This window comes from Monodelphis domestica, chromosome 5, assembly GCF_027887165.1.
Source record: "Monodelphis domestica isolate mMonDom1 chromosome 5, mMonDom1.pri, whole genome shotgun sequence".
Classification (NCBI taxonomy): domain Eukaryota; kingdom Metazoa; phylum Chordata; class Mammalia; order Didelphimorphia; family Didelphidae; genus Monodelphis; species Monodelphis domestica.
In genome coordinates, this window is record NC_077231.1 from 161,406,397 (window position 1) to 161,550,575 (window position 144,179).

Consider the following 144,179-nt stretch of genomic DNA (forward strand, 5'->3'; position numbering starts at 1 on the left):
GCCCTGTAATTTGAAAACCTAATGAATTTCCCCTTCAGATTCCCTGGATCAGGTGACAGATTGGAAAGCAACTCCTTAGTCAAAACAGAACCTATAGATAGATAATTGGATAGACAGTTTTGGACTTCTGCACAGTTCTCTTCTTACATTGAGCATTTGACCTACTGCTGTGCTCTTAGTTGTAATACATATATATTTTTTAAAAGAAAAAACTGACTATCCAACAATTCAGCATGGGGAGTGGAATAAGTTCTGAGAGTAAGGAATCAGCCAAAAGATCAAAGGAACTTGAAAAAAAACTTCAGGAAGATGCAGAGCGAGATGCACGAACTGTAAAGCTTCTCCTATTGGGTAATATTTATCTTAATTCATATTAAGATTAATTTTCATATTTTAAACAGTTTCAAAGGTGATGTTTTCACTAGGTTTTATTTTCAAAAAGGAGAGACACAAATCATGTATTTTTGTGAAATATGAAAAATAATACTTTGTATTATTTTATTTATGCAACTTCATTAAAATACAGTCTAAACTATCTAGAAAGCTAAAACAGCAACATTAGAATAACTTGAATGTGTTTTTTTCTCACATCCATTAAGGATGTTTAGAAAGCATATTTGAATTTTTAACTTTTGAGCGAATAGCAAAAGCCCAAAAATAAACACAATCATATCAAATTCACAATGCCAAAGTTAACGTTTCTATTAATTTAATAATACACTCTAATAATTTTAATTTTGAGACCATTTACCCATTCAATTCATTTGTTATTCATTAGATTTGGGTAGTTGATAATCATAGGAATAAACATGTTAGAATTTGGTTTGTGTGTGTATGTATTTGTGTTACAATCCATAATTCAAATTATGCCCTTTTTAGGATATTATTCAACACATTATATAGAGAAAAAATCAAATACTTATTAGAACTATGCATTCCCTTAATGAAAATGGAATTTGTGGGAAAAGTCTACTGTTACTGAACTATACCTCACATAATAATAATAATGATGATGATGATGATATCTTTTATATTTCACTTCAAGATTTACAAAGTAGTATATGTTTGGTATCTTATTTGATCATTCCAAATTATGCTTCACTATAACTAACATTTTACTTAAAGTCAGTTTTGTATCTTTTAAAATGCCTTTAATCACATGCTATAAAATTTATAATTGAAGAGTGTTTCAATGGTAATCTTTACAGAGGACTAGCCAAAAAGCATGAAAAAAATGATGCATTTTAAATTCCTGTTATTCAAAGTTATTCTTTCATCTTATAGAATTCATTACATTATTCTTAATTTTCCCCAGACTTTGAAAGGAAGAACAAGTCTTGCTTGTATGAGTTGTACCATGTAATTTTTTTCTTGATTCTTGAATTTTTCATTTCAATGGTTACAAGTGATAAATTCTTGGCATTAAATATCTATGATGAAAAGGTTACCAAGATTAGAATTCTCATGTACAAAGGAGAGTTGATTCATCCCTCCCCAAGATACATAATAAAAGTAGGTAATAAAGAAGAATAATACTCCTTGGTGAGATTTTAGGATAGCAAAACTTTGAATTTTTCCTTTAGAATTGGGAATTGGGATTTTACACACTAAAATGCTTATTTATTATGTGTATGTTTATACATATGTGTGTACATATAATTGTCTCCATTTTATTTCCTGAGGAATGAGGTCAATTTAAACTCTCCCTGGAATCCATAGAAACTATGGTATATAATGTAAAAGAAATCATTCCTTTGATCTCAGTATGGATTCCTTGACCATGAATATTACTACAGCATTGGCTTGTATTCCTTCCTTCATTCAAACAATATTTGTTAAGGGTTTACCTTGGACAAGGCTACGGTATTTATTAAATTCTAACTGAAGGGCAGTCTGGACTGGTGGAGAGAATTCTGGCTTAAGAATAAGGAAAACCTGTGTTCAAGTTCCCCTTCCATCACCAACTGGCCCAATATCCCAGGAAAAGTCATTTGCCACCTTGGAAATCTAGGTATCCCTCTCAGAGATGTAGAACTGGTGCTCTTCTGGGCTGTTAAAGAACTGTCCTCACTATAGTGTTCATTACAGTGGTAAAATTAAAAGTCTTTTCCAAGAAAAAAAAGTATCTATATGAGGGATTAGGAAAGTAAAATGACTCAGTCCCTTCCCTCAAGCACTTTGCATTCTACTTAATGGAGATACTAATGAGAGGTGCAAGCATGAGCCTAATTGTGGAAGAAAAAGTGAGCTGCAGACACAAGGCTGTAAGGAGAAAACAATTGCCAACACACAAACATATACACATTAAGCACAGAGAGTAGATTATAATACCAGCAATCTCATCCTTCTGTTTCTTTTCAGGGTATTTTTAGAGGTAGCTGGTATGGCAGAAGGGTAACTAGGTGGCACAGTGAATAGAGTATGGGACCAGGAGTCAAAGGGACTCATTTTCCTAAATTCAAACCTGACCTCAGGCATTTACTAGCTCTATGACCCTGGGAAAGTCACTTAACCCTGCTTGCCTCAGTTTCCTCGATCTGTCAAATGAGCTAAAGAAGGAAATGGCAAACCAATCTAGTATAGTTGCCAAGAAAACTCTAAATCGGGTCACAAAGAGTCTGACATAACTGAAAACTACTAAACAAAAACAGGGGGTGGCAGAGTGATTAGAGTACTAAATCTAGCTGTGCAACCAATGGAAAATCACTTTGCCAAGAGTATTTGTAATTGTATTTATTTGTAAAGCAGTTTGAACTCATTGAAGCACTGTCAAAATGCTATTTATTTTTATCACAATCATAATCATCATCGTCACCTTGATTTTAGTTACTTGGTGGCAGGTGAGAGGGGTAGAAGCAAAAAGCAAGAAGGCAAAATCTGTCTATTCAAGTATTATATTATGTCAACATTTTATCTTTTGCTGCAGAGAAAGCAAGTTGATATAGTGCACTGTGTATAATAAGGTCAATGTGTTGCTCAGTCATGTCCAACTCTTCAGGACTCCATGAACCATATGGGACACCAGGCTCTTCTTGGCAAAGATACTTTGGTAGTTTGCTTTTCCTTTGCATGCATTTCCTTTTCCAGGGATTACCTTTTGCCAGAATTCTCCACTAAAACCTGTACCACTTGGATAAATCTGTAGGGCATAGTTCATAGATTATTGAACTATGCAGAGCACTCCACCACAATAAGGCAGTGATCCATAAGGAGAAAGTCTGGAAGAGCTGAGTGCAAATTTAGCCTTAGACACTAATTATATGGCTCCAGGCAAATAATTTAATATATACCTGCCTCAATTTCTACAACTATAACATGGAAATAATAATAGTACCTTCCTTCTATGGTGGTTGATATTATGATATGAAATATTTGAAAAGAACTTAGCACAGTGCCTGCCACATAGCAAGTGCTTAATAAATGTTGAAAAACCCTTCAATCTTTCTCTCACTGACTAGAGCCCAGGACTTGGAGTCGGGGAGACCTGAGTTTGAATCCAGTCCCCAAAACTTATTAGCTGGGCCTCAGTTTCCTCATCTATAAAATGATTAATTGGACTTAATTGTATTTCAGATCCTGCATAGATTTCAATCTATAACCCTAAGTATTTATTTAAAGCACCTACTGAATTCTAAAATTCTAAATTCTTTCTAAAATTCACTGGTCAGGTGCTTACTGTGTATAGAGAAATATGTTTGGTGCTGGAGAGCAAACAAAAATAGATCAGATATAGTTTTTTCCTCCTAATCCAAATAAATCAAGTTCCTTTATTCTTTATTTGTAATGGTTATACACTCCAAACACAATGGATTGTGACATATCATATCCCTCTCCTTAGGATCCATTCTGGGTTCTTTTTGTCATGTTTCTATAGCCAAGAAAAAATCGGCCAAGTATTCTAAGAAAATTATAAGCAATGTCAAGTCTGGACAGAGAATTCATAAAAGTGTTACAATTTCCTAATCTACTTTGCCCATCAATTGTTTGTTTTTGTCTTTTTGTTGTTGTTGTTGGGGGAGGGAAGGTCCTAAGGCAGTAAGAGAGGGATGGAGGTAGGACACAAATATTGCTAATGATGACTTTGTCCTTCTTGCCAATTTTGTTCCACCAAAGGCATGATTGTGCAACTGATCGAGATCACTTAAGGTGAAGGAAATGTTTATAAGTCATATGATTAACATACTTTGGCTGGTTATTTTAATTATATTCTGATTTTCATGATCTAACTGTTCCATATGATTTGGTATAACTATGCAATGTAAGGTGTCTTCTCTACATTAACATTCTCATCAAATATAACATTTAAATATAAGACATGATTACAGCACACCATTTTCCTGTGAGAACCTTTTGGACTTGCCCCCATCATGCTTATACTGAACCACTGATAGTTCATGAGCACTGCTAGACCTCTTCTTTCAAGTTTCTGAATGTAGGATGAGGAACCAATGATCAGATTTATAAAAGGTGAATCACATCACTTTTCTCTTCCTTCTATTCATTGCTACAAATCACATTAACTTAACCAGAGAATATATTTTTTCCTATATCATATCTTTATGAAGTCTTCTGGTCTTTAAAGATCTTCATGTACTGGCTCCTGCCTTTATTTCTACTCTTCCTGCATTCTAAATGCCTCTAAGAACTCAATGATGATCCAACTGGAATAGAACCTTCTGTTCCTTGCATGTACCACTCTTCAATCCCTTTGCTTTTTTCATGGACGAGGTCCCATGCCTGGAATCTTCTTGTCCTCATCACCATCTCTTAGTTTCCTTGTCTTCCCTTAACTCTCATCTTCAATAGGAGCCCTTTTCCTGCTCCCCATAGCCAATAGTGTTTCTCCTCTGAGACTAAGTCTCTTCCATCTATTCTTGTCTTATATTGTATGTAATTGTTAATATATATTATGTACTAACTTAATATGTGAACTCTTTAAATGCAGGTATTTTTTTTTTTGCTTTTTGATATCTTCTTTTCTTCTTCACATTTTTCCTGGCATGTAATATGCTCTTAATAAACTATGCTTTATTGATAATATCTTTAGTAGCTTATTATTATCTAGGTATCTAAATAAAGGATAGATCTAACACTCCACCAACAACATACACTGAGATCTGTAGATATACTTTGAAAGGACATGTACCATTTAGAATTATATTGAACCTCAACTTCACATTTGCCTTCAAAGAATCATCAAAAAGTTTATCTCATAATAAAGGGATTATGTTGCAGACAGGTCCTGTTTTACTGCTTTTATAGATTAAATGTAGTATTATAAAGCAGATGTCACTCTCTTCATCAAAAGACAGATGGGTAGTAAATGTGAAACATGAAATTTATATTTTGATAATATCCTGTAACTGCCATTGAATCTCTAATTCCATGTGATTAAAAATCAAGACTATAACATGTCAAGAACAAAGATAATGAACAGAATACTTAATGTTAAATACACAAATTGTTCTAAAGTAAGATTTTGAGGCAGTGGTTAATTGACAAATTTAAAAGAATTTATACTTTTTGTTGTTGTTGTTTGCTTGAAGCTTATATATGCCATCAAATTATTCATTGTTTATCCAAAGGTTCTTTTGGTGAGTTTCACTCTACCTATATGTTTTGCATGAGGCTTCTCTTTTTGCCTATACTGCTTTGAATTTTGGGCAGAAGCTGGTCCCTCCCCTTACTCAGGAAGCCATTCTTTGTAATACAGAATAAGAGGGAAAAGGAAAATAAAGGAGTTCAGAAAAAGCAACCAATACATCAATAAAGTTGATGGTCTATTCAGTGTTCCCAATGTAGTAACATCCCACTCCTGAAAAGAAGAAAAAGAAGTATTTTTCTTCACTTTTTCTTTAGGACCAACCATAGTTATTATAAATAAAATAGCATTCCTTCTCTCCTTTCTGCCTCTGTTTCTTTACCTCTGTATTTGTTTCTTTCTTTCTCTCTCTCCTCTTGGTCATTCTTTGCGTCTCTCTGTCTCTATCTCTCCTCTCTGTCTCTGTTTCTGTCTTTCTCTCTTTTCTTATTCTTTCAATATAAATTGTGTGCTCCCCACATATATTATTTTCCTGAGTAAAGCATATTTTACTCTGTACTACATCATATATTTTCTCAAGTATTGATTTTCAGTAGGAGGATCACATGCCCTCCCTCATCATTGGTATTCTGGTCTTCTTTATCTGTAAATATAAGGGTAATTAAGGTTATTTTTGTCATTTTGTAAACTGAAATTGCCAGAATTATGAAGAAATGGAAGACTGCTAGAGTTTTGGAAGCATCTTATCTAATTCCCTTATTTTAAATATTTATTTTGTTTGAGTTATTTGGAAAATAGAATCATGATTCAGGGTATTATATGAGGGGAAAAATGCCCTATGTGGTCAGTCCTAGACTATATCTACATGACTGTATCTTTGCTCTGAGCATTTCAACATGGTAAGTCCTGCCTCAAGTTAAGATCCATCAGCATTGCCTTTAAGAACCTAGTGTCAACTTCATGCCATGATGAGATATTGAAGTATTACTTTAATGAAATACATGACAAATATTAAAGATTTGTGGAATTTGAATTACAAAAGATACTAGAAATCATCAAATCCAACCATTTCACTTGAAGAAGAAATAAACTCCCCAAAAGACTCAGTGAATTATTCAAGGTCACACGCATTATTGGCAACACTGAAATCCGCTGATCCAAAATTCTGCCTCTCAATATTCCCTACCTCTCAAATATATTACCAAGTATATTTTTACTAGCATTTAAATTTTTACAAACTGTTTCTTGAGCTATCATCACCTTAAGTCTAATTGTAGCTATTCAGAGATATATGCACACACATACTAGGGACTAAATGTATTTTTCCTCTTGTCAGATGAGATTATGCAGGAGATCTATGACCTTCATGGTCATAAAACATTTCAATGGCCAACTGTTACTTGGGAAGCATGGCAGGTCGGTACTTTTGAAGGGTATATGGAACTAAAGTCAAACACAAAAACACACCAGCCCATGATTTTACCATTAAATCCAATTTGGAATGATGCAAGGAAAGTTACAAAATCATTTTTACTCTTTTGCCCAGCCAATGTCTATGTATCTGATCTATATACCGGAGGGAGATAAATAATAGCAAGAAAAAAATCTATATATAAATACTTTAGCAACACCATAATAGTATATAGTTGATAGAAAAAATATGGTATATGAATTGTCATAAGGAATAATGAAGAATTCAGAGAAATTTGGGAAGATTTATAAGATGAGCTGCAGGGTGAACAAAACAGAACCAAATTAATAACATGCATGATTATGACAATAATATAAATGAATACAAACTTCACTGGTTAACAAAATTCACATAAATATATTAGATGACATTTGCTTTAATTTGGAATAGTACCTACACATAGAAAGCACTCACTAAATATTTTGTTACCAATGAATTACTTAGCTGTTTTCAGGGATTTAATCATTGTCTTGGTATAAAATGCCAAAAACCATCCAGTCAAAAGAAATCATATTTTATAGATAAGAAGAATATCATTTTGTTCAGGATACTATAGATTTAACAAACATTATCTAGAATCCATTATAGTACATTGAGAGAGACAGAATTTCTCATACCAACTCATCAGAGAATATTGAACACTTAACCCAAACCCAAAATTTCAAATATTCCCAAACTAGACCTTATAGAGTCTAGATTTCTGGAGGGGAATACAGAATTAGAGCAAGTATTTGAGGCTCATTTCCTCCCTGAGATTCTACAATTAACACCTCTTCTGTAGGGTAACCAAAATAGCAATTTCTGTGCAACAAAAAAATGACAGAAAATATGACTTGTTGCTTATAAACATGAATCTAATATTTTTAAATGACTCAAATACCAAAAGCATAGTTTCAAAGGACTGTTAGGTTTTATAGCAATGCCAATTAGAATGTTTATCTTTTTATCTTTCTCTAGTTATCATGAATCTATCTTAAAAGCAAAACAAAACAAAATTTCCCTCACCTCTAGCTCAAAAGCTAAATAATTATAACTAAATAAATCACCAGATTTCTAGTTTAACAGCAATTAGCAGATCTGGTCATTTATTCAACAAATATTTGTGTTGAACATCTTACATGGATAAAGAAAATGTCTTCTGAATTCCAAGTGTTTGCAGAATAAGGCACAGAGTTTAGCACTTGGAAAGTGATTAATAAATGTTGTTAGTTGATTAAAATTATATATTTTAATATATTTCTCCCAATATCCTATTCATAAATTAATGCTCTGAAATATTAAAATGAGTAAAATTTTATACACACATTTATGTATGATTATTAAGGAAAGTTAAAACTATAAAATAATTCATTGTTTATTACAATAACTTCTACTAGATACAGGGCTGTACATAGAAATGGAGATCTAGAAACAGTTATGGGGGCACATGAAAATGCAATTGGGAATGTAAGGAATGGGCACTAAGTCCAGAGAGCCCTAAATAGACAATGCTCCCAAATAGTCTAATGTTAAGGCCTTGATTAGTTGCCAAATACTAATCACAGTAGATTGGAGAGGACATTTCTGGGGCAAATAATGGAAGAGATGGAAAATAATTGACTCTTTATTCTTCTGCCATAATCACAATGTATAGAAATAAGCTTGATAGTAAAAAAAAAATTAACTAGATATGTGCATCCACCAGTTATTCTATCTCATTTGTTCATCACAATAGTAGAAACATATTATTGCCCCAATTTTAGAGAATAAAAATCCTTATCTGGTCACATAGCTTTTTAGAGTTAAAGGCATAGATCTCTCATTATTCCAAGTCTAGCACTATTTTTACTCTATAGGATTGCCTCAATGCAATAAAAATCAGTATCAAAATTTTCATTTACTTCTGCCTGATTTGTGACCATATAGGGCACATAAATTTTCATGGTGTGTTAGACAGAAAAAAAGGAAAAATGGAGTGATTAATAACATTCTACTTTCCTGTATCTTGAAATTTCCATTCTGAATCATTATGTCTATCTCTACATAATACAATTTTTGCTTCTTCCTCTGATTGTGATAATTATTTGGAGAAATATTCCCCTTTGCTCTAAGAAACACATATTTCTCAGGGGCAGAAGGGAGAAGAGCCTCCTCTGTTCTTTGCTTGGAATTATCCATCTAGACGAAAATGAGAAATCTTAATTATATTCTAGGGTTCCTGATTTAACATAGTGACTGGCAAAAAATAGGTATTTAATAAATGCTAGTTGATTTGACTTGAATCATACCCAAGCCTCTGGTATAAACAATCAGAAAGAGTGGCACAAAGCATGGAGAGCTGCTCCAAGCCCTAGCTCATGTTCTGCTATTCCCAACTCATATTCTTTTTTGACTGGTATGTTCTAATGATTTCTAGCTTCTTGGTATTGGAAAGGGGGGAAAAATAAAATCAAATTCAATTCACAAACGCTGATTAAACATCTACTATGAGCAAGAAGTTGAGCTAGGCTCTGGGGATAACCAACTCAAATAAATAGTTCTTGACCTCATGAGCTTACACATGATGCATATATAAACAATTAAGATACAAGATAGAATGTGAAAAGGCAAAGGATGCATCCAGAAAAAATACTGTAAGAAAATTTGAGGAGGAGTTATAATTTCCAGGTGTGGGGTGGGTAGGTGGAAAGGTTCTTAGAGAAGGTGATACCTGGGTTGGACCTTGAAATCTGAAAAATACATCAACATGCAGAAAGTCTCTTTCCCCCTACTACTAGGTAGTGATAAGTTGAAAAATGTGTTTAGTTGTCTATAGAATATTAGTCATTGTACTGTGGAAAAAATAAAGTTATTTTTTGCTGAATTGTGAAACATAATTTCGATGCCTTTTAAGTATAATACCCATACTTTCTGAACCAAAAAAATTATATTCCATGAGCTGTTGGAGTATATTTAATTTGAAAAGTTCTTTTAAAAGTATACTTTTTTTAAAAAATCAAACTTTCTTAGTATAATGAGCTATATAATCTGTCATGCTTCTAAGGCTTTCTAGAGACAGTAATTTCATCTTAGAATAGCTACCATAGGGGACAGCTGTGTGGCTCAGTAGATTGAGAGCCAGGTCTAGAGATGGGAGGTCTTAGGTTCAAATCTGGTGTGACCCTGGGCAAGTCACTTGACCCCCATTGCCTAGCCTTTACCACTCTTCTGCCTTGGAGCCGATACACAGTATTAACTCCAGGATGGAAGGTAAGGGATTAAAAAAAAAAGAATAGCTACCATAATATTATTTCTAAATTAACTGAAAGTTGAGTTTTCCCTACCAGGTAAAGGTTTTTCTCAAGGGTACATTCTAGTTCTTATTTTCTTTTCTTTCTTCTGACTATATCATCACATTTAACTAGTACCTCTTTGTAGATGACTCCTAAACTTATGTGTCCAGTCCTAGTCTTTTTTTTTAAGTTTCAATCTTTTTTATGACAATTGGAAAAAAATAATTTAATTCATCATGGCCTCAGTTTCCTTATCTGTAAAATGGAGATAATAATAGGCCATACCTAGATAGTTGTTGTGAGATTCAAAGACAGAAAGAGAGAGAAAGAAAGATAGGAAAGAAGAGAAGGAGCTTTGTGAAGCATAAAGTACTATGTAAATGTTAACTATTCATATTAAAAGTTACATAGTTCATAAAAATTTCAGGCCACACAATAAATACATTAAAATTCTCTTCAAGTAACTGACCTATGGGCCATATCCTTCCATTGTCCTGCCTAAAGGAATGTAACAAAATGATTGATGGTAGGATGTAGCCCTGAGAATGTTAGGATCAGTTGTTTTCATCTCTATGTCAAAGGAATACATAATGTCCTCGCTTAATTTACATTCTAAATTTGCTGCCAACTAGACTTACAAGTTTTCATTTAAGCAACTTTAACAGTTTGGGGTGATGCTTTTGGAAAAGAAAGGATAAGCAATAACTTTCCAATTGACTATAACTACCCAAAAATATCATGGGAGAGATATTTCTCAATCACAAAGGCGCCTGAGAGATCATCTTGTACAAACATCTTATTTTGCAGATAAGAAAAGTGAGCCTTAAAGTGACTTGTCCAAGATCACACAGATAGTAAGAGTCAGAAACAAGATTTGAGTAGAAGTTCTCTGACTCTAGACACTAAATATATATATATATATATATATATATGTATATATATATATATATATATATATATAATTTACTGTGGAAGATCCTCATGGCATTGATTTCCTGTTCCTTCCCACTCTTTTTGGCTTCTTTGTTTTTTTATCTTGTTTTAGTAGAATATAAACTCCTTGAGATCAATGACTTTTTTATTCAGTATTTGTTTCATCTTTATATCTCCAGGGTTAACCACAGAACCTGGGACATAGTAGGCACTTAATAGATGCTTATTTATTTTAAATGAATCATTTTCTAATCTCTTTTGTTCTCTTTCTCACAACTCCACTCCAGCTTTGAGCATAATGAAATATAAACATCTCTTTTGGCTATTTTCACTGTAGGAAACATGTATTACTTTTACAAAATACTCAGACATTAGAAACATCTTTGGAGCCTTCCAACTGTCAGTCTATTGATGGGATTACTGAGTAGGAATGAGGTCTGGTTGCAGGGGAGTCATAGGTAGTCAAATAAGTAAAATGCCTTCTCTTCATCATGCTATCTACAGTGGGGCTATTATTAACTTTGGAATTCTCCTTTGGATTTTTAGGCTCTAAGAAGTGAAATTCACCTCTTTTTAATTTTTTTTAAATTTTATTTTTCATTATAAACTTTTTAAAAATTTATTTTTCATTATAAACTTCATAACCACCACCAATAAGCTTCACTCTTGAATCTCTAATTGCCTATCAGACATTTTAAAATGGATGTCCCAAAACATCTTAAATTTAAAATATCTACAACTGAATTCATTATAATTCTTCCTAAACCCTCTTCTCTTCAGAACTTGCCAATTTCTTTTAAAACACCTCCATTTTTATGGTTGCTCATATTTGGAATCTTAGCAATATCTCTCCTTTGCCTTTCTCCAAATATATAATCAGTTGACAAATCTGGCTGTTTCTACATTCCCAAAATGTCTTGCATCTCACCCCTTCTTTCCTCTCATTTAGCTACCGGTTAACAAGTCCTCATTACTTTTTACCTAGATTATTTCAACACTCTTTTAATTTATCTCCTACCTCAAATCTCTCCCTTCTTTAATTCATTCCACACTGATGCCAAAATAATTTTTCTTAAGGGCAGATCTTAACTTTTGACTCCTTTTCAAATTAGTTTCCTATTGCCTCTAGGATATCAGATAAACTACTACCATATAAACTAGGGTTTTTTAAGTCCTAGAAAAACTAGCCCCAACATATCTTTCTAATTTCATTGAGCACTATTCTCTAGCTGTACTTTATGTTCCAGGTGAGCTGCCTTTTGCTCTATCCTTGACCCAAGACATTCCATCTCTTTTCTCTCTAACTTTGTGGTGGGAATCATCTATCCCCAGAAGGCATTCCCTCCTTACTACCCCTCATAATTTCTAATTTCTCTCTTCCTTAAAGATGCAGTTAATTTTTGTTGATTTTTATTTTAACAACAATATTTCTAGCTTTAAAAGCTATTTAAATCATCTACCTAATATGATTTAGTACATTGTGCTGCTATTTACTTTTCTAAACTATTGTGTCTTTGAGGAAGACCTTTTTTGTGACCAGATTACCATGAAACCTAGCACCTCCGCTGGAATATATTTTCGTCTTGACTTTCATCTGTATGTTCTACTTCAGAATTATAGGGATGTGTTGGATGTTCTCCAAGGTCTATGTCCATTAGGGATTTATGTTCTTTCTATTCCCCTATAGATTATCTAGTTCCATAATTTGAAGCCATCTAGCATCAACTGGAGAATAATGGTAACATAACAAGATGGGTTTTTATAATTGGGAGAAAGATAGAATAATTAAAAGTGCTACCATATATTCTCAAAAGCAATTCAGTCCACGCAACTCCTTATATCCAATACGGGGCCCAGAGCATTTTCTATCTGCAGTCCACATTGTCAAACCAAGGATATGTAGTAATCTGAGCATTCTGCAACACTTTAGCCCTCTCCCCCAGGACCCCCACCTTATAGAGATTGCTGGGCTGTTCAGTGAACACTGATCACATTGAGAACCTCCTGTAATATGTAACAGTTAAAATTTAGGGGATATGGGGAGACTGAGGCAGGTAGAAATTAGTTTCTCTCAGCAAGAAGTATTATATTTTTTAGAGGTTTATTAAAGGTTAAAGATTAAAGAATATACAAGTAAGAAACATGTGCCTAGGCCAGAGGCCTAGACCAAATAACCTCACATCACACAAGAGACCGCCTGCTCCAAAACGGAAGTCCAAAAAAAAGCCAAGCCCCTCAAAAGCCTTTGAATCAGCTTAAATACCTTCTCGATCTCGGCCCAGGTGAGATTACAAGGCATTCTGGGGAAGGGGAGCAAAGGCTCGTGGGGATTGTAGTCCTGTATTCGAGTATTTTTTACAAATAGTCAGAGGCTTGATTAAAAGGAAGATGATGTTATCTGAAAGTAGGAGCATATAAAGAATCTCATAATTTCTCTAGTGAGGAACATTCTTCCATTTTGATTTTCATGACAGTGGCAAAACATGATTGATAACCATACATCCCTTATTTATACCTTAGTGAATAATGTTCATCAGAAGATCACTGAACAAATTTATATCTTTAGTAGCCGCTGCTAATAATAATGCTTGAATAATAATGGATTTTTTCTGATCCTGAGTAACAAGAAAAGTATCTCATTAACATTAAAGTCTCCTTTCAAAATTTCATAGCCCATAATCATCATTTTTTCCAGAATTTCAAAACAGTATTTTCTTTTAAAAGTATTCATTTCTATTCTCAGATCATAAATATTTCAATCTTTTGCCAAATTCTGGTTAGTAGATTTCTTTTGAACATTAATAGTCTTATTTAAACTGTTCTTTGTTTCGGCACAAAATAGATAGACAATAGCACAGAGAGTCAACTGTTTGGAGACTTTCACAATTTCCCCATGGTATAATGGACTATTTGCAACATACATATTTGCAAGTTCCAAATGCAAAGCTAATTATTTACAAAGTTGCAATTATTTACAAAAGATGCCAGATGGCAGCATCAAATAGCTTTGCATAATGTATTTTTTTAAACCCAAACTGGCAAAGGCATAATGTTTTCCAAAACCAACATGATGGAATTTAGAGAACTGTTTTGCATAAATTTTGTTTGTTTTGATTCATTTGCTTAAATTAATCAATGCCACTTATACAATATTAGCTTAACAAAATATATTCTGAGATGAGGTGGATTCCATTGATTATGGTATAAAATCGTGTCTACTTCAATAGATGCTGTTAAGCACATAAAGCACATAAAGATTACCATTTTATGTAGCAATTTCCATATTTTTATTGAAAATGTTTTGGCATGTTTGTTTCACCTGAAAGCTTGAACTAAGTTGTTTGTGACTCGATGCTTTACAGATTATTATATGGGTCAACAAAAGGGGTAAATGGAAATCACCAGCTTTCTGAGAAAATTAATAGGGAGAAATTAGAATAAGGAGGTTTGTGAGGTAAAGATTCTAAGAAGCATTGCATAGAGAATAATATTAATATATACATACATTTGAAAGGATTTCTGGCCTCATCAATACAGGCATCTTTTACCATGATATAAATTTAATCTCATTTATTCCTGCCCATCCTGTGCTACTCTTACCCAATCTTCCTAATACCATAAACTATGCAGAAAGACTGACATTATGAAGATACCAATGAATAAATGGCCTATCAGTCATCACTCCCTCTTCTGACATGTTAAATCTGTTCATTCAATAAATTATATGTAGAATGAATATATCAATAGGACAACTGCTAATAATACTTGGCATTTATTTAATTATTTTCAAGAATAGGTTACTTTCACATACAATAACATACGATACTCACAACAAACATTCCTATGATTTAAGCCCAACCTTGTGGAATGGACCATCTTTTCCCCATGGCCAATGTTTAGGTTTAATTTTGTAGTTTCCAAATGCTTATCTCAAATGTTTCCAAATATTGATATTATATGTATGTATGCATATGTGTATATATAAATATATGTAAGTGAATAATGTTGATTATATTGTTTAATGTCATCTGAACACAAGTTCTGATAGGTTCTGCCAAGTAGAAAAGCTTTTGAATATAGACTCAGTGATTCATTGTGTCTGTTCTCTAATGACTATATTTTATAAGTTCAGAAAGGCTCATTAAGAGACATTTTGAGACCAGGATACAGATGAATTCATTTGGTGAAAGTAGTTTCTAAAACTGTATATTGGTGGATAAAGAGCATACCATTTGCATGGCAGATAAAGATCCCAAACCAATATGTAATCCATAGTTTAGATCCAAAGCTCTCAGCTTAGATATACCAGGTTGCTTGAAATTTTTAAAGCTTCTAACACATACACACATACACGCACATTCATTCATTCAGTTGCTTGCTTGCTTGCTTTTACCTAGTTTATTAGGTAAACTGGTTTTACTTAAGGTTTCCTCTGGAAATCTCGAAATGTGTCTGGTGTCTAGTATTCCAAAATGAAAAAAATATCTCAGCTCTATTTAGAGCTTATCTGATCTATCATCTTATTTTGAGATTGAGATGCAGCTGTGGTGTCCTGGAAAGGGCAAATATGTTGGAGTATTTCACCTTTTCCTTCTCCAGATCATTTTATAGATGAGGAAACTGAGGTCAATGGGGTTAAGTGACTTGCCCAATGACAAACAGCTAATAAGTCTTTGCAGTCAAATTTGAACTCAAGAAGATGAGTCTGTCCACTGCACCATCCAGCTGCCCTTGCAAATAATTCAGATGAGGAAGTGGTTTGGGAATGCTTCATTTTGACCTTTTGCCTTAATCAAACTCACAAGATTATTGCTCAACTCTTTGCTACACTTTGCTCTTTTGGACATAGTCTATGTCAACATGCTAACAAATGGACATTGAAAAAGAAAATATCCATATCAATTTCCACTTGACTGACATAAAAGCCAATTCCAAACTTTATTTTTATCATCTGATCGAAATAGAGCTAGTCTATCAAATGGAATGATTAAGTTCTTATCCAGCTCTGTCAACAACAGCCAACGAGGGAGCTGAACCCATTTGGCCACTTTTGCTCTCAAACTCATTTGTTCCAGCTATTGACTCACAGAGGATGATATAAAAATCATTTCCCCTAGAAACTGGTTTATCTTTCTTTGCTTTTGTGGGGTTTGTTTGATTTTACCTGGAGGGAAAAATGTTTTCTCTTGGATATGTTGGTTTTGAAGTCAATACTTCAATGAGAGATCAGACTACTGATTACTTATTGATTTGCCTGGCTTTGGCTATGTAAATAGATCATCTTTCACAACTCTTTAAAAAAGAAATTTAAAATGTGTTTACAAATTGGGAATGGGGCCATGCCTGGCTAAATCCTCAGAGAAGAGAACTAAAAGAACAAAAACAGTTCCATCTGTCTGCTCTGAATTAGCTTGTAAACTCACATCAATTGTTCACTTTTGCTTTGTATTTTTAAAGACATGGAACTTGGAAAATTTCAGTTCAAATGGTACTAACTGTGGGTCTACTAGTATTCTGCTATGGTCAAAATTAGGTGCCATCTCCTTCATGAAATTTCACATATTTCCCAACACTTGTTAAAAGTAATTTCATTCTCAAATTTATCATATCACTTTCATTGGATCTCTTAGGACATTGTATTCTGCCTTGTTTTATTATTATTTGTACATATATGTTTCCTCCAAGAAGCCAGCAAGCTTCTTAGGGAAATGAATCAAGCCTGCCTTTATCTTTATGTTATCTAGCATAAATATTTATTAATTTGAATTGAATGTTCAAAATAAATAAAAGTATGTGGAAGTTAGTTTGCATTTTATTTGGGTATTTAGCCTATTGCTAAACATCATTCATGACAGCCAGTTAAATAAAGAATGTTTAACATTGACTTGTTATCAATATAGCGGAAAATCTTTGATGCTACCGGGATGGCCAGTGAGTCTTTTTGTGTCTCTGCCCTGTTCAACGTTTGATTGCATAGATGGAATGGCTTGAACTAAGCCATAGAAAATATAAAATAAATGTGTAGATGATATAAAGCTATAGAGGATAGCAAATGTGTTCAGTAAATAGAATTTAGAAACAAAATTATCTCAATAGACTAATAAAATGAAAAAGATCTGGGAGCTTAGTTGGCAGTTTAAAATGAGTGTGATATAACAGTTGAAAAAATGTTTTCTCTTCATTAAAGAAAAGCACAAAAAAATAATAAATGAGCATATAGACAGACTATGGGTATGATTGCCACCAACTTCTCAGCAATGTTGATTAAATAGCTCACTCTTACCTAAGCAGGACATCTCTAATGTGAATGAGTTTTTTCTTTTTCTCTGGGGGGATGCAGTGTTTATTTGTTAGGTATATGAGTGTTTCCATATAGCAGATTTTGAGAAGAGGTTGGTAAGTCTCCTCAACTTCATTTATGTATTAGGTCTGGGTCCTATGTGCAAGAAAAAGGCAACTTCCGATTAACAGAGTTCTTGAGGGGAAACACAAAAGAAGGTGAATGAATTGAATGGACTGAGACACATTCCCAATATAGATGCAAATGGATCTGGAATAAATTTCACTGGAGACCCCAGAATATACTTAGAGGTAGAGGGCATTTAGCACTAACTGATGGTGAAGAACAAGAGTTGAATGGTAAATCCCTGAGGGAGAAGAAATATTTATAAAGCAAAGAACCATGGAAGTTATGACTGGAAGAGGAGAGAGAATTCATAAAAAAAAAATGAGTCCCCATGACATGTCATAAAGGAGGAAATTTAAATTTCATATCATTTGTAGTGGGAGACTTGTAGACTTGTAGGGTATGGAAGTTGAAGTTTGCCCATGAAAGTCAACTCAATAGTGACCTAAAATAATTTACATACACGTATATCAGAAAAAAAGTTTATGAAACCCTGTGAAATGTGGAAGAAGTTGGTTTTTGTTTTGTTTTTCTATCTGGAGTCCCTGTATATGATGTTTCTTTTATCTTATTGTGTAAAATTTTCCTAAGTTTACTATCTTATTAGCCCAGAGGGATTGTGCAAAAAGAAAAAAATAATGTAGATGATATAGATCCCAGGGTTTCATGTTGTGAGGGCATAAACGTGTTACAAATTTAAAAGATACCTCCTAAATTAAACCAATTTCTTTGTGTCAGGACTTGATATGAAGGTTAAATACTTAAGCCCTCCACTTGTCAATAATTGACTAAGATTCATGACTTAAAATGCCAAAAATATATTTATTTGATTTGGAAATTATAGGAAACTTGATGAATAATTATGGATTTAAAATTATTGATAAAATCAAGTCATTAATCAGGAAAGAGATAGTGTTCAATAATCAGCTACTACACGACCTAGTCAAAGGATCTGGGACCCTGGGAACAGGATCTCTGTGAGAATCACCACCTGCAAGATGATTCTCTAAAGAATAATAGAACTTGGGGATCTCATGTACCTGTTGGAGAACTAAGGACAGGGAAGAATGACTGATTGGCTTTACCATGACTACAAGGAAATGAGAAGTCCAAGACAAGATTATCAGGGAGAAACTGATACTTTATAATGAATACAAAGGAAAGGGCTGGACTACATGGGAGAGGACTTTAATACAATGGGAGAAACTATTAAGACAAAAAAGGGTACTTAACATTTGACAATATCTACTAATCCCACCTAAACTGAGGTCATTAAGTACTTGAAGGTCTCTAGTTCAGTCTGAAATGGTCAGTCCTGCACTTCCCACTGGGTGAGTTATCAGGGGATGGGGCAAATTTGAGATTTCCAAAATTCCAGTTGATGGAAAGAAATGGGGATATGCGAACTAGGTTGCATACCAGATAGAGTGTGACTATTTTTATTTATTTTACAAGGAATTCAAATAAGTATTTGATTGATATTTTATTGAATTAACTAGTGCTTTATTTATCTTATAATACTATTTAGTTCAAACTAGTTATATATACTATGGGGAAATTAGGTGGAAGAGTAAACAAGAGTGCTTGACCTGGAGTCAGGAATACTCAACTTCCTGAGTTCAAATTGAGCCTAAGACACCAGCTGTGTGATCATAGGCAAGTCAGTTAACCCTGTTTTCTCAATTTCCTCATCAGTAAAATAAACTGCACAAAGAAAAGGCAAACAACTCCAGTATCTTTGCCAAGAAAACCCCAAATGGTGTCATGAAAAATCAGACACTGGCTGAAAAATGACTAAACAATAACATAAACTTAGAAAAGACTTGGAAAAGGCATGAGATGGCTCAAAATATTTGAAGAAATTCAATGTGAAAGAGTAATTATACGTATCCTGTATGGCTCTATAAAACTGAAGTGGAACCATGGAGCTTAAGTTACAGGAAGGCTGCTATCTGATCCATGTATATAGTAAAAGGACTACTTACACTAAATCTAGATAACAGTAGGACTTGTTCTGCTTCCTGAAGTATTCTTCACAATTCCACATGAGAAGTTGTCTGACTTTACTCCTGAGCGTTTAAAAGGAGGGAAAAGGTCACTGCCAATTCTAAAAATATATTATTAACATAGGAAATTTAAAGAATTAGTCCATTTTTCAAATAATCCAGGCAATCCCTCTTTTTCCTTTGAAAATAAAAAAAAATCAGAAAGCAAAAGAAAAGATAAAAAAACCCTTCATGATGAAAAATGTCTGCATGAAAAATTAAGAATTTCTCACTTTGCCATTAGCATTTATTAAAATATCAATACCTATTGGGTTTTTAATTCTGAAGAATGACTTTGTGCTTTTAAAATTATAAAACTATTCTAAGCTATCCAAGTGGTAAAATAATTTTTAAATATATTGGATGTTTCAAACACTGAAAACTGTTGAATATTTTAATGGTATGTGGCACGTGACATGAAGTATAGATAGCCGGTGACACATATTACCCATGAGATCTTGAATGAGTCACTTATACTTTCAGTGTCCTGATGCATTTCTAAGACTATAAATTGAAAAGAATGTGCTGATCTTTACTGGTAAAGGAAATTCTAGATGTTAGAATTCCCTACATTGATGAAATCAGAGATTCCCTAGAGGAAGACCTTAATCTCTGCATGAGTAATTACATATAATGCTCTGAAAGGTCTAATTATTCCAATTTACAAAAAAAAAAAATGAAACAGGATCACAAATTATTAGATTCCATGAATAATAGATTATTTTTTGAAAATTTAGTATTTTATCCAAGATCTTCACAAAATTCTCATAGAAATTTTGATCTGGAAGAGACTTTTGAAAATGTTTGGTACAGTGCCCTCATTTTCTATGAGAGGAAAGTAGGAAACTGTAAAGTTAAATAGCCTGCTGAAAGGCAAAGAGCTAATTAGTACCAGATTCAGGAAATGAAGCAAGTACTTCTGATTCCCAATCCAGTACTCTTTCCACTACATCATGTTGAAAGATGTTTTGTCTCTTTTCTCTACAGATTTGCCCTCCTGTCCATGTTAAAGGACTAGAATTTTACCTACAAGGACCAAGTTGCATCGATTGATGCAATAATTGTTTTTAAATCTCTGAATGAAATTAAATAGAAATTGTTTGAAAAATTATTTAAAGAAAAATTATAATACCTTCTTGCAATGATTTGATTTAGAAGATTGAAATCCCATTTGCACAAATAAGAGAAATCATAGTAAATTATATTACAAATGTATATATTTTAAAAATTTAAGTTAGCTAAAACTCTTGACCCTTCTGGTATTAAAGAGGTATGTTTACCCAATACAAGCAGAATACTGAAATATATATATATATATTTATAAATTCAAAAAACATATATTCAGGTATGTATACATGTTTATACATACATACATATATACACATAGCTATGCTTGTTTTTAGCATGTATATGTATATAGAGAGAGAGACAGACTGTGAGTCAGGTTCAGAGCTAGACAGTCACAGAGAGACAAAGAGAGACAAAGTAAGAAGCAGAAAGAAATAGAAACAGACACAAAGATGTATCATGGTTTCAGAAGTAATTTTCAATTTATCTACATGGAAATTGGAGTGAAAATTCCTACATTATATCTATTTACTTTTGAAGTCTTTAAAAAATAAATTTGTGGTACAAAATCTAATAGCTGGGGAAAAGCATGTCAGTGAACATGATAAATTCATGCAGTGCTGGAATGTTCTACGTTCTCTGACCCAGGAACATCTCTTTAGTAATGCCTTCATATTTGGCAGAACCTCAGAGGGTATCTCAGGACATCCTTAGGTATATGTGAACATGTTGTTTAGCAGCTATATTTGGTGTAGTAACATGATCTAATGCTACAAGAATGGAAATGTAATTTTGAATGGGCGCTATGATTATAATGGAGAAGAAAAGCTGTCATTTTCTCTCTGAAATAATTTCAAAATGGAATCACAGATTACAAATTAATATGTCTTTTGGAAACATGACTTTTCTTAGGATTTACCTTTTGATGATATTATTAAATACACTACTTCTTCAAAGAGAAAATTAAAATAATTGATTTTGAGCAAGGTCTTTCTGGATGCCTTTTAATTTTTTTCCCCTTGAAGAGAATTTCATATACATTAAAAACTCCCTGCAGTTATCTGCTGGGATTATTGGATTGTGTTATGGGTAAGTGAGAAATATTTGTGCCCTTTAAGAAGATTTATTTTCTTTTTTTTTTTTAATATATTTTATTTGATCATTTCCAAGCATTATTCGTTAAAGATCATTTTCTTTTCCTCCCCCCCTCCCCCCATAGCCAACGCGTAAGTCCACTGGGCATTAGATGTTTTCTTGATTTGAACCCATTGCTTTGTTGATAGTATTTGCACTAGAGTGTTCATTTAGAGTCTGTCCTCTGTCATGTCCCCTCAACCTCTGTATTCAGGCAGTTGCTTTTCCTCGGTGTTTCCACTCCCATAGTTTATCCTTTGCTTATGAATGGTGTTTTTTTCTCCTGGATCCCTGCAAGTTGTTCAGGGACATTACACCGCCACTAATGGAGAAGTCCATTATGTTCGATTATACCACAGTGTATTAGTCTCTGTGTACAATGTTCTCCTGGTTCTGCTCAAGAAGATTTATTTTCAAAGAAGTGTATTGAAAAAAGTAGGTTTGCTACATAGGCTATATTGAGTGTGATTTCCACCTCCATGCTTCATAAGGCACTTTAAGAGTTTTCTTTGTCTTGGAGTTTCCAATATGACTATTAGTTTCATACCACTTTAAGATTTAAATTAATGTCCAGCAACTCTAAGAATCATATTTTTAAAAGTTTATTAATAATCACTACAATTAAAGGAAAATAAAAGCAATTATCTAACAAAATAAGACCACATGACTAATTTTTTTTTGCCTGTTTAAAAAGCTCACTCCTCCAAAACCCTGACAGGAAGAGAAGAGAGCAAGAGGTGGGGCTACACCAAATTTTTATTCTCCCTGTGTTAGCACTTAAGGTGAGGAGGAGAGTGGGCTGCTGGGAATTGTAGTTTTAGGATACAGATATTAATTATACACCACCATGTTACTTACAGCTAAACTACCAGATACAACTAACTAGTGTTGGTACATGTATGTGTACGTGAGTATATGATATTGAAAGGCCAAAAAAATAGAATATGGTGAAGATTTATTTGCCTTTTTCAGATGTCACAATGAGTGTAGCAATCTGCCATTCAAAAGAATAGCTGATTGCTCTTTGGAAATGAACAAAATGGTACTTGTTTAAGGACTATTTCATCCTTTAAACTGGGCATCATGCTTGTTGGTGACCTGTGTTCTCTTCTTGACTGATATTGTGGCCCAGAACAACCCATTCTTTGGACTACTAACTTAAAAAAGGAAACCATATGTTGTCATGAACATTGCTGGTCTTGCAATGGAGGATAATTTGCAACTCTGTCCTTTAAATAAAAATGCTACAGCTCTTCTTAATGTCAAAGACTGACAACTTATCCAGTAGGAAATTAAAACAATTCCCTGAAACATTTAACTTATACTTGAATTTTCACTTTAAATTTCATTAATTTTTAGTTTTACATATTTTAAAAATACTGTATGTCAAACGTATGTTTATTTTTTTTGTAAAATACATGACAACTATATAAAAAGGTTTGTTTTTTTCTTTTTCTTCTCCTAATGGAAAAGAATGTGATGGTAGAGATGGATATAAAGTAGTCTTTCCCTTTGAGAATCTCAGGACTTGACAAAAGTTGCCACCCATTCACTGCACTAAAAGCAAGTGATGCATATGTGACTCCTCACTCTTTAATGTGACCATAAAATAAATGCTTTTAGTTTTATTAATAACTAAGAAATCATGTTCAGAAGGCAAGAAAAAGTATTTTCTAATGTTGTTGCTGGTGCACTAACCTTAACTTTCTGAGACATAAAAACATTAAATTTTAATCCTTTTTGAATAAATTGTATCCTATTTTTTTCTGGGGGAATAAAAGGATCCACTAGTCAAGCATTTTATTTTACAGATAAGGAGATGGAAGCTCAGGGAAAGAATTGCCTATAAGTATAACTTTTGCAAAATCAAGGCTGTTGTTAAAGAATACACAGCCAATGAGAGCATGGCCTACTAATATGAAGCGTAGATGCTTGCCTGAGAGGACCCTATCCCAATACTAATCAAGACACAGGCTTTAAGTTGCTCTGTGTTACCAACCTGGGCAGATTTATGCTTCCTTGGGCATCCTGGGCTCAGAAAGGTTCCACATATTGGAAATGATCTCAGTGTGGGACTCCTGGCCTGGGAATACATTGCCACTATAACCCACTGTGCTCAGTTATTCCAGAACTTTCAGTTTAAGGAAAGCCCAGGAAGCTGACACTTTTTCTACTATGCCAAAGGTGCCCCCTTACCTTGTTATCGCACTTCATGCCTGATCTTCTCATCTGGAATTAAATTCCACATCTCTGCCTCTTTGCTTTAATTGTTCAGTTCCTTTCAGGAATTCCATTTTAAGGAACATGCCCAGTCCAGCCATGTCTTCATTCTTCTCCAGACTTCCTCTATTCCTGATTCTCTGAACTTTATGGCCCCAGACTACTTTTTTATCTTCTTTTTCCCTTTTATTGTTCTCCATTAGAAGGTAAATCCCTTGAAGGCAGGCACTCTCTTTCTGCTTATGTTTGCATTCCCAGCACTTAGGACTTGGCTTGGAATATAATACACAATTAAGAAATATTTACTGATTTGACTCAGAATTACAACTCAGAATTCCCAGAGTCAAATGATTCTCCAGTCTACCCAGCAGTAGAGATCACAGGGAAGAGATACATTCTCAGAGTTTTATTCTTTCCAAGAAATTCAGAAAATAGGTCTGTATAAATAAACCTGGTACATTTCAGATTCCCCAAATATTGAAATTAACTATTCTTAGCTGCATTGACCTAAATTTAAGAACCTCTCATGAGACATTCAATAAAATATTGCTGAAGGATTTCCTGAAAAGATGATTTTCTGAATAGTGGGGAACTAGCTCATATCTACTGAAGCAAAATACTGAGATACAAGGCAGACCAAATGATAATCAAGAAATCTGTTGAGGAACTATAGTCTTTCACCCCAAAAACTGTACCAAAATCAATGGATATTAAGAAAGGGATACTGTAAGCGAAGTAAATACCAGAGTTACAAAAGAAGGGGCACATGTGCTCAGGCAAAAGGAATGAAATTTCCAAGGTGGTCATAATGCCTCAGGATGTTAAGAAAGACCCGTAGTGAGGAACTTGGAATCTTACTGGAGAATCAACAGGCAGTGGTCAGGTTTACTATTCAACATGTGCTGGCCAACTCAGTGAAAGAGATCTCAGCCCAGGTCTAGAAACTTGAGTTTTTTATCTTTCTTTCCTGAGATAGCAAAGAGGACCACAAAGACCCAGTGCCATAAAACTCAAAGATCCAAGAGGGCTTAACTCCAAGTGTTCAGTAAAGAAACTTGTGAAATTCAGGGTGAGATCAAAGAAAGTTAGCTGTTTCACCTAAAAGTAAAGCAGAGTCGTGTTCTTTCCAATAAATGCAGAAAGTATGTATATATAGACAAGCCTGATAAAATTCAGATTCCCCACAAAAAAGACTGAAATTAACCATACCTAGATGTATCTACTTAAATTTAAGAAATATCATACAGAAGACATTCAATAAAATATTGTGGAATATGAAGGTTGTCCTATAGAAAACTAATTAAGGGACTTAAATTACTAAGATTAGTAAATTAAAAAAAAAAACCTGACCAGTATAAAAATTATTGTAAATATAGAAATAACTGAAAAACAAACAAGAAATTTTCCAATAATGACTACATAAATGCCTAGAAAAAAGCGAATCAAGAAATTCAAAAGGAAAATAAATGAAAGCCCTGGAATAAACAAAAAGGAGAATAAAAAGAGAGATGGTAAACCTTATTCATAAAATGAACTCTGAAAACTAGAAGAGACTAAACAGAAATCAATAAATCCATGAGAAAGCAATAAATATTCAGGGAAGATAAAATTAAATGTAAAACACATGATATTAAAAGCAACAGATCAGGAAAATCAGTTAAGAAGAGATCATTTAAAAAATAACTGGGCTCCCTGATAATTATGATTAAAAAATTGTTGGTACTAGTGTTAAAATACATCATACATGAAAACTTCCCAGACCTATTAGAATAAGAAAGTGAAGATAGAATGATTCCACCAATAATCCCACAAAACAACTCCAAAAGGAAAAATCCCAAGAGTTCCAAAGCCCAAATCCAGAGTTCCCACATGGAAGAAAAATGCAGCCTGTATTCAGAAAGAAGCAACTGAGTATTCAAAGAAACAGTTAATCCTGCAAGTCCTGACACCTTCTACATGAATGAGAGATCACAAATACAATGTTCCAGAAGGCAAAATGGACTTCCTTTCAAAGTAGAAAACACTGTATAAAGCTAATTATTATTCTGTGGGAAGATGGAAGGGTTTAAAACAATATTTTTTTAATTTCAGAAAATCATTAAATAAATGTGAGAAATCATTCTTTGTTGCCATGCATAGAGAATGGATTGAGAGTGAGAAAACATTTTTACTTGAACAAGTTAGCTGTGTGAACTTAAGAAAATCATCGAAAGCCTCTGAGTCACATTTTTTCTCATTGGCAAAGTAAGTAAATTGATTCATTAATACTTCACCTAAGAATTCTATAATTCTTTTTAAAATAAACATTATTTTGGAGACGGGTGTTTTACCAAAACCTTTTCAGATGAACTAAATAAAGTAAAACTACTTAAGAAAATCCCTATTTTCAAAGGTTATGAAAAAAATCAACCACTTTGAAAATACTTAGATTTGTCTAAAATCATATCTTGAACAAAATTTATTTTATTGTCATTGTTTTTAATTAATTATCACATAAAATTGGTAAGCTAAGACCCTGAGTTAAAGTGAGGATCTATCAATGTTCCTGAATTTAGTGGAACACATAAACCTCCTTAGTCAAAATCATTGCTTTAAATAGAGTTTACCAAAAATGAACTGTGACATTTAAATTTTCAGGGTATCAAGATAGACCAGAAATTCTGAATTTTAATAAAACATATATATTTATTTAGTTCCTCTTAAAATAATCAAATTAACATTAGAATCAAAATCTAATATTTTGTTATAAAACTTTGAGGAAAAGAATTGCCCAGTGGACTGAGGACCAACTTGAGAGTAAGAAAGATCTTAATTTAAGTTTCTGTCTCACATATGTCGGGTGTATGACCTTGTACAAGTCAATTAACCTTTGAATATACCAGCCAATTTTCTAAGACTTTAAGTAACATAAATTGATCATTTATGATACACAAGAGATTCTATACTAATATTATATCACAAGTTAGGAATACATTTTGTGGGTTATCTTCCTAGATATTCTCCTCAGTAGTCCATTAGAAATTAATCGAGGGGGAAGCTGGGTAGCTTAGTGGATTGAGAGCCAAGCTCAGAAACAGGTGGTCTTGGGTTCAAATTTGTCCTCAGATACTTCCTAGCTGTGTGACCCTGCTCAAGTCACTTGACCCCCATTGCCTAGCCCTTACCATTCTTCTGCCTTGAAACCAATACACAGTACTGGTGATAAGATGGAAAGTAAGGGTTTAAAAGAAAAAGGAAATTAATATAAGACTATCAGAAATAAGAACCTAGTTTAGAGTTAGACAAATCTTTAAAGACCAATTAGTACAATCTCCCTACTTTATAGAAGAAGAAATGGGTCAATGAGTTATTTCTTTGTTGTCATTTTTGTTGAATAATTTTTCTGTCATGAGCAACTCTGTGACCTCACTTGTTTTTTTCTTGGCAAAGATAAGGAGCAGTTTGCCATTGACTTCTCCAGCTCATTTTACTCATGAGAAACTGAGGCAAACAGGTTAATAATTTACCTGGAGTGGAACAGTAAGGGTTAGAAGCTGGATTTGAACTCACAAGGATGAGTCTTTCTGACATGCTATTGACTGCAACACCTAATTACTTTCATGTGGATACTTCAGAGGATAACTGCAAAGATGAAGTTTCACAGAAAAGGTCCAATTGTCAAAGGGTGATGATAAAAGTAATGTCCATGTTAGGACAATCTCACTAACTTTCCAAAGTGCCTTAAGTGACAACATTTATGAACTATGGCAAAATTAGAGCTTAGAAGAAAGGACAGAAAATCCAGACTTCACATCTGGAAATCTTAATGTCTATAGAACCAAACAGAGCACATGTGCTGCCACAGGGCTGAAGTCTTAAAGAATTGCCTGGCCTTTTTCCCTATTCACCAATACTCTGACTCAGTATTTCTAAAGTCATCATTGCCCAAGGCTCTATCTCTAGTTATCCCTGCTTATTTTCTCTCTACTTCTGTCCTTCAGGGATCTCATCTACTCCCATGGATTCCCCATTGCCTCCAGGAAAATGATTACTATATCTATAATTAATCTTTCATATGCTATTCTGTTCTTTCCAATGCCAATTAGCCATCTCCATCTAGTTGCTCCACTAGCATTTTAAGCTCCATATGTCTGAAATTGACCTAATCACTCTTCCCCCATATTCTACTTACATTCCTACCTTCTTTGTCCTTATTATAAAACCACCCTTCTCTCAGTGATTTGTGCTTTCATCTTTAGCCAGACTCTATAATCCTTCTCCATCCAACAATCCAGTTATCTGCAAAATCCTGTGAATTCTGCTCCAAATAATATTTCTTGCATATTGAGGGAGTGCAGTTTAGTAGAGAGTAATGAATTTGAAAACAAACAAACAAACCTAGGTTTGCATGGATCCTCTAACACTGGCAAGCTGTGAGGCCATCAAACAATCAATCAGCAAGAATTTATTAGGTATTTACCACATGCCAGGCACTGTGCTCAGCATTAGAAATATAAGTACAGAACTTAGTTGTACAAAAATAGTTATATCAGTTCTTTTTGTCATGACAAAGAATTGGAAATTAAGGGGATGTCCATCAATTGGGGAATACCTAAACGAATTGTGGTGTATGACAGTGATGTAATATTGTTGGGCTATAAGAAATAATGAGCAGAATGATTTCAGAAAAACCTGGAAAGACATATGAATTGATAAAAAAATTAAGTAAACAGAACCAAGAGAACATTGTACATAATAATATGAATATTGTATGACAATTAACTGTGAATGACTCTCAGCAGTACAATGATCCAGGACAACTCCAAGAGGCTCATGAAAAAAAAATGCTATTCACTCTCTGATGAAGTGTGAGTGGAGATGGACTATTTTTCACTTGTGACATTTTTCACTTCACTTTCACTTCCTTTTTTTTTGGTATGTGTGTGGATGATGTGTGTTTTTGTCCACAATATGCTTTGCATGTCTGGATATTTATAACCTCTATCAAATCACTGGCCATCTCAGGGAGGGGAAAGATGATGGGGGGGGGGGGGGAGAGAGAGAGAGAGAGAGAGAGAAACAGAGAGAGAGAGAGAGAGAGAGAGAGAGAGAGAGAGAGAGAGAGGGAAGGAGGGATGGAGGGAGAGGGGAAAGAAAGAAAGAATGAGAGGGGGTTTGGAAAAGATGGAGAGAGAGGGTGGGAGAGGAAGACAAAAGAGAGAAAGAGAGAATGAGAGAGAGAGAGAGAGAGAGGGAGGGAGGGAAAGAGAGAGAAGGAGGGAGAGGAAGAGGGGAGAGAGAAATTAGAACTCTAAATATTATTAAATGAATGTTAAAAATCTTCATTAATGTAAGGGGGAAAATAAAACATTGCTCAACAACGAAAAAAGAGATATGCAAGTGCAATAATGAACAATTTCTACTTATATTTTGTGAATGGCACATAGTAGATACTTAACAAATGTTTGCTGCCTGGCATTTATATGGAGGAAACATCAAACATTAAATATGAAAAACATAAAAAGGAAATCACTAAATACAAATATACAGAGGAGTAATTAAATACAAATTAGTCTGGAAATGAGGGTACTACTGGGTCAGGCAGAAGACAACGCCTGAGCTGTAACTTAACAGAAGAGAAAGACTCTAGGAGGCTGAGGTAAGGAAGGAATACACTCCAGACATTTGGGTAGTGTATGAGTAATAGGGAGTAAGTTGTTTTATTTGGATTGCTTAGTATGGACAGGAGGCAATATCCATTGAGGCTGAAAAGCTAAGTAGGAACCTTGCTGTGTTTAAAAGCTAAACAAAGGGGTTATATTTCATTTTAGAGGCAAGAGGAAGACACTTCAGTCTACTGAATATGGGAGGCACATGGTTTGCACATAATGAAAATCGGGTTTTGAAGGAGGGAGTCCAATAAGAAGACTGTTGTAATAACCTTAGGAAGACATGCAGAGGGCATGAACTGAAGTTGTACCTGAACAAGTGAAGAGGAGTGGAATAAAGCAAAAAGTTGTGAATAAATAATAAAATGACAAGATTTGCCAACTGCGTAACTGTGAGGGAGAGTAAATTGGGAATAATCCCAAGCTTAATAACCTGGCAGACTCAAAGGAAGTACATGAGTTTGAAAAAAGGGGAGGATATGGCAGGAAAGATAATGAAGCAGTTCAATTTTGGATCTGTTGATTTTGAGATGTCTCTGGGAAAGACAATTTGAAATGTCCCAAGTGATTATGAGCAAATCTTTTAGTTCCTCTGAGTCATACTATCTCATCTATAAAACAGAGATAATAAAACATAAAGTATTTTATAATGCCTCACACAGTATTTTGAGAAAACTAAGTGTTCATTAAACCTTTGTTGAGTTATCTTTTAAGTTAATAGTTTAACATCTGTGATCTCATTGATAGTGAAACTCTCTGCATAGCAATCACAACCCAATCAAATATTCTCACATTGTTAAATGCTTTATAATATCTTCCCTTAAGCCACAGGATAAGAAATTTAGAATTTTAACAACTTTCGAGTAAATCTAGTTTAACCCTTCCATTTTTAACATGAGGGAACTAGTGTCAATAAACATCCTTTAAATTGTCTACTCTGTGGCAGATATTCTGCTAAGTAGTGGAGATACCAAGAACAGCCTAAGACAGTATTTTTTTGTGATTGTAAAATCACTTCAGTTGTACTTAACTCTTCATGATGCTCTTTGGGCTTTTCCTGGAAATAAATCAGTGTGATTCAATATTTCTTTCTCCAGCTCATTTTATGAAGGAAACCGAGGCAACAAAAAAGGGATATGTGATTTTCCCAGGTTCATACATCTAGTGAGTGTCTGAGGTTAGATTTGAACTCAGAAAGATTAGTCTTTCTGACTCCAAACCTGGCACTCTGGTACTCAATCCACTGATCCACACATATACACACATACATAGTATATATGTATAATTGTATATGTGTAAAATAAATGTATGCTAAATTTAAATGAGGGGGCAATAGCTACTGAGGGGAGCAGGAAAAGCTTCATGTAAAAGGGATCACAAGCAAATTTTTCAATAATACAAAGGATTCATAAAGTGTTCATCTTTTGTTTTTTGGGTTGTCCATACTTTTGATTATTTAAATCAAATTAAACTAATTTAAATTAAATCAATTAAAACTGATATGCCATTCTATGTACCCTTTAAACATCTCAGGGAGACGTTTTTCCTCTATTCTCTTCCATTTCTAAGCTTCATCATAACTACATAAAGTTGTTTCTTTTTATCATTTCTGTATTTGCATTGATGCAGTTTTTAAGTATACTATTTTCATGATTCTGCTTCCTTCACTTTATCAGATCATGGAAAAGTAATTTTCATAATATTCATGTACTTCAATTTATTTAGCCATTCACTAAATTAGATATTTGCTGAGTTTCCTGTTCTTTGCTACCATGAAAAAAAAAGGGCTAACGAAAAATATCTGAACTCATGTGAGAATTTTGTTTTCTTTTTTAAAAAAATAGTGATATCTTTTCATCATTATAATACCTGCATTTCACAACATACATCTCCCCCACAAATCAAAAAGAGGAAAAATATTCAGTAAAATTCACCAATACATTAGAATTCTCTAAAATTAGAAGTAGGTGGATAGAGTGCCAGGGCTGTAGTCAGGAAGAATCATCCTACTAGATTCAAATCCAGCCTCAGACAATTACTAACTGTGTGACCCTGGGCAAAACATTTATCCCCGTTTGTATTATTTTCCTCATCTGGTTAAAAGTATTGGAGAAGGAAATATCAAACCATTCCAGTATCTTTGCAAGAAAACCCCAAATGGGTATAATATATGACCAGAAGAAGGTCTCACACACACACACACACAACCTGGGGAACTGGAGAAAGGGTGAGAGAACTGAAGAATGGAGAGAGGGAAGAGATTGATCCTTTCCTCTCTTCCCCTTCGGGAAGATAGCACAATTTATCTTCCAGAGGGACAGAAGATGTCTCCTCAGAGATTGGGTTTGGGAGATAGAGATTAAGGACTGGAGGAGAAAGTGTTAGAGAAATGACCCACTGCCTCCCTTCTTGAACTTAGTTGTTGCTGAGAGGCAGGTAAATTTCCTGCCTCTGGATACTCCCAATATCCCAAATTGCCACCTTTCCCTTTTGAGACTTAGTTCACTCCTCATCCCTGGTCTTGAACTAGTTCTCTCTTTTGGGGGACTGGTTTGATTCTCCCCAAGTCTTCAGTTTCCTTCCTTGATATCAGCAAGCAGGCAGACTTGATCTAAATGGTGACACTTTATTCTTGAGAACACACAGGGAAGGGAGAGTGAGGGTGTTAGATGAGGAAAGTGGCACATAGGAATCCCTACAGATTAGCAACTGACCTCCCCCCAAATCCTGAGGGGTTCAGGCTGTCTGCCTGCCCCTACTTTTGGTCAGTTGTTGGGATTGTCCTTCCTCCTAAACTAATCTGGCTATGAGTTGAAGTTCAGGACAATTTGGGGAAAGAAAAATATTCTCCATAGATGGCTTTCTATAAAGTCCCAGTCTACTTTTGTCTTCAACTGGAACGAGAAGGTTTTAGGGGTTCACTGGAAGGTAGTCAGTGTCCAGAGAGATCCTCCATCTCAGAGGTCCTCCTCTCAGACCATCTACTCCAGCAGAGAGCTGACCAGAAGTAAGTTGGTAGTTTTTAAATCTCTCAGGTCTTCTATTCCTTCCTGGAATCTTGAGTCTTCCTTTCCCTTCCTCTGCTTGGGCTGTTCCTTTGCATTGCTGGATCTGGTTTTTTCTCTCCTTTTGTAACTTCTTTCTTACATAGCATTACAAAGAGACAGGCATGACTGAATAACAATTTACACCAATGGTTTCTCATTTCTGTAAAAAAAGGCAGGGAAGTCCATTTTGGGGGCCAAATTTGGTCATTATAACATTGCAGCATTTTGGCTTCTTAATTGTTTTACAGTTTTAAAACTCAACACTCTTGTCATTAATCATGTTTTTTCCTGGTTATGCTAACCTCACTTTACATTATTTCATCTACTTCATTTTCCCTTCCTTCTCTGTATTCATGATATTCATCATTTTTTATGATACAACAATATTCCATTATATCCATGTTCCACCATTTGGTTAGTAATACTCCATTTAAAAGGTCTCTACTTTGCAATTGTTTGCTATTATGAAGCAGGTAGCTCAGGATTTTGGTGTATCTTTCATTTTTTTCACTGACATCTCTGGTGTCTAGCTAATTGATCTCAGGATTCCAAAATATAGATTCTATAGATACTTTCTGAGCATGATTCTAAATTATTTTACAAAATGGTCATCTCCACTAATAATGAATTAGTATGTCTAACTTTCTACTACTTTTCCTATTCTATTTCTACTCTGTGTCATCCTTGTGAATTTGCTAATATATGGTGAAACCCATGAGTTGCCTTACTGTTTATGTTCTTTATTGTTAGTGATTTAGAGCCCTAGATCATGTGGATATTCAAAATTTTAAATTGTTCTTTTGAAAGTAGTTTGCTCTTCATTCTGTATTGCAATGACAAAAAGAACTTCACATAATACTAAGTGCATACATACACACTATAAGTTTGAAGGAGAGTAAAAGACCATGTCCTCATTTATTTCTATTAATTGGTCTCCCAATGATCTTTTGTTGACTATTTTTTATCCACAGTGAATAAACTGAATTGCTCAGGACACATCTACAAGTGAATCTTGGGTTCCTTTCTTGAGTCATGAAGGATATTTTGGAGTCTATCTTCCTGCAATCTTTTCCCAACAGAATTCTATCCAGAATTACTTATTTGCATATGCAAATAGAAATTTCACCACATTCATTACAAGAACATTTCCTCATAGATTGAGATACAGAACAATGAATTGTGCTTAGAGCTTGTGGTGGGCTGTGAGGTAAAATAAAAAATGTACAAGGTTAATAAACTTATTCTTATCTTTTTAATAAATTCTTTTTCCCTTGAGGCCAAATGACATTTTACTCCACTCATTCTAAATGAGCTGAAAGAAGAATTTTGATTCATTTCCTTGATACTTGAAGAGTCACACATTGTTTCATTGGTAACTACTCAGACTTCTGGTTCAGGGAGGTTATTTTTCACCTTGAAATATATCTGGATCTAAGGGTGTTCCTGAGAAGAGGAAAAAAGATAAAAATCCTCTCCTTAATATCTAGATGAGAGAATATTTGCAGATTTTCCAAACCCGTAGAAATGAATCTTCTTTATTAGTAATAAAGTATATTTGTTAAAATAATAAAAAAATATTTTCCCCGAGAAAGGGAGAATGATAGTTTTTAAGTTAGAGGAATCCCTGTTTCCAAGTTGTTGACTTTGAGTGGTCTTATCTTTTTTCAGGTGCTGGTGAATCTGGAAAAAGTACAATTGTTAAGCAGATGAAGTAAGTATCTACCTCTCTTAGAGAAGTTTGTACAGAGCTTTGACTCTGGTAAAGAAAACATACTAGAAAAAAAAAACAATTACTAAACTTGAAGCCTTTGTTGTTGTGGCTGCTATTATTTTTTAAATTTTATTTTGTTTTGTTTTTGGCTAGAGCAGGAACTTTTCTAGTTCTTTTACCAAAAATACTCATCACGTGTTGTCACAAACATAATGGAGGAGTAATGATACTTTTAAAAAATGAAAGCCAATAATGATAAATATTCATAGCATGCTGCCTGGGTTTAAAGCCTGATTCTTAAATTAAGAATATATGTACATTTCTAGTTAGGCATTATAGTAATTATTATTCATGGTTATAAATAATTTTACATTTGTTATTTCATCTTCACAAAAACCCTTTGAAATATGTAGTTATTATACCCATTTTACAGATAATGAAACCAAGTCTGAGAGATGTTCATTGACTTGCCCTTGATCACAGTTACTCAGTGTCTGAGGAAGGATTTGAACTCAGCTCTTCTTAAATCTAGGTCCAGAATTGAATTTCCTGAGCCATCCATCTGCCTGAAATCAATGTTTTTTTAAACCCTTACCTTCTGTCTTAGAAGCAATACTGGATATCGGTTTTAAGGCAGAAGAGTGGTAAGGGCTAGGCAATGGGGATGGGAAGTGTCTGAGGCCAGATTTAAACCCAGGACCTCCCATCTCTGGGCCTGATTCTCAATCCACTTAGCCACCCAGCTGCTCCCTGCCTCTAATCAATCTTGATCTCTGGTTTAATTTCCAGTAGGAGAAATGGCACTTAGTTGCAGCAATATATAATATTACAATAATAGTTTTAGTGAGGTAAGGAGTATCCAAGGCAATAGACCCATTTTTTAGACAAGGAATAAAAGGCCAAGAGAAGTGATGCAATGATCTCAAGTCCAGGTCCCAGGGTGTCAGATTCAAAGCTCTTTCCAATATATCACAGTATCACCTCCTACATTGTCAACGCAATATAGAGTTACCAAACAGAGCAGTTATAGCATTTTATTGCAGTTAGAGGATTTAGGGTGTGATGTGTTTTAAAAGCTGTCAGACTGGCTGTGCTAGTTAGTTTTACTTAACTTTTTCCTTTATTATCCGGAAGAAGAAGTAAATTGCTGTAAAAATTTGTGAACCATGTTACCAGCATTATATCATGTGATCTTCAAAACAACCCTGGAATGATGGGTGCTGCTATTTAATCTACATTTTAGAGTTTAGGAAACTGAAGCAGGCAGAAGTTAAATGACTTGCCTCAGGTCACATAGCTCTTATCGAAGACTGGATTTGAACCCAAGTCATCCTGACTCCAGTTATATCTTCCATCCACTGTATCACAGAGGAAAATGATTGTTGGTATAGAACTTCCTTTTTAAAATGATATAGTTCTGAGCAATAAATAACTACTTTTATAATTTAAGGGAATTCAGGAAAATTTGCCATCTGAATCTAAGTTTAAAGGGTATGTAGGAATTCAAAAGGTCAATTGGAAAGACAAGGAATAAGGAGTATTTTAAACAAAAGGATGAAGATGGAAGAGCATTGTAAATTTTTGTTTTTACTGGGTTTTCTGTAAGAGAGGAAAATGAAAAGTCTTGTCTATGATTGGAGAGTCAACTATGAGCAGTTGAATAATAAGATATAATAAAGAGTAGAGAGGGACCAAGTAGCAAAGAGTTTTGAACAGCAAGCAAAAGCATTTTTCTCTATTTCATATATAACAGAGATTCTAAAGATTTTTGAGCATAACCTGAACTGAATATTTGAAAGAATATTATTGCATCAGAACAAAGAATGTATTAAGTTGGGTGAGGTAAAGAGATAGTAACATTTCAAAGGATTTGATAAGAATTTAGATGGCTAACAATGAGGACATATGTGAGGGTGGTAACTGTTTATAAAGGAGGGAAACAGTTTCAAAGATATTTCAGAGATGGCCTAGGCTTTAAGAGAACTGAGTGGAAGTTTAGAATTGAGGTAAGATCAATTTCTTAAAGTTAAGAAAAGCTCTCCTTTTTCTGTGAATTAGACTCTCACTTTTAATTACCTTGTTCAGTTAGTGAATTGAAAATATTTATGGAATACCTACTATTTGCAAAGTAACTCCCTAGGTTTTATGGTACATACAAAAATATTCCAGGCACAACTTTTTAAGAAGCTAGCATTTTAATTGAGGAGATAGTATATACAGGCATGAAAATTTTGTCAATAATGCAAGGCAGGTCAAAAGAGCCTGATGTTTGGAATTAAAAGACCAGACTCTCACTTATTAGCAGTGTGGCTTTGGGGCAAATTAGTTAATTTCTTCAAGTCTCCGGTTTCTTATGTGTAAAGTAGATATAACATATTTACATTAAAGCTTCAGAATTTTTATAAAAAGGCATTATGTAAGCCATCATGTTTTGTAGCAATTCCATTCAACAGATATTGACTATGGACAAAGCACGTAGGTTGATACTCTGTGATACTAGCTACAAAAGTAGTTGCACCTGCTCTCAAAGAGTCTTGCCTCCTATATAATAAAACACAAGTTCTCAAATAAGAATGATACAAAAGATGGTTCAGTAAATGCAAAAAGAGAAGGCTAGGCAAAGTGTTGCATGAAGTGTGACCAGAAACAGGACTAATTTGCATATTTGGAAATCATGGAATTCATGAAGGTAGTGGCAACTGATTCAGACCTTGGTGAAAGAGAAGGGAGTTTTGTTTGTTTTATTTTTTGATGAGTAGAGAGGAATAGTCATTCTAGCCGAGGGGAATAGCTTGAAGACAAACACGTATACAGATAGGAGAGAAATAATTGCTTGCAGATAGGTTATCCGAATAAGATCTTGAAAGATGAATGTGATGTCAAAGTATGGGGAATCTTGCTGAGTAAGAAAATAATATGAATCTATCTACTATTTTAGACATTCATTTTTAATTATATTCAAATATTGATGATTAATGTGATTGACAATCAGTGCAAATTAGATTGTGATAGTAGAACATATCAAACTACTTCTTGATCTAGTGTTTTTAATTGTATAGATGGAACTTCAATCTCATAGGAAACTCATAACACTTTTCTGATTTATGTTTGCTTATATTAGTAAGAGAGAGAGGAATTTGCATTTCTACTACTGAGGAGAATACATGTTTATGGAAATACAATGTACTATTTTTGCCCAAATTCATTTAAAATTTCTGTACCACCCTGCTGACCCAGTACTTTGAGATGAGTGTGTTTTTTATAGGCTACTATGAGTTTCAGGCCATTGACTTCTATGAAGTCCAGAAATATTGTGATTATAATTTATGATTATTAGTTAAGGCACGTTGCTCTAGTAAATCTTTAAGTGATCATTAGTTTTCCACAGTCCAATAAATGTTACCGAAAGGCTTCCCCATCTTTATAGAATATCACTTTAATATAAATGCTATTTTTATGTAATGAAAATGACATTAAGAATTGGCAGTTTTAATTTTGTCTGTCGCCTAGACACTGCCTCTGCAAATTTCTGCCAACTAAATCATGCTTTGAATGTGTTAGTTACTTTCATGAACAGGGTTTCATAGGATCATGGGAAATGTAGAGCTCAAAGAGATGCCATCTAATCCAACCCCCTCACTTTAAACTTAAGGAAACTGGACTACAGAGAAATTAAGTTACTTAGCCCTAAGTCATTTAGATAAAAAATGACCAAGGCAATATTTGTACCAGTCATCTGACAACAAATCCAATACTCTTTCCAATGTACTACACTGCTCTTCTTTTGAAATACAGGGACACACAATGATAAAGACCATCAATATTATATATATATATCTATATATATATATAGATATATATGCATATAACAAGTCTATGTCCATGTGACCTATGGAAGAGTGTTCTAAAACTTGAAGTATCATAAGATGATTTTTCTTGCACATTCCCTGTGCCATAGGAGAGAATCCCAGCTGTAGGTTAAATTGAAGCATTTGTAATGTAGTATTAATTACAATGGACTATCATTTCACCAGATTTTGGATTAAAGCAACAACAAAAATATGGTTTTTCTAAAGCTCTAGATGGATCCTTTCCAAAATCTATAATTATTCCAGTGGATTTGAGTCATTTGTCCTAGAAACAAAAAAATCACAAAGCAAAAGCAGAAGAACCTCTGAAAAGTCTATCACATTACTTATATTACATTCCTGGGTCCAAAGATTGGTCTTACTTTGCTTCTAGAATGAAATCTCCCATTGATCTCACTTTTTCTCTATTATCAATGCACAAAAAGTATCAATTAAGGTAAATTAGAGACCCTGAAGCCAGGGGACAAATTTGACCTCACTGATTCTTCTTTCACTTGAAAGATGGGACTCATGACTAAAAAACATACATGTGTCAGAAATATGACCCCAGAAAAGTGGACCTTATAAAAAAAATTTAAAAAGGAAAAGGAACGATTTGAGGAATAATCAATCAAAAAGTTTTTACTAAGCATGATATTTCTGCCAACCACTGGTGGGACAGGTATTTGGGGTGGAATAATGGCAATGGATGGGACAAATATGAGGCACAGTGGATAGAGCATTTAGCCTGGAGCTAAGGAGTTCAAATCTTGCCTAAGACATCTATTAGCTCTGTGACACTGAGTCAGGCATTTGATCTTGCTTGCCTCAGTTTCCTCATCTGTAAAAATAGCTAGAGAAGAAAATGGCAAACCACTCCAATATCTTTGCCCCCCAAAAAACACAAAATAAATCACAAAAATCAGACACCTAAACAACTGAACAAAACACAAGAGGAAAAACAATAGATACCAGGAAGAAAGCAGAACTATAAAACTTAGCAAGAGGATTATAAATAGATCTAAAAGGGATTTCAGAATCATTTTGTACAGCCATCTAAATTTACAGATGAGGAAACCAAGGAAGCAAAGGGATTTTGTCAAGTTTTTACTTTGTTATCTCTACAAAAGAACTACAAAGTAAGCATTGAAGTAAATAAAACAATAGTAATTGAGAATATAGATCTCTTTAGTGGCATGTAATCTATGCCAGGTGAGCAACATCACAGGTTACCAGAAGACCTGACTAATATGATTACATAGCTTTTGTCAGCGATATTTGAAAAATATGAAGAACAAGAAGTGTCAGAGAACTGGCACTGAAAAAGGGTAGACAGTCTTCTGATGTTTTTTTAAAGCACTCGAATGACATAAGTAAATGTAAGCCTGAATTTTGATTCCTGGAGAAATTCTACCCTTGACTATTGAGTGAATGATTATGGAACACATAGAAAAGGAAGAAGCATCTAGAAAGGGGCAGTATGGCTCCATGGGGAACAGATCATGCACTTTGTCAAATTCACAAACATATGTCTTTCTTCAATTGATAAATGGTAAAAGGTTATGAATAGGCAATCCTGAAGTAAAATCAAAATCAAATGTTCTAAATTAATCTTGATTAAAAAATTAAAATTCAAACAATTTATTCCATCTTATACAACTCACATATTTATTATTATGGCAGAAAAGGAAAATGATAAATACTGGAGGGACAAACATGATTAAGGTTTGGTAATGGAGGTTATCAATGTACCTTTAGTCACCATCAATGTGACTAAGAAGAACTCATTATTGCAGTCCAGGTATGAGATAGTAAGCTAGACTTTTGGACAGCAAACTAGTTATTCTTGAAGGAAAACTTGATAGGTAAAGATATCAGGCCTAATTCCTCTCTCTCATAATTTCTAAAGCTAGTTAGAATTTCTTGAGGCCAAAAAAATCAATAATTAACAGGAGAACTTGATTTCTAACTTCACCTATTATAAACCAGCTGAATTCTAAACTAATTTCAGAAATAAAAAGCCATGATTGAAGTAATTTCAAGAAGTAGGCAAGAGCAAACTTTGGTCCTTAGCTCAAAGTCTCTCCTAAAAACAGGAATTTTGTTTTAAAAAATGGCAGAATTTAGTATACTTCCAACAGAGGCTTTTTTTTTTACAACTTGTAGAGGTAAATGGGTGAGAGAGAAAACAAATGCTTGCTAATTGAAAGAAATAACTAAAAAAAGAGATCAAAAATATATAAATGTATTGTTTCAGGGGGAATTGAATTCACCCTTACTGGAAGGTACTCAAGTAAAGGCTCGGTAACTATTCTTAGAAATGCTGTCCAGTTATGGTGAATGTTATATAATCTCTAAGCCTCTTTTCAGCTCTGAGATTCTATAATTCACTTTTCCCAGAACAGTCAAAATTTACTTTAATTTGAGAATTTAAGTGTCCTTGAATTTATTTCCACCCAAAGATTGGTTTAGTGTAAATGACCAAGTTCTATTTTTAATTGTCAATTTTTCTTTATGGAATGCCCATGTTCATAATCTTTTCCGCAAAAAAAAAAAAATTTTGCCTGGGAAAATGGAATCATTGCTTTAAATTTCTCTCTAATTATTTGCTTCAGTCACACAACTCAGTAGAATTGAGGATTTTTCCTCATGCCAAGGTCAGTAAATTTGTATAAAAAGAATCAAAACAATTGTGGCATAATCATATTTTAAACTCTAGCATCTCTCAGGAGAATTCCATATAATCAACAGGTTAAAAGGTTGCTACATTTGAAATTATTCCCCCTAATCTATGAAACACTACTAAATAATTATATAGAAAAATTCATTAAATTCATGTAAACTACTATTCTCTTGATGGATAAATCTATTGAAATGTATATGAACAACCCCTACAGACGTACTAGTAAAAACATGGTTTGTTTTCTTTCTGAACAATAGTTTAAATGGAAGGATTAGACTCTTTAAGAAAAACAGAAATGAAAATATTCTGTCATGTAACTATACTTAGGAATAGCAATAAATTCAACAACAATACAAAGAATTATAATCAAAAATGATGTTTTACCTCCAAATGGAAATAATTATCATGTAACACCAAAAGTAGAAAGACTGCCTGATTTTTTCATGTTTCTTAAGTGATCTGAAGAGGCAAGCATTTCCTACATATTGTCTCCACTTCCTGAAGAAATCATTCAATATTAATTTTTTTAATTCATGGTACTTTATTTATTTATGTTCTGAGAATCTAAACATTATCCTCTTGAGAAGGAGTGAACTTTTTAAGCAAAATGTCCATGATGTGCTTCAAATAAGTGAATGATGTATTCTGAGAGAATTTCGGCCTCCAAGCACTACAATTGTTTTTTTTTTTCCTGATTAGATAAAACCAGGGCCACAAAATTAAAGGAAAATTAGGATATCAAAAAGTAATTCAGGTTTATCTCATGGTTTGCACTGCCATTCTAGAATATTTATTTTTGTTCTTTCTATTACTTAGAAAAATATTTCTCAATTTGATAGCTGGAAATATTTCATGCCACTTGCACTATCGGGTTCATAAAAGGAATTTATTCAACCATAATTCAAGTGTTAAGTACATTTTTAAAAGACTTAAATCTGTCAAATCTAAGAGGCCAGAAAGCTGTTCTTCAGTTCAGTGTGCTTAGAAACTGCAGCACATTTAACAGGCAAACACCAGCCTTGTTGCTGTATTTCGCTGCTTGTTTTTGTAGGTTCAGATATCACCTTGCCAATGGTCTTGTGATTTAATCTCTTCCCTGCCCTCTGTTAAAATACTATTAACAAAACAAAATGCAAATTTTTAGGAAATTTGTTATGAGATTATACTTTCAGAGCAGTCAACTCATCATGTAAATACTCAATTTAAGAAATATTATTTTACCTAGTAAAACTAAGTAACTTTTTGAAGTTATTTTGAACTGTCATGTAGACGCTAACTATAAAGAATCTTACTTCAACGACCATAGTATAATATTTGTTATTAAACCAAATATGGACTGTTTTCAAAGTTACATTTTTATAAATCATATAGTCAACAGTTTCTTTAAATTCATGAACCTTGATACAATTTTAAAATATATCCGATAATATATCAAAAGCCTCAAATATGGACATAGTTCTACATATTGAAATAGTTTACTAAAGGAAAAAATTATACATTTTAGGGTTTTTCTCCCTTATTGCAAATAGCCAATGGATGGATTTTCCAGTTCATGAAATGAACTTGTGAGCTGTGGCATGGCATTATGCCATAATGTTTCAATCTTTTTTCCTGTTATTTGATCTTAAAACTCAATACAATATTTTGCTTTACAATTTAATTTTGTACAACTGGAATGTTTAGTTTTCAATACTGGATAATCAAAATAGTGATTCACATAGATAATGAAATAATGCATAATAATGCATTATTGGGTATGCTGATCTTTGATTAAATGTTTGTGTTACCTCTTCTTAAAGTTCATAGATTTCTCTCCTAATGAGATGACCTCTATTCAAAATTGGCTACCAGTGTTCCATGTGTGTTTTTAAAATGACCAAGTGAATGAATGACTGGATTTTATTGTTGTTGATTTTGTTTTGTAACCTTAACTTTCTCCCTTTCCCCCTCTCTCCCATTTTTAATGACAGTGTTAAAGGGAAAAATTTTAAGTTCTATATATGCTAGGAATCATCTTCTAGTTTGCTCACTAAAAAGTATATTTAAGAAAATGTTTGCTTCTCATTTTAGGAAAGAGGTGAGAAAAGAGAGATTATTTCCTTGGTCTGGTAGCAGTTAATATCAAGATAAATCGTGTTGATTAAAACACATTTGAACAACTGACATTTGAAAAAAATGAGATTTGCAAAAAAGTCTTAGAAAAGTTCTCAGTGTATTTTATTTTTAGTGTATGCCCTATTCCTAATGTCCTTCTTCAATACATAAGGAAAAGAAAAGCAGTTGCACTAAATGGTTTCAATTTATGTGATTCCATTTAAAGAAGAAAAATGTTCCTTCAGGATGGCCGTTTACTGGTACACAATTTTGCTATGTCACAGAACGTCACTGTAAATTCTTTTTGTGATGACTATATCATCATATTGTTATATGTAGTATGTACAAATACTGTATGTAGGAATATGGATTTACATCCAGAGAGGAGTGCAATTCTCATATAATGATAATTTTTTCTTATTTTAGTGTGCACATAAGCACAAAGTTTTAAAAAAGTCAAATGTGTGATATCTGTAGTGGCCATTAAAATGCTGAATTATCTGAGAATGTACTGCATATACAGAAATGCTACAGTCATTGACATGTAATGGCATTGATTCAGTATTTACTTATTTATCTAAAAGTATAAAAAATGAACACTCCAAATTTTAAGAATATTTGTTGTGGCTGTAAAATTCTTTTTTTTTTCTTTAGAAGTAACTTTTAAGATTTCTCTGATGATACAAATAGAAAAGTATGCCTGATGTTATAGAAATTTCTTTTCCTTATTTCTCACTGTGATCATAGCACAAAGAAATGTGATCCAAATTGTTTTTAAACATTTTGTCCACATGAAAACTTAAAATGGATGAGCAGAATAAGACAATCACTTAAGATCATATATGAAAGGTGTTAGAATAATAAAATGGTCTTGTTTTTGCTGTAGCAATAAAATGACCAAATGCAATGACTTGATTAATAAATCATCTTTCAAAAGCTGCTGCTATGAGTATTTTTAACCATAAAATATCCTAATTTAAGGTATTCCTCTCTCTTTTGTTGTTGTTGCATATTGGGTATGATGAGTATTCCAACATTCCAAAAGAATACAGAGTTCACAAATCAGTGTAAACATATTGATGTGGTTACAGGTACTGTAAAATGCATATTTTCTCTGGAAAGAAAAAATATCAAATAAAAAAATACTGCTACAAAAAGAAAAGGGAAAAAAAGAAAAATATTTCTCAAAAAATATTAAGCAAATGGGGGCTTTTATGATTAGTTGCCAATCTGCAATGAAGAGAAAACTTCCTATAATTAGGAGTTATCTGTGTCAATGAAATTTAGGGGTCCAGAATGCCCACGAGCATCTCACTCAAATCCCCAAGAGTCAACCACTTTTGTCCAAGAAACATGAGCTATTTTGGAGTGATTTGGCATTACTAACCAGTGAAATATTAAACTCATTTTGGTTTCTTCTCTGTTTAAATTACAGGATTATCCACAAGAATGGCTACACAGAGCAAGAATGTATAGAATTCAAAGCTGTCATTTACAGTAACACCCTGCAATCCATTCTAGCCATTGTGAAGGCTATGACCATTCTGGGAATTGATTATGTAAATCCCCAAAGTGCGGTAAGTGTGAATCCTTTGCCATACAACAGTAAGATCTGAAAACACAATAATATGATGAAACCATCTCAGTAGATGGCACAGTAGATCTAGAACTAGACTTGGACTCATACTTGGCAATTTTAAGTCTAAACCTTGCTTCAAACATTTATCAGTAGTATGATCTTGAACAAATCACTTACCCTTCTCTCAGCTTCAGTTTCTCTATCTGTAACATGGTAGTAAAATTGCACCTACTTCACATGGTTGTTGTGAAGATTGAATGAGATATATCAATTAAATACTTTGGAAACTTTCAAAAAAGCTACTACGACTATTGCTAACACTATTAACTAAATACAAGTAACCCAAAGCACCAAATAAGTTTCTATCAAGTCCATAAATTCTTTTATAACTAAGGTTTCTGTGGGCTAAATTGAAATCCAAGCAATATATTATCACCGAATTCTCTTTCTATTTTATATAAAACCCTGCAATCCACTCTATCCATTGTGAAGCCTGGGACCATTCTGGGAATTGATTATATAAATCCCCAAAGTGCAGTAAGTGTGAATACACACACACACACACATTTTTAAAGACAGAAGTTTACTTTGTTCTTTCCTAGGTTGAAACATCATTAAAAAAACTATCCAGAAAATCCATTAATTTATTCAACAAGCTCTCATTAAGTACCTATTTTGTACAAGATACTGTGCACAATTCCTTATAATCAGAAAATATCTGATGGTTAGAATGAATATACATTGTACTATTCTAGTATACACATAAAATTAAAATACTTAAATAAATGACTACAATGTATTTAGTAGACCACCTCCCTCATGAATTATTTCTAGAAGAATATGAATAAAGTCAATAAAATTAAAAGGAATGTGTCACAATTTTCACCACTGAAGTGAGTAACTATATATTGATAAGATCACAGATCTATTAGTGTGTTTGAACTTCACAAATATAAAGGTTTTAAAGTTTGTAAAAAATCCAACTTAAAATGTAGCAAATTATCTCATAAACAGACATCTTAGGGATAGAAAAGACTTTAGGCGATATTTAGTTTTACCTTCAAATTCCGTGGATGAAAAAAAAGAAGCTGAAAGGAAACGTGTTATCCATAATCATGCTAAAAGTAATTGGCAAGGCCAGGATTCATGCTCTGTATTTGTATATAGTCACTTTATCTAGCAAGTTTCAGAAGCAGAATTTGAACTCATTTCTTTCTGACTCCAAAGCCAGCCCATTATCCACCACCATGCTAAATCTCATAAATGCATTAATAGAAGAAATATAAAATATATCTTTCATATTTTAAAGCATATATTTTCATTCCTGTCATTTTTTTCTTTGTTGTTTTGGAGGGTTTTTTTTTTACTTGATTTGACTTTGACTTTTTTTTTGCTTGACTTTGAAAAGATTTTGACATAAACTTATGTCCTTGGTATAGAGACCCCAATTAAAGAATCTCCTCTTAACAATATAGATTGGCAATTTTTGTGCACCTAATGATATCAGAGTTGCCTGGGGCATTTGAAGTTAAATAATTTCACCAGGGCCACATAGGTCAAAAACAAAACTTGAATCCAGTATTTCCTGATTTTGATATTACCTCTCTCTCTGCTATGCCAAAGTATCTATCCAATCTATACAACCACAAAAATGGAATATTTTTATATATCTGATTAAAGAAGTGACAGAAATATAGGAATTCCTCCACTTAAAACATAAAATCAAACAATATATGATCATGGATTCTGAACTAGAAAGAGCCTGAAAAGTCATGTAGGCTAACCCTTGAAATTTGCAAATAAGGAAAAACAGACCAAAGTAGGTTAGTGATTTATCCAAGGTCACATGGGTGGCAGCATCACAAATTTGAACACTGATTGAAATGACTAAAGAAGAGACCATACAGAAACTATGAGATACAAAGGCAAGGCTATAAGAAAATCTATCCTTAACTAAAAATAAAGAATACTCCCTCAAAGAATCATAAATTGAACTGATCCAATGCTTACTTTAGTGACCCTGTTAGTGGATTTAATATAAAATAACAGACAGATGTAAGATAAAAATAAATAGAGAAGGCACATTTATGGCATCCTCCAATAGAACTGTCATGAGAAATCTGTACAGGAGAAACTGAAATTCATTCAGAAATATCTAAGTGCCTAAATAGCCTTTTTATGAGATTGTTTAGAAGAAAAATCAGTCACCTCTTCATCTTGCCATATAAAAAGATGTGACTCATGATTTTATACACTTGATAAATAATCACCTAAACATTGCTGGTCCATGAGATGCCACAGATTTTTTTCTTAATCCATGTAATAATGACTAAATATTATGTCCATTTACCTCTCTATAACTTGTTCTAGATCGTCACCTCCCAGAATTAAGGAACCATATTTGCAAACTAATGGTCTGAAATGACTAGCACAGGTTCAGTCTAAAACAACTGCTTTATAGCTCAAGTTCGCCTCCACGTAGGTTTTTCTAGTGGGAAGACCAAGAATGTTTCTATCAATCATGTATTTTATGTATGGAAGAATTTTTTATAAACTTTTTTTTGTATCCCTGAAATATAACTTATAGAATGAAAAAAAATAGATGTCTTCAACATGATATAGATGAGAAAAATGAACTTCAGAAATGCCAATAACAATTTACATTTCTATATAGTTGTGAAGTTTGCCTGACCCTTTCCTCATAATGTAGAACAAGGATTATTGTATCCATCTGAAAGATGACCAAAGAAAGGCTAATAACCTCGAATTCTATAAGTGTTTGCAGTTCACACCTAAGACTTCATCAGTGAGGGAGCATAGGAGAGTGGGGAAACAGCACCAAGTTTGGGGTTACAGGACATTGGTTCAAATTCTATCTCTCTAAAAGTGGATATAGAGATGGATCTGGAGTCAAGAAGATCTGAATTCATTTTATGCTTTGTAGCCCCAGGCAAGTCACTTCATCTCTTAACTTATTAATGTAAAATTAGTTTTCTCATCTGGAAAATAACATCTATCACTCAAAATTGTGAGGATCAAATGAGACTATCTGTGAAACATTGCTAGCTAGCTAGCTGTTATGCAAGTTGCCTTGGGCAAGTCACTTATCTTTTTAGCCTCATTTTCCCTGCATGTTAAATAAACTCTCTAGATTGGGACATCAGAGGTGTCTTTCAGCTCAAAAACTATGAAACTATGATAGAGGGAACTTCCTTCCCAAAAAACAATTTACTGAACTGTTCAGGACACTGAGAGGTCCAATAATTCTGCAGAGTCAGAGATTATCTGTTAAAAGTGAGAGCTGGAATCCTATCTTAATGACTTTTTTTTTTTCTGTTATACCACATTACCTGTCAATAATAAGAATAATTGATCTTTATATGTTACTTTAAAAATTGCAAAGTACTTTTCACACTTGTTTGACACTCACATCAATCTTGCTCGATAAGGGTATTATTTTTCCCATTTTACAGCTGAGGAAAGAGAGGTTCAAGAGAATTTCAGAGATTTGGTTAGGTCAGCACAGCTACTAAGTGTCTATGTAGCTTTCCATTATCCCATGTTCTCTCAGTTGGAAGTTTTAATAACCTGGTCTGGCATGGTGGACATGTTTCACTACTAAAATTATTAACTTTGTGTTGATTTCTTAGTGTCTACATGTACATATATATTTTAATATGAAATATTTTTTATTTTATACATATTTTATAATGTTTTATATTATGACTATTTTTATAATGACTATTTTATCTTAAATTTTGCAATGAAAAAAATTGCTGCAGACAATTTAGTATTTTGGCCTTTATCTTTTATGAGTTTTTATCACTTGAAATCTGAGCATCTTCATTTAGCAAATGTGGAGATATTGCTTTTTATATTCTAACTTTGTTCTCCATTGGAAAAAGTGGTTTAATGTTTTCGGAGGCATTTTCCATTAGCACTCAGCGTTATTAAGACTAGCATCATCTTACTTTATCATAAAGAGTCTTTTTAGTGTATGTATTCCCACAACTGATGCTACATTGGTGCTTAGACAGTAACATGCAGCTCACCATTGAGATCAAATATAAGGAGAGTTTATCACTGGACTTTATTCAATTGTTGGGTTGGATGCTTGAAGAGCATAGCTAGGTACACGGAGTTTTGTAAAATGCCTCTCAATCTATAGCCCCATACCCTAGCAGGAACAAAATAGTCCAGTTGTCAAGCATGAGGCTAATATCATGTATTGAGATGGAACTTTAACATGAGATGCATAACTTCAGTGTCAAGCTTTATCATATGGTATTGGACAATAGGATTTGTGTACCGGCCAATGAAAAAGTTCATTCAGATGATTCCATTTAGGATTAAAAAAGTGATTTCTTTATTTTCTTTTGGTTTTGGTGTGTAAAAAGGAATTCTTTATTCCTTTTTTAATTTAATGGGGAGCCTGGAGGTCCTCTTACCATAGAGATGTGTAGGGATTAACCAGCCCATAGTAACAGGAAGTAGAAACCATAGAGACAGGAAGGGAGGTAGGCAAAGGGTAGAAAAGGGACCAGCATTAGTTGTGGGGGTGGGGTTGGGTTAGGGGAGGGAAGGGAGTAGGTGCTAACAGTTAGGTGCTGGCAGTTGCAGGGAATTTGGCTTCTGGAAGTATGTTGGTTGGGTGGGTGGTTGGTGTTTAGTTGCTGAGAATATAAAAGGTGAGCCTGAGTTTACTGATAGGGCTTTTTGGCTTTAGCCTTTAAAGGGCTTTTGGTTTTAGCCCTTAATGGACTTCTGGCTTTAGCCTTTAGAGAGATTTTTGACTTTTGGTTTTGGAGCTTTTGATTTGGGCTCTTAGGTTTTTTTCTTTCTTGAACTTTTTTGGGAGGTGGTTGGTTGGTCTTTGTTGACAGACCTAATTGGGTTTGGATTAAACACTAATTAGGTTGGTTTTGATTGGGGTGGATTGGGTTGGAACTTTGTGGTGTGGTTATTATTAGTGGTAGTTTTAGGTAGATATAGGCAGTTTTAGGTAATAATTATAGATAGCTATAGGTAGTTACAGGATAACTAATATAGACGTTAGGAAATTTTCTTTCTCTACCTCTTTCCTATATTTCCCTCCTTTACTATATTCTTTTCTAGCTCTATTTTAATAAACACTAAATTGTTAAAAGCTGCTCTCTTATTTTTGTCAAATCCCTATTTTTAACCCTTACAGTTGGGTTGAAAGATTATTTTTTAAATTTGGTTTTTAGTGTATATATTGTACACATTTATATTTCTCTAGGCTAGAAGTTCTTAACATAAATGTATGTAATGGATGACTTAAAAGTCTGATGAAAACTATGAACCCCTTTGAAGAAAAAATGGTTAGTGCATAAAATAAAAAATATGTAGAATTTCAAAGGAAACCAGTTATATTGAAAGGTAATTGTTGACATAATTTTTAAAACATTATGGACCCTAGGCTAAAAACTTTTCTCCAGGCAGTAATTTATTTTTACACACCCACAATTGAGACTATATCAGACAGGGGGTCAAAACCAATGCAAAGAAAGAGTACTATCTGGCAGTCCAAAACCCAAAGTAAATAATAATATGAATTTCACATATCACTTAAAACTTCATAGCATTTTACATATATTGTCTCCTGTGAATATTTTTAAAACTTTGATATATGTAGTATAAATGATATTTCTACTAAACAGATGAAGAAATGAGACAGAAATGTTAAAGATATTAAATTATTTCTCCAAGGTTACACTGCTAATAAATGTCAGAAGTACAACTTGAACATAGGTCTTCTTCATTCAAAGTTCATCATGTTATCTGATTCATTTATAAAATTTACAAAAAAATACTAAAAGCCTAATAAGCAAAATTTTTTTTCTTGGTCTTGTGGAACTAGAAATCTGAATAATCTCGAATACTCCATAAGTCATAATAACCCAAATATTCAAAAATAATACTGAGTAAAATAATATAGATCAGTGGGAATTGGGAGAGGCAAAGGGGAGGGATAAGAGCTATTATTTCAAAGGTCCCAGAAGAGAAAATTCCCTTGATGATGGAGGATCCACACATTCTCTGCCTTAGAGAGCTGTCTAAAGTATTGAGAGATTTATTAGAATACAAAAAAGGTATCATATATTTTAAATATGATTATTTCAAGGACCTAGTACATGTCAGATACAATATAAGACATTTTAAGCATGGGGTATTCAGTAATTTTTTATTTATCCTGTATATCCAACATTATTCTCAAGGACTTTGACTTTCTAGCTGCTGTCCTCCAAGTAATATCATTTGGCCAGATACTGTTGTTCAAGTTTGGGGTCCCATAATATTAGTCATCTCTGTTGTACATTGCTTAAATCCCTATACCAGGACTCTCTGACCTGCTTTTCTAACCCAAGGACAACTTTACCCAGTTTTAGAATACTTGAGAGTATAGGAATGGAAGAAGGGACTCTGAATGGTCTCCAGGGGGCAATAAATCAACCATTTTCTTCTCATCCAAGTTCCCAGGCCATGAAACCTCCTCTGGAATGAGCAGTTGCAGGTTCTCCTAAAATCCCTGATCTCCAAAGAAGTCTTTGGGGGACCATAGCCTTTTGGATTCTTTACCTCCCAAAGGATTTTATTAGGATTCTTGGAAGGTTTCTAAAAGGCCTGGTCATGCTAAGGACTCTTCTCAAATTCTAGGTCTGGGCCAGATAGGAAGCAAATGCCTCCTAGTGGTCTAGAGCCAAATAAGTTCATTAAAGTATTATTATTATTATTATTATTATTATTTTATTTTATTTTATTTTAAATGTTTTACTTTTTTAACTTACCTTTTTGGATGGTCCAAAAAATTTCTGGAGGGACCCCAGAATATTGTAATTATAAAGTACTTTGTAACTCTGTCATAGACTCTTTAGCTGGGACATCCTTTTTAGAATACCTTGAATATTTTAAGTGATGGAATAGTGGATAGAATGCTAGTTCTAAATACAGAAGACCTGAGTTTGAATCTCAGCTGTTCTTTATGCTACTTGTGCAAGTTTAGGCAAGTTAGGGGTTGAAGTATATGACCTCCTTTCCAGCTTAGAATCATTGATCTTTTGATCATCCTTTAGTTGTTGAAAATTTGTTACAGCTGTGCTTTGATATAAGGGACAGGAGGGCACTGAAAATCATTTAGTGGGGATTCTATTTCTTATTAGATATGTAAAACTATAAAGAAAATGGTAGGAACTTATTAAAATGCAGATGTTGTGGTAATGATACAGGTGTTATCTTTTTGATGAAATAATAACTGATATTTACATATTAAAGTTTGCCAGGTACTTATACATGCATCATCTCATTTAAAACTCATAACTCTGTGAAGTGTCATAAATATCATTATAAATATTTGGCATGTAAACTGAGACTCAGAGAGGTTAAGAAATCTCTTCAGGACTTCACTATTTGTGAGTAATAATCTGATCTGGAATTTGAACCAAGATCCTCTCAACAATGAGTCTAGAACAGTATCCACTGCCCCTTGAAGAGATGGATGGACATGTAACTGTGTATAGAAGGGCAGGACCTAACATGCAACACAAATAAGTCCATTGTCAGTGCTTTCCACAGATATCATGGAATTGGATTTGTATAAAATGTAAATGTAAACACATTAAAGAAATAGTGTAGGATAACTTATTTAGAAAAGAATGGAATCTTAGAAAATATTAATTCTAACTGTCTCCTTTTACAAAGGAAGAAACTAAAGCCATAGGTGAAATCACTTGCCAAAGGTCATAGGGGGAAGGAATAGCAAATCCAGGTTTTGTACCAAGTATTCCCTGACAACACAGAGTTCTTTCCGTTGTTTCCTCCCAAGAGTGCCTTGTGTAATAAACAAAGACTTCATTAGCAAAAAGTTATCCTTAGTCTCATGTTAAACTGTTTCAGGTTATATCCTCTCTTAAAATTAAATTTTATTATTTTAACTTGGAACAAGTACTTTGGCAGCAAATCACATGCAGTAATTCAAGTTAGGAATTGGGTTCATTTTAGGGGCACATAATTTAAAAATTCTCCTTTTCACATAAACTTCTACTATCATGATCTTTTTCACATGACAGAAAAATAAGGGGAAACTATCTGAAACCTTTTTTTTAGTATTTTCAGGATGGAACTCCTATTGTATTTCATTTCACCCATAATAACTAAGCTTATATATTTTGTTAAAAATGAGCATCTGAGTTCTCCATACTCACGTCTTAAAATGAAATAGGACTTTAGCTTGGGAAACTACAGCTGACTTATCAGATTACAATTCTTACTTTAGATTCAAGAATGTGTGACCAGTTGTCTCATTATCTAAAATGCTCCATATTACATTTTCACAGGGAAAAGGTATATGTAAGATCATCAATAGAAACAACAGAGTTTGCAGTTCTCATTCACATCCAACCATTCATGAAGGAAAATTGTCTATATTAGAAATGCATTAACAGTGACATGGCACAGCTGGAGATTTCAACCGCTTAGTAATTGAATTAGGTCAATGAATGATCCATTGGGTTGTTACAATAGGGACTGACTGTGATAAAGCTGGAAACAAATATACCAGTCACCATATTAGATCTCTGATCTATTTCTCATGAAAACCTGATATCATTACCCTGAGCCCCCCAAATGGATGGAAAATAACCTGCGATAAAGGCATAATAAAAATGTCATGATTTTTGTGAAAGCAGGGAGCATCTCTAAAAAGAGTTCAAAAAGAAGTTATGGGTAATGGAAACATCTCTGTGCTTGGAATAAGGAAAGATCTGGATCTGAGCCTAACACTAATTAGCTGTGTGACTTTCATGTCAGTCAAGCTTTCTGAGTCTCCTTTACTTTTGTGAAAATGAGGATAGTCTCTACCTCACATGCTTTTGATAATCAAGTGAGATAATGTGTGTTAACCACTTTTTGGAGAACTATATAAATGCCTGATATTATTAATATCATTCCTAGCTTCCTCCAATATCCATTTCAATACCTTCTCTATTAAACTTTTTCTCTTACCTAACTGAATTCACATCAAAACTAATTCTACTTTTATATGCTATTAAAATGAGGAAATGATGTATCTTGTGGATAGGGATATATCATTTATGTATCTCTCTGTTGATCTATAAACAGAAAAACTCACCTCACCATTCCTTACCACACTCAAAATTAAATAAAATAGAGAGGAAGAAGAGAATAGTGTTTTGAGAGTCAGTCTTAGAATCAGGAAGACATGAGTCCAACGTACTAGCTGTGTAACCTTGGACAAATTATTTAAATCTTCAATGCATCTAAGCAACTTTCTAATGCTGTAAGATACAGTCCAGACAGCCATCTGTGTTATAGAAATGAGTATTTCTACTCTAAGGTTCCTGACATTAATGAAATCACAACTAATGACAGCTAACTAAATAAAAATGATAAATAATATATGAAACCTAAAGAAATATAATCATACAGAGATTCTGGCCACTTCTTCCATTTTTAATTCAAATTTCAACTTGCCTTCTAATTAATTTCTTGATAAATCAGGTAGCTTCCTTAAAAGATACAGGAACGTGTGATTGTCCATAAGGAATCACACTTAATATCCATTCAGTTCATTCAGATATTCTGTCTCTCTCTAAAGCATCAAAGAGAAAGGGGAATATAGAAATCAGTGGTGATTTTTCTTGATAATTCACTAAAAATAGTACAGCAGTACACTCAGAAATATCCCACTTTTGTTAATAACTCATTGTGACTTCATCCATGTGCATGCAGAAATTTTTTTTGTTTTATTTAGTGAGTTATGATTCATCCTGGTAGCTGAGTACTGTTTTAGCAATGTTATTATAGAAGACATGTTATTATGAAAAAGAACAGGGTAAAGGTCACTCAAATAAAAGCTACTTAAAATATTTCTGAATATTAAATCAAAATATTTTCATCCTTTTGATTAAAATCGTATTTAGGAAGACCAAAAACAACTCTACATGATAGCAAATGGCTTAGAAGATGGCACCATGACTCCTGAACTAACTGAGATAATAAAACGACTGTGGAAAGACTCAGGAATCCAGGCCTGCTTTGAAAGGGCATCAGAATATCAACTCAATGACTCAGCAGCTTAGTAAGTAAATTCATTCTTAGAATAATTTTCAATGAAATATGTTAAAAGAAAAATTGTATAATAAATCTATAAACAATAATATTAAAAATATGGTGAAAAGGCTAGCTTAAAATGGAATGAAGGAAAAAAAAGGCAAGGTAAGAGAAATTATGTTGGAAATAAATACTAGAAAACTTTTTATATAACTAATACTCCAGCTGTTGTACTTGAGAAGATAAAAATCTGATATATTTACTGAATTAAATATACAACAAGACCTAGTCATGATATCAGGCACTACTGTTTAAAGGGTTCATCATTCACAAAAAAAATTAGTATTTGTTAAAAAGGAAATGACAGAAGGACTTCCTATACATAAACAAGTATTTGCATGTAACACATATGTTTTCAGTTCCATCTCTAACATGAATTAACTATGAAATCTCGAAAATCCGCTTTGTCTCTCAGTTGCCAGGGTAACTCTTTAAGACAATAAATTGCCAAATAGGTAGGAGTCTGCCTCAGTAGGGATTTTTCACTGGTTACTTCCTATAACAATGAAATCACATAGATAGATGAAAGGTAGATTTGTCTATAGATATATAGGTACACAGAGGTAGAGTGATAGATAAGGATTGGATCTGAGATTTCAAAGCTATGGGGAATGCCACAATTTAAAAAAAAAAAAACAAACTTTCTTTGCTTCTTCAAGTTGGATATTTTCTGGAGCTTAGAATTTTAGCATTTTGTCTAGAGTATCACAGGAAACAGAACTCTCATCTGAAAAGCAAAGCTGAAACAAATGATTCAGGTTTTCCTCCTGTATTTTGGAATAGAAATGTTGACTTTGTTGAATCAGCCTAATAATTTTAAAATATATTGGCATGCCAACAAATTGTCTAACATCAGAGGAATTGATTATTATTATGTATGACTGCAACAAGATTTCAAATTTTAAATTCAAATACAAAAATAACAAATTTCATATTATTAGTTACCATATAGTAAGTGTGAAGAAGAGTTAGAAATTTTTTTAAAAAAACTAAATATGGTTAGAGAATATCTGAGGAAAAACTATTAAAAATAGTTGAATAGTCATCACGTCTGAAAGAGATTAGAGGACTTTCTCATAATACAGAATTGTGTTCACACCAAGGTGTAAAATGGAAGAAGAAGAATAAAGAATACATATGCCAGTCTCTCTAACATATGTGCTTATGAAAATCATTATAGGGAAGGAGGCATCAGCTATTTTGAATCAAAGAGGTATTTAATTTCCATTTGGTTTTGAGATCTCTGAGAGTTGACTTTACCAGGGATTTTTTTAATTAAGTGGATGAAGAGCCAATGCTGACAACATGAGGAGAGCTAGGTGTGCTAGAAGAAGAAAAATGAGTGGTGATCTCAGATTACAGATTTGTGAGGTAAAGGTTATTGGGGTCTCTGGTTTAGTATTAAATATTCTTAAAAAGTGGTAAATACACTCATATTCTAAACTTAATAAACAGAAAAATTGATCATTTCAAGAAGAGAAGATAGTGTATTTAATGGTAAAACATGTTATATCCAATTTGAATTTGGGGGGCTTATTACATTTAATTCTATAAGTAGCCAAATTATCATGCTTGTTTGTGCCACCTTCTGAGCTTCCTTTTCTTGATGGCATATTTTCTAATGATTTATTAACACATTTTACTTTCTTTTTATTATGCCATTATCTCTCTTGCAAGAAATAGGTACATTTAAGCAACATTGACTATACCTGAAAATGTATATTTCTTATGGTACCTGTAGTCTGTCACCTCTTTGCCAAAGGGTAGAAAATATAACATATCAACAATCTTCTGGAATTGTAATTAGTCACTCAGAATTCTGAAGTCTTTTAGAATGATGTTCCCTTAAAATTATTTTGGTCCTCACAAAATGTTTCTCCTGGGTCTACCCACTTTATTAGCTCATAGGAGTTTTAAATTCATTACATTTATCATTTCTTTCTCTCTGATAATATTCCATTAACTTTATATGCCAATAATTTATTTAACACTCTCTCTCGATGAGTGCCTCTTTTTTCAGTTTTATGCTATAATAAAAAATGCCACTATAAATGGTTTCTCTACATAATTTCTTCTTGTCTTTGACTGCTTTGGGTCTGTATCCATTCGACATTCATATTTTGTGACCTAGTGTCACTGCATCAATAGCTATGCAAAGTTTAGCAACTTTTTGGATCTAGTTCCAAATTATTTTCCGGAAGAGTTGAACCAATTCACAGCCCTACCAAGAATGCATTAATACATGACATTTTTTGCATCTCTGCCAATCCAAATGACATTAGATTCAAACTTCTAGTTGTTTAAATTTGTATTTCTTTTACTATTAGCTATTAAAAGCATTTCTCATATGGTTAATGAAAGTTTATATGTCTTCATTTGGAAACTGCCTATTCATATAGTTTGACCATTTAACTTTTGGAGAATCAAGTAGTAAATTCATTGGATAATAACAATCATATATTTATATCTGGATAAGACCTTAGAGATCATCTAGTGAAGACCAACCACCTCATTTTCTAGATGAGGCACAGATAGACTAAGTGAATTACCCCAAATCTCACAGGTAACAAGCAATAGAGCTAAAATTAGAGGGTTTCTGACTTTTACAATTTCCTTCATAGTAATCTATGTAATATACATCATTAAAAATAGTTCATTTAAAAAAGATATAGTAAGTAACCAGGTCTTAAATGCTTGTGGGTTTTTTTTTCAGTTTTAAAGGAGAGACTTCCACAAGCAAATCCTGGATTTGCATAATAAAACAATATTTTCACATCCAAATAAGCTACACCATGAATGCAAATGAAGCTTTTTAAATGTGTCCTTTAAGCAATTTTGCATCCTCTAAAAATCATAGTTTTTAAGTTATCTTAATTCTGAAATGTATTTTTATTTTTTTAAAGAATGCAGCATTCAATGGACTAATATTTTCCTAGTTCATATGTAGATTCTGATAGCCAATTCTATATATATCACACTATATAAAGTTCATAGAAATTGATGACCATCTGTTCATTATTCATTCTGCAGAAACATTTATTCAATATGCTAAGAAACTTTTAAAAATCACTTTATTACAAATTTCTTTCGTTGTTCATTCATTTCAGTGGTGTCTAACATTTCATTAATACTTTTTGACATTTTCTTGTCAAAGATAATGCAGTGATTTGTCTTTTAGTTTTCCAGCTCATTTTACAGATAAAGAAACTAAGGTAAATGGGGTTAAGAAACTTACCCAGGATCACATAGCCAATGAGTATCTGAGTCTGGATTTGAACTCAGGTCTTCCTGACTTCAAGTCTGCTGCCCTATCCACCATATTAATTATCTTTTGTTAAATTGAAAGGGAAGTAATACTTTGGGGAAAGAAAAGCAGTGAATTAGAGGTTTGCATATATCCAAAAGGAAAGTCATTATCTTTTCCCATAAAATACACTCTGCAACCTCCTTCCCCCAACAAGCTTGGATAAGGGAATCTTCAAATGTCTCTATTTCCATTTAGGAGACTCCCATTCTTCCATTTACTTAGGTTTGGAACTCTACTCATCCTTTATTTTTTCCTCTCCTTCTCTTCCTATATCTAAACAGCTGTAAAGTCATATTGATTCTATCTCTACAATAGTTCTCTCATTCCTTGTTCCCCTGGAATGATCACCATTCTAGCACATCTGCTCTCTTCATTACATTGTCTGAACTACTGTATCTCATAATTGATCACTCTGGTTTTGTGTCTCTTCACTTTCTAATCCATCCATCAGCAAAAGTAATTGCAGCAAAAGTAATCTCCCTAAACTGCCTGTTTTTTCATGTCTCTCTTTTGCTCAAAGATTGTCAATGACTGTCCAGTTGCCTATAGATTAAAATACAAACTTTTCTACCTGATATTTTAAACCCACCACAATCTGACTATTTTTCTTTTACTACATATTATTCTCCTTCAATGACTCTATGATCTCACAAAATTTGTCTCCTTCCTGTGACCAGAATATGATATTTCTCAGCACCATCTCATAGGTTTTTCTCCCCAACTTTTGACACAATCCCTCCTTATTACCTGCTTTGAGAACTTTTGTCCCCCTTCAATGTTTTGCTTAGGTACCACTTCCTTTGAGCAACCGTACCTGAATTAAACCCAATTCTTTCTCCTTTAAACTTCAATGCATTACAAATCTTTCTACATTTTATCATACACACATACATCATATAGAATGTAAGCTCATATGTTCTTTTATGGCAAGAACTCTTTCAATTTTTTGTCTTTGTATTCGTAGTGGCCAAAACAAAACTTGCAAATAATAGGCACTTAATACGTATATGTTTGTTACTGAGTCTATGCCAGACAGTATGGCATATTGGAAAGAATGCTGTAGATTCTGATTTAAATTCATCTCTGCCACTTATTATCAGTGTGACTATTGGCAAGTCACTTAAACTCTTCTGAGCCTCAGCTTCCTCATATACAAAATGGGTATAAAATACCTGATGCACCTACCTCACAGGATTTTGAAAGATTCAAATAAAATATATATAATACTTTACAGATTTTAAGGTGTTGTAAAAGTGTTTAAATATCACAGGTTTAAAGCAAAGGGGGCAAAAAGTTCCTCACCTGTAAGATGAGCTGTACTAGCTAATCTTCTTTCCTTATAATTGTGGTAAGGGTGTAGAATTTGAAATCAGAGAAGCTGGTTTTGAAACCTGGCTCTGTCATTTTCTATCAATGTAACACTAGGCAAGTCACTTAATATTTCTGGTACGCTGTTTCCTCATTAGTCCAACTTCTTTTTATAAGTGAAGAAATTAAGAGACAGTAAGTGATCTGATCAGTTCATACAGGTAGTAACTGACAGCATCAGGATTCAAACTAAAGTTCCTTTATTCCAAATGCATTACCATTTCCATTATTGCAAAGAACAACAGGCGTTTTCTCATAGATTTTTAAATTTATGTATAGAAAACCTGAGGTAGATAGAGACATATGACTGCTTGACCAGGGTTCCATCACTAGTAAGTTACCGAGGAGGGAGTGGAACCTAGTCCTCCGATTATGAATCTATATTTCTTTCCAGAGTCATTATCATCTCTAATTAAAGAATTACTTTGAGGCAAATGTCAATTTTAATGTTATCCTGACTATGAGATTATTGCTTGAATGTCATAAATGTATGAGGAAAACATCATATCTGGTGGATCACAGGCTATAGTTTTGAACTGCTAAGAAGATAAGAGCATTTGTAAAATCCCTTGCATATTTACTGTTTGAAAGTCAGGGTCCATCATCCAGAAAAGAATAGTCATTTAAATGCCTTACTATGTTTCTCATTTCTTGCATCTAATTGGCTGAAAATTGAAGTATATTATATAAGTTAATAGTTTGCTCTGGTCAAGACTACTAAGAGATGGGAAATCACGAGAACTGTCTGATTCTCCAACAAAAAGGTTGACCATTGGGATGGTTTGCTCCTCCATAGTAAGGCCTTCTCAGCTTTAAATGGGGTATGAAACTTGGACTCCCCCTATGGGAGGCTGAAAAAGAAACATTTTTTAAGGAGACATTATTATATTATTCCAAACAAGAACTTGTAAATCTGGCAGATTGTTGGTAACAATATCTTCTGTAAACAATAAAAATTTTTCTGGTTTTATTTTGTGGTTCAAAATTTCCTTATAGCATCTCAACATGTTGATTGGAACCTGGTAGGATTTTGTGGTCATTTGGAGCTTAGTTGTAGATTCTGAGGTAGTAGCAGTCTAGAAATAAGATCATATGATAATATAATATAATATAATACTAGTTCTAAACCAGGAAACAAGCTAATCCAAACCTCAAATTTTACAAAAAGAGAAACTAAGGCCTAGGGAGGTTAAGAGACATGTCAAAGGCCACAAATGTTGGGATTGAGCCCTGGTTCTATGGCTTCAAAGTCCTTGAGGACATAATCAAAGAGATTAGACTATGATCTATAGGAAAACAAATGAAATCTGGAAAAATTGTCAAAGATGAGTCCAATAACCTGGAAACTAAGACTCAAAGAGAGTAAGTGACTTGTCCTGTTTCATACAGATATCAACAATGATATATTTGGCTTCTAATTAGAGTCCTTAAGAACCTGAAATATTAGTGTTTGATGTAAAGGAATCTAGGCTTATATGTGGGAGGGATTTTAAAAGTCATCTAATTCAGTGGTCCTGAAACTAGGATTAGTGAATTTGTATTTTTAAAAATATTTTGACCTCTGTATTTCAATTTAATTGTTTCTCCTTGTAACCCTTTGTATTTAGTTTTATGGATTTAAAAACATTATGTTGAGAAGAGGTCTATAGTTTTAACAATTCTCTCTCTCTCTCTTTCCTTCTCTCTCTCTCTCTCTCTCTCTCTCTCTCTCTCTCTCTCTCTCTCTCTCTCTCTCTCTCTCTCTCTCTCTCTCTCTCTCTCTTTCTCTCTCTCTCCCTCTCTCTTTCTCTCTCTCTCTCTCTCAACACACACACACACACACACACACACACAGAAGCACATACAGATTAAGAATATGTTAACAGTCAAACTTTCGGCTTTGGACAAGAGAAGATAAATAACTTGCCCACAACTGTATAGGATAGATCTAAAATTTAAGCAGAGGTCCTTCTATTTCAAATAGAAATCTCTGTATCACAACAGTTCTTCAGTTTCTTTCCTGAACTATTTCAATCTCTGGTAATGTTCTATATGAAGTATGACCCCTAGTTGTCTTGTGCCTGCCAAAACCACTTAGATTGAAGATATCCTGCCTTAATTAATTAACATGCAAGGCATATATGTTAGCAAGCAAAGCAGTTTGGTTAAGTTGATAAAAGGCTGTTTTCAGAGTTGGGAAGAACGATTTTTAAATCCCATGCTTGCCACATATAGCTATGTAACTTTGGATAAGTGATTTAACCTGTCTGTATTTTAGGCAGTACTCTTAAGACTAATTTGGAGAGAAGATATTGGATTTTATCAATAGAAGGAGTCCTCTTGCCTGAGAGGTTTCCACATGAATGAAAGTCCAGGTCCAATTCCTATCACTATGTTTGAAAGATTTTGTTTTCACCCTAAACATAAACTTAATCTCTATCTGCCACCCACCCCCAATTCTGTTAATTTGTTTTTAACTTCTTATTAAGTTTTTCTTATAATGCTTTTATAAATTATGAATTTAGTATTAAAAAAACCTAGAAGTTAAATTTTAATGCAATCTCAACTAAATGTATACTTGCTCTATTTATTATCCAAGCTGATATCCTTCAAATGTGCTGGCCAATTTCTTTTTTCTCCTCTAGCTACCTCAATGATCTTGACAGGCTAACAGCTCCTGGGTATGTTCCAAATGAACAAGATGTCCTGCACTCCAGGGTGAAAACTACTGGCATTATCGAAACCCAATTCTCCTTTAAGGATTTACATTTCAGGTAGGATCATTTGACTTTCCTGTCTATTAGTAGAAGGGCAGCCCTATGGTGGATTCATCTAGTTAATATCCATGAAGCTAAGGTTACAAAATACCTAAGTATTCACAGAAAACACAATTCTCCTATAGAGGAAGTTGGATCTAATCAAAACCACTTACGCAGGTAAATATAAATCCTTTATATCTCTGTCATAGGGTAATTTGTTCTGACCTTAGGCATCCCAGTGTTCCCCACTATGATTATTTCTAACTAATGAATCATGCTTGGACAGTTGTACAAGTTAAGAACTCTCCCTTCTCAAGATTTACTTCCCCACTTAAGAAGGTGACAATTGACTAACATCTAAAAAACTCTAATGTGTGAACTCGTGTATTAAAGGGATTAATGTGCTTCCTCTTCTCACATTTCATGGTTACCTATTAAAATAGTCCTCTTAGAGACAATGCGAATAAATGACTCTAATTATAATCACAGTAAACCTAAGAGGCATACTTGGATTGCAGATGGGACTTTTGGCATTTCTGAGAAAATATGACATAGTTGGCTTCTATGTCCATGATGCATGAGAATAGTTTGATAGAACTTTAGTCTTCCATAAATATGTATTGTTAATCACTAATGCCAAAGAAAAAGACTTGACTGAAAGAATGCAGATACTTGAGTGCAACTCAACATTAGAACCTAGAAAATTTGATTGTTACTTGAAAGAATTATTTTATGTTCCCTAATCAGTCATAAAATCCTCAAATAAGGAAATGATCACAAAGTTTATAAAGTAAAAGTCATACCTGAGGAGGAATTCCCCATACAACACCTGCAACAAGTGTCAATCCAGCTCTACTTGAAACCTGAAAACACTGGAGAATTCATTATTTCCTGAGGAAGACCATTTTGAATTCACCCTCCAATCTGGTAGAAAACCATCTCTTTGCAACTTCCATCTCTTATTATTACTTCTGATCTTTGGAGCCAAATTCTTCAAGTCCTTTAAGATGACAGACATGTCTCATAAATTTCAAAGTATCTAGAGTAAGAAAACTCAGTTCTTTCAACCAATTCACACATAATAGGACTTTGAATCCTTTTACCACCCTAACGAACTTTCCTCAAGACACGGACAAAGCTGTTAATAGGCTCTCTTATTTATGAAGTCCAGAACTGAAAACAATGCTCTCGAGGTGATATGATCAGGATTACAGTATAGGAGGACTCTAGTCTCACATAACTGACCGATATACATCATGAGACTATTCAATTTTGTTTTTACTTTTTTGTCACGTTATTGACTCATTATATTTGAAGCCTATGCAAAATCATCAGATTTTTTCTTCTCATGAACTCTTACATTACTTCCCTCAGTCATTCTATTTTATATAGATTATTTGTAGACTACAAGTGTAGGCTTTATATTTATTCAATCTAATTCAATCTAATTTTATATCTTACTTGGTTTGGATTATAATTTTAAGCAGATGAAATATTTTTGGAAGGTGACTTCTTTGTTTATAATATTTGTTGTCACTTCTAAATTGGTATTATATTCAAATTTAATGCGAGTTTAATCATGTCTTCATTTAAGTCATTGCTAAAAATATAATCCAATCAATATAAAAGAAATTGTCATGTCACTAAAGATTTTCTTCCTCGTGGATAGAAATATATTGGCCCTTTAGGTCTCAAATTCAATCAGTTTTTCAATCTGTCAGTAATTCTGTCAGAAAAGAAAATAAAGTTAGTCTGGCAGGAAGTGCTTTTTATGAAGTCATATCATATTGACTACGAGATAGAATTATAGTTCTAGGTAGTAGTGGGGTGAGGAGAATTAAAATTAAAAAAAGATCTGTGGGTTTCAGTGGATTGCCAGATCAATATAAGTCAACAGTGCGATATTGTAGCTGCCAAAATTGATTCAATCTTGGGCTATTTTAAGAGTGATAGTGTTCAGAAAAAGATATCAGCTCTATTGTACTCTACCCTACCCAGATACACAGTATAAGCTTTGTTTTAGATGCCATATTTTTTGAAGAGAGAAGATAGAATTGATAAGATAGAGAATATTCTTAAGAATGTGACCACGATATTGAAGAGCCTCAGAATCTTACATTTTAATTCATTAAAGGAATTGTTCATGTTTAAACTGAAGAAGACAAGACTTCAAGATATGATAACTAACTTCAATGATCTAAATGTCAACTGTGTTGACAAGAGGTTAGACTTATTCTGTTGCCTACAGAGAAACAACAAAAGCAATAGTAGACATTTTGGATTGTTCCATTCAGGTGTGATGTAAGAAAAATCTTGCTAATAAATGAGACTTTACAAAATGGAATTTTTTTTTTTTACAATTTTGGATCTAGTTTGCTTAGGGTTTTTTATTTTAATTCATCATATGCAGTTGGGTACTTTTTTATCATTTCTTCTTTATCTCAGATCTAATTTTCCTTTAACCATTTTTGCTTTATTATTTCCATTATGAACATAATTTTGGGATTAAATTAAAATTAAAGTTTCTGTTACCTATAGAACAGTTTTTAAGTATTAAAACACCAATAAAATTTGATTTTTGATGGATTTCCTTTTTTATAAAGGTATGCTTATAATTATATTAGTGCCCTTGTCAAATCATTATGTCATATCAGTATAATTATTCATAAATAATCATAACTGATATCATATAAAATAAAGATGATTTTTAAACAAATAAATCAAATGCATAATCAGAAAACATCCATTAAATGCCTACTATGTTTCAGGAACTATGCTAGGTCTTCAGGATAGAAATGCAACAAATTAGACAATCCTTTTTCACAAGGGGAATACTTTCTAATCAAGACAAAAACAACAAAAAAACAACAACATCCAAGATTCAAATTTTGAACTATTGATAATTGTAATTAATTTTAAATTCTCATCCATTGTCATGAAACAAAGAAGTTCCTTAATGGAAAATCATTTATAAGACACATTTGAATTTGCACTTTATAGGAACTCTATTCTCTGTGCAGTCTTACCTCCCTACCTCTTTGAGGTAATCCCATAAAATTTGCTTGCCTAATTTTGAAAATATATACCATGCAAATAATTTAGAAGAAACTGATTTGTTTAAGGTAACATTTGCCAGATTAACAAATTCATCTTTATTCTTTCATGGAGTTTTTATAGTTGTATTTGGCATGAAAATGAGTCAATTCTATTTCTATTGCCATTGCTTCCTGACAAAAGTTTTTCATTTGACATACCTGGAAATGGGAAATAAAATTCTAAATCTGCAAGAAAAGTGTTCATTGACATTTAAAAATCCTCATGTCATGCAAAATATTAAGTCAAGAAAAGGTTAAATACAATTTAATCTGATGAAATACGTATGGAAAATGTTAAGAGCAGAGAAAATGCAGAAGAAACATAATAGTTACTTGAATCCATTTCCTGAAAAAAATCTTAGTGTAATTTCAAAAAAGTAGAGAGATTGGTAAGGTAATGTAACACATACTGAATTTTTATCAAGGAAGAGTATAATATTTATACAATTAAGAAAAATCAATTTCTTTCTATCTCTCTGTGTATCAATCTTTCTATTTACTCTTTTCTTTTTAAACCCTTACCTTCCGTCTTGGAATCAATACTGTGCATTGGTTCCAAGGCAGAAGAGTGGTAAGGGCTAGGCAATGGAGATTAAGTGACTTGCCCAAGGTCACACAGCTGGGAAGTGTCTGAGGTCAAATTTGAACCTAGGACCTCCCATCTCTAGGCCTGGCTCTCAATCCACTGAGATACCCAGCTGCCCCCCTCCCCCATTTACTTTTCCTGAGTAAAGTAATACAAACAAATGAAGAGATAGTTCTCTAAACTCAAAATAAGATGAAGACAGTTTTGACCAGGTATTGTGGAATTCAGGATGGTAATGAGTTTGTTTTTAAACTGGAGCTATTGTGAAGAAATCCCTTCTTCAAGGCATATGCATATCTTTTTTTTTATTTTTTAAGTTTTATTTAAATGATTAAGAACATTTTTCCATGATTCTATGATTCATGTTCTTTTCCTCTCCTCTTTCCTCCCCCTCCCATAGCCAATACTCAATTCCAGTGGGTTTTACATGTGTCATTGATCAAGACCTAATTCCATATTATTGATAATTTCACCAGGGTGATCGTTTAGAGTCTACATCCCCAATCATATCCCCATCAACCCTTGTGAGCTGTTGTTTTTCTTCTGTGTTTCTGCTCTCACTCTGGATGTGAATAGCATCTTTCTCATAAGTCCCTCAAAATAGACCTGGATCATTGCATTGATACTAGTAGAGAAGTCCACTAAGTTTGATTGTGCCACCAAGATATGCATATCATTAAGACACTTTCATTTAAAGCTCTTGTCCAACCTAAAGTTCTAGAGAGTTTCCAGATATCATAGAAAAATTAAGCAAAATGTCTAAAATCACACAATCACTGTAGCAGAAGGAAAATGTGAAATTTTGACAACTACTTTGGGGAAAGTCAATATTGTAGTGGAGACTTTTTCCAGAAGAAGAAAGAACTCAATATCCTCCAAGTTTCCTTTAGTTAGAAGAATATATAATTGTCTGGTTCAATGAATTATATGACCTCATTTCCATCCTTTTGCCCATTTTCCTCCCCTCAAAGATAGACTATTTGTATTTTCTGTGAGGAACTAATCTGTGTGAGTGGTCCCAGCAATACAGGCAGATTGGAAACCCTGATAAAGAGGAGAAATGCAGAGATTTGGGGTTTTCCTAAAATCAACTTTATAGGTTTCCTCCTCTACTATCTTGCTATGAATCTGACACTAAGTGGGAAGAATGCCATGGCTTTCTACATTCCTGTACTAGTTTGCCAATCAGCAGTTTAACATATAAACACAAATTTTCCACATAGTCAGATGAGAGAATTGGACTGGAGACAGGCCAGTGTTGTAATGGTAGCAACAGCATGCCTGGCCCGGCATCCTCCGTGGCAAGCACAGTTAGAAGCAGTTAACTACCCACTCCAAAAGTTCTTAAGCTATTCTCAGAGCCACACAGGAAGCTTTTTGTGAACCAAATATGAACAGCTGAACATAAAACCACTTTGAATTCAGAATCAAAGAGTGGAGGAGAGAGAGGGGCTTTTCTCTCACTCTGAGACCCGAGGGGGGCATTGTTGTCAACCTTCTTTTAGCAGAGAAAGAAATTGGGGAGGGGGAGAAATATACACACATGTATATAGATCTGTACACATATTCACATATATGTGAGTATATATACATGACATATATGTATATATACATAAATATACCGAGTGCAAGGCAATTTCATCATTGCATTCATTTTCCAGCATTTATACAATATTTTAATTTTCACCATTAAACACTGAGTTAATAACTTTTTAACCAAATATTCTAATAGATGTTTGTCTGTAAGTGCTATTAGTGAGAATGATAGCTATATATTCAGGTGTCCCCAAAATTATAGCACAGATTTAAACTTAAACATGACTAAGACTTTTGGGGTATTCTGATAAGCATATCTGATGGTATATGTTCATATAAAGCAGATGTCTGTGCATTTATATATATATGTGTGGATATAGGATTGTAGTTATAATACGTGTGTGTAGCAACACAATGATTTTACTGATATAGGGAATACCCTGGTGGGGGGGGGGGCACTTCAATTTTTAACTGCTCTGAAATACAAAGGTTTGCCTAGACACTAAGAAATCATGTGATTTGCCTAAAGTCAATCAGCTAGTGTTTGTCAAAGCCCAGATTTCAATCCCATTTTTCCTGACTCCAGGCTTGATTCTTTAACCACTATGGCAAGCTGAGTCACTTCAAAAATCCCTAACAAATCAATTATTTTCCCTTCTCAGAGTGATTTTTTTTAAATACCACATATATAATGGAAAGGAGAAGAGAGTGTTTTTTTTCTTTTATGAACTGTAGAAAATCCAAATAGGCAGTGGAAATGTTATATATTTACAAATGTGCTCTACAAACTGTCCTGTTATTTTCTTTTTTTTTACTTATTGGTTTTATGCTAAAATAAAGTCCACTACCCTAATAAAGATTGGGTATTAAGATGTTTAAAACTAGTATTGTTATGGGGCAGCAGGGTAGCTTAGTGGATTGAAAGTAAGACCTACAGACAGGAGGTCCTAGGTTCAAATTTGGCCTCAGACGCTTCCTAGCTGTGTGACCCCGGTCAAGTCACTTAACTCACATTAAATAGCCTTTACTGCTCTTCTGCCTTGGAACTAATATACAGTATTTATTCTAAGACAAAAGGTAAGAGTTTTTTTTTAAACTAGTATTGTTTCCTTCTCATGAAAAGAAATTAATATCAAATTAATATCCAAAATATCAAAATTGATATCAAACTCAAAACCAGAAATGAGTCACTAAACTGTACATAAAGATCCCTAGAGGATACATTTTAACTTATAAAATTACTTGTTTATAACATCTTTATGTTGTTTTATTTTTATTTATTTAATTACTTAGTTTGTAGGTAGTGTTTGACATCTTTGGACTAAATCTAAAGTTCTTTGAGTCTATGATTTTTAAAGCATCATTTGTTTGAATCAGTAGAAAATTAATTATTGAGGATCATGTACTTAGTTTACATATTAAAATAGAGAAATAAATTTCCTTCTGTCAATGTGTTGACGTATCCCTCATGTGTCATCTTTCTTTTTTAGTAAGGACTACATAACTACAGTCAAACTTTCAATATTTCATTAAAAAAATAAAAAAACTTGAATTGAATAAATCAAAAATTGATTTCCAGATGTGCATTTTTATCAACATAATTAAAATATCAGCCATTCTAGGAACAGAACACTATGATAGGTAATTTGATTTCAGGGAATAGCTAATTAAAATAATATTTCTGACCCATATTATTGATTAGTCTAATTCCAAAAAGTTAATTTCTGTTACATAATGTAGATATTAATTTATACATGTAGGCACATATACAATTTAATTCATTTCTCTATTAATCTCTTTGTCCAAAATTCATATATCTGTGTGTATGTATGTATGTATGTATATATATGTATGAATATTCTAAAAATACATAGGAGGACAAACAGTGAAATAATTAACTATAGACTTTCCCTGGTCTTCAATGTTTCTTCTACTTTAAAATGGCATTATAATATCTTATTAATTTTTAACCACATTCCAAAGTTGAAGTGTAACAATTTATCCAATATTTCATTGCTCTTCTGCCCAATTATATCTGATACCCATCTGCTTAAAAAGGGGAAATATGATGGAGCTTATGTTATGAAGTTAACTTCCTACCTGTGTGAATTTAGGCAATTCACTTCATTTCTCCAGATTTTAAACTTTCTTACCTATAAAATAAAGGAAATAAAATAATTTACCTAAAAGATTCCTTGAAGTTCTGAATCTATATCCCATACTCCTATGCGTATATAAAAGAGGAGGAAGAAAAAGAGTAAGAATATCACTAGCAAGTCAGACAAAAGTTGATGAAACAATCTAAGAGAGCAATGGCAACTCAGGACACCAATATTTAATTAATTTAGCAGAGATCTAGCTAGGAAAAGTTGCATTCGCAATCTTGCCTCTGCCCTATACCTTTTGTGTGTAAGACATTGAGTAAGTCAAATAATATAACTAGACCTCAATTCTTCATCTGTAAAAGGAGTGAGTTGGGTTAGATGTCCTCTAAGGTTCCTTTCAGCTCTAAATCTTTGAGACACACACAGGTATAGACATATGTAAGGTACTTATATCTAAAGTGTGTGCTTCTTTCATATATATGTATGTATACACATATATAAATGATATATGTATATATGTATATATATATGCATATATATAGAGAGAGAGAAAGAGAGAGAGAGAGAGAGAGAGAAATTGAGAGGGGGAGGGAGAGATGGAGTATATATATAAAATATATAGAGAGAGTGAATATTCGATCAGAGTTCCTCCTATTTGTCTTTTCCTTTGTTTGTACATAATTGTTTACACCCTGTCTTCCTCATTAGACTCCTTGAAAACAGGGACTTTTTTCTTTTTATTTGTTTCTTTGTTTTTGTTTTTGTTTTTCTTTGTATCCCCAGGGCTTAGCACAATGCCTGGAACATGGTAGGTACTTATCAATTACTACATGACTGAATGACTCTAATTTTCTATAGTAGTACATATGTTAAGAGAAGAAAAAATTATTAGATCTAATCAATAAAATATATAAAAGAGATGCTGAGAAAACTGTGGTTTTCTGGTTTTGAACAATTTTGTGTTGTGTGACATTATAAATAAGCATCATCTGGGACTGTATATCTTGGAATAGTATTTTCTACCATGGAGGGACAATAATCCTGGTGTGTGGACAACCTTTGACCAACTGCTTAACATAAAATCATAACACTCTATTGCTTAGCCAACTGTTTAATACAAAATCATAAACTACTGTGCCATGCCCTGCATTTGAGTGTTTTAACAAATAATCCATGTTCAGCTGTCGCCTAAAAGCCTATGCAGTTAATTTATATGCAATTCTTGGCTGGGGGCCTCATATTTTTAGATGTACCCTACTTTAAAAGACTTGATTTTTAACTTAATGAAGTGGCATTGGTGACAAGCCACAATTAAGAGTGAAGTTCCTGCAACAAAGGGGACAAATATTTTACTATAAAGTGCTAACTGACTCAAAACTAGTAAGTCAGAGGGTATTTTTTAACTACTTAGATGAGTTGTAGTGTGGGATTATTTTTTCAGTTATGTGTCTCAAATTCCACCATCCCTCTCAAAAGGAATTCTGAAGTAAACTTTAGGATAACCAGGTAAGAATGAAAGGAGATTATTTTTTAAATCAAAATGGAAACACAAAATGAATGTTCTCTTAAAGCTAATGTTATAGCCAGCTAAGATGATATAACAGAGAATCAATAACTCCTATTCTCTATTAGACCTGCATTTCAATTCCATAATTGCAGATGGAATAAAGAACAAAAGGGAGTCACTTAGGGCCCTTTACCTAGTATAACATGGACCCATATCACCACCATAAATCCATATGCAGTGAAAACTGGTTCTGAAGATAGCAACCATTAGTCATAGAATGTGGAAATCATTTATATTCCATAAGCCATTTTATCCATGTGAATAAGGCCCTAAGAAGCAATCACTCTTATTTATCTATCTACAGTATGAAAAAATGAACAAATGAGCAAGTGTTGTATGCATATATTAGTATGGTTGTATGTATTTATGTGCCTCGAGGAAATAGCTCTATGCTGCATATAATCATTATGACACCATAGCTGAAGCTTTTGTAAATGGATACTGCAAGATATCCCTTTGGATTCTATATTTTATCAGACTAAATTGATTCTCATTAAATGTATTTTGCCATTAGCAAACTCTTTTCAGTAATGTATGGAAAATATTTCTAGAAAATGAAGACCAGAAAAAAAGATAGCTAAAATCCTGTTACCTATATAGGTGGATCTTAGATTTCCCAGGATCTTATAGTCTTCAGATAAAATTTGACTTTAAATTAAATGTCATGGATATTCATTAACTCAATCAATTGCTAGAATGATAGAAATAGAAACTGACAAATTTGGAAGACACATTACATATCATCGAGCTATTTTAGCTAATATGGTTTTGTACATATACTTCAGAAGCATGTGTTGGGAGTTTCAGTTCTTTGAAGAGAGATATTTGTTTCATTTTTGAGTCCTCAGTGCCTGGCCTAACCCAGTGCCTGGAAGATGATAATGGATTCTCAGGAAATGCATAGGGATTTATTAGACCAGAGAAGAGAAGCTGAGTGCCTAAGGTCACACAGTAAAACCAACATCAAATCATCTATAAGTAATAGTAGAATGCAAACTGCTTGATAGGAAGGTCTATCTTCTTAATTTGCTTATTTTATCCCCAGCATTTAAGGCAGTGCCTGGCACATAGTAGGTGTTCAATAAAGCTTCTATCTATCTATCTATCTATCTATCTATCTATCTATCTATCTATCTATCTATCTATCTATCTATCTGTCTGTCTGTCTGTCTGTCTGTCTGTCTGTCTGTCTATCTACTCTATCAATCTGCCTACCTCTCTATCCATCACCATATAGTTCAAATCCTTAAGCTTATATTGACATTACAGACTAGGAAATAGACATTTATAAAGGTAAACTCATTTGAATGTGGTCAAATAGGAAGTTAGTGGCAAAGCTAAAATTCTAATATAGAATTTTCTCATCTCCTAATTGTTTTATTGTCCACTAGGAAAATTGGAAGTTCAGATTAAAGTGTATAGAAAGAGGGAAAAACTAGTACCATCCCAATTCCCATTTCCTTTCCTTTGTCTCTAGATGTAAATACTCCACAAATAGACCACACTTTGAAAGATAGTTTGAATATGCAGATTATTTTACTACTGATAAAGGGAAAGGGTTAAGGAGACACATATTTATTAAGTGTCTACTATCTACCAGGCAATATGCTAAGTGCTTTTTTATACAAGTTTTATTTCATTGGCTCTTCAAAACAACCCTATGAGGTAGGTGCTGTTATAATTCCCATTTTACAGTTGTAGAAATTGAAACATGTAGAGAATAAATGACTTGCCCAGGAACTAGTAAGTATTTGAGGCTACTTTAATTTAATTACTTCCTAATTCCAGAACCAAAGCTCTATCTATTGGATCATTTTTTATCTTCATTCCTTAATGTTATTTTAAATTGTGAAAGGTATTAATTGCATTGATTATTTGAGATTTTTTTTAAAGAATGTTTGATGTAGGAGGACAGAGATCAGAGCGAAAGAAATGGATTCACTGTTTTGAAGGCGTTACCTGTATAATATTCTGTGCAGCTCTCAGTGCCTATGATATGGTCCTGGTGGAAGATGAACAAGTGGTGAGTCCAGATATAAAATATGATTTAATTTGAATAGAAAACAAAAAAAAATCCTGTTTCCCAATGCTACAGTGAACATATGAACTATTTCTTTGCACATTGTTGATCTTTAAAAGATACATTCTCTCAACCTCTTTGCATATCTCGCTCAAGTAAAGATGAAGCTTTGTGAAAAATGGAATATATCTATTCACAATTCTCATCATCTCTATTCAACAGAATCGAATGCATGAAAGCCTTCACCTGTTCAATAGCATCTGCAATCACAAGTACTTTGCTACTACTTCTATTGTCCTGTTTCTCAACAAAAAAGATCTTTTTCAAGAAAAAGTAGCCAAGGTTCATCTTAGTATCTGTTTTCCAGAATACACAGGTAAGATTTGTTATACAAACTCTATAACCATTCAATCAAACCTACAATAGTTTACTGTATACCATATATCTAGGGTCCCTGAATATATATAAATATATAGAAATATGTGTATTTAAAGGTGATACTTAGGATAATGTTGTTTTTCATGTTCATAAGCATAATGAGAAAAGATGAATTTCACACTGGTAAATTTTTCTATACTATATATAATGAAAAAACGCGTCTATTGAATGAAGAGGAAAACTAGACCACTGAGGCATTGATAATGATTAAATGAAAATATTTATTTCCACATAACTATAAGGTGTCAAAAGACTATGTTAAAAAGCTAATAAGTATCTGATTTTAAAACTATTTTATATAAAGGAGACTTTAAATGTCACAAATATTTTGGGGCTTTCTAGGAAGAAAATTGATTTACCAAAAGGCAATCTGTATTTCCAATTCAATTCATGCATTTTAAAACTTTCTAAATTTGCCTTTTTGTCAATAATTGAAAAAAACATGAATAGGATTTTTTAAGAAACTCAAGTTTAGTCTATTCTTGTAAGTGAAAATAAGTGAAGGGGAAATGACCATGATTAAAAAACAAATTCTACTTCAGTAGCCTCTGCTCTAGTATCTGGGCTAGCATAAATGTCATGGAGAACAAGGCCATCTCTTGCACAGATGTTTGTCAATTTGTGATTTAAAAGTACTTTAGTCATAAAAATTATAAAACTTCAACAGACATTTATTACTTATAGAACAATTTGCTAAATGCTAGAAAATTTCTGTTTGTTTCACTAGACCTGAAGAGAGATCTCTTAGAATCATAGATTTATATCAGACAATGAAACCTACTCTTTCATTTTAGAAACAAGAAAGCTTAGGTAAAAAATGGCAAGGTGACTTTCCCAGGCATATACAGAGAATATATATCAAAAGTGGGACTTGAAGCTCATTCTTATGATTCTGAGGTCCTGCTACTTAGGAGAGGTAGGAAGATTAAGTAAGATATCTATTTTTATGGAACAAATGCTTAAAACTATATAATGCAGCTAGGTGCACTGGATAGAGCATCAGGTCTGGAGTCAGGAAGACTCACCTTCCTGAGTTCAAATCTGACCTCAGACATTCCCTAACTCTGTGACCCTCGGCAAGTCACTTAACCTTGGTTGCCTCGGTTTCCTTATCTGTAAAATGAGCTGGAGAAGGAAAAAGCAAACCACTCCAGTTTCTATGCTAAGAAAAACCCAAAAGGGATCAGAGGCAGGGAAAACTAAAAAAATTACTTAAAAACAATTAGAAGTATGATTATGATTACGCATTGCTATCTGTTTAAAGCATGTCAAAGAATATTTTCTAGCAACTCATAGAAGATAAAAAAAAATCCATCCCCATAGGCAAATCCCAATAGCCCTACCCCATCCAATATCAAGCTTCATCTAAACAAAATTCCAATTTTAAAGAACAACAAATAAATTGAGATATTTTTATTGAGAATTACTAATGAATCCATCTTATGTACTACTGTTAGACTAAACTTTTAAAATATTATTTTCATTTATATCCTGAAAAATGTAAAGTAGTTTCCTATTGCTAATCCCATTAAATTCAGACTTCTTAGACCTTCTACAATCTATTCCTACATTATCTGTCTAATCTTATCTCTTATTACACTTCAAGCTATATTATATGTACATTGCACTCAGGTCTGTCCCTCCTGTCATGTTGTTTTTATTTGCTTCTAATGCCTTCCCAACACACATTCAAATTCTGTCCATCCTTTAAAATCCATTTTAATTTTCACCTCTATTTTTGAAGTCTTCTATGTTTACTTGGTCTCACTAACGACTTTTTGTACCAATGGACCCAGGCTTCCAACGCCGAGAGAGTGGGACTGTCTCTGTGCATCGACTTTTCCACTTAAATCTTCATGCACAGGTGTCTTTGTGCACAAAAATGCACAGACAATCGTCATCCTCGGTTCAAGAGACAACCAACACTTACAGTCTAATTTGATGACACCCTCCCCAAGTTAGGGTCAGGCAAGTCATGACCCCTAAATATAGAGCACACCTCATGTATTTTAAACATTATTATGTGCTAAAGAAGAACTTAACTTTAAAAAATGATTTAATTTTTAATGTTTGATGACAATATTTATAATTTTGCCTGTGAAATAAGCAATAGCATATTCTTTAAAGTATTCAGTATTTGGAGTTTTAATATCTGATGTATTTTTGTTCCTGTCTCTTTTAATCTAGGACCAAATACATTTGAAGATGCAGGGAACTATATCAAGAACCAATTCCTAGATCTGAATTTGAAAAAAGAAGACAAGGAGATTTACTCTCACATGACATGTGCTACTGACACCCAGAATGTCAAGTTTGTTTTTGATGCAGTGACAGATATCATCATCAAAGAAAACTTAAAAGACTGTGGTCTCTTTTAATTGCTGTTTATAAATATGCCTTGCTCATGTGTTATTTTCATAGGATAAAGGAGGAAATGCTGGGTGTTCTGCTGTATTTGGACACATTTTAACTGACTTAGAATTAGAGTTAGGATGATAGAGCAAGGGTTTGGTGCCCAAATGGTTCAATGACCTCTTGCTTAAACATTACCTGTATTGTTTTTGACATCATCAATAACTAAACTTACTGTGGATGTCTAATATGAACCTAGAGAAGTGTGTGACTTCATATAGTTCCTTTGGCTTCTTATATTTTTGCTTCTGTAATATTTTTGAATTCTAAAATAGGGCATATTGATGACATCTAACATTTAAAAATAGCCTTCCCGGTTGTGGCCTAGATTCTTTTAGGAGAGAAACTATGGGAAATGAAGGGCATTAGAATATACTTCAAAGGTCAAATAATTTTAAGTGTCTATTTTGATTAGGAATTGAGTTGAAAGGTTTCACTCACAAATGAATGGAAGTTATTATGGACTAATCTGGTTAATTTCACATAGCAAAGCTTTTTTCATATAAATTATAGCTTTAGGAATTTTATATACAAAGAATTACTTAGAATACTAACCAAATCCATTTATTTTATTTTTTAATCATTTGAATATTTGAATGGTCCATGATTTCATCAGTATGAATATACCTGATGTGAATACAGAAAAAAGACCCTTCTAAGTTTTCCAGGGTTTTCATTGCCAAAAAAAAAAAATCCTAATTATTAACATTCTGGTGATGAGACTCTATATTTAGTGAGACTGTTCTTCTGATGATAAGCACAGTTTGTCTCTGAGGCGTTACTCCAAGATGGTCATAGAGCATCAGCTGGATATGTCTGAGTGTACCAGAATACACAGCACATGTTCTATTTAAGTTTATTATCATACTCAAATCTTTCAGATTTGATGGGATTTGATGTTGTGCTGAAATAGTCTCTAAGAATTCAGAGCCCTCTACGGGTTATTATGAGGCATGGGAGTAGGATTTTTGTTGAGATGTTTTTCCTCTTATGACATTAATTTTGAATTATCCTTTCAATTTCATATGGTGAAACAATGTACTCAGTTTGCACCTTCTTTGGTGAGGATTGAGAAAGGAGAAAAATCACCTTTTGCCTGAATTAAAGATTCCCCAAAGTACTTTGGACTTGGATTTTTCCAACTATCCCCATAGGTGGGCTCCTTAGAATGGAAGGAATAAAGTATATTTTTATTTACTATCAAGAGACACACATAGAGAACAATCCACAGCATGGTAGAAGAAACAATTTCTTCCTGTATGAAGTTGTTTCACAGAGAAATGTGGTATAATGGACAGAGAGCCCATCAAAAAGATCTGACGTGAATGTCCCTTCACTAAGATATACTAGCTTATGTGTTTGGGGAAGTCAATTAACATAACTGTACAAGACTTTAAGTTGCAACCAGTCAAAAATTATTAAGTACCTATTACAAAAGCATAATTGTTAGCCCTTGGAAAATAAAGAAGAGTAAAAAATAAAACAAATATAAAAAACAACAAAACAAAATAGTTCTTGAGTTCAAGGAGCTTATAGTCTAATGCAGGAGACTACATGCAAATAACTGTTTAGAAATATGGTACATCTTGAGAAAATGCAGGAATAGGAGAAACTAAGATAAAATATACTAAAACAAAAGAGGACAAAGAAAGGCTTCTTGCAGAAGGTGAGACCTTTGCTGAGACAAAATAATAAAGGGAAGTGAGGAGGCAGAAAGGAGAAAGCACAATCTTCTAAGCACAGAGAACAGCCACTAAAAGTGGAGAGAATCAAGATGTGGATTGTTTTGTGTGAAGAACAGCATGGACACCAATTTCGTTATATCGTGGAGATGCCAATGTTTACTGATAAAGTTAGCATCTTCTCCCAAGATATCCTCATATCAATTAAAACATAAATCCACCTCCTATCCCTCTGAGGCTATATTGGTCATACTTCATAAAGCTATAGGTGATTAAGGAAAGCAATATTCCTGAAGTCATGATAATTTTATAACCAAATCAGCAGACATCATAATTATAGCTGTCAATGACACTGAGTGACTTCCTTAGGAGCCATGACCTAAATAAAGTACAGAGAAGGAGATCCTGAGGATGTAAGAAATAAGATTACCAATGGTACCCATTCAACAATCTATTTTAAATATTATTATGTATTTCTATCTTGGAAAATGTGTACATTTAAAAATCTAATTCAGTGCTTGCAGACACATTTATTTAGAGGAAATATTCACTGACTTTTTAAAATTGCATTTTGTTGCTTAGTGAAATAATACATTTTAAATTTGTTCTTCAAAGAAACTTCTAAAAGGGACTGATTATATATAAATATGGCCTATCTTGAAACTTAAGTAATAGGAACCAACAATGCAACCCAACAACTATTCTTTAAAATGAGTTAATTATATATTTTTTTTCTTTTGAATAAGTAGCAATAAGTATAAGTGAGTAATGATATTTTCCAATAGTTATTCATTACATTGACTTAGTAATTTGTTATTTTTGTAATTTCAATGTAATTCATATGTTATATTTGTCAGAAAAACAAGTGTAATTTTCATTAATTTCATCATTCTGCTTTGAGTAGGGTGTCTTGTGGGCTTTATTTATAAATATTATCTAACACTTTTCCCAGAAAGCAAGCAGATGGAGAATAGCACCTATTAGAAAAAGAACACATTTGACATTTTCTTCTGAAAATAGGAATGATTGAGTAGTGGCCAGATAATAATAGGAGACATTGTTGGGGAAGTATTCTTGGTCAGGCTACAAATAGGATTAGATGATCTTTGAGCTCCATTCCAACTTAAGTTTTTGTGATTCTATCATCTCGGAAAAGAATATTGACTTAAAAATAAAAGAAAAACAGTTTATCCATGAAAGAAACTTCTCTGGCAGGAAACACTTAGCCAAATAAGGGTAGTTCAACATCTTACCAGTAATAAAGTAATTCATGAGGGTAGATTTCTATCATCAGGAGAATTTTCCAGGAAAAAAGCATTTTGACTGATTCCCAGGAAAACAAGTTTCCATTCTGCTATCCTCAGACTATAGAGTCATGAAAAGCTGAACTTTGCAAATACTTGCCAAAGTGTAAAGGGTACAGGATAAATTATACAAATAAATGTACAAATAAATTGAATGTTGGTGTTGTGTCCATTGACAGTACTTAATGATCACTTAGATGACTATATTCTATATCCCTATATTCCTACATCTAATACTTTTAAGGTACAATCAACTGAAAGAACAGATTGGCTCAGTGTCAAGAAACACTAGAAAAGCATTCCACTCCCCAGTAATAGAGCATTAGCACTTTATTTCATCATTAAGCTTTGTTCAAAACAAGTTCAGATCAAGATCAGTGACTTGAGCAATGATTAGACCTAAATGACATTTGTTAATTGAAAAAATGAAGAGAGAAATGTAACATCATTTATATTGTTTTTCCTTTGAAAATTTGATGACTTTGTGTTTTGACTTCCTTCTATTGTAACTGAAACATTAGTAACCAATCAATTAAAAGACGGATTGTTTTTTTGTGACTGGCTTCACCAAGATGAATGTGTTTTTCTCCAAACTTTAGCTCTGATTTTAACAGAAATGAATGGGAAGTGTGTCTAGATCCTACTTGGTTGTATTTACCTATTAATTCCTTCTCTGAAATGTTATTCAGAAATATTTATTCTCATGTACATAAAGAAATATGTACATGTATTCATGGAAGGAAGTGGAATCCTGCATCATGACATAATCATTAATTCATCAGAGGTGTTTATTAGAAGTGTGTGCAGTGCATTAAACATCCCCAAAATAGAATTTTTCATTATAGTGATGTCCAAAAGAGAAAGCAAATATTCTTTAGAATTATGTTTTTCAAATTTTGGTCTACTATTTCAGGTATCCCACATCTTTTTAACTAGCAGAACTATTTTTTCATGTTTCTAAAGCCTTAAACTCACTTAAAGCGGTTGACAGTTTGGTGGTGACTCTACAAATAGGAACAAGGGAACTGATAATGAAACTTCAGATGAAAATTCCTCTGTCTGAAGTTCTTCACAACCTACCCCTTCCTATCATTCCAGCATTCTTATACTTATAGTATTCCAGTACTTTTCATATTGGTCTACTTGCTGTTCTTCTAACATAATATTAAATCTCTTATCTCAAAGCCTTTGCGTTCTCTGTACCCCAGGCCTACTCCTATTTTCTCCTCTTGGAATTATTAGTTTCTCTTAAGATTTATCTCAAGAACTACCTTCTAAATGAGCTTTAATCCTACCTCCCATGCACATATAAACATACAATGTCTATTCTTCAGAATTACCTTGTATTCATTTTGTATATCTCATTTATACACTTGTGTACAAAAGGTAACATGGTATAATAGTTAGGGAGCAATTCTGAGATGATGACACTGTTGCAAAGGAGGTGTCAGTACACACTTATTTAAAGAATTTGTAAAATTAGAGGTTAGGCTCCTATTGTTATCCATAAATGTTGTCTCCTACATTAGAATGTAAGTTTGTTGAAGACAGGAACCTCTTCATCTTGTCTTTGTAGCACAATGGTAAGGGGCACACAGTAAGTGATAAATAAATGTATTTTGTGTAATTACTTTTAGGTAGAAAATACAGATACATTATTCAGATATTCCAAAGTCAAAAGTGAAACAGTCCCTGGTCTCAAGGAATTTTCATTCTAAAAGGGGAGAATGAGGTGTGTATGTGAGTCATTCAAAGAGAGAGACAGAGACAGAGAGGCCCTACCATCTAAGGGATCAGTAAGCAGCTCATGCAGAAGGTAGCCCTGACGCTGAACTTTGAAGAAGAATAGGAAATATAAGAGATAAAGGCAAGAAATTTTCTCCACAAATGGAGAACATCTAGAATATTGGCATGAGGTAAAGAATTCTACATATAATGAATAATTTTTTTTGTTTTTTTTTACAAAAGGCCAGTTCAACTGGATTGTAGTGTGTGTGAATAGGGAATAATGAGTAATAGAGCTCAAAAGGTTGATTTAAAGGTTGATAGATTCCTGGGTTGTTAAATATGCCTCTGTTTAATTTTTCTTAGTGAATTTTAATAACAAATCAGTCATCAAATAATATATTTCTATTTTCATAGTACAGGAAAAGTTCCTAAATATATCAGGACTCAGAACTGGGTTAGGGCAATTTTTTAAATCTCCTTTACTACATCGCACTCAATCTCACCACCACCCAGTGAGCCAAACTTCAGTTGAAAACTTACCTATTCACAGAATGTGAAGAATATTATAGAACAATTAAAAAACCCAAAACAGTGGCTTGTGTATCATGTTCTAGGTGTTCTCGATATCTGAAGTAGAAAATTTGATTATGCTATTAGGTCATTATCAGAAAATCAACCACCAAGCAATGAAATTTAGACCATTGAAACTCTAATGAAGACCAACCCAAACTGGAAAGGCTCTGTTTCCTGTAAATAAGAGGCAGTAAGTGCAATGATTAAATCATATATCATTTAAACATGGCTCATAAAATCCTAAACTCCATGACAAAAGAGACATTTTTTCTTCATATTTGTATCCTTAGTAGCTATGTTCTGGAATATAGTAGGTATTTAATAACTGTATGTTAATTGATCTAAATATTAACAAGAATAACATATTTACGTTACACACACACCGATATTGAAGAACCCCTTGGTTGCAAGATATAAATACAGGGGCAACAAAAGTCAGGGGGGATAAAGAGGTATCTGGAATAGCCATAAGACATCCCCCTGTCTGGTACAATCTAAGCATTTTTAGGGCCCAAAGCCCATAATGGATCAATATAACTTAACTGAACAATGATTGGCACAGGTTATACAAAGCTATAGCCACATGGGGGCAGAATGATGTCACTTTTTTCCCTCTCTCCAATGTCTAACATTCTATTTACTAAAGACACATTAAAATGTATTTTAGAAGTTATAGAAAAATTTATGCTCCCAATTCAGTAACATGTTGTAATATTTTAGCAATCATCATTGACAGTAATATTTAGGAGCAGATGCATAATAAAGCTATAATTGAAGTATTGCCAAGTTATCACAGAGCATAGGATGTCAGAATAAAAACATGCAATATTACTGTCACTGTTGATGTTTTTGCTATTATTGTAGTTGTTTCTCTCATTTGTTATTTTTAACCTGATCTCTGATTTTCTCTCTACAATGTAGAACAGTTCCCTTTACATTACTTACCTGCTTAAGGGGTTCCTGAGATACTGAATGAACTTGCCCAGGATCACGAAGCCTATTTATTTCAGTGGCAGGACTTGTATTCTACGCTACACTCACTACCTCTAAATTTTTACTACAATATTTTATATATTACAATCAGCTATTTAAATCAATACAACCTTTACTTTTCTAATGAGTCTATCTCAATTGTTTATTGAAGACTATATTCTTAATTAACATTATAGGGAAAGTTAAATGATAACAAAATAATAAGGGAAAGACCATTGCTGCAATATCATATATCATCCAACCCTCTCTTTTTTACAGATTATTATTGAAAACTGAAACCTGGCAAAGCTAAATGACTTGCTAATAGTCATAATAGTAAATAGCAGTGTCAACATTTGAACCTAGGCCCCTTGACTTCAAATATAGAACTTACTATACCATACTTCTTCGTGTTTGAAGAAAAATAACATGGAGCCCAATATAATGTGTGTGAATGTGTGTGTGTGTTGGGAGGGGTTGAATAATAGACTGTCTGTGTAAATGTACAAGTCTGCAATAAGTCAAAGTAAAGTTTCATTCCATATTAATATCAACAACCTCACTCTGATACCATTTTACCCTCAAATACTTGCTTCCTGAAATCAAGGGAGCAATGAGTACTCTGTGGCCTTTTCTTCTTTCTACCACTACTATTCCCAACATTTTTTTTATCATAAACTGTAGCACCACTTTAGTTCTAAATCACTTCTTGTCACACTAGAAAAAAAGTAATAAATAGTTACATGAAAGCAAAAGGAATGAAAGTGGCTGCATTTCACTCTGTGAAGGCTGTAATAGCCCTTTAATTATGACACCTTTCAGATAAAGCATAATATATGATTCCTATTGAAGTAAAAGCAATCATTCCATCTGAATGACATTCATGTTTTCTAAAATAGTGGTACATGAATGATACTACCAGTCCATGCCTATATCAGAAAATCAGTTTCCTAAAATATTTGACCCTTATTTTCCCTGAATAAAAGTGAAAAGGATAAATGCCTACTGTTTCTTCAGTAGGGGGAAGAATGAAGACTATATGAATGCTAATACAGTAAATGGCATGTACCACAAGAACCAATTACAGCATTGAGGCCTAAGGCTATAGTGGATGAACATGTTTGTTGTATCACATTTCTGCCAACCACCCCATCAAACATTTCATGAATTATAGTAACTCTTTTACTTCACTTTCATATTTTTGAACATCAATATTATATTAGGTAGAAATCTAAAAATTGTATTTGGTATTTCTCTACATATAATACAAGGCATTCTAATTTAATATATTTGTAAAGTGGCTAATATACCATTTATTCATATTTCCAATGCTAAGGATACAAAGACAAAAATGATACAATTTCTACTTTTTTAAGGATGACCTATTATGGAGAAACAATATAAGTAACAGAAAATAGAAACAGAACATAGAAAAAGAACATAAAAAAACAGAAAATACAAAGTGATGGGGGAGGTTAAGGAGGGCACAGTACCAAGTAGAGGAACCAAGAGATAATGTTCTAAAAAAAAAAGCATTTAATTTTTAACCTTCATTATAATAGATACTAGATTGTGGAATTTAGCCAGTTGATCAGGAAATTATTCCAACACCTATTGCTAAATTCTTTATTCTAAAAGTATATTTTAATATAAATCTATGGAGAATGCATATATCTATACATACATATATATATGTATATATATATATATACATTTGATGGAAAGCAATCAAGAAATATTCATTTTGGGTTTTTCTGCCCCCTTCCATTAACTAATGTATGATAATATAGAACATCTATAGTTTTGGTTGTCCTGTGTGACTGGTGTCTTTCATTATTTTCCTGAGTCGTTTCTACTTCAATGAGACAAGTCTGTCAGAGTTACAAGCAACCAGAAATAGTGTAACACAGATTAACAATTCTATTTTACAAGGTGGTATACTAGACAGAATGTTTGTCTTGAGGTGAAGATCTAATTTTACATACTACCTTTAGAGTTACTAGATCTGTTACTGTAGGCAAGTTATTTAAGCTGTATTAGTTACAGGCAACTTTTTAGGATGTATTTATTAAGCCATATATAAATAATCACCTATACAAGTGTATATTACCTAGAAAAAACTAGAATTTTCCCTTATCAAAGAAACACATACCCATCTCTCTCTCAAAAGCTCTCTCTCTCTCTCTCTCTCTCTCTCTCTCTCTCTCTCTCTCAATATATATATATATATATATATATATATATATATATATATATATATATATATATATTTCCATATAAATGCTATATACCTCCCTTCTTCACTTGTTAAGAATTTGAGTTCTGGACCATCCATATCCTCAATTGCCTTCAGTAACCTTCATGGTTAATTTTATAAAGCATACCTGTAAAAACAAACCAACTGAATGGGATGTCCTTTGGTCAGTTATCCTAGGTATCTTGCCATCTGCCTATCACTGCCCCTTTTTCTCCTCTAAGAATAGTAAATTTTGGACTTAACCTCTAAAGACCTTGCCCCTTCCTAGAGAAACAATCCACTCTGCTTTAAAACTGAACCTCGAGGCTAAGTACTCTGATTGGTAATTAACGTGGTGAATACATGCTCAACTCTCTATGATCCTACAGCCTGTTTCCTTTATCTGCCCTATAATTTCCAACATTTGCTCAATAAACAGAATCATATCAATTCTGTCATTGCTTATGAAAGGCCATGATGATCAACTTCAATGGCTCCATTCAACATCTTTGTGATTCTCTAGGCCAAAATTCTTTCCCTTCCTCCACTTCCCTAAATGCCATGTGTCTCAAAAGGTTTAGTGCAGTTTCAAACTTTATTAACTTCGATAGCTTAAAACTGCACTAAGAGTTTTGATACACCCTTTATTTTCTCTCCTTATATTAGCATGTAGGTTTTTTGAGAGAAGGCAGTATCATAATTTATATCTTTATGCTCTGTACCTACCAAAGTACTTGGAGCATAGTAGGTAGCATTCATTTATTTATGTACGATAAGTTGAGTGGGATACTTAACATTTTCTTACTCCTTTAGCAGTTTGTTTTGTTTTGTTTTGTTTTTTACTCAAAATGGCATGGAATAATGGAAAGAGAATTAGTCTTGGAATCAGGAATCAGGAAGCCCAAGTACAGATTCTGAAACACATTGACTCTGTGGCGTAGGACAAATCACTAAACTGTAAGAGGAGTCAAGCAATTCTCCTTAGACAATAAATTTCAGAAAATATAGGAGTTTCTTTATCTATCGAATTTTTAATAATGACAAAATCAAAGATGAAATCCATGGTGGAAAGATACTAGGGAACTCTCCCACAAATGTTTTAAAAGTTGTCTCCATTCTATTTTGTTTTTCAAAAATATGACATAAATAATTAAAAGACTGGTCCAACATTTAGGATTTCCTTAATTTTTAAGTCTTAGGTTTGAATGTTAAATAAGTTTGATTCAAAGTGAAGAAGATGGATGTCAATGAAGAAGTTAATGATGAATCAGGCTACTTTTATGTTTCTTCACTAGATTGTAAGAGCACGAGTAACGATTTGTAATTTTCAGTCAGTTAATAAATATTTACAAATGTTTATTACATAGCACATTATTACACACACACACACACACACACACACACACACACACACACACACACACACACACATATATATATATATATATATATATATATATATATATATATATATATATATATATATATATATATATCACCAACTATATTCCAGGAACTATGCAGCACTATGGATAAAAAAGGGCAAATAGTCCTTGTCTTCAATGAACTCTTAATCTAATGGGGCAGGAGGACAGTCTAATTTCTGTCTTCATTCATTATTTTCTCATTCTATACTGTTCAGCATGACCCACCAACATAATAAAAAGTGCCATCTTTTATATTATTTATATATAAAAAATGATTATCTAAAATTATCCCTATCTGGGCTGCATTTTTGAATGCCTGGGGAAAATTAATACTTTTAATTATTTAAAAATAACTTCCTGATGCTTGAAAAATTTATATCAACTACATGAAACTATTATAGATTCAGCAACCTCTATCATAGCAAGAACTTGTGAGCTTCTTTGCCTTAGGATGCCCCCAAATCACTGACCTCCCTTCATAGTGTTGGGCCCATATTGTGCAAATCAGCAGCAGAAAAAGAGAAATTATAGTATTCCAGCCCCTACAGATGGATAATTCATGAAGTAGATAGTTTATTGGATGAATGTTTAAGTTGAATGTATAATATATCATTTTAATATTCTTAGTCCTGGTTTAGACAGATTGTTAGAAAGAGAAGAATGAGAGATGAGCCAGAGGATTACAGAAGGGGATGTATGGAGTACTGAAACAACAAAAATTGGATGAAGGTAGGGCATAAAGTAATACTGGAAAGAACTATGTAGAGACAAAAGTCTATAAGATGAACAAGATCATAACTTTTAGTAATGGGTCTCCAACATGGAATAAATAGTTATTAGCTCATATTAATACAGACAAAGCATCTATATTGCCTACCAGACATTCCATTTAGATTCACAAAATTATTTATGTTCATTAACATGTTTCCCTTGGTTATTTGTGGACATATTGGCTCTTTTGGTGGTTGAACACATAATTTGCTTCCCTAAACTCACTCCAAATTTTCTATATTTAATATTGAGATGAATCAATTGCTCGAGTCTTGTGGAAGAGAATTTACATTGCATGCAAGATAGAAAGTTGAAGACAGAAGCTGTCAATCAAAATGAAGATTCCATTGGAATGTTACCAGGAAAGACAGTTGGAGCCAAGTCATTCTGAACTGGGCTGGGAGGTTTTTGGACTAAGCTTTTGGCTTCTGGCTTATGGTGGTGATGAGACTGGCTGGCTGAGGTGAAGGAAAGAAGAACCTATTTGTATCTATGTGACTGATCTGGCTGATTAGAAGAAGAAGGAAGACAGACAGTTGTCTTATCTCTCTGACTGTCTCTGCTAGTGACTGATTGCCATTTCCCCAATATCCTCCTAAACCTCATTTTAGAGAATAGGGAAACCTATCCCTCTTACCTTGTCTTCCATCCTTTCCTGTCTTCCCCAATAAACCCTTATTTGAGTTAAAGAAGAGAAAAGAGAGTATTTTCTCTAAAGCATCATAGTCCACCCTGAGTGACTTAGAAGATGGTTGAAGGGAAAGGGAGAGGGGAAGCTGAAAGGCTTCTGAAAAGGGGAGAAAAGGAAGATTGAAAAGGAGGAGGAAGAGAGAGATAAAGGGAGTAGGATAAGCAAACCTTGATTCATTAGTTATCCAGAATCAATCAATATACACCCTCAGATATTACTATCTATTACAGTCTCCCAAACTTGGCTCTAGTAAGAACTGACTGTTCAATTTACACTTTTGAATTGTGGTGAGAGAGACAACTTTTGAGAATCCTTTGGACAGTAGGGAGATGAAATCATTAATACTTGAAGAAATTAATTAAGATCATTAGCTGGAAGGTCAAATGCTGAAGCTGAAACTTAAATCCCTGGACCACATAATAAGAAGACAGTATTCATTAGAAAATACCCCAGTGTTGGGAAAGACTGAAGGCAAAAGTAGAAGGGAAGATTGATAGTGTCAAGAAAACAATGAGAGATAGTGAAGGATTTGTATCTGCTGTGCTATAGTCCATGGGGTCACAAAGAGTTAGACACAATTGAAGGTCTAAACAACAATTTATGTGAATCTGTTGATGTGGCAGTTATAATTTCACCATCCATACCCTGAGGATTTCCATGCTCCTTGCCTTATAGCTTATAGCACAGTTAGAATAGCCTTCCTAGTTAATCTTTAGAAAATTCACTTTGCTGATCCATATTTCTTAACTACAAAAACCCATTGATGACCAAGCACCTATCATAGAAAGTCCAATTTTCAAAAATCTTATTAAATCCAAGACCCCAGTATCTCTGGACCTTAATTTAAAATCCCCATCTCACTACAGGCTGGGTCACCACCCTGCATGCTTTATTTTAAGACACAAAGGGCAAGGAAGGTCATCTACAAATATACTCTTTCCTGAATAATATTTACTCATCTGTCCTTACTCTCTAACACTGTGAACATCTATATCAACAAATCATTCAGATCTATACCAGGTCTGCAAGATTCCCTCACTTAAACCCCATTCCAAAAATGTATGACAATGAACAAATATAATATTTTCCCTTAAACTATCTAATGCTTATATGTCACTTTAATGTTGATAAATTACACAGTAGGTCAATAGTTCCCTTTCATTTTATAGAAGGAGAAATAGGTAGAGGAAATATTTTTATTACATTTCACAAATCAGAAAAGTTATAGTACAGTTTTTATAATATCTATTTTATAGATGAAGGAGCTAACTAAAGCTTAGAGAGGAGAAGTGAGGAGATCATCATCAAAGGACTAGTGTAAAGTGGGAAAGAAAGTAAAACTACTTCTCCAGGGCTTTTCCACATCACCATCCTAGCTAAGTGCTCCATTCTTTCCAAAAAGAATAATTGAGAAAGTCTGGAAAATCACTAGGAAGCATACTTGCACCACTGAATTGAATGAGTAAAAATCACTATATTCTGTGCCAGACACTGTGTTAAGCATTAGGGAAATAAATGCAAAACTTGCAAGAGAGTCCCTGCCTTCAAGAAGCTTATATCATAATGAGGAAGATGCTATATATATGGGAATTGTGACAAGAATAAAAGGTTTTATTAAAAAGAAGTCACAGGGATAGTGAGTGAATCCATAGAAGTCCTTTCTAAAAGGAACAATAATATTTATTTAATTATGGTTCACAGAAAGTAAGAACTGGAATGCATAGTAGCAAGATAGAAGGAAAGTGGATGATAAGAAAATGTCTAGAGTAGACATCTAGCCTAATATAAAATATTAACTTCTTAGAAAATGCCTACTCAAAGAAACAATAAATCTCATCTTTAACCCTAGATCTGTACTTGTGACTGAACCATTCATAGAAAAATTCAAAAAAAGATCTTGACCATCTGTGCCACTTAAAAAAGTGATATTTATTTGTTTTATAAGTCAAATAAAACTGTATAAATTTGTCAGCAATATGTATATATTTTTCAGAAACTATTTATCCTATCATATTAATGCCAATGCAATTTATGCCTAGGCCCAGAGAGGGGACCAAACCCATCACTAATCAAGGCAATAATAACTATTGCACATGGTGATGTAAATTTAAAGAAATCAAAGGCACTAATGACTTTGCTGTCTGACTTTTCTCTGTAAGTGTGGTCCCATCAATATTTTTCAGAAGGATTCAGATTAAGTTACTGAAGTCAGAGGAGGTACATAAGACAAATGGATTCTGAAGTGTACGATAATGAACAGCAGTACCTTATAAGTGCTCTGGACCAATTAATCAGGCAAGGTAGGAAGGAAAGAGAAATCTTGAGAAATGTTTGGGAATCCCTTCTTTTCACCTACCTGATTAAAAATCTCTACTTACTCCACATAAAGTAGTGTCCTTTGTAGAGACAATAGCAACAAAAGAACAACCTGCTCTTCAAAACTATCAGATATGGTATTCTAGATCAAAAGCTGGAGGAACACTTAGAAACCATCTGCATCAACCTCATCTTTTTACAGATGATGAAACTGAGACCTAGAGAGGTTCCAAACCTTGCCCAAGGTTAGCTACAAAGACACTAGGGAGAATATTTGAACCCAGGTCTTCTAACTCCAGAGCAAAGCAAAAATAAACAAACAAACAAACATAAACAAACATTCATTAGAATGCAAGCTTTTTAGATAGGAAGTCCTAGGTTCAAATCTGGCCTCAACACCTCCTAGGTGTGTGACCCTGGGCAAATCACTTAACCCCCATTACCTAGCCCTTGCCACTCCTAAGTGTTGACTCCAAGATGAAAACTAAGGGTTTTTTTTAAAAAAAAAGAATGTAAGCTTTTTAAGAATTGAAGTTATACTTCCGGGTAAACATGCAGCAGTCTAGACATGGGACGCTTCCTCTCCCCAGCACCCAATAAAATAGACGACCTCAAAAGAGCATAAAAACTATTTCCAGAAGAACAGAAGGACTCAACAGTAGCGTGCAGCATTGAAGGTACGTGGGTTTAAGCATTTTCACACTATAAGAGGATGAAAAAGCTCCCATCCAAACATGAGCCAATCTACCCTCCCCAACCCCACCTACAGAGCCAGTCAGAGCCAGCATGCACCAGAATCAGTGAGTGAGCAAGGAATACCTCTAGAGTGACCAAGGGGCACCTCTAGGTCCTTTGGAGCTGACTAGGACTGCCAGGGACATACACCTGAGAGCAGTTACACCAGAAAATCCTGTGCACTGGGGAGCGCAGACTGGACCCGTGGGTGCTCTTGCGAACAGCAGAAGCTGCAGATATTTGAGAGCTTGTCTCAGGCAAAAACCTTTCTTCTTAACTCCATAAACAGAGAACATGCTCATATCACTCCGATTTCTGACTAAAAAGGGGAAAAAAATCACCATAGGGATGGCTAATTGTGCCCAGGACCAACAAACACCCTCCAAGAAAAACAGGAAGAAAGCATTAACTCTAGAAAATTTTTACAGAGGGAAAAACCAGCCTATAGAGGAAAAAGAGTAAGAAATTCAAACAAAATCAAAACTTTCCCTCCCAAAATGGAAATTGTCCACAAGCTCTGGAAGAAATCAAATTGGAGCTTATCAAAATATGGAAGACTTCTGGCAAGAAAAGTGGGAAATAATTCAAAGAGAAAGCAGCAGTCTAAGGGACAAGAACTCCCAATTGGTGAAACAGCTAGATGCCACAAAAAGCAGAATAGACCAAACTGGAAAGGAAAACTAGGCTTTAAAGACCAAAATTGGGCAACTGGAAGACTATGATCTTGCAAAACAGCAAGAATTAATGAAGCAAAGTCAAAAGACTGACAAATTAAAAGAAAACATAAAATATGTCACTGACAAGGAGACAGATCAGGAAAATAGAGGAAGGAGAGACAATTTGAGAATCATTGGTCTACCTGAAAAGACAGAAATAAACAGAAATCTTGACATCATAATACAAGAAATCATCCAAGAAAACTGCCCTGATATTCTTGACCAAGGGGGCAAAATAGAAATTGAAAGAGTTCACAGAACACCCTCTACACTAAATCCCCAAGAGACAACAACCAGGAATGTAATTGCCAAATTCCAAAGCTTAGAAAATTCTACAAGAAGCCAAAAAGAGACAATTCAGATACCAAGGAGCACCAATCAGGATCAAACAAGACCTGGCAGCTTTCACACTAAAGGACCACAAGGCCTAGAACATGATATTCAGAAACACAAGAGAACTGGGTCTTCAACCAAGAATCATCCATCCATCAAAACTGATTATATACTTCCAGGGGAAAGTATGGGCTTTCAACAAAATAGAAGATTTCCAAGTATTTGTAAAGAAAAGACCAGAACTAAGTGGAAAGTGTGATATCCAAACACAAAGATCAAGAGAAACATAAAAAGGTAAATATGAAAGGGAGGGAAAAGGAGAAAAATATTATTTAATTCAAACTCTCTTCTTTAAGGGCTACAAATAGTTCACATTATATGTGTTAATATTTGGGGAAAATGTTGTTTGTAACTCAAAAATTGTATTCATTATTATAGTAATTAGAAGAATAACTCACAGAAAAATATTGGGGCATTAAAGGCTACAAGGTGAAGTGCAAAAAAAGAGTGGGGGGAATTGATGATGGTACCAAGAGAAACTTGAAGAAATAAAATGAATAGAATAATTTTTTAACACAAATATACACATGGGAAGGGGAGGGGAAGAATACTCTATATAAGAAGGAAAGGAAGAGATTGCTAATAGGTAATACTTAAACCTCACTTTCAGTGAAATCAACCCTAAGAGGGAAGAGCATCTAGATCCATTGGGATCCTGAATTTGATCTTATCCTAGAGGATAAGGGAGAAGGGAAAACTAAGGGGGTTAAGGAGAGGGAGTACAAAAAGGGAGGGAAAGAGAGGTGGGAGGGAACTTAACAGACCCTAAAAAAATCAAGAAGGGAACAAAAAGGGAGGGACTAGAAAGGGAAGAATATCAAGGAAGGAGATTAGGGGGGATTGATTAAAATTAAACCACTGGTTTAAAAGGATATAGTAAAAGAAGAAAGGACAGAACTAGGAGAGGATATCAAATTGCTAGGGAATTCACAAGTGACAATCATAACTTTGAATGTGAATGGGATGAACTCACCCATAAAATGTAGACAAATAGGAGAGTGATTTAGAATCCAAAATCCTACCATACATTGTCTACAAGAAGCACACCTGAGGCAGGTAGATACACACATGGTCAGAATCAAAGGTTGGAGCAAGACTTAATGGGCCTCAAGTGATAGAAAGAAGGCAGGAGTTGCAATTATGATATCTGACAAAAGCAAAGCAAAAATAGACCTGAGTAAAAGGGATAGGGAAGGTAAATACATCCTGATAAAAGGGAGTATAGACATTGAGGAAATAGCATTAATCAACATGTATGTTGGTTGTCTCTCGAACCGAGGATGACGATTGTCTTTGTGCATTTTTGTGCACAAAGACACCTGTTCATGAAGATGTAAGTGGAAAAGTTGATGCACAGAGACAGTCCCACTCTCTCGGCGTTGGAAGCCTGGGTCCATTGGCATGAAAAGTCGTTACACCTGGAGACTTCCTCAGCTGCATTGGATGGCCATGTTGTCTTTTGTGCTCCATCATGCCCTAAGCACTCCACAGGGCCTTGCTGCATCGCCATCTCAGCCGTTGAACCTTCTTGTTGGTTTCTTCCGCCTGTTCCACTGAAGCAGTCTTCACATGCTGGGTGAGCAAAGCCCTAGTTCACCAGGGGTCGATGTCAACCCGATGGCTACCCTCACAAGGTTTAGCCGGCCTGTCGAAGCCGTTGCATGGGGTGTGGCTGCTGCCGCATGCTAGCAGCTACTAGGAGCCACAAGTGGGAGCTGGGTGTCAGGTGAGGGTCAATGGCTGAAGAGCAGCCCTAGAAGGGAACAACAAGCCCTCCATACCAGAGATATTACCCCTCCCTGAGCACCCCATACACCCCACATGTATGTACCAAATGGTATACCACCCTAATTTCTAATGGAGAAACTAGTAGAATTGAAGGAGAAAATAGATAGTAAAACTATACAAATGGGAGACCTGAACCTAGCACTATCAAATTTAGATAAATCAAATAAAAAATAAATAAGAAACAGGTAAAAGAGGTGAATGAAATCTTGGAAAAAATTAGAGTTAATAAATATATATTGAGAAAAATAGAGACAAAAAGGAATACACCTTCTTTTCAGCAGCACATGGGACATTCACAAAGATTGACCATGTACAAGGTCATAAAAACATGGAATACAAATGCAGAAAAGCAGAAATAATGAATGCAACCTTTTCAGATCATAAGGCAATTACAATAATGATCAGTAAGGGTACATGGAGAGCCAAATCAAAAATTAATTCGAAATTAAATAATAGAATCCTCCAAAATCGGTTAGTTAGAGAACAAATCAGAGAAAAAATTAATAATTTCATTGAAGAAAATGACAATGATGAAGCATCCTTTCAAACTTTATGGGATGCAGCCAAAGCAGTACTCAGGGGAAAATTTATATCCTTGAGTTCATATATTAACAAATTAGGGAGGGCAGAGATCAATGAATTGGACATACAAATCAAAAAACTTGAAAGCTAACAAATTAAAAATCACCAGAAGAAAACCAAATTAGAGATCCTAAAAATTAAGGGAGAAATTAATAAAATCAAAAGTGATAGAACTATTGAACTAATAAATAAGACTAGAATCTGGTATTTTGAAAAAAAAACAAAATAGACAAAGTACTGGTCAATCTAATTTAAGAAAGGAAAGAAGAAAAGCAAATTAAAAGCATCAAAGACAAAAAGGGGGACATCACCTCAGATGAAGAGGAGATTAAGGCAATCATTAAAAATTACTTTGCCCAATTATATGGCAATAAATACACCAATCTAGGTGACATGGATGAATACATACAAAAATACAAACTGCCTAGACTAACAGAAGAAGAAATAGAATTCTTAAATAATCCCATATCAGAAAATGAAATCCAACAGGCCATCAAAGAACTCCCTAAGAAAAAATCCCCAGGGCCTGATGGATTCACAAGTGAATTCTATCAAACATTCAAACAGTTAATCCCAATATTATACAAACTATTTGACATAATAATCAAAGAGGGAGTTCTACCAAATTCCTTTTGTGACACAAATATGGTGCTGATTCCAAAGCCAGGCAGGTCAAAAATGGAGAAAGAAAATTACAGACAAATCTCTTTAATAAACATAAATGCAAAAATTTTAAATACAATACTAGCAAAAAGATTACAGCAAGTGATCAGGAGGGTTATTCACTATGATTGGGTAGGATTTTTACTTGAATGAAAGGATGGTTCAATATCAGGAAAACCATCCACATAATTGACCATATCAACAAACAAACCAACAAAAATCACATGATTATCTCATAGGCATAGAAAAAGTTTCTTGACAAAATACAACACCCATTCCTATTAAAAACACTAGAAAGCATAAGAATAGAAGGGTCTTTCCTAAAAATAATCAAAAGTATATATCTAAAACCATCAGCCAACATCATCTGCAATGGGGATTAACTAGATGCATTCCCAATAATATCAGGAGTAAAAGAAGGATGCCAATTATCACCTCTACTATTTGACATTGTACTAGAAACACTAACAGTAGCAATTAGAGAAGAAAAAGAAATTGAAGGTAATAAAATTGGCAAAGAGTAGACCAAGCTATCACTCTTTGCAGATGATATGATGGTCTACTTAAAGAATCCTAGAGATTTAACCAAAAAGCTAATTGAAATAATCAACAACTTTAGCAAAGTTGCAGGATACAACATAAACCCACATAAGTCATCAGCATTTCTATATATCTCAACACATCTCAGCATCAGGAAGTAGAAAGAGAAATTCCATTCAAAATCACCTTAGACAATATAAAATACTTAGGAATTTATCTCCCGAGACAAACACTGGAACTATATGAACACAACTACAAATCACTCTCCACACAACTGAAACTAGACTTGAGCAATTGGAAAAACATTAACTGCTCTTGGTAGGAAGAGCTAACATAATAAAAATTACCATCCTACCCAAACTTATCTATTTATTTAGTGCCATACCCATCGAACTTCCAAAATACTTTTTTACTTAATTAGAAAAAAAAACCATAACAAAGTTCATTTGGAAGAACAAAAGATCAAGGATACCCAGGGAAATAATGAAAAAAAATGCAAAGGAAGGTGGCCTTGCAGTACCAGATCTCAAACTATATTATAAAGCAGTGGTCACCAAAACAATTTGGTACTGGCTAAGAGACAGAAAGGGGGATCAGTAGAATAGACTTGTGATAAGTGACCTCAGCAAAACAGTCTGTGGCAAGCCCAAAGATCCCAGCTTTTGGGACAAAAATCCACTATTTGATAAAAACTGCTGGGAAAATTGGAAGACAGTATGGGAGATATTGGGGTTGGATCAACATCTCACACCCTACATCAAGATAAACTCAGAATGGGTGAATGACTTGAACATAAGCAAAATAGGTGAACACAGAATAGTATATATGTCAGACCTTTGGGAAGGGAAAGATTTTAAAACCAAGCAAGACTTAGAAAGAGTTACAAAATGTAAAATAAATAATTTTGATTACATCAAATTAAAGAATTTTTGTACAAACAAAACCAATGTAACCAAAATCAGAATGAAAATAATAAACTGGGAAACAATCTTCATAATAAAAACCTCTGACAAAGGTCTAATTAATCAAATTTACAAAGAGCTAAATCAATTGTACAACAAAATCAAGCCATTCTCCAATTGATAAATGAGCAAGGGACATGAATAGGCAATTTTCATTCAAAGAAATCAAAACCATTAATAAGTACATGAAAAAGTGTTCTAAATCTCTGAAAATCAGAGAGATGCAAATTAAAGAAACTCTGAGGTATCATCTCATACCTAGCATATTGACTAACATGGCAGCAACAGAAAGTAATGAATGCTGGAGGGGATGAGGAAGAGTTGGGACATTAATTCATTGCTCATGGAGTTGTGAATTGATTCAACCAATCTGGAGGGCAATTTGGAACTATGCCCAAAGGGCACTAAAAGGCTGTCTGCCTTTTGACCCAGCTATAGCACTGCTGGGTTTGTACCCCAAAGATATAATAAGGAAAAAGACATGTACAAAAATATTCATAGCTGTGCTCTTTGAGGTGGCAAAAAATTGGAAAATGAGGGGATGCTTGTCAATTGGGGAATCCCTGAACAAATTGTGGTATATGTTGGTGATGGAACACTATTGTGCTCAGAGAAATAAAAAAGTGGAATAATTCCATGTGAACTGGAATGACTCCCAGGAAGTGATGCAGAGAGAAAGGAGCAGAACCAGGAGAACAATGTACACAAAGACTGATCCACTGTGGTACAATCAAATGCAATGAACTTCTCCATTAGTGGTAATGCATTGATCCTGAAAAATTCTGAGGAATATAGGAGAATAAACACTATCTACATTCAGAGGAGAAACTGTGGGAATAAAAACACCAAAGAAAAACAACTGCTATAATATGTGGGTAGAAGGGGATATGATTGGACATATAGACTCTAAATGAACATCCTAGTGCAAATACCAACAACATGGAAATGGGTTCTGATCAAGGACACATGCAATACCCAGTAGAATTACCCGTTGGCTATGGGAGGGGTTAGAGGAGGGGAGGTAGGAATATAAAATGATTTTTGTAACCAAGGAATGTTTTAAATTGACTAAATTATAAAAATAATGTAAAAAAAAAGAATTGAAGTTATAGGGAGGGCAACCAAGATGGTAGAGTAGAAGCAGGGAAGCTAAAAACCACTATGAGAATACTCTCCAATGAAACTTAAAATAATGACACAAAACTAATATAGGAGTGAAATAACCAACAAGGAGAAAGAGTGAAGCAACTTCCATGATGAAAACATGAAAGGTAGGCAGAGAGCATCTGGAACACATTGGTAAGAGGGCAGTATATCCAACAGGAGGTTACAGCAAGGATTAAGGAGCAAGCCAATAGCAAGCCCTCATTCCTCACCCCACATCTACTATTCCAGGTTCTAAACCTGATCCCAAGATAACATCCAGACTCTAAGACCCTACCTGGGTCAATAGCAGTCCAACTCAACATACAATCTTTAAGTTCCAAACAAAACTATGGTGAGGTCTGGAATTCTAGCCCAGAGCAGTCTGTGCTACCTAATGTGATATGGGTGAGCCCGCAGTGAGGTCAGGAGTCCCAGGTGGGATCTGTGGTGAGAACGTGAATCCCAGTTTGCATCAGTTAATAGCCCCACAGCTCCACCCCTGACCCCTGGCAGGGGCAGTCCCCAGGATGCTGGCTAGAGGGAGCCTGGCTGGCCCTTGCCAAAGCTCAAGGCAAAGCACCAGAACAGGGCAATCTGCAGTGTGTGGTGTGCCTGACCTGATCAAACCCAGAGTGTGTCTAACAGTCTATGCCCAAGCCTATGACTAGAATTTGAGTCAGCATAGTCTCAGGGTGTGACTAAATCTGTAGTAGAAGGGGGCTCTTTCAGAGTTCCCAGCCCACAGGTCATCATACCATCTTGGAAGAACTAAAATTTGAAGAAACCCAGAATTCAGGCTAAAGGGAGCATCAAAGAAGAATTGAGTTTCAGAGAGTTCCCTATCCTCCCAGAGAACAGAGCCTACATTTAAAATAAAATGAACATCAAGGAAAAGGCTGGGAAAATAAGCAACCTTAAAAAAATAATAACTAATCATAGAAAAGGTTTATGGAACTAAAAGAGCAAGGCACATATGAAGAAGAGGACAGTGAAAGCAAAACAAAGATACACAAAGCCACAAAGGAAAATATTGCAATCAGTTTTTGGCAAATCTCAAAAAGGATTTAAAAATCAATTAGTAGAGACAGGAAAAATGGAGAAGAGAAATGAAAGCAATGCAAGAAGAAATGGAGCAAAAGAAAAAGGAGGTTCAAAAGTTCAGAGAAGAAAATCATTCCTTGAAAAATAAGAATTGTGCAACTGGAAGCTAATTAGTTCATGAGAGTTTAAGAAAAAATAAAAGAAAATCAAAAGAATGAAAAAAAAACTAAGAGAATATGAAATATCTCATTGAAAAAAATCTTCTGATCTGGAAAATAGATCCAGAAGAGTCCATTTAAGAATTATTGAATTACCTGAAAGTCATTATACAAAAAAAAAATAAATAAAATAAAAAATCATGAACATGAAATTCAAGCAATTATCAAAGAAAACTGTCATGATATTCTTGAACAAGAAAATAAAATAGAAACTGAAAGATCCTCTAGAAAGAAATCTCCAAATGACAACTCCCAAGAATATAATATCTGAATTCAAGAGCCTAAAAGCCAAGGAAATATATTTCAAGCAGCCAGAAAGAACCCACCTAAATATCTTGGAGCTACAGTCAGGATTACACAGGATTTAGCAGCTTCTACATTAAAGTATTGGAAGGAATGATATATGATATTTTGGTAATCAAAAGATCGAGGTTTGCAACCCAGAATCACCTATCCACTAAAACTCTGTATATTCTTTTAGGGGGAAAGAGGATCATTCAATAAAACAAATTATTTCCAAGTATTCCTTATGAAAAGTACAGACCTAAACAAAAAAATTGAAGTCCAAAAAATAAAAAAAAACAAATAAAGATCTAAGAGAAGTCTAAAAAGGTAAATAAGAAAGAGAAAATTTAAGGCACTCAATAAGGTCAAATTTTATGTATTCCTACATACAAAGAGGATATTTGTGATTCTTAAAAATTCTTCTTAATAGTAAAGCAGTTAGAAAGATTATACATAGATAGAGGGTAGGGAATTAAGCTGCTTAGGATAATATATTAAAAAATTGAAGCAGTGAAAATGAGGATTGCATTGAAAGAAAATGTAAGGGAGATATGAAATGGGGTAAATTATCTCACCTAAAGTGTAAAAAACTACTAGAGTAGGAGAGAAGATGAGGGTGGGGATAGGCAATGCTTAAATTTTACTCTCATCATAACTGGCTCAGAGAGATAATAATAACCATACTCATTGAGGTATAGAACCTTATCTTATCTTATTGAGAAATAGGAGGAGAATAAGACAAGAGAATGGGGATAGTAATAGGATGGAGGGTGGTAGGTTGATAAAAAGCAAAAAACTGGTAAGTATAGAGTGGTGTAACATTTAAAGTTTTGGTGAAGCCAGGGAAAGGGAAACAATTATGAATATACCCAAGTCAACTGGGTTTTATAGAGATTTTCATTAATACAAATGTGGAATTAAAGAAAAGAGAGAAAGAGAGAAAAAAGGAAATAAGTATGAAGGGCCTTAAGCCAACATGGCCTAGACCTGAGTCTTAAGAGAGAGAGATCAGTCAATCAGTCTTTTAACACTCACCACAAGGTCTGCCTAAGCAAGGATTCTAGTGACACCAGGCCAGCATCATCTCAGCTGCTTTCACCAGCTCCCTTCTCCATCTGAATGTTTCAGAATGACCTCTTCAATCTGAATGTTTCAGAATGACCTCCTCAATCTGAATGTTTCAGAATGACCTCCAGCTCTACTCTGAGCTGTTATTTTTAAGGGCAAAATCTTCTATGTCACCTCCCCTAAGTTCTTCCATCTACCAATCACTGTAGATGTTTTCCAAAAGACAGCCCATTTTGAATTCACATCTGAGTAGATTAATCTCTTTAGTAAGTCAGAAAAAAATGCTGCTGTGTCGACTAATTTCATTAAGAGAAAACCTCTGAGTAAGTTTTCACGTTTTAGGTGTGACAAGGAAATCACTTTAAAAGACTGATATATATTAATTTAAGGTCGCCAAGGAATTCAGCTATGTAATTCCTTAATGAAAACTCAAGTCAGCAGTCATTCTTTTATGGAGTTTAATTACAAACAGGAGGAAGAAAGGTATGAGAGAGAGAGAGAGAGAGAGAGAGAGAGAGAGAGAGAGAGAGAGAAGGGAATAGGGCTTAAATACCCCTTCTGTTTAGGCTGGGCCTAAAGGCCCAAGCCCTTAGATAGCTGAGGCAAAGAAAAGAGATCAGTCCCTATCACTCACGTGACCAAAATGGAGAAACAGTCTCAGGGGCCTCCACCTACAGCTTCCTTCAGAGCAAGCTTCTCAGAGCACAACCTCTCAGAGCAAAACCTCTCCAACCTCCCTAGTCCTCAGACCCCGCTATCTTTAAGGAAACCATCCAAGTTCCCTCCCCTCAGTTCTCACATCTACCAATCACTGTCCATGTCTTCCCTGTGCCAATGGTGGCTCTAGCTTAACCCAGGACTCCCAGAGGTCTGCCCCTTTGCACATGTCTGTTGAAGGTCATATTCTCAAATAATTAAATTTTGATCTATGCTGCAGCCCTTCCTAAATCCTGTTAGGACTGAGTAGGGTGGAGATTTTATCAATTCTAAAATCAATCATGACTCAAAGAACTTCCTGTTCTATGCTTAAGCATAGGTCAAAGCCCTTTCCATTTTTCAGCAAAAGGTTTCTGTCCTAAAGTAATCTTAAGAAGGGAGGAGGAGGATCCTCCCATGCCAAGGGGGTTCACATTCCAATAGACTATCAGTAGGAAATTTTTCAAGTATGAAATTTCCCAATGGTGAAATTTCCAACATTTATAAGTCTAAGAAATTTTAAGGTTTACTTAGGTCTAAGTAGTTTACAAGTTGCCCCACCTTTATAGGCACTTAGCATCCCATTGTATCAATTCCAAAAACAGGCATGGCTCAAAGAACTCCTTTCCTTTATAAATATGGTTTTCAAGTACTTTCATTGTTTAGCAAGGAGTTTTCTGCCCTAAAGCATTCTTATGTACAGGTGGAATAGTGGTCCTCCCATAGCAAGGAGTTTTCACATTCAAGTAGAGTTCTCACTATCTGGTAGGGAATTATTTCAAGTAGGGAATTGAAGGATTCCTCAATGTGGAGTAAAATTTTTAACATTCATAAGTCTGTGAAATTTTAAGGTTACAATCCCCCTTATGATCATTAGGAGACTAGTCTCCCCATTGATCATTTAACATAATCAATTTGTAATCCTAAATGCACTTCTAACTATAGATATACACGATATTCAATTTTCTAAGAGAAATTAGAATAGTGAGAGAGGAAATAGAAAAGAAAATAAAGCAAAACCAATGTTTTGCTAGGCACATTGACAGAAAGTCAAATTAGGGGCAGTCCCTTTTGGCATAAATGTGTACATTTACAATAAATGTTCAATCAAAGTTCAGTTCAATCAATCATATACAAAGTTCATTCTTGATCTTCTTGAAGAAGTGTAGGTTTTCGGCATCTTTCTACAACAGTTCATTCTCTGGATATAAAAGTTTCAAGATTCTTTCTTGAAGATCTTTTCTCAAACAAAATCAAATCTTGAATTTTTATAAAAGTACAATCTTAAACAAAAAATCAAAATTCTTGGATTTTTATAAAAATACAATCTCAAACAAAAAATTCAAAAATTCTTAGATTTTAAATTAAAATACAGTGGATGGGAAAAGAGCAGGATCAAAAGGGGAAAAATAAGATGGAAGGGAATATACAGTTGGTAATCATAACTATGAATGTGAATGGGATGACCTCCCCCATAAAACAGAAGCAGATAGCAGAGTGGATTAAAAAACAGAGTCCTACTATATGTTGTTTACAAGAAACACATTTGAGGAAGGTCATCAGAGTAAAGGTAAGGCACTGGAGCAGAATTTATTGTGTATCATCTAAATGAAAAAAAGGAGTAGCAATCATGATCTCAGACAAATCTAAAATAAAAATAGATCTGATTAAAAGAGATAAGCAAGGAAATTACCTCTTTATAAATGTTACTATAAACAATGAAGTAATATCAATACTAAAAATATATGCACCAACTAGTATAGCATCTAAATTTCTTTTTAAAGGAGAAATTTAATGAATTTCAAGAAGAAATAGACATTAAAACTATACTAGTAGGTGTGAATCTTAAAGTTTGCTCAGATTATACCTTAGAAGATTTGGTTAAGCTATTCTCCATATTAAACAATGGAGGTACTTGATGAGGAATGTATTGAGAACTTTAAAATTACTCCACCCTGCTCAGACAGTGCCTTAGGGGAAGATAAAGTTGCAAATTCCTTACTGAACAATGAAAATTCCCCAACTCATACTTATAGTGAAGTAAAAACCCTAAGCTAGGTGGTCTATTTTTACATCTAATACAAAAGGGTGCTAAGTACCTATAAAGGTTAAATTAATCACTAAAAGGTCAAGCAACTTACAAAGAGCAAGCTTAGTAAAGAGATGTGAAATACTCAGAAGATATAATCTAATCAGAGAAGGTGATAACAAAAGAAAATGTGAACTAAGAATGGTCAGTCCTGGGGAAAAAGTCTACTGTGATTGGTAGATATGAAAATTTAGGGGAGGTTACATAAGAGAAATTTCTCTTTAAAAGGAGCTCTCTGAACTCAGTTCAGGGAGTTCACTGTGGAGGTTGGAGTTTGGAGTTAGTTGGAGGAACTGGGTCTCTGAACTCAGTTCTGGAGTTGAGGATTTCAGTGAAGGACTGGAGTTTTGCTTTAGGACGATCTTGTGGTGAGTGATAAAAGACTGACTAGTCTCTCTTAAGGCTTAGGCCTAGGCCATTTGGCCTAGGCCCTTCCTACTATTTTCTCTTACTCTCTCCCTTTCCTTTAATTCCTTCATTTATATTAATTAAAATCTCCATAAAACCCACCTGACTTGGGTATTTCATATTTGGGAATTTTCCCATGGTAACCACTTATTTTTTATTTAAATCAAGACACTAAAAATTATCTTTACAATTTGGCCGAAACCTTTACAATTTTGGCAATTCACAGTCTTAAAACCCACAGTTTTCGCAGTCATGTCAACATGGAAATCTAGAGATCCCCAGTTTATTTAGTTTGAGTGTAGAAACCCCAGGTTTTGACCTTGTCACAGGAGAGTTTCCCCCTGAGGGAAGGTCCCTCTTCACCAGACAGTGAACTTCCTGGTAGTTTGGGTGGGAACAGCTAATCCCATCCAATATTAAACATCCCTTTTGTCCCAATGGTTTCTTCCCCCTAGGCTAAGGTCCATGACCAAGGTGACCCAGCCCTAGGCTGAGTCTTTCCCTTTTGTGTCCATTGTAGGCCCCAGCCCCTCACTATTATTCCTGTCTGGAACTCTTCATTTTCCTTTCTTACCATTGTAAAGTCAATCAACTGTCCCTCTAATCCTAAAGCCCCCAGGTCACCTAGAGTGGTATATAGGTTCCCCATGTTCTTTTGTTCCTCAGAGTCCATCCTGAGTCGGTGGCACTCCCAGGGGCTGGTGACCAGGGCTTCTTGACTCCAGTGCAGTCTTGGAAATCAGCTCTGTTGTTGTAGTAGTAGCGCTAACCCCTTTTCCCTTAATTAAAGAGTGATTTTGACTAATAGTTCTGTGTTTTTTCTAGTTGACAGTCACATAGGGTACCTCAACTCTCCCCTTTCAGATCTAGATAAATCAAACCAAAAAATAAACAAGAAAATAGTAAAGGAAATAAATGAAGTTTTAGAAAAGTTAGAAATAATAGCTCTCTGGAAAGGATTTGATGGAAATAGAAAGGAATATATATATATATATATATATATATAAATATATATATATATAACACCTTCTTTTCAGTAGTACATGACTCCTACACAAAAATTGAGCATATATTAGGACATAGAAACTTCACAACCAAATTCAGAAAAAGTAAATATATATCCTTTATGGACCAAAATGCATAAAAATTATAATCAATAAAACTCCATGTAAAGAAAAATAAAAAAAATTAATTGGAGACAAAATAATCTAATGTTGAAAATAGGGTGGTTCAAGGAACAAATTATAGAGAAAATCAATAATTTTATTTTGAGAATAACAAAGAGAAGACAACATATCAAAATTTGTAGGATACACTGAGCAATACTTAGGTAAAAATTTATCTCCCTAATAGCTAAAATCAATAATATAGAGAAAATGACAATCAATGAATTTGGCATGCAACTTAAAAAAACTAGAAAAAGAACAAATTTTAAATCCTCATATAAAAATTAAATTGAAAGTCCTAAAAATTAATAAAATTGAAAATAACAGAACCATTGAACTAATAAGACAAGAAGTTAATTTAATGGAAAAAACCAAATAAAATAGACAATTCAAAGTTAATTTGATTTAAAGAGGAAAGAAAAAATAAAATTATCAGTATCAAAAATGAAAAGAGTGAACTCAATTGCAATGAAGAGAAAAATTAAATCATTAGGACCAATCTTGCTCATTTATGTGACAATAAATCTGAAAATCTTGGTGAATTAAGTGAATATTTATAAAAATTGACCTAATTAACAAAAGAGAAAATAGAATTGTTAAATAATTTCCAAATTAGAAAAGGAAATTTAACATGCTATCAAGAAACCCCCAAGAAAAAAATCCCCAGCGCCAGATGAATTCACAAGTAAATTCTATTAAAAATTTAAAAATACTACATAAACTACTTGGGGAAAATAGGCAGAGGAATATCCTATCAAATTCTTTTCATAAAACAAATATGGTACTGTTATCCTACAATCCTATACTCTAAGCAACAGACTATTCTGTACTTCTAAAGGTTAACTCTAATAATTATTTTAATACCATTTATTTCCTGCCCATTTTACTCCGACCTGACTAGTATACACTTCTCTGGTTTGTTTTGTATTTTTGAATCTGAGATTTTATTGATAGAAGAAGTTTCTAGGGAGGACCTTCTCATGATATCTCAGCCAAAGACAGGTATTAAATGCAAGTCTTGACTTCGAGCCCAACTCTTTATTTGCTATGGTTTTTCAAGACATACTTTAACTCCATTATTTGTATTCTCAGTTACTGTCCAAATTCTGCAAATGTAAAATGTACTAGTATTACTTAATTTTTTCTTCTACTCTTAACTACTGACCTGAGCCACAATCTGCTTATAACCTATTAGCCTACAGCAAAGTTTTCCTAGTGAATATAAACCATTTGATTTTCTGGTGATTAGGTGGTAATCAGTGAAGTGCTTTTTGATATTTACCAGCTAACAATATAGTCTCTCTGAAGAGTCTTGCTCCTTTAAATAAAATCTTACAATTGAGAGTTCCAGCCCTAAATCTCATCTCAGTGGTATGTCAGGAGATGTCTGGTTATATTATGTCTGCCATCTATGGCAATGAAAAGCCCAGCTGAGCCCATGCTGCTTTACAAGTGTTCAAAATCTGGGAGGTCGGCATAGCAAACATTCACATGCTAATTATGACTTTAATATCCCATCAACTGCCTAAAGATATGAATACAGTATCAAAATCCTGTCATTTAAAAACACTATCCAATCCCTCATAGTTTCCCAATTCATTGTTATTCTAGTAATAATTGGTAAGAAGCTAGGGAAATTTGAAATTTTGAAAAGAATAATATAAATGAATGGATCAATGAATAAATGGATGAAAAATCATTAATTAAGTGTTTATATGTGTCAGGCACTGTTGAGAGCTGAAAGTATAAAAAACTTGGTCTTTGCCCTTAATGAGATGACATTTTAAGGGAATAAAGGAATGGAAAGAAGACAATATTTATAGGGAGTGGTGGCAGTTTTTATCTAGAGATTTCAAGGATAATGAATTAGTCCATAAGCAATCCATTTACATGCTCTTTGCAGAAATAAGGGTACCATTAATTTGTTTATTATGTTTAGAACAAGAGAAAGAAAACTGGGACTGGAGTATTAGAATGAGGAAAAGCCATGGCAAGATGTACAGCATTTTGTAGTTTTTTAAAAAAAGGTGAAATTCTGCCATCTGAAGGAAATAATTTGTACTTTAATGTAAAGCCTCCAAAACTCTATTAACCTCAGTAAGACTATTCCTTGACAATGATTTTCCTTCACTGAAAATATTTTTGTAAAAATTTTAATGTAGCTGTGTCTGTCTGGCTATTGTCCAGATGCCGTGGTCAGGGTCCAGCCCCACTCATAACTCCAGTGTTCCCAACAAGTGGCAAATAATCAGTCAAAATAAATTACAAATGGAAGACAGCTTAATCATTATGGCCATGGGACTGCTTTGCACCTGACAGCTGCTCTGACATTCCCAGGCCTGGGATTTATTTTTATACCCATTTTCTTGGCATGCAAGTATACAAAATCAAAGAGAGATAATCAGAAGAGTGATACATTACCTTTTAACAAATCACTTGATTAACATTCTATATTTTTGTATTGTGATTACAGACAGAATGCAAGATAAATGATTTCGTCACAGGTGACTTACTAGGGAGTTTGAAATATTGATTTGCGTAATTGAGTAACTGAGGCATATGGAAGCCTAGTGTACCTGTACTGTACCTGTACGTATTGTATGGGCCTCTATAATTGATTTGTGTGCTGGCTTCATGAGAAAGTTTTGGGCTTGGCATGTAGCTGTGGTTTTGCAGGGAATTATGTACCTAAATAAAAGTTAATCCATGATAGTCTTCTTGGGATTGGATTTAAGGGTCTGATCTTTTGGTGATCTTTTTGGGAATAAGGGTTCATGTGTTTTGCTCTTGCATTATTTCTTTTGAGACTAGGGGTAATATTAATCATGCCAATTCATAGGAAAGGGGCATTGATGAAAGAGGTCATGTAAAGGGGATAGAATGGGCAGTCGCATCTCACCAAGGACCACTCTGTGGTCTCTCCAGCTACCACGCGTGACTCTCTCAAGGCATCGTGGTCTGATGACCCCCCCAGTATCCAGACAACTTAACTGACACAGTTTAACTCAGAGAAATGTTAGCACTGCGAGTGATATTTCCCAAAAGAATGTGTAGAATAAAGTATAAAACAGACTTATTCACTAGAAGGATGAGACAAACCTATCAATTCTAAGACATGATTTCAGCATTAGCTTTTTAAGGCCAATTTTAATAACCCTAAAGTTAAATGATAATTTTCCCAGAATGTGAATGCCCAAGTATGTTCTTCCCACTAAACATAATAAGTTCAGAATAGATGGGAAATAGGTATAAATCAGCAAATAAAATAGGCAAGAATTCAAATTTTTTGAAATCTAAATACTGATCTCATTTGTTACTATATCTATATGAGAGACAGTGCACTGGAAAGTAGATATATAGAGGGCTGGCCCCAGACATAAGAATACTTGGGTTCAATTCCCAGCTCCAACAAGTAATGGCTCTGTGACTTGGCAAATCATGTAACTGCTCAGTGATCTAAGCAACAAATTGCAGAGAAGATACCAAATCTAGGAGAACAATTTACATATACAACAGAAAATCAGTACCAAAAAAGCCACAATTCAAGACTAGAACAAAATAGACTTTGACTTCCCTTTTCTTAATCCATTTTCTTTAGTTTGAAGCATTTTTGCCATTTTGCTCAGGTCATTGAGACTATATCCGACAGAAACAGCACACCCATATCTGTAGAGTACAATAAAGACTTAATGATCTTATACTGTATTGTTCTCAATGAAGCCATATTGTAAAGGGTAGAATGTAGGAAAGAATAAGGTAATATATATATATATCCACTAGTTAGGTCTTTATGATAAATCTGTTATTTTCTATATGTTCACCAACTACTCCTTTAATAAAGTCTTCTAGAATTTTTCCTAGAACAAAAATCAAGTTCAATGGTCTACAATTCAACTCTTTTCCTTCTTTTTATTTTGGGAGTTAGAAAAAAAATTTGCCTTTCTTCAGTTGAGGTACTCTCTACAAAGTACTACTCTATAAAGTCCTTCAAATACCAATACCGGTAGTTTAGCAATCACATAGACTATTTCTTTTAGTCTCCTATAATGGATGTAATGTAGGCTTGGTTATTTGAACTCATTAAGAACAGTTAAATATTTTTAATTATTTTCTTGCTTTTTTTATTTTAGGTACTAGTATTTTTGCCCATCTGATCCAGGCCTGACATTATTCTTTCTTGCAGAGAAAAATATTTATAATATGAGTTGAATGAGTCTCTTATCTTCATTCTCCATTTAAAATTTTTTTCTATTTCCCTCCATCCTTGTCCCTAAGCAACATGTCTTTTCTTCTCTAATTGTCATCTTTGCTCCAATATTGCTAAAAAGAACAACCCATAAAAATGGATTTTAATTGTCCCCTTTGCTCATTATTGGATTTTTCCCTAAAGAGTTTTGATTTTCATACTCTTCTATCCCTTTTGGACTATCTTGACCTAAGAAATTAAAATTTAAGTAATAGAATCTTCCCTATTCTTCAATTTTTTTTCACATCCATTCTTCATATATCTATGGTGTGTGATCAGTCATACTGTTTTTCTCTCTTTTTATTTTGTGAATTCTAATTTTACCATAGTGAGTCATCTCTAAATTCCCACCATTTCTATCCTAGCAACCAATTGCTATTTGTTGATTATAATCATCTACAGAATATGATTTTTCTTTGTTGATGCCTCCTTCTTTAAAAGGACAAAATTTCCTTTAAGACACTAGAAGAAATAATTGTTCTTGCTTTGAGCATAATTAGAGCTAGAGCACTGGATAATTGAAGCCTCTGTAATTACTATTATAACATGCTATTATATATGGATATACTTTTATATAATAATATACTATATGTCTTTGTGTATTAAAGTTATATACTATTGTATAATGTATATTGTCTCTATGCAATATTTGTCATGTTTTCCAAACTTCTCTTTTTTCCTCCTCCCAAGATATCTTATAACAATTATTATTACAACAATTGGTTTGCTTTTTCTCCACTGATATCATTTCTTCAAATCTCATTCATTCAGTCTCTAAATATTGTCTAGCATTGGAAATGATTGCTATTATTTAAAACAAATTGTACTTTAATAAATCTTTAATAGCATCTTATTATTAGTGATATAGAAAAGGCTGTTGGTACATAAATTAGAAAAATATATAAGCTCCTGCCACTGTATTAAAATATCTTACAATTTCTTGATATTTAAAATCTTCACTTAAAAAAATGTAGTGTGCTAATTTATAATGCTCTTTTTTACCAACCTTGTGATTTTATTGGGTTAGGGATTTTGCACTCAGAAACTTCCTCTATCAATAAGAATTGGCTGTCCATTGATTGTGGAATGGCTGAATAAATTGTGGCATCTGTTGGCGATGGAATACTATTGTGCTAAAAGGAATAATGAACTGGAAGAATTCCATGTCAACTGGAAAGACTTCCAGGAATTGATGCAGAGTGAAAGGAGCAGAACAAGGAGAACATTATACACAGTGACTGATACACTGTGGCACAATCGATTGTAATGGACTTCTCCATTAGTGGCAATGCAGTGATCCAGAACAATTCAGAGGGATCTATGAGAAAGAACATTATCCACAACCAGAGAAAGATCTGTGGGGATAGAAATGCAGAAGAAAAACATGGGATTGATCTCGTAGTGTGATAGGAATATGATTGGGATTTTGGTGTTCAAAGATCGCTCTATTGCAAATATGAATAACATGGAAATGGATTTTGAACAATGATACATGTATTACTCAATGGGACTTCTTGTCAGCTTTGGGAGGGGGGGAGGAAAGATTTGGGGGAGGAGGAATCATGAATCATGTACCCATGGAAAAATATTCTAAATAAAATTAAAAAAAAAAAAAAGAATTGCCTGGCATCTTTTCTTCACCTAACATTTATATCCTTGGAGAATTGTCTGGGGTTCTGAGACATTAAGTGACTCTGCTAGAATCACACAGCTAGAGTGAGTTAGAGGTAGAACATAAAATACACCTTTTTGCCTTTAAAGTAAGCTCTATGTCCTCTGGGCTACATTATAGTTTTTTGAGTTTATAGTATAGAGAGGAAATACAAATACAGTCAAATGTGAGGAGAAGGAAATGAGCCATATCTCCTGCTTTCAAGTTTTCTTTCCACGCTATCATGCTTTCCCCCCTTTGATTGAATCATTACATCATTCAAATGGTATCTCCTGGCATCTACAATGTACAAAGCACTGGCCTCGAATCTGTGTGGAAGACAGAGATAAATTAGGTTCACTCTTCAATCTCTAGGTGAGGAGAGAAGATAATGCCTGTATACAAACAGCCACAAAGGAAGACACTGTGTGGTAAGAGCTGTAGGAGTTCTGAGGAGGGTGAGATCACTAGCATTTCCTTAGTAATACCTCTCAAACCTATAATATTATCTGTAACCATGACAATTACAATGTAGATGCTCTCCTAAAATACAGATGTGGCATGCCCTTTTAATCCAAGTATTTTGAAGGCACAGTTAAGTAGAGGGGGCTGTGGTTAGGTAACCTGTAATTAAGACTCCATCATTATATACTGAAATCGAGTGGGAAGTAGGCAGTGTGGTTCTTAATTTGCTTCATAACTCTTTCAATTTAGGGAACTGGTTTCAAAGTTTGCAAGCAAAAAAAAAAACAAAACAAAACAAAGAAATCATTTTGCCTTTTTTGGTTCTAATATTTTCAGAGGGACAACAATGTGTAAAATAGTAACTACTTCAGCATCCTTTGCTTATAGACCAGATATGTTCTTTTCTTAACTCTCTCCTCAGGATTTGCCATCACCCTTAAGGCAGTTCAGGGGAATCTAGCCTTTCTGCCAATGGTTCCATGCCATTGACTGTGTTCTTTCAATATAAGTCCCCTACATCCTATTTTCCATTGAACAGATAGATTAGCTTTTACAAGGGAGTATTTGCTTTAGAGTGCTGGCAAGTACAAAAGGAAAAAACAAAACAAAACATTCTCCTCTCCCAAACACTGAGAGTGGGCCAGACTCCTCACTTCTACCCCAGGTCAGTCTCCAGGGAAGAACAGGGCAATTAGTTTACTTTCTTCATAGGGAGTCCTTTACCAGGCCACCACTACTGCATATGTGGCATATTCCAGTCGATGAGCAAGTCAACAAACATTTATTAAGCGTCTTCTTTTTGCCAGCTATTGTGTTAAGCTTTAGGGAGATGACAGTCTCTAGTTTCAAGGAGTTTACCATCTAAGGGAGGAGACAATATATAAACAAGTATATTCAAATAAAATATAAATGAGATCAATAGGAAATAATTAACCGAAGAGAGATGATAAAATTAAGAAGGATGGAGATTAACTTCTCATAGAAAGTGAGGTTTTAGTTAGTCCTTGTAGGAAAACAGTAAAGCAAAAGCAGTGAAAATGAGCGAGAGTGTTCCATACATTGGAGAAACTTCAGGAAAATGTCTTGAGCCCACAGATTGAGTGTCTTGTTTGAGGAACAACAAGAAAGCCAGTGTTGTTAGAAGAGTGTGTGGGGGAACAGGGGGAGGGGAGGTAAAGGTGGAAGAAGACTAAAAAGGGAGAGGGAGCAGGTTATAAAAGACTTTGAAAAGGAGACAGAGAACTTTATATTTGATCCTGAAGGTGGTAAAGAGTTTATTGAGAGAGTCGGGAGAATCAAGATCCTCATATCTAACTGCTAAAACAATTGCTTTGGCAGCTAAATGGAGAATAGACTGGAGCTGAAAGAAATGTGGCAGAGATCAGCTGTTGTTTAATCATGTCCAAAGATCCTGGAGTGGTTTGTCATTTCCTTCTCCAACTCACTTTACAGATGAGGAAACTGAGGCAAACAGGGGTAAGTGACTTGCCCAGGGATACCAAGCTATTAAGTGTCTGAAGTCAGATTTGAATTCTGGGGCATAAAATAACTCACACTCTAGATTGGGCTCTCTGTCCACTGCATTACCTAGATGCCCAGCAGAAAGACCAATCAGAAAGTCATCTCATAGTCCAGAAATGCAGTGCTGAGAATCTGCACCAGCATGGTAGCAGTGTCAGAGCAGAAAAGAGAGGCAAACAAGGAAACTCCTGCAGGATAGTGATGACATCCCCTTAATCTTCTTGACCTCTGCTTGATTTGTCTTTGACAAATGTCTTAGACAAATGTTTAGGAAATTTTGCTTATATTTGATTGGCCATAGACAAGACCTATCTACAGGAGACATAAATCTGAAGTTCTGACAATATAAAAGTGTCCTAGAATACTGTCAGTTCTTGAATTCAAAAGTTTTAGAGCTATGTGGAGGAGACATTCAGCCACACACTCTTTAATTATTTATCATCATTATCCTTGATTTTATATGGTTCAAGTTACCTCCTGATTAAGTCACAAATGCATAAATGTATAATCTATATGTGTAAATATATGAGGATATTCACACAAAAATGAGTGTTTCATAGAAGAAAAACAGCTGCTTGATTGCATGGGTCAAGGGGGATATGATTGGGGATGTAGATGTTAAAACAGTCATGGAAATGGGTCTTGATCAATGGCACATGTAAAACCCAGTGGAATTGCTCATTGGCTATGAAAGAGGGATGGGAGGAAAGGAGGAAAAGAACATGAATCATGTAATCATGGAAGAATATTCTAAAATTAATTAATTAATTATAAATTTAATTAAATAAATTTAAAAAAAAAAAGAGTGTTTCCTATAATTTGTTGAGCCCCTAGAATGGGTTAGGCCATGTATAGAATTGAAATTCAATATGGACTTTCAATGCTAAGATACTTTCCAAAGAATAGTTTTTATATTCCTTTGTTGACATGGCTACATTTTGGTGGTGTTCCTAATTGTCTATAAAAAAGAATAATAATAATTTTTAAAAACCACTTTCAGCCAGAGCATGTATCTATCACATTAAGCAATAGTACCATGAGCAGGACTCGTCTTTAAAACCTTTTGAATGCCATGCTTTGAGAGCCTAGGTGTTTTTTAAGGTTGCTCATGAAGAATTTGCCATTCTTTGATTTTAAATGGAACATTGTTGGCATATTTTTTAATGAATCACTAGATCTCAAATTGAAGTGTGGAATTGTGGCACTTATCCTCAGACACCCAGATAATTAAAGTAAAGCTGAGAAAAGGACTTGACTTTTATCAGATAAATACTGCTATTTTTCTACACAGATATATCCATAAGACTACCTAAAGGCCTTAGAGGTCCATAAAAAGAGAAAGTCCTTCAGAGTATGAGGTGACAGTGTCTCTATGTCAGGAATCAGGGAAATTAGGGGCAAGATTTTGATAAGGAGATTATAATGTAATCTTATTGATTGCAACTCATCTCAAACCTTTAAAGAGAGATATAACATGATATTGATAAAAAGTACTGAATTTAGAGTCAAAGGACCTGGATTCAAATTCTGTCTTTGATACTTCCTATGTGACAATGGGCAAATCTCTTCACCTTTTGGGTTTGTTTCATCTTCTATAAACAGAGAAAGCTGATTAAATGATGTTGAATATCCTTTCCAATTTCAAATATAAGGATTCTACTTGAAAAAAAAAAACATACTAATGAAATATTAGTATGTTAGTCAGTCCATAGGCAAGCAAATTCATGAAGGCTCACACCAAGTAATCAACATTCCAATAGAAATATCTGGACTGTCTGGGTCTACAAACTTGAAGAAAAATTCTGCTTATACAATTGAAATTGCCCATCTAGATCACTGGAGTGTACTCCTACATTGGAAATTCCCTACATTAATGGTGGTAGTTAGGTGGTACAATGAATGGAACTCTGGGCCTGGAGTCAGGGATATGAGTGCAAACCTGGCCTTAGATACTTACTAGCTGTTGGACCCTGGGCAAGTCACTCAACTTCTATTTGTCTCAGTTTCCTCGGCTATAAAATGGGGATAATAATAGCAACTACTTCACAATGAGATGAGGATGAAACAAGAAAATACAGGTATCTATTCCATAATACAAGAACTAGGAGCATGGAGCCCTCAGCAACTGAAAAATTTATAAAGTAATTTTGGCTCTCCCTTAATAACAGAGAAGGCTGAATTTTTGTCTTTTTTTGTATTGGTTGTTTACTGTAAATTATATGCATTTATGAATTACTAAACCTTTTAAAGAATCTCTACCTTTCTAGCCTCTGTGTGTCATCTTCTGGCTTTTGCATTCTTTTCATAAACTAGTTTTTTATTAATTTAAAAAAGAATCATGTATATATACATATATATGGTATTAAAAGATAAACTATGTTGATACTATACAATTCCACACATGTACATTTCTGAATTTCTATTTTTTTCTGAGTCATCTGTTGACCTTTGCATGTTATCTGCAGCTTCGACAAAACTCCCCCAAAAATCTCCATTCAATTTCTTATTCCAACCCACAATGTATGGAAACCTCATTGGGGAAATTCAAGTTGTGGAAGAGGCATCTGTATTTGAAAAGCAGTGCCTGAAAACAGTAGACACTCTATAAAAGCTTATTCTCCTTCCTTCCCTTGACAAAATCACAGAGATCTGCAGCATGAGAGAGAGACAGAGAGACACAGAGAGAGAGCACAAAAGTGAGCACAATAAACGGAAACTGGCATTGAAAAGTTGTCAGGGAAAGATTTATAAGCCAAATGGGGGATTTAAGAATGCAATCAATGATTCTTATAGTAACTCTAAGAGTAAGATGACAGGTTTGAAAGATGACAGTTATTTTTCCAAAGCATATTTCAAAATATGACAATGTGACAATGCAAACTGATCCTAATCCTGGAAGGTATGTCATTAAGGATATAATAATTTGAATGTCTCTGTTCCATGTTTTCTTTTCATTGTTATATTCGTTTCCATCATCCCTATGCACCTTAGACAATGTTTCTTTTTGAGTTGCTTTGCTTTGGCAAGAATAAAACTTACAACCTGGTAATCAATTTGCAGGTAATAAGGTTTTTCTAATGTTTCTAGACTAGGGGCTTAAAGAATAGACGTTCTATCTGACCGAAGCCTAAATTTGAAGTCTTTTTTCATCTTGCTAAGGCCTGGAAGAGCTAGACCTCCTCCTTTAAGACAGTTACTCACATGACATGATGAAATATTGGAGAAAGCCTGTGGATGGGGAATCATTTTAACATGTTAGCATTTTTTGGAAAAGGAAAATACTTTCTGCAATGCACAAAGGATTGTAGAGATTGCACTGCATCTGAAATAATTGCATTTGTTATCAGAATTACTAGACAAAGTCTTTCTTCCTCTGAGCTTTAAAACTTGAAACAATGACACAATTAAATGCCTGTTCTAATTTGCTATATCAAAAGATATGTCTGATGAAAACACTAAATAAAAGTCTTATCTCTCCATTAAAAAAATACCCTTGATTGATTCATGACCATAATCTGCTTTATTGACTCAACTTTCTCTCCTATAAGAGCTAATCATGATAATGGATTTACAAATTAGAACAGAAAGCTTTCACGAGTTCGCTTCTTTGTCAGATGCTGATTTTTCTGTAAATTAGTTCTGCCCCCAGTTATTTATCCAGCACTTTTTGCCACTATAAGGTCTAAGAAAGGACATAAATAAAGGAGATTAGGTAGCTATATACATTTTCATCCATGTATATGTAAACTATGAAGTATTTTTTAAAGTGATAGCTGGTAATACATCTTCTCTTCTTTTTTTTTTTTTACCTAATTCCTCTGCCCTTGAATGTTATCTTCTTTTAGATACCAAGATAGTGACAAAAGTTATAGTGGTGGACCTATGATATGCTACAACCATTCTTGAATTATAGTAAAAGGGTGTATATAATATTAATCATACCGAAAAGTTTACCAATATCAATATCCTTAAATATAGAGCTCTGAATGTAAGGTTTCAAATAAGGTCAAAAATGAAAAAGCCCTGTATTCACCCAAATATTCACAACAATACCTTCAAAGCATTAAAGAATCATAGAATTTAAGTGTTTCTTTGTATAAATCCATATTTCAATGCATTTTTTAGCAATGACAGTAATTGATGAAGGTAAAAAAAATTGAAATTGAAATGATTATTATAGACTTTCAACTTAGACATTTTGATCTGATCATAGAGATTTATGAGTTTGACACCTATGTTTTCCAAATTCAGATTATAACTTTCAGCCAGAGGTTTATAGACATTTATTATTTCTCCTTATTATCGCAATGCCATTAAGTGGTATGGAATAGCTTCCAGTAAATAGTTTTATTCAAGTAGAAGTACCTCTAATAACAGCAATGATATAGTAAATAGGTATGATTCCCCTAAATGTGGAGCCTTGGGAGTTCTCCTTCAGGGTTTTTTTGTTTGTTTATTTGCTTGTAAGTTTTTACTGCCGTATAAACTATACCTCCAAAATATCTAACTAGCCATCTTAAACTCTGACTGGCATAATCTGAATGTGGATATGTCTGGCATCCCTAATTATTAGTGCCTGGGTCATTTCCAAAGCTCTTTGTGCCAATATCCCAAGCTGGCTATAACACCAATAGTGTGCCCAGAGAAAGAATTTCCTGTCCAGAGTAGGAATACATAGAGTATTTTCAATGTTTTTCATAATACTTTTGGCTTAGAGCAGAAATTATATGATGGCCTACAATGAATAGGTACCCACTATGTCCTGAGACAGTCTTACCCACTTTTGAATAATGCATTTTTGGAATTTTTTCTTATGGTAAGTATAAATTAGTCTCTTGACAATTTCAAGCCATTGCTCCTTCCTACTTCTATTCTCAGGGAACATGTAGATCTGTTTCCTTCTATACCTGGGAGCCTTTTGAATATTTAAATATTTTTAAAACAGCTACCATGAATCCTATCCCTAAAAAATCAATTATACAAGTTAATTATTTCTGGTTTTGACACTTATAAGTTATAATCTCAAAGAGTTTTTTTTCCATTCTGGCTACTTCCCCTTGAATAATCTTTAGCTTATTACTGTCATTCCCTAAAGTGTAATATTCACAACTAAACATAATGCTTCAATATATGACCAGGGAAGAATACAGCTAGATTATTACCCTTCTACTTTTGCATACTATTCTCTTCTAAAATAAAGAATGATTAGACTAAATTTTCAGGTTCCTATTTAACACTGTTGCCTGAATTTGAGTTTGCAAGGAACAAAGATTTCCACAATTTTTTAAAGAACTGCCAATCCAAAGATCTCCTGTTTTGTATTCCTGAAACTGATTTTTGAACACAAGCATATGGCATTACATTTACTCATATTAAATGTCATTTTGTTAGATTTGGCCACATGTTTAAATTTGGAAAGATAAAACTTTAAACTTGGTTCTGGGGGTAGCTAGATAGCAGAGTGGATAGAGTTCCAGGTATAGAATTTGAGGACCTGTATTCAAATTGGACCCAGACACTTCCTAGCTATGGGTGACCCTGGGCAAGTCTCTTACTCCACTTTGTATAGATTTTTCCCTTCTGTCCTAGAGTTGTTAGTAGAACAGAAAGTAAGAATAAAAAAATTTAAAGATAAAAGAATCTTTCATCCTAATTCTGTGTTTCAAAGTGTCAACAGTCTCAGCAAATCATATATGCACAGGGGTAAATATATAGCCTTCAAGTATTACTATATATTTACTTCCAAATTGATATTGAACAATTAATTTTAATTACCCACTAAATTCTCTTTAACAGGGCTTGGTACTCATGGTCCTTCAATCTGCAACAGGGGAAATGGTGGGGAATTCAGAACAGAATTAAGAAGAAACATTCTGGATTCAAAATCAATAGCTGTTGTTGAAATAAAAGTTTTGTTCAATATAATTTGTGATAACATTTTAAAATAAGGTCAATGATATTCTAAGTAGCTCTCTAGAGTGGAGATGGTTTAGAATGCAGAAGACCTAGGTACATATCCTTCTTGTTTCCAAGGGACTCATATAAACTTTTCTTTATTCCTTATAAATTTAAAGGATTCAGTAAGATCAAATTATTTATATTCCTATATGGAAAATTACATTTGTAACTCTCAAAAAATTGTTTTCACTATCATAGTAGAAGAAAAGGGGTAAGGAATGTAAGGGGTAAATAGAAGATGACACCAAGAGAAACTTGAAGGAAGAAAAAAATAGCATAAATTATACCACAAAGAGGTGCATGGTATAGGAAGGGGAAGGATTCTCTCATAAGAAGGAGAGGAAGAGAGTGGCAATAGGTAATACTTAAACCTTACTCTCAGTGGAATCAATTCTGAGAGAGAAGAGAAGCTAGCTCCATTGGGGTATAGAATTCTACATTACCTTACAGGGAAGTTGAGAGGGAAAAACCAAGGGGGCAAGAGGGGGAGGGAGTATCAAAAGAGAGGGAAAGGGAGGGGGAGGGAATTTAATAAACCTTAAAGAAAAATAAGACGGGATTAAGAAGGGAGGGGTAAGAAGGAAAATAAAATACAGGTGGGGAATAGGGGGACTGATTAAAAGCAAAACTGCTATAGAAGGAAATAGTGAAAGAGGAAAGGGCAGGACTAGGGGAGGAAATCAAAATGATGGGTAATACACAGGTGGTAATCTTAACTCTGAATGTAAATATGAATTATGTATGGAAAAATATTCTAAACTAAATAAATTAATAAACTATTAAAAGAATGTAAATAAATAAATGGAATCATATACAAAATGCTTAAAATATATTAAGAAGTTTTAAGATTAAGGTAGGGAGTTCCATTGTTACTATGTGAACCTGTCCAACAATAACAGAACACTATGTTGAAAAACCATGAGGTAATTTAAAATATTACTTATAATATATTCATTATGTTGTTAATAACTACATTAACATCATCACTCAAAACTCCAAATTAAAACTTACATTTTAGAATAATTTAAAATATAAGAATTCATTCTATGTATAATTATGAAATTACCAATACAAAATCATAAGACTAATTATAAGAAAAATTATTATAATGAAGTTATGAATATTATATGTAAGCTATTCTGTGAAAATGAAAACAAATAATCCACTATGACCACATATGCATTATCTGTCAGACTTCATAGAAATGTTCTATATTTTAAAATTATTACTAACTATAACAATTTAATCAAACAAGTTAAAATGGGAAATATTCAACATAATAATTATATGTAAACTTGTTTCAATATTATACAATCTTAACTCCTATACTGGATTATTATGTATTTTGATTTAAAAGAAGAATAAAGTGAAAATATTCACTCATAGAAATATGTGGTGGGAAATGGGAGAAGAATTTTACAAGATCTTTTTTGAAAGATAAAAAATTATTTTGTAAAACTTTTAGCCTTTTAACCAATTAATGAAAATTAATATCTAACTACAATATGATTTTTAAATTTTTCTTCTAATTAATGCCGTGTCATATTAAGTGACAAAATGTATTAATGGACAAATTACATATATTGCTTCATTTTAAACTATTGTAAGAACAGCAAGGGAGATCTTAACAGAACTTGCATTCTTACACTATGTTTAGAAGTGAAATAACCATTGTAAGAAAGGAATCTCTCTAGGAATAATTTTCTTCTCTTTTATTAAAAGCATACTGGCTATTCTCTAAAGGAACTGAATAACTGACCAGTGCTGTCAGACAATTTATTTGAAAATCTCTCATACAGAAGAAAAACAACATAAGTAAAGGATAAGTTTAAAATGGAAAATATCTGTAATACATGAGAAGAAACACAGGTTTTATTTTCATAGAATGTTTCGCTGATGGTTTCAAGATAGCTTTTGATCTTTATGCTCAATGATTATGCTTTTCAAATAAACTGACATTGGTATTACTAGACTGCAAATGTTTGTAATATCTTGATCAGATGATCACCCAGCAGATAAAGTATAATAATAGGGTAAACAGAAGAAACAGGAATCTACTTTAATGGAATACGAAGAATGTGAATTACGTTATACACATGCATCTGACCCTTCTGAGGGAATTGATTTACTCTAGAACATGAATCCCTTGTGGCATTTTGGAAACTATTTAATGACTTTTGAGAAACTTCAAAAACAAGTTGTTCATAAAAGTGGTCATCTTGGTGTAATTAATCCAGGAACACACAAATTATTTATGGTCTCAAATGCCCGCAGAAATAAAACTATTATACTTCAAACATGCACATGCTTTTTGTTGCAGAGGATAAATATGTTTGTAACATGATTATTTCTTAAAATATAATTAATGTTTAAAATTATATATTTCCTATTAAATGTTAATGTTTATTTTATATAATATACAATGTAATAAATATAAAATATCTACTATCTTAAATGATTTCTTTCTTTAAGTGTAATAAATTCTTAAAATTAAAATTCCTTGGACCATTGTCATGAATAGCTTGCAAGCCACTAAATGAGAACCATTAGCTTAAAGACAGGTATGATTAATCACATTATATATTATTCATCAATATTTTTATAGGCTGAGACACCTCCAAGTTTTACAACACCTGCAAATTTGACTAACATTATATCATTGCCTTCATTCAAGTCAATGGCAAAAATATTGAAGTAAAGAGACCCAAAAATACACCTCTAGTGCTCTCCATTATATACCATCATGCTTGTATCTACCAATCTATGGATCACCACTTAATGGGTCCATTAAGCAATTATGAATCCATCTCTTTCTATTAATTCTTCTCTAGTCCATGTCTCTATTTTGTCCATAAACATAATAAGAAAGGCTTTATCAGATATGTCACTAAAATCTACATGTACTATGTCTCTGGCATTTCCCATATCAACAATTTGGTGTGATATTCAGTTTTCCAGATGAAAAAATTGAATTCCAAGGATATTAATTGGCTTACCCAAAGACTTCCCTATACCAATGAAATCACAAGTTTAGTCTATAGCATGAGTTTCTGTGGTTAAATAAGCTAATGTCACTCTAGTATTCGGTGTCAAGTAAAGTTGATTTTTTTCTCTTTCAAGGGTGTGACATTTCTGGAATCCTAGAAACAAATCAGTAGGACTCATAATATTAAGGACATGTGATCCCTGACTCCATCACAAAATCTCTGAATAGTTCTCTTTTGATTGATTCCTGATTTCTTTTTTCCCCCATTTCCAGAAGCTGTTCATTTACTGAATAAGAAGACTTTGGAATTAAGACAGGCCAAACATGGTGTCAACCTTATTTTTGTTATTGGAGATTTCTAAGTCATGTTATTGAGAAAGTTACATAAGTTTCCTTGGCCTCTAACTTTGGATTCCAGTCAAGAAATATGTTTGCTACTTTTTTTGGACTCATAGAATGTGTTTTCTTCTAAGCTATTATGATGCATAGTGGGATAAAAAATGGAGCATAAGGAGTTCAATCCTTGGGTTCTTCTGATTGTACAAAGTAATGGTTATTAAGGTGAGACAAAAGGGACCCTCAGAGTTGTTATGTAATGCTCTTTATTCCATGCTCAAACCAATGATTACATCTAAAGGATATGAAAGTGATTCTAGGAAAACAGACTCATTTACTCCTATCTCACTTCGCCCATTCATTTCAAACATTCTGAGTTCATTCATTGCGGCTGCTAAAAACCTTGGCACTATGGGTTTTGAAAGAATGTCTATGTCATTTTGAAAACTAGTTACATTTCATTAGGTTCTATATACTCTGTGATGCCTAAAAGTACTCAATAAGATAAAGGAAAAGAAAACCTTCTGGCAGAGACTAAAAAAATAGTCAAGTAGCAGATGTTAGTAATCAAATCTACTTGAATCATAGGCTTTGGAAAACAGTTAAAATAGAAACAGTCACACATAGTCCTATGTGGGAGTACAAGCCAGTTGAGGACCAAGAGATGAATCTTAGAGACCACTTGGGGAATAACTTGGGGACAACATCGAAAATGCTTCACTGAGCGAGAAAGTTTGCTGCCCTCCCCTCCCCTTGTCTATGATAGTGTCCTAAGACAAAAGGGCACCCTTCCATGCTAGTTTTGTGGTCATTATGAGTTTGGAAGATTTGGGATATTATTTTTTTGTCCTTTGTAGAATTTTACTATTTAAGACTAGAAAAATCAGAATGCTTTGGATCTCACTTGAAAATCTTATCTCTATCCTAAATTACTTTTTGACTCCTCCAAACTCAAACCCACTATTTCTGCAAGATAAATACCCAATCCTTAAACCAGTAAGCTAGTTATATAATGCTAGTATATAATGGCCCCAAATGAGGTATTCAGCTTAACCAAATATTTATTAAGAACCTATTCAGGGGAGAGGCAGGATGAGGTACTGGATAGGCAGACAGACTCTGAGTCTGGAAAACATGGTTTCAAATTACTTCAAACACTAATTATGTGTGACCTTATCAAGTAACTTTACCTCTCAGTGCCTCAGGTAACTCCTTAGGACTACTTTAAGAGTAGCTTTGGTTGAAGGAGTTTTCTCATTGGAAATTCATTGTAACAAAGAAAAATCAGGTCTGACACACTATCACCAGTCTTCCCCCCTACTCCACACCCTAAAGTGATCTTTTTTATCTGTGTATCTCTGTTGAACTTATATGATCTCTTGGGTTCACTAATTGAGATAAAATTGAGATAGTATACATGGAGAAAGTCATAGAGCAAAATCTTAGGAGTACACAGTAGCGACTTAAATGTTTAATTACTCATTTCCAAATTTAATCTTTGGCTATACTATATTTTCCTTTAAGGTAGATTGGGTCTGATAGAAGACAAGTTTAGATTGCAATTGTTTTATATAGACACAATTTAGGCATCCTCTTCTACAGAATGGAAATAAACAGATCAATATAGTTAAAATAAGTATAATGGTGAATAGACCACCCATGTGGGGTGTATGGGGTGTTCAGAGAGGAGTAGTATCTCTGGTATGGAGGTATTGTCATGCCCTCCTAGGGCAGCTCTCCCACCTCTGACCCCCACCTGACACCCAGCTCTCACTTGTGGCTCCCAGTAGCTGCTAGCATGCGGCAGCGGCCACACCCCATGCAACGGCTTCGACAAGCCGGCTAAACCTTGTGAGGGTAGCCATCAGGTCGTTGACCCATGGTGAACCAGGGCTTTGCTCACCCAGCATGTGAAGACTGCTTCGGTGGAACAGGCGGAAGAAACCAATAAGAAGGTTCAACGGCTGAGAGGGCAACGCAGCAAAGCACTATGGAGTGCTTAGGGCGTGTTGGAGCACAAAAGACAACACGGCCATCCAATGCAGCTGAGGAAGTCTCCAGGTGTAACGACCTTCCGTGCCACTGGACCCAGGCTTCCAACGCTGAGAGAGAGTGGGACTGTCTCTGTGCATCGACTTTTCCACTTAAATCTCCTTCACGCACAAGTGTCTTTGTGCATACTCATCTATCATAGATGAAAACGCACAAAGGCAATCATCATTCTCAGTTACCGAGAGACTACTACTACTAGACCACCCATGTTGTGAAGACCAAGCCAACTTTGGGGATCTAGGGAAGATAGGTCCTCTTTCCATTCTAGAGCTCTAGATTGGCTCTCCTTCAATTCTAGCCTGTCTAAATTATCCATTTCTTTTTGTAGTTGAATCATATCCAAGATACTGTTGTGTTGCCCCCAAGCACCATGAATGGGCTATACTATCTCATCCCATTCGTAAGAGTTGTTATATCTTAAAGGAGTGATACAACATCTTATCTATTTATAATGACATGGATAAGTAATCCTAATGCATAGAGCTTTAACTTCTTTTCCAAGCCAAAAAACTGCAATTTTCAAGCTATCTAGTTCATCCCAATGAATCTAATCTAGCTTTTGCTCTGTATGCCAAAGTTGGGTGGTTTTAGAAACAACCTCTTGTTTAAACATACAGTTTTGTATAGAAGTGGATATTTCAATAGATACAGTGGTAAGGGTGGTAATGAGTATGATAAGGGTAGCCAAACCTCCTATAAGATCTAATCTGAATCATTTTATACCATATAAAATATGTTGAAATGTCTTGTTTGACACTAATAGTCAGGGTGGAAGCCCATGGTTCAGTGAAGTTTATAGGAAGCCAAATTAAAGGTGGCTGATCCATGACAATAGACACATTCTAATGAGTGGAATCCTTCCAGTAATGAATTCGTACATTGAATTTCATACAAGCCCTTAAAGTTCCTGGTTACATTAATAGTAGTACCAGTCATTATTGCATATTGGGGCAAAAATACAAGCCTTTACATAGTAATAGGTAACTTTTCCCAAGAAGCTGAACAGTTATCAGCCTTAGTCTGGAAGATTTGTACAGGCTGAGGGGCAGCCAAAATCTTTCATTATGTGTACTGACTTGGACCCCATATAATAGCTGGGTCAGGGTTAGAAATGGCTACATTCTTGAACTTTGGTGTTTCAGTATTGCTGTTAACATGAATGCAAATACTCTCATACTCATGGGCTTTATTCTTTGATAGAAAGTGATACAACCATTCAAGTGCATCCTAGGACTCCAGTTATATATTGTGTGGTAGATATGCACCAAACGAGGATTAGCTACAGAACAGTCTGACCAGGGCATCTCTTCCTCCAGTGTCTCTAGTTGTTGGGAACATAGTTCTCCAACTGGCCAGCAGGAGGGTTTGTACATGCCATCACTCCCCTCTACCCCTTTCTCTAGGGAGGCCATGAAGACTGATATGTAATTCTTGAATGTTCAGTCATACAGAAACCACATCTGGGATACTTGAGGAACAAGAAGGGACTATTTGTATAGTTGGTGGTCTTACAGAACAGGGAATACACTGTGGTATCCAAATAATTATATATAGCCCTTTCAGATGCTGGAAGGATTTCTATTGATAATACAGGTAAGGCAGCCATTTAGTATCATTAATATAAATAAATGAGGGGAAGTTTATCCAATCATGTGAGTGCTCTTAAGAGAGGTGACCTAGGTATGCCTGACCAGTATATCCCAGCAGGTGTACACACTGCCAAGGTCATAATAGTAAATGCAGCTATAAGTAAATTAACAGGACTCTTAGGGAAGTGTGCTGCTTTGAGGGATTGCTCAGTCATCTGAATTGTTCTTTTGACTTGTCCCCAAGTCATTGTTCTCATGCATTGGGTTCATGGGGTGGTCACTCATGGTCTCCATAGTAGGTTGTTCCCACAGGTCATCTTTTGCATCTGTCTGCTGATCTAGTCTTCCTCGACATGGCTTGATGACTTTGGTGGGCATCCATACATATCCATTATCTGTGGAGACACAAACAAAACCTTGACCCCATGTTACTACTTCATTAGACCCATTCCAATGCTTTTCTCCTGGTAATTTCCAGTATATTAAAGGTATCTGTTCTGTATCTTCTTTTTTGTTATGTTAGAAATGTTTTTGGATTGGTGTGATTATCATTCCTTCAAGGATGGTGAAGTGATTTATTGTTTTAAGTATCAATTTTAAAAATTTATTAGGGTTGATAGGTCTGGGTTGGGTGATATTCCCTTTGTATATATTATGGTATTCCCCATTTGTTTTTCTATTTGTGTTTAAGAGGTTGGTTAGTTCTTTCAACAATCGCCTGACCAGTTGAATTACAGAGAATACTAGTTTTACGAAAAAATTCCATAGTTTGCAGAACTGCAAAAATCAGTGATTAATATAAGCACTACCCTTATCTTTTTTTAATTATTTAGGAATCCCAAGGTGTGAGAAGGCCTCTAATAAATGTGAGATGGCATGGGAAGTAGTGTTAGCTGATTGAGCTGTAGCCCAGATGGCACGGGGAGTAGGTGTCTATGACTACATGTATATATTTGAGTTTTCCAAATGGAGGAGGGTATTGGGTCATATCCATTTGCCATATTTGATTAGCTTTAAGTCCCCTGAAAGGAGAGGAGTAGAAGAGAATGGGGAACAGGAATCACATTGATGAATAATATCCTCAGCTTGCTGATAATAGAAAATTGAGATCTAAGTGAATGAGCATTCTGATGAAGTAACAAATGTGAGTGAACAGCTTGCTGAAATGCTGTTGCCACTAATTTATCTACTTGAGAGTTTCTAAGTATCAAAGAGCCAGGAAGGGGTGAATAGGATAAAATGTGTGTAATATAGAAGGGATTCCGTCTTTGTAGGATTACGGTTTGTGTGTGCTACGAAATAGAAGTAATAGCTCAGAATCCTGTAGTAGTATGATTTTAGCAGTTTCTAGAGAATTACCAAGATTAACAACATATTGAGAATCAGAAATAATATTACAAGGCTCTGAGATTGTCCATAACACACTGCAAACAGTGGCAAGTTCTTTTTGTGAGGAGGAGTATATGCTGTGTAACAGCATGAACTAGTCTTCCATGATGGCTCCATCATGACCACTGGATGAAGCATCAGTAAAGACATTTATATTGAAGGAATGGGATGGCAAGAAGTGATTTGGGGGAATATAATATGAGCCAATTTGTATAGCAAAATTATGTTATTGGGAATATGATTGTCCAATAATCCCTGTAAAATCAGCAAGAGCTATTTGCCATGGGAGAGATTGGTTGTATAATGTTTGAACTTCTGGATTAGACATGGGGAGATGGATTACAGAGGAATCAGCACCAAACAGTTGCAAAGTCCATTTTTTTTAATCTGAGTAATGAGTAGTATTATAAATTCTAAATAACTCTCTAAGGATTTGGTTTGTTAGTTGGATAAGTGGATCCACTCAATGATATGCTCTCCCTAATGATAGGCAGCATGCAGGGTATATTTAGTTTTCAATACTGAAGCCAGTAAGGACTGGGTAAAATCAATGCAATAGAGGTGAGCCTGTGACAAAGCAGATTCCTCCTTTTTTGAGATCCATCTCAGTCACAGGGGACAAAGTCCGAGGGGAGGAGAGATCAGAATCACCACAGATAGTGACAAACAAATGTATAAGATCTCTGGAATTAAGTTTAAAATATGGTCTGAGTCTATTAATATCACTCAATTTTTTTTTTAATCATTCAGGGTACATAAGGAATCTCTATGGATCTTTATTTTTTGTGGTTTTATATCTTGGTTTGTTACCATGATACTTAGATATTGGTAGGGTAAGTTGAACTTTCTCAGGAGCTATGACTATTCTTGCATTCTAAGGCCTTTTCTGTATGAGATGGCATAGATTTCCATAGAATTTCCTTAGAAGGAGCTGTGATAAAAATATCATCCATATAGTGAATAATATACTGATCAGGAAACAATGTACTAACTGCGATCAAGGCTTGGGCTACATTTTTCTTAAAGGTAAAAGGTCAGGAATGTAATCATGGAACATTAACTCATGAATTCTCCTGGAGTTGTAACAACAAGAGAGTACTTTGGCATCCTGTTTGTTCCTGGATCAGTGCTTTTGCATTTGATCTCAGGGTGATAGTTTCAGGTTATTCATGTGTACATTTTCCATAGTGTCACCCACAGTCGTCCCATTGACTTATTATATTCTGGAGACATGATACTAAAACTAAAACTAAATTGAAACTAAAACCAAAACATAATAATTCTAATAATTGCCAAAAAATGACATGGAACTTGCAGTGAAGTATGACCATCTCTTAAAAAATAGAAGATTGAATCAAGAGACAAGATAAAACATAGGGAAATTTGCTTTTCTTGCTGTCTTTTTCTTAATCCTTACCAGTAAGTAAGAGATAAAGAACATTGCAAAATATAAAATGAATGACTTTGATTATATCAAATTAAAAAGGTTTTGTACAAACAAAATCAATGCAACCAAAATTAGAAGGGAAGCAACAAACTGGGAGAACATTTTTATAACACAACTCTCTAACAAAGGCTTAATTTCCCAAATATATGTTACTAAGTTAAATTTACAAAATATTATGACATTCCCCAATCAAAAGAATGGTCAAGCTCTCTCTCTCCACACCTACCCCTTGGCTCTGTGCTCCCCGGCTTCCCACCCCCTAACCCCCCCAAAACAAACAAACAAACAAAAAAAGATCCTAAAAAACCCTCAATCTCCAAGTGAACATCCAAGAAGGGATGCGTGAAGAGACCTTCCATGGATCGGGCCTTGGCTTGAGACCTTCAGGCGCCAAGAGAGACCTTTGCCCCGCTCCGCCTACCCACCTGCGTGTTTAGCCCCCGCGTGTCTGTCTTCCATCTCCATGCTCAGTACTGCGTGTTCGTCCTGTCTTCCACGTGTCTGTTTCCCCCTCCCCCCCACCCATTTTCTCCCCTCTCTGGTTGGTTCCCCCACGTGGCCCAACTCCATCTTCGTGTTCCTCCTTCCCTTCCTGCTCTCGATCCTGTCCCTGGCCCCCACGTGTCTTTGAACCATGTGCTGGTCGCCTCCCCCCCTCCTTGTCCTTTCCCTCCCCACATTTGCGCCACGTGGCTTCTCCCCAGCATGCTACCGCATTTGCTGCTTCCCAGCCGGCTACCTCCGCTATCCTCCACGGGGAAGGCAACAGCTACCACCGCCTGCCAGCGAGGCCTCCTTGAAGGGGGTTGTTGAGTTGGGAAGAGCCGGGGGACCACCGGATCCGGAATAGGGCTCCTCTCTGGGGGCTCGGAATTGAAGCCGGAAGGCTGAACTGTGGGTTTCGGCCTCATTTTTGTCATGTTTGTCTGTGTCCCTTGTGTTTCCCCTAATATGCGGCTGTGATTCGTCTCCTTGTTTCCTTGAGGCTATGGAACCTTTACTGGCTGGCTCAGACTTCTCTTTCCCCTTGTTTGTAGCTAGATTTTGGCCTCCGCCAAAATTGTAAAAGTCTTGACTTTTTCCCCCCTTGCTTTGGTTCCAGAAAGAGTTCCTCCTGGCGGGGCTCGGGGTATTGGGGGGTGGAGAGATGAACACTGCTGCCAGCAGTTACCCCATGGCCTCCTTATATGTCGGTGACTTGCACTCAAATGTCACCGAAGCCATGCTGTACGAGAAGTTCAGCCCTGCTGGACCCGTGCTGTCCATTTGGGTCTGCAGGGACATGATTACCAGTTGCTCCCTGGGATATGCCTATGTCAACTTTCAGCAGCCAGCTGATGCTGAACGTGCCCTGGATACCATTAACTTCGATGTAATTAAAGGCAAACAATCCGTATCATATGGTCTCAATGGGATCCCTCATTGAAGAAATCAGGAGTTGGGAATGTTTTCATTAAAAACCTGGATAAGTCCATAGACAACAAGGCACTTTATGAAACCTTTTCAGCATTTGGGGACATCTTGTCCTGCAAGGTGGTATGTGATGAAAATGGTTCTAAAGGCCACACATTTGTGCACTTTGAGACCCAGGATGCTGCAGATAGGGCCATCGAGAATATGAATGGCATGCTTCTCAACGTCGGAAAAGTGTTTGTTGGTAGATTCAAGTTAAGGAAAGAATGAGAAAAGGATAAACTATGGGAGTGGAAACACCGAGAAAAAGCAACTGCCTGAATACAGAGGTTGAGGGGACATGACAGAGGACAGACTTTAAATGAACACTCTAATGCAAATACTATCAACAAAGCAATGGGTTCAAATCAAGAAAACATCTAATGCCCAGTGGACTTACGCGTCGGCTATGGGGGGTGGGGGGGAGGAAAAGAAAATGATCTATGTCTTTAACGAATAATGCTTGGAAATGATCAAATAAAATATATTTAAAAAAAAAAAAGGAAAGAATGAGAAGCAGAGCTGGGAGCCAAAGCTAAGGAATTCACCAATGTCTACATCAAAAACTTCGGTGATGATATGGATGATGGAAGACTGAAGGAGCTTTTCAGCAAATACGGTAAAACTCTGAGTGTCAAAGTGATGACTGATCCTAGTGGAAAATCCAAAGGCTTTGTGAGTTTTGAGAAGCATGAAGATGCCAATAAGGCAGTTGAAGAAATGAATGGAAAAGACATCAATGGAAAGATGGTATTTGTAGGCTGGGCACAGAAAAAAAAGTTGAACGCCAGACTGAATTAAAACGAAAATTTGAGCAGTTAAAACAAGAGAGAATCAGCCGCTACCAGGGGGTGAATCTATATTAAGAACTTGGATGACACCATTGATGATGAAAAATTAAAGAAGGTATTTTCTCCTTTTTGATCAATTACCAGTTGCAAGGTGATGCTAGAAGATGGGAGAATTAAAGGCTTTGTCTTTGTCTGCTTCTCTTCACTTGATGAGGCAACCAAAGCAGTAACAGAAATGAATGGGTGCATTGTGGGCTCAAAGTCCTCCTATGTTGCACTTGCACAGAGGAAAAAAGAAAGGAAAGCTCACCTAACCAATCAGTATATGCAGCCTATCCCAGGAATGAGAGCCCTACCCACCAACACTATCATCAATCAGTTTCAGCCAACTCCTGGGGGCTACTTCATGCCAGCAGTGCCCCAGGCTCAGAATAGACCTCCTTATTATGCTCCCAATCAGATAACCCAGATGAGACCCAATCCCTGATGGCAACAAGGTGGAAGACCTCAAGGCTTTCAAGGAGTACCAAGCACCATTCGTCAATCTGGACAGCACCCTGCTCTTCAACACCTGACTCCAGCCAGTAATACCCAGGCTTCTCGAGGGCTCCCTACTATATCTCAGAGAGTGGGGGTGCCCACTGCTGTGCAGAATTTATCTCCTAGACTCTCTGTAGCTACCCCTGCACCTCAAGCCATCCCTCCTTACAAATATGCTGCAAATGTCCGAAGCCCCCATCCAGCCCTCCAGCCTTTGCAGACACCTCAACCAGCAGTCCATGTGCAAGGCCAGGAGCCCTTGACAGCTTCAATGCTGGCTGCTACTCCTCCCCAGGAACAGAAGCAGATGCTAGGAGAGCGCTTGTTCCCATTGATTCAAACCATGCACAATAATTTATCAGGGAAGATCACAGGTATGCTGCTAGAAATAGATAATTCAGAACTGCTGCACATGCTGGAGTCTCCTGAATCCCTCTGTCCAAAGTTGGAGGAAGCCATACCAGTATTACAAGCTTGTCACACCAAGAAGGAAGCTGCTCAGAAGATGGCCATGATTGCTGCTACCTCTTAGACCAGAAAAACTGGATACTCTGAAGCTTCACAGCCCCTTCATAGATGTTCACTGAGCATGTGGAGACGTCTTCACTGTACTACAGACTGGACAATAGATGGCAGAAGAAGCTGCTGCCATTTTGTATGTTTTTTCTTTAGGAAAAATCAATTTGAAAGGTCAATTCTTCAAAAACCTAAAAAGCTTTTCAGTGGTCAAATTTCACAGGTTTCTTGTGTATAGCCTGAACCCTGTTAGCCTTTAATTTAATTTTTCTCTTCTAAAAAAGCTTTTCTGACAGTATTTTGTTTTGGTTTTATCAGGAATTGGTTTTATTTGAAATATCCAATTTACAGAGTCTGGAAAAGTGTTTCTCAATGAAGAAGTAAAACCTTCCAAAAAAAAATGGTCAAGGGACATGAACAGGCAATTTTCACTCAATAAAATCAAAGCTATCAGTAAGGACATGAAAAAGTGTTCTAAATCACACCTGATTAGAGAAATGCAAATTAAAACAACTCTGAGATACAACCTCACACCTAGCAGACTGGCCAATATGGCAATAAAGGAAAGTGATGTGAAGATAGGATTGACTCTCCCATTACATATTTTTAAATTAATAAACTTAACACTAAGTATGGGAGGTCTGCAAGCCACTTGCTAAAAGTGGATGTCAACTCCAAAAGCAAATGGCCACCCCCTGGGCAGTGCTAAGCAAATTTAAAGACTTCAATTGGCTCCTGTGAAGTGTTGGAAGGGACAGGAAGTGACATGGAAAAAAAGACTACAAAAGTCCTGAACTTCCTGTCCAAGGAGGCCTTTGGCCTGAATTTTTGACTTGGAAGATCTTGGACCAGCACTGTGGCTTGGAGATATGACTTGGGACTTCAACCTGGGACTCTGGCTTTTGAACTGCTTATGGTAAGATTGCCTCTAGATCTTCTCCTTTGGTGTTTTGACTTGGCTGAGTGAGAAGCTGACTTTCCTTTCCTGGCTTCTGGAGATATTAGTTCTAGAGAGGCCTTTCCCTCTTGAAGGAGGTTGTGTGGGTAGAACACCAGATCCTCCAGTGTAGGATTAACAAGCCCTGCTGGGCTGAGCCAGGCACCAGAGCAACATTTAGTGATAGGCTAGACATGTTCTCTGCCCTCTTCTTACACTCTCTCCTTACATTTCTCTACTTTCACTCTTTCCAACTCTTTGTAAATAAAGCTCCTAAAAGTCATTTTGGCTTGAACTATAATATTTTTTAAATCAGTGGCCCCTAATATTAATATTATTCAGAATTCTCATATGTTTAGTCAAACCCTTAATTCAATTCCTTACAGTGATAAATGTTGGAGGGGATGTGGAAAAATTGGGACACTAAGACACTGCTAGTAGAGTTGTGAATTGGTCCAATCATTCTGGAGGGCAATTTGGAGCTATGCCTGAAGCACTTTAAAAGAATGCCTGCCCCTTGACTCTAGTCATGCCACTTTGGGGTTTGTACCCCAAAGAGATAATAAGAAAAAGACTTGTACAAAAATATTTATAGACACGCTCTTTGTGGTTGCAAAAAAAAAAATTGGAAAATGAGGGCATTTCCATCGATTGGTGAATGGCTGAATAAATTGTGGTATCTGATGGTGATGGAATACTATTGTGCTCAAAGGAATGATGAACTAGAGGAATTCAATGTGAACTGGAAAGACCTCCAGCAATTGATGCAGAGTGAAATGAGCTGTAAAGATTAAAATTAATATCCAGTACTCCAAGTATTACATTTAATAATATTTATTAAATATTTATCTTGAAGTATAAGGAAGTAAGGCTAGCAAAAATCAAAAGTCCCTCCTCCCTATTCCACCATGGAACCAGAGACCACTTGGGCTGAAAATAGAAACTCAAAACTCCCTCCACATAAGGAGACACACAAACAAGAAAAGGAAAAAGGGATTGTGGGAAATGTCTCTTGGGTTCAAGATTCTAAATCAATACAGAACAAAACTAGGAAAACATTGTACTCAGAAACAGATACCTTATGGTACAATCAAATGTAAGAGACTTTTATACTAGCAGCAATGCAATGACCCACGACAATACAGAGGAACCTCTAAGAAGGAACACTATCCATATCCAGAGAAAGAACTGTGGGAACAGAAACACAGAAGAAAAACATATGATCAGCCATGTAATTGGATGGGGATATGACTAGGGTTTTGAAGTTAAAAGATCATTCTACTGCAAATATGAATAACATGGAAATAGGTTTTGAACAATGATACACATAAAACCCAATGGAAGTGCTTGTCAGCTCCAGGAGAGGGGAAGAAAGAAGAGGGGATTGGGGGGTAGGGGAGAATCATGAATCATGGAACCATGGACAAATATTCTAAAGGAAAAAAAAATCACAGGCAAAAAAAAAACATCCTTACCTTCTGTCTTAGAATCAATAATAACTATTAGTTCCACGGCAGAAGAGCAGTAAGGGTTAGGCAATAGGGGTTAAATGTCTTGCCCAGAATCACATAGCTAGGAAGTGTCTGAGGCCAGATTTGAACCCAACATGTCCTGTCTCCAGGCATAAGACTCTATCCCCTTGCTGTGTATCTGCTCTTACTACATGTATTTTTTTTTTTATAAGAGGGAGAGGTAGAAGGAAGAGAAAATAAATCCTTGTTAATTGAAAAAAAAATCTTTGATCCCTTTAATGCACTAACTACTTATTAATCTATGTTATAATTATTGGCATGTATATAATATCTATTTCATAGAACACAAGTTGCAAAATACCTTACTATACCTTGCCTACACTATGACTCTTCACCAGAACCCACTATACTTTAGTATAATAATAGTTGTTTAATAAAAATTCATCATTGAAATTGGTAATCTTTTGATGTTTATGGAAGAAAAAGTAAACAATTGAAATACATTGTAATTACCTCCATTACATTTTGCTTTACAACACATTTTCTGCTTTCCTAAATTTTGTATGGTTTTTTGTTCTTCAGTAGCTGAGAATTTTTTCAAGTACTTTAGTTATATATTGATTATTATAGAAGAGATGAAATACATTTGTTTTCTCCCTGTTGTGGAAAAAACCATTCTTTTGGCCTTTTAAATACTAAATTTTTACTGACATGGTAGAATCATAAAATAAACCAAAATAATTCAAAATTCCATGCCTACTGTAATAGAGAGGGGGATTTAGAAAAAGGAAGGGACCACAGAACAGCTGTTAGGGGATTGAATTCTATGTGGCACTTCCTCTTTCTTTCACTGAGCTGGGTTGTTATCAATGGAGTCAAGCTGTTTAGATTACAGGGTAAGTCTGTTCTCCCACAGCCTTCTTCTTAACGGATAGATTGAAATTCCCCTCCTATTAAATAAACTCTAAATCAATCTCTGGTATAACTCAAAGTGTCTAATTTTTGGAGTATAGGGTTGTTGAAACAAGAGGAAAGGAAGGGGTAGAGGGAAGAGGAAGGTCTCTAATATTTCTTGCCTAATATCACTCTTGAGGATTTGATCCAGGGGAGAATCTCTTTAGGGAATATGCTCTGGGTTCCCTAAGGGGAAAAAGAGTCTTTATCCCAACATTAGCTTCAGTAGATAATTGAGATCTTCATTCAATTCAAGCAAAAGGATTTTGAGATTGGTACTTCTTCTACTGAGCTCCACAGAGTCCCAGATAAGATTTTTCTCTCTGACTTGGACTGCTTTTGAACTTTGATGGAACTCTCCCAACCCCCTCAGGTCTTGTGAAGTTTCCATTTGCCCCTCTTCTGAAACATCTCTTCAAAATTTATATTTTTCTTTGCTCTTGGTCATCCCCTTATTCACACTACAGACAATTCATTGAGGCAAAAAAGATAAAGTCTAACCCTTTTTAGAAAGGAAATCAATATCCTTTAAAAAAAAACTTCATATTTCTCAAAATGCATGTGCCCTAGATATTTTTCAGCAATGATTTTGCCTAAAATTAAATAATTATTATTTCAAAATGTCAATTTGTCTGGGCTATCTAGAGTATAAATGGATTTTTCCCCAACAAGGAGAAAACAAAACTATTTGATATCTTCTATAATAATCAACATAACTAAAGTAGTTGATAAAAATACTCAACTATTGAAGATTGCAAAACCACAAAATCTTAGGCAGAGAATATGTTGTAAAATGTAAATTAAGATAATTACAATGTATTTCAGTTGTTTACTTTTCTTCCATAAGCATCCAAAGATCGCCAATTTAAATTACTAAAATCTAGAATATAGATTGTTACTTTTGAGCACATATATTGTTTTTAATTGTTTAGTTGGGAGTTTTTGTCACAGTTGGAGAGAACTGTCTTTACAAGCAAACAATTCCATTTAATTAAGAAAATTTATGCAGTATATTTACTTTTTTTTAAATTGAGAGCAGAAATTTAACATATCCATTTAATTAAAATTGCAAACTCAGGACAAATAACCTTGAGTGTTCTTGCTTAGGAATTTTATACCATTATACATCCTAAATAGAATATATGGAGTGTTGAATATCCATGATCATGCCCATATGACACAATATCCATGTGCCTACTAGCAAGGTTATTTGACAGTTTATTGGGGGAAAAGATGACACCAAGGACAAGTTTATATTTAGCTAAAGATGTTGGCTTTTATGTAGGAAGCTTGTCCTCTAGGAAAGAGCATCATTCTTAAATTGAGGCCATTTATGGGTTTTTCTTCATCAAGCCTTTTTCTCCTACAGACAAATGAAGAATAAAAGACAGGAAAATGGAATCACTTTTTAAAAGTCAGTGTCTGATCTGTCAGATTCCTAGTAGAGAAGCTCAATATAAAGACTTGTTTTCCTTTTTCCTAGTCTTTTACAGTAGATATGGTTCATCTTAATTTCTCATCAACCAATATTTGGAAGTTAGAACTAGAACATGTAACTATCTCTCTTTAAGGCAACACTTTCTAAATAGATAATGAAACATTTTACACATCCATATTTTCTAATTTGAAAAAAATGAAGTGCCCTTTAAGAGATCCTGTAACATTTTTTATAGACTAAAAGGCAGACTGGTAAACACAGGACAAAAAATAATAAGAGGTAAGCTCAATTTCTGGTTCCATGATCTTTTAGTTAGATGACCACTGATAGGCTATTTAAACTGAGCCTCAATTTCCTGATCTATAAAAATAAGGTTATAATAGTTTCCCCATTGACCCAATACAGAAATTGTAGTCTCTTAGTCTATATCTTTATTAAGTACCTAATATGTTCCAGGAACTATGCTTAGTGCTGGGAATACAAAGAAAGGTAAAAATTAGTCCATGTTCTAGAAGAGTTTATAGTCCAGTAGGAGAGACATCACATAAAAACTGGGGTTTAATCAAGACAGAACAAAATGGAGGGCATTCCAGGCATGAAGGATGACCTGTGGAAATGCCTGATGTTGGGAAATCAGAGTGTGTTTTGCATAAAAGAACAAGGTGGCCGGTGTCGGTGGATCTTGTAGTACATGTGTGTATGTAGTTTGGGGAAGGGTTCAAGATATAAAAAATTAGTAGAGGTGCAGGTTATGAAGAGCTTTAAATGCCAAATAAAATATTTTAAATTTGATTCTGGAAATATTTGAAAGCCATTGGAGTATGAGTAGAGCTAGAAGTGGGGTGGGTGGGTGTCATGGTTAGACTTGTACTTTAGAAAGATCATGTTGGCAGCTAAATGGAGGATGTCCTGGCTTAGGGAGATACTTGTAGCAGGGAGATCAACCAGCAGCCTACTGTAATAGTTCATGGTGCTGCCTGTGTCAGAGGAGGAAAAGGGATATAGGATTTTTATCTTCATATGCTGAGAAGGTATAATCAGCAGGCACTGGCAACAGATTAAATATGGAGAGTGGGAGAGAGAGTGAAGAGTGAAGGATAAAACCTATTTTGCAAGTTTGGGTAAATCTAAGGATGGTGGTATTGCCAGCAGTAACAGAAAAGGTAATGTAACATTTAAAGTAGTGTTTGGCCATAAACTGCTACAGATAAAAGAGTGGTTGCCTTAAATTGTGATCACATAAATATGGTTTCAAATAAAAAATATAGTGGTCGCCAGGGAAAAATTCCCAAATATGAAATATACCCAAGTCAGCTGGATTTTTATGGAGATTTTAATTAATACAAATAAGGAATTAATGAAAGAGAGAGAGTAAGAGGAAACAATGAGAAAAGGGCTAGGCCAGCCCAGGCCCATCCAGGCCCAAGCCCTAAGAGAGAGATCAGTCAGTCTTTTATCAACTCACCACAAGATTTTTCCAAGCAATATTCTAGTGTTCAGAGAGACACCAGTTCAGCTTTGGCCAGCTCAACCTTATTCAGCCTCTTTCTCTCAGAGAGAGTCCTCCTTTTAAAGAGAATTTTCTCCTATGTCACCTCCCCTAAGTTCTTATATCTACCAATCACAGTAGACGTTTTCCAAAGGACAGACCATTCTTAATTCACACCTGAGCAGACTAAAACCTCTGAGTAAGTTCTCACCTCTTTGCCATTGCAAGTTTACAAGTTGCCTGACCTTTATAGGTACTTAGCACTCTTTTGTATTAGATCTAAAAATAGGCACAGCTTAAGAGCTTTTGCCTTACTATAAGTATGGGTTAAGTATTTTTCATTGTTCAGCTAGGAGTTTACAACTTTATCTTCCCCTAAGGCATGCTTAAGTATGGGTGCAGTAGAGTTCCAACATTCCTGATCAAATACTTTCATTGTTTAAATGGGGAATGGTCTTAACCAAATCTTCTGAAGTAAGGTCTGAGAATTTTTTAACATTCACAAGTCTGAGAAATTTTAAGATTCACAGTAAGAAGAGGGCAAAGCTTAAGGGTGGGCAGGAGAAGATAATGAGTTTAGCTGTGGATATGCTTAAGACTTCTAGAGTGCATCCAGTTTAAGATATCCAAAAGGCAATTGCATATATCAGACCTGAGATCAGAGAGATGGTAGGATAGGATAAGGAGATCTGAGTCTTTTGAATAGAGATGATTACTGAAATTATGGGAACTGATGAAATCACCAAATGAAATAGTATAGAGGGAAAAAATAATAGGGCTCAGGACAGATTACTGTGGATCACTCATGAATAGTAGGCACTGACAGAAGAAGATTCTACAAAAGAGAACGTGGAATGGGCAGATAACTAGTAAATACTGGTTTCTTGAAAACCTAGAGATAAGAGAGTGTCAAAGACCAAAGAATGATTGACAGTGAGAGAATGAAGTGTTATCAAGAAGGATAAGACTGACCTCACACCTAGCAGATTGGTTAACATGACAGCTATGGAAAGTAATGAATGCTGGAGGGGATGTGGCAAAGTCGGGGCATTAATGCAGTGCTGGTGGAGTTGTGAATTGATCCAACCATTCTGGAGGGCAATTTAGAACTATCCCCAAAGGGCGATAAAAGACTGTCTGCCCTTTGATCCAGCCATAGCACTGCTGGGTTTGTACCCCAAAGAGATAATAAGGAAAAAGACTTGTACAAGAATATTCATAGATGCACTCTTTGTGGTGGCCAAAAATTGGAAAATGAGGGGATGCCCTTCAATTCCATGGAGGAATTCCATGGAGACTGGAACAACCTCCAGGAATTGATGCAGAGCGAAAGGAGCAGAACCAGGAAAACATTGTACACAGAGACTAATACACTGTGGTACAATCTAATGTAATGGACTTCTCCATTAGTGTCAATGCAATGTCCCTGAACAATCTGCAGGGATCTAAAAAACACTATCCACAAGCAGAGGACAAACTGTGGGAGTAAAAACACCTATGAAAAGCAACTGCTTGACTACAGGGGTTGAGGGGATATGACTGAGGAGAGACTCTAAATGAGCACCTTAATGCAAAGACCAACAACATGGAAATGGGTTCGAATCAAGGACATATGTGATACCCAGTGGAATTGCGCTTTAGCTATGGGAGGGGGGGGGGGAGAAAAGAAAATTATCTTTGTTTCCAATGAATAATGTTTGGAAATGACCAAATAAAATAATGTTTTTTTTAAAAAAAGAAGGATAAGACTGGGGGAAAGGGAGTTAGATTTGGTCACTAAGAGATAATTAGTAATTTTGAAGAAAAGGGTTTCATTTAAATGAAAAGGTTCAAAGCTAGACTGTAGAGAGTTAAGAAGTGAGTAAGAGGAAAGCAAATAGAGGTATTTACTATAGACAGACTTTTCAAGGGGTTTAGCTACCAAAAAGGAGAGATTTTGAGAGTAGCTAACAGAGAAGGATGGATCAAGTAAGGATTTTTTTTTTTGAGGATGAGGAGACATTTCAGATGGTAGAAAAGAAGTCGATAGATAGAAGAAATTGAAGACAGATGCCAGAGTGAAGGCAATAGAGGGGGCAAACTACTGGAGAAGATAGGATGGAAAGGAATCTTTGATGAATATGGAAGTGTTGGCTTTGCAAGAAGGCCCTCCTCATTATGTGAAACAAGTGAAGGAAGAAATGCCAGAAGGCATTTGGGAAATGGGAGGAGCAGTTAAAGGCCCATTTTTTTTTTCAGTGAAATATAAGACAGGTTTCTCAGCTAAGCCAGTAGGCAGAGAAGGTATTAAGGCAAGTTTGAAGAGGCAAAACTTTTGTGATGAATGGGTTAGTGAAGCCAATTAGGAAAGTATAAAAGAATGAAAATTTCAGTGATGGCCAAATTGAGATTACATACCATAAATTAGTAATAGATCCAGTGAGAACAATTCCATAAGTTTCTCTATCTTCATTTGGCAGCATATATGCAAGAATGAAGAGAATAAGTGATCAGAGTAACTTAGGGCTGAGGCTTGATAGGCCAAGCTCTTCAATATTAAAAGATAAAAAGAGACTCAAGAGAAAAGGATTACTGTACAGTTAATCTGATTCACCAAGCCATCAAGATGGGTAAGGAAGAATAGTACAGTCAATGCAGGAGTGGTGGTCTGGTAAAGAACTAAAGACTTTGCGGGATTGTAAATCATAGTGAGAACAAAAAAAGGGAGGAGAGATTAGAATAACAAGACAGAAAAAAGTGGAATGACAACAGATTGTGAACAGATAAAGAAATTTCAAAGTTCATAAACATGGTGGTAGAGCATTTGTGAGTGATTGGAAAACTAAAGTTATGACTATCTGTAACTAAGATAAAATGGAGGAGTAGGTAATGGAAAATGAGCAAGTTCAAGAACTAGAAAGTGAAAGTATTTAGAGGAATATCAAATGTATGTTGAAGTTCCTAGTATGAGACAAGGATTTGGGGAGAAGAGGGATGTAGAGAAGCAAAGAGACCAACAATTTCAGTTTGACTCCTTCTTCTTAACTGTCCTTTCCAGTCCTCATTCCAAATAGAATGTTCTCCTTTATTGACAATTCTGGAGTCTTTGCTTTTCCAGCCTTGTTGCAGGCTTTTCAAATTCTCTCCTCCACAATCCCCCATTTGTCTTTGTAAAGGATGTAACCTGCATCTAGTATTGGCATTACTTACCTTTGAGATATATCTTGTTACATTTCTATCTAATTCTTAACCCTATAGTATGGTAACATTCCTTTACCCTCCAAAAACAATAAATCCTAATCTATCTTAACCATTCTGTCTACCTAATTCTATGCTAAGTTTGGGTATAGGAAAATGGTTTAGGTAAGTAAGGATTTTACATGAATATAGTATGTAACACTTTTAAACAATTTCAACAGTATTTTGAATATGTAACTGTCTTATCACCTAATGTCTATAAATTCAACTAAGTAAAATTTCTATTACTAACATTTGTTAACCTAAAATCATAATGTAATCTAACTTCTTTACTTAAGTTTGTCTGTCCCTACATTACCTAAAACTTTTAACAAATATTCTAAACTCTCCCTATTGTTAGTCATTAGAATATTAATAAATTATTCTTCTATAGTTAGTTTGTTAGTACATTAGTATTTTCATATATACATAGGTTTGTATCTATACAGATTTACATATGTACTAATATAATACATTGTTTTGATATCTGTGCAAACTCACACAGATAAGAAATATCTTTGTCTGTTTGAATTTTTCCACAGAAATTTATATATTAGTGTGAATTTTGTGTTTTGCAATTATGCATATATTATATACTTACCCAGTCCATGAGATTTTTTCTACATTCTATTTATATGTAGCATATGTATGTATTTATGTTATGTTGACATGTATGTCACATTCTTACATAACCACATGATCACAAGTCCAAAATTTCAAAGTCTTTCCATGACTTTTGATGTTGAATTGTAGAAAACTATGTGTCTTGGTTTTTTCATCTATGCTGCATGACACATTTTGTCTGTCGTCAACTCTTGATTGAAGTCCTGTGTTCTTTAATATTCAGGAAAATACTGGAACAATCAGAAACATGCATGCATGTAAGGTTTTACATGTGCATGTATGTAAGATTGAAATTTTTCATTGTGCATGGAAGTAAGGTATGAATTCTTCATGAGTGCTTGTCAGTATTCATGAGTTGTTCTTCATGTGTGGAAGTAAGCTATTCAAATGATCATCTTCATGAGTGGGTGTATGTAGTATGTTGTAGCATATGTTCTTAGATTTATGTTATGCTTATGAATTTGAAGTTTTCTTATCTTTTGATGTTTGAATTTTCACAAGGGGATTTATTGTTTTCTTTTAGATATCTTGGAGATAGAATTTTGATGTTATGTATTTTGTTTGGATATAGTTAATGTTTTCATGTGAAATAACTTTGTTACTTTCTTCGTTGTTACTATTGTTGTCAGAGACTTTGTATAGACTATGTTGAGACTTTTCTTTGGAGCTAATTTTTAAAATGTACGTTTTTCTTTCTGTCTGTTTTACTATCTATGTTCCTATCTGGAGCTGTTTCATTCACTTTAGAAGTGCTTTTCTATTTCCATTTGTACTCTCATGTGCTTTCCTTTGTTTCCTTTCATAGCTTTCCATTCATAGGTTTCCATTCATAGGGACTGTTGGTGATTATTGCTAGGGCTATTTGTGTTGTTGATTATGACTAGGGCTATTTGCTTCAGATGTCATATTTATGTATCTTCATTGATGTCAATGTTATGGGAGTGATACAATTTTATATGTGAAGCATGGAACCATGGATCTTTTTGATCAACCTTTATAAATGTTGGGGTTGGCATTACAACTGTTGTTGGACCAATCCATCTTGGTTCTGTAGGAGATTGTCTATTAAAGTTCTTGACATATACTTTGTCTCCTGGTTTTATCTTATGCAACAAAAAAATCTAGTGGTATTCTTTGCACAAGCAAACCCAGTTTTCTTAGTTTGTCTAATCTACTTTGTATCTGTTTCAAATATTCATGAAGTACACATTCCCCTTTTAACATGGACAAGTATGATGGCTTTACTCTCCTACCATGCCAAAGTGGTTAACCATATAGCATTTCAAATGGTGATATATGCAAGTCAGTTCTCAGTCTAGTTCTTATGTTGAACAAAGCAAGAGGCATAACATCTGTCCATTTTAAGTGTGTTTTTTTTTTTAACAGAGTTTACCTATTTGGGTCTTCAATTCTTTGTTCATCCTCTCAACCTGACCTGAACTTTGGGGTAGATAAACCAAATGATAATTGCATTTGATCCCCAAGTTCTTGTACATTTCTTGCAGAACTTGGGAAGTGAAATGGAACCCCTTGTCCGAGTCTATGGTATTGGGAATACCATGTCTAGGTATTATCTCTTTTAATAGAAATCTCACTACTGTTGCTGTATCCTTTTTTTGGGATGGACATGCTTCAACCCATCTTGTCAGTCTATCCACAATCACTAGTGCATATTTGTATCCCTTGTCTTTAGGCATGTTAATATAATCAAATTGAATACATTGGAAAGGCATATACCTGAGTGGTCTGCCTCCTAATGCTATGTTCTTAAAATGTCCTTGATTATACTTTCTGTATGTTTTACATGCCTGACAAGTTCTAATGGTATTTGTTATTCCTGGTGCCTTCCAAAATCTCTGTATGGTATCCAGAATACTTTGCACCCTGTAATGTCCTTTTGCTTGAATTACAGTGCATAGATGTTGATATAGTTTTTTAGGGAGAATCGTTTTACTCCCTTGAACAATCCAAACGCCTTTGATTAGTTTAGCACCTAGCTGCTCCTTCCATGACTGTATTTCTTCTCTGTTGTAGGCTTCAGTGAGATTATGCCTTTCAGTCAGAGAGAAATTCAACACACGGTGTGGTCCAAACCTTGCAGCGTGTTTTGATGTTATGTCAGCTCTATTGTTCCCAAGGTCTATTCTGTCCTTTCCATGAGCATGTGTTTTACAATGGATTATGGTCACCTCTTTTGGAAAGTCTACAGCATTTATAAGACAGTCTATTAATTTGCCATATACAATTGGTTTCCCAGCCAAAGTTTTATACCCTCTGTTTTTCAATATGTATGATGACCAATGCCTGGTGGAGAAAGCATAGTTCGAGTCCAAAAAATGTTAGCTCTTTTCCCTTTAAGCTAACTCTAAGGCCATGAGAAAAGCCTTGAGCTCAGCTAACATGACTAGGCAATGATGCGTGTCAAAGTGTTTTGTCATCAAGTACAGCTGCTCCTGTGACTTTCCTCCCATTGTGAATATAGGAGGACCCATCCATGTATAACTGTATTTCTGTATTAATAAATGGTGTGTCTTTAAGGTGTTCATTGGGTTTGTGCATCATTTCTACTACTTGATTACAATCATGCAATTCTTCTCCACCCTTTGGCAAATCAGGAATCAGAGTTGCTGGTTTCAATGGTGCACATCTGTGAATTGTGATGTTATCATTGTCTAACAGAATAACTTCATACTGGGATTTTCTTGCATCCGTGAATGAATGCATATTCCATGACCTTAGCAGTTTTTCTATTTGGTGTGCAGAATACACATGCAATTTATATCCCAGTACTATTTAATATGATTTCTTGACCATCAGAACTGGCTATGATGCTCCTGACGCAATGCACCATTTCTTATGTGACAGAATCGAGGATAGAACTGTAAAACACAATGGCCCTTAAATTCAACCCAA

The 144,179-nt window shown here is 34.4% G+C and overlaps 1 protein-coding gene and 1 pseudogene across 1 annotated transcript; both read left to right on the plus strand.

Annotated features, from left to right (window-relative positions):
- Positions 1 to 233: 233 nt before the first annotated feature.
- On the plus strand, positions 234 to 76,623 carry GNAT3 (G protein subunit alpha transducin 3). Its single transcript, XM_001364423.3, has 8 exons — positions 234 to 351; positions 34,434 to 34,476; positions 44,537 to 44,678; positions 54,640 to 54,797; positions 62,129 to 62,257; positions 73,025 to 73,154; positions 73,374 to 73,527; positions 75,777 to 76,623. Exons 1-8 carry the CDS (start codon positions 234 to 236, stop codon positions 75,965 to 75,967), a joined length of 1,065 nt encoding a protein of 354 aa, XP_001364460.1. The 3' UTR covers positions 75,968 to 76,623.
- A 52,361-nt stretch (positions 76,624 to 128,984) lies between these two features.
- On the plus strand, positions 128,985 to 131,257 carry LOC100012998 (polyadenylate-binding protein 4-like; annotated as a pseudogene).
- Positions 131,258 to 144,179: the final 12,922 nt, after the last annotated feature.

Excerpts from the sequence above, each read along its gene's own strand:
- GNAT3 (XM_001364423.3), top strand. The coding sequence starts at position 234 with ATGGGGAGTGGAATAAGTTCTGAGAGTAAGGAATCAGCCAAAAGATCA. Across the intron at positions 34,477-44,536 it reads ACAATTGTTAAGCAGATGAA|GATTATCCACAAGAATGGCT; the intron begins GTAAGTATCTAC and ends TTTAAATTACAG. Across the intron at positions 73,155-73,373 it reads TGGTGGAAGATGAACAAGTG|AATCGAATGCATGAAAGCCT; the intron begins GTGAGTCCAGAT and ends TCTATTCAACAG.